The sequence below is a fragment of the Pelophylax lessonae genome (genome assembly GCF_965119305.1).
Source record: "Pelophylax lessonae genome assembly, chromosome: 12".
NCBI classification, from domain to species: domain Eukaryota; kingdom Metazoa; phylum Chordata; class Amphibia; order Anura; family Ranidae; genus Pelophylax; species Pelophylax lessonae.
Window position 1 is genome coordinate 100,742,693 of NC_138779.1, and position 144,179 is coordinate 100,886,871.

General features: G+C 43.8%; 2 protein-coding genes and 1 long non-coding RNA gene across 4 annotated transcripts in view; 1 reads left to right on the forward strand and 2 right to left on the reverse strand.

The window, feature by feature from the left end:
- Positions 1–17,304: 17,304 nt before the first annotated feature.
- Positions 17,305–85,231, reverse strand: LOC309568642 (branched-chain-amino-acid aminotransferase, mitochondrial-like). Of its 2 annotated transcripts, none has more exons than XM_082274371.1 (11): positions 85,081–85,231; positions 48,559–48,636; positions 43,493–43,693; positions 40,615–40,725; positions 38,160–38,279; positions 36,643–36,806; positions 29,760–29,902; positions 28,892–28,977; positions 26,198–26,338; positions 20,308–20,382; positions 17,305–17,823 (listed from the first exon to the last, which is right to left on the reverse strand). In XM_082274371.1, exons 1-11 carry the CDS (start codon positions 85,111–85,113, stop codon positions 17,785–17,787), a joined length of 1,191 nt encoding a protein of 396 aa, XP_082130497.1. In that variant the 5' UTR covers positions 85,114–85,231; the 3' UTR covers positions 17,305–17,784. The 2 variants fall into 2 exon arrangements, with proteins under 2 accessions (XP_082130497.1, XP_082130498.1); XM_082274372.1 differs by having other exon boundaries at positions 85,087–85,187.
- Positions 50,752–64,582, forward strand: LOC309568646. Its single transcript, XR_014226047.1, has 3 exons — positions 50,752–51,241; positions 60,338–60,492; positions 64,562–64,582. It is a non-coding gene; the product is annotated as an uncharacterized lncRNA (long non-coding RNA).
- Positions 85,232–119,322: 34,091 nt separating the features above from the next.
- Positions 119,323–144,179, reverse strand: part of HSD17B14 (hydroxysteroid 17-beta dehydrogenase 14) — a 110,816-nt gene continuing 85,959 nt past the window's right edge. Inside the window, exons 8-9 of the mRNA XM_082274374.1 lie at positions 138,066–138,162; positions 119,323–119,694 (exon numbers count right to left, since the gene is read on the reverse strand). Coding sequence (XP_082130500.1) covers positions 119,530–119,694; positions 138,066–138,162 — 262 coding nt within the window. The 3' untranslated portion in view covers positions 119,323–119,529. The remainder of the gene's footprint in view (positions 119,695–138,065; positions 138,163–144,179) is intronic.

Consider the following 144,179-nt stretch of genomic DNA (forward strand, 5'->3'; position numbering starts at 1 on the left):
ATTCCTCACTGGAAGTCTACATAATTCTCAGAGATCCTGAATTCCTTGTTTAGGAGGAGCTCCGACGTGTGAATAAAAGGCTCCCCTATAGAACACTTATGTGCATGATAGATCTGCTGACACACTCACAGAAGAAAGCAATTTATTTTTAATACAAGCGCCCCATTACCATTACAAGGTCATATATGCTACGCAGAAATGCTGAATAATGCTACTAGGTACAAATCCTGGCAAATATATTGTAGACTCTTACCCCAGCCTTATCTTTGGCTGTGCTTTGAGAGATGTCATCAAAGGCCCAGATCTCTAAATTTTGCTTTGTTTGCATGGAACCTGTCTGCTGTCTGCACTTACAAACCAGGCTTTGTGGACGAAGCCTTGCTATATTTACTGCTATGTACCACTGAATTCTTTATTTACAGCACTCTTCAATGTATTTGCAGGACCCAAAAAACGAATAAAAGCTCATGAAACTATATCTGCCATGTGAATCAGTGAACGTAGGCATCAATAAATTTACAGAATCACATAGCAAAAAGGCACATAAAGTGCACGCAGTTTTGAACCACTTCAGCTTCGGATTGTTTTAGCTCCTTCATGACCAGGCCAATTTTTTCTACTTAGCATTGTGCTACTTTAACTGGCAATTGCGCGGTCATGCAACGCTTTACCCATACAAAATTTGTATCAATTATTTTCACACAAATATAGCCTTCTTTTGGTGGTATTTGATCACCACTGCTTTTTTAAAAAATGTTTTACAATATAAATGAAAAAAGGAAAGCAAGAAATAAGATGGACTAGGGTGCCAACACAGACTCACAGGAAAAAATGTACAAAGAATACAGCTAGGTTCCTGGACCTAAGAAAAAAGGGGGTATCTATCACTGTAATGCAATACAAAAAACCCACAAGGGGATGCGAGAGGGAATTGGGACTATACAATACCCAAGAAAAAAGTAATGATGTACTACTTTTTCATGGATATCGTATAGCCCCAATTCCCTCCTGCATCCCCTTGTGGGTTTTCTGTATAATATTAAAACATTTTATTGTAACCAAATAGATAAAAACATTAGTTTATAAAAAAAAAAAAAAAAAAACGGTGATAAAATGGACCTCCCTCAGAAACCTCCCACAGAGTAACAAACACCTAAAGTATCAAGTGATAAGCTTGTTCACAGCCGTATAGAATATAACAGAAATGGTGTCTTCCATGGGTAGGCGATCTTGCACAATCTCTGTACACGTTTCGTGGGCGTACTCTGCTTCTTCAGGAGGTGAGGGGAGTGGGGATGTCAGACGCATAGCCTGCAGTGCCCATTACTGCCCGGTCTGGAGACTTGGACCGTCTGCAAATTTGGTGCAGTTTGATTCAAATCTATCTGTATGTACGGCATGGTACACTGCTATACTAATTGTAGCTCTATACAGCTGTTTTCAGATAACACGATTACAAATTGCCTTACGGAGATGCTATCTGAGCAGCAGGCGTTGCATAATTGTTCCCCCCACAACTCTTACCATACATGTTAAATACCTTTATATCTACCATACATGAAGATATCACACTATTCCTATTGAGTAATATGACCATCAATATATTGTATGCTATTTCCCTGAAGAAGCCCCTGTGGTGAAACATGTCGGGCGGGCGCTGAATATTGCCATAGTGGATGAGTTTTCTGCTTATTCACTCTGAGCAACTATCAGCCACTTGATCTTATATATGTACAAGCGTTTACTTATGTGATATATCTCATTGTCCATAGATATATGTGGTCTCTGTATGTTTTTGTATGGTTCTATGTCAACCAACATTCATCCTAAAAAATCCTCAATAAGATGAATTTTTTAATGTTTTGAATAAAATTCATAATATTTTATATCCTTTTTGTCTTTATTAAATTTCTCTAACTGGTACCGTAAAAAGTCCCAAACAAATTGGTATAGCCAAGCCCTCCTTTTTCTCGTATTTACGAGAGCTCTGTGACTTCAGAGCTTTACTTATATTTAAGATCCACCAACAAATGAGAGATGTAGCACAGTCAGAGGCATGTACTGGAATTCCCTGGGGGCAGGTGTGGGAGTCAAGGCAAGGCGGCAAAGGTATACTGTATATCCTGATAAGGTGCATGTGCATACACGCACAATAGGTCCAACCATAAGTTTGGGTTAGGAAAGTAATATCCACAAAGCACAGTTAATGAAAGGGCAGTGACTAGTAACCAGATATTAAAGCTGCTGGAGTAGTGCTGCTGACATAAGTGCAAACTGCAGATTCAGTTACCCATAACTGCCAATGTTCAAACCACAAAATGTAAAGTTTAATAATTCCAACCTCTCAATGTATAGCCTGTGCCCTCGTGGAGGCAATAATGGGCGACTAAATCTAAAGTTTTCACTTATTCAGCACTACTCCAGCAACTTTAGAATCTGGTTGCTAGTCACTGCCCTTTCATTGACTTGATGCTATGTGGATATTTTTTCCCTGACCCATACTAATGGTTGGACCTATTGTGCGTGTATGCACATGCACCTCTTCAGAATATATACTTTTTCCACCTTGCATTGACTCCCACACCTGCCCCCAAGGAATTCCCGTATGTGCCTCTGACTGTGCTATATCTCCTCTCATTTGTTGGAGCTACATAGCTTGCTTCCCTCACCTCCACGAAACGCGTAGGGACAGATTGCACAAGATTGCCTACCCATATAAGATACCATTTCTGTTATACTGTATGATATCTGGCTGTGAACTAGTTTATCACTTGATACTTTAGGTGCCTGTTACTCTATAAGGGCTTTCTGAGGGAGGTCCATTTAATTGGCCTTGTTTTATATGAACTGTTTTCATCTATTTGGTTACAAACTAATTTGAGTCTGTGTTGGCACCTGCTTTTTTTGTTATGATAAAAAAAAAGGGTGTAGGTGCCTTAGGTCATCCTTTACTTTCCCACACTCAAAAAACGAAAGACAGAAAATTCAAAAACATATATTTATTTTACCTTCTGCTATATAACATATGCAATAAAAAATGTAAAAAAATCGAATTTCTTAAATTTTAGCCAAATTTTATTCTGCTACATGTCTTTAGTAAAAAAAAAAAAAAAAAAACCCAAAAAAGTATATATTGATTGGTTTGCAAGAAAGGTATAGCTTCTACAGATTATGATATATACAGTATATTGGAATTTTAATTAATTTATTTCACACTACTAATGGCGGTGATCAGCAGCTTATAATGAGAATGCAATAGTACAGCAGGCAATCTGACACTAACTGCCACTGACATCACCAGTGACACTAATACAGTGCTCAGTTCCAATATATACTGTCACTGTACTAATAACACTGGCTGGGAAGGGGTTAACATCTCGGGAGATCCAGGTGGTTAACTGTGTTCCTAACAATGTGTGTACTGTTTGGGGTTTTCACTAAGCAATGTGCTGGTTTTTACTCCCTGCCTTGTAGGGAGAAAAAAAAAAAAAAAAAGAGTAGAGATCATGTTGTTTACCTACACAGTGCTGTCTTCTGTCATTCGCTCAGCCGATCAGCAGGTTTCAGCCATAAATCATTGGCTGGGACCTGCTGATTAGCTTGTGCTGTAACAAAAGACAGCACAGCTGGGGCGGCGGGCACACGCGTGCCCCCTACCTGGAAATATTGGATCACATACATGTACGTGATCCAGCGCAGTGGGGCCACTCTGCCGCAGGTAATCTGCGGTAGGCAGTCCTTAACTGGTTAAATACAATATGTGATTGTTCATTAGGCTAGGTTCACACCTGTGCATGTGCTTTTCATGTGTTTTTGGTGCATTTTTGCAGCATGTTTTTGATGCTTTTTCATGCTTCAAGTATTCTTTTTTCTTATAGTAGAGACAGGTTGTTAAACACAAAATCCTACTAAAAAGACATGTACATACATTTTTCATGCTCCTCCACTGAAGTCTATGGACCTAAAAATGCACCTTTCTGCATATAAAAAAAGGTCCTGCATCCCTTCCAAAAACACACTGCAGGAAACTGTATAGGTGTGAAGAGAACCCATAGGAAACCATGTAAAATCAATTGTCCTGCGTTCCTGCACTTCTCAAAATGCTCTAAAAAAATGCAAAGGTATGAACCTAGCCTTAAGCCCCATTGGTTGGTTGGTTTACTGTGATTTTTAGGAGAATTAAAAGCTAGGAAACAATGCTACAATTTGATTATCATGAGTCTGTAAAAAAAAAAAAAAAAAGAGGATGGTTGTATGCTACCTGAGCTTTAGGCTGCATTCACATCTAGGCGTTGCTACTTTTACAGGTTTTTTTTCGGGCATTTTTGCGCAGGTGTTTTGAGTTGACAAGTGACCAATAAAAAGCAGTAAAAAGCCTGTAATCTGCCAAAAAAGAAGCTTGTGTACTTTTTTTGCGCGACGGGCATTTTGCTTAAGGCGACAAAACACTCAAATGTGAACAGGGGCCATTGGAGTGAATGGGATTTGTCTTGTTGGGCGTTTTTAGAGCTTAGGTTTAGGGCAGAAAATCGCCCAAAAACACCTAGAAGTGAACGGAGCCTTAGAATCTTGAGATTTCTCTCTTCAAGCCGTTCATCTTTCCAGCCAATATGTTACTAAGGGGTTGATTTAATAAAGGCAAATAGACTGTGCACTTTGCAGAGTGAAGTTGCGTTCTGCAAGAGCAGTTGCTCCAGAGCTTAGTAAACGAGCAAAAGTTCTGCTGACTTCCATTATCCAATCAAATGCAAGCAAAATGCTGTTTTTTTTTTTTTTTTTTATTTCCTTTCATGTGATTGGGTATTCTTTGCAAAGTAAAGCTTTACTTCATTTACTAAGCTCTGGAGCAACTGCACTTTGAAAAGTGCACAGACTATTTGCTTTTAGTAAATCAACCTCTAAATATCTGGTATTTGCCTTCCCAGTGCAAAACGTATTTCACGGCAGCTGTTTTCTTAGAGAATGCACTTTATATATTATATTAAGCTTACTGGCCCCTTAAGATTACAGTAGCCTAGAAAACTTTTCACAGAATGCTGACACATTTCAGCCTGTAAAGGTCCGGTCATTTTCCAGGCCTCTGGCGTCATTGTCCTTATTAATGAGTCTGGAAGCTGCTAAAACCCTGATCCATCATTTTTATCCAGCAAAACACTTGTGTACTGTTTATAGTTCTACTTATGTGCAACAGCAGTTCCTACTAACGTGAACACATTTTACGGACAGTGACTGTGAATTGTGTCACATCAGACATGTACAGTACTAGCGCAGGAATGACATATCTTATTTGACATTTGTTCTCAGCCTGATTGTTGGGCTGCAAGTTAGCCCACTGATCCGTGTCACTGCATGTTCTTTTTGAGCCCCATACCATGCTCCCTTATTGGTACCTATGATTATTGTGTCCTCTTGAACACCCGCTGTTGGTCTCTATGTCACAATTATATCATCCTACATCCCAGTATGTGAACTTACAGTATTAAGGCTTTTAGTAAAGATAACAAACTGATTTTAGATTTAAAACAGTGGCTGTCAACCTACGAGTTATAGGCGACCTCAACTATGGACCCCAATATTTCTAAAGGCCCACCCATAAAAAAAGAAAAAAAAAAAAGGGGCTCCATTTATAAAAAAAAAAAATATGATGTGCAAATACCTTTGCCTAATATGCTTATTTCATATGATTGCCAGCTCTGGCTATAATGCTGCATTTCCCTGATTGCAGTACTTCAGAAAAATACAGCATTATGACCACTAGATGGAGCTGACAACCATAGGAAATACACATATTATACACCCCATGGGGATTAGTCTTTATGGCTCAGCAAATGCTGAGGCATTGACATAGTGAATTGTTTAAGAATTATTCTGTCAGAAAAACTGAGTTCTTGCCCAAGCTCAAAGAAAATGGGATTTTTGACTTACGGTAAAATCCATTTCTCCAATGTTCATTGACAAACACAGCTCCTGATCTTATTAACCATTGGGTTATACTGCCCCCTACAGGAGTAGGACACAAAAATTCTGCCTACGGGCAGTCTTCCCAGGAGGTATACTCCCTCTCTCTGTTATAGGTACTCAGTTTTGTTAAAAGCAGCGTCAGAAGACATATTATACACCCTATGGGATTAGTCTTAATGGCTCTGCAAATGCTGAGGCATTCACATAGTGAATTGTTTTAGAATTATTCTGTCAGGAAAACTGAGTTCTTGCCCATCGTCAAAGAAAGCTGGATTTTTGACTTAACGTAAAATCCATTTCTCTGGTGTTCATTGACGGAGTAGAGTGTTCCTTGACAGGGGAAGGAGGAACCTGACCCCTGAAGGAATAGGCCTGAATCACCGTCTGTCTGATCCATCTGGAAATGGTTGCAGAGGAAACGGACAACCCTTTCCGAGGCCCATCCGTGAGCACAAATAGTGAGTCTGACTTTCTAAAAGACTCCATAGCTGCCAGGTACACCCCAATTGCCCGGTCCACATCCAAGGCATGCAAAGCAATTTCTTTCGGATGTGTTGGCCTGGGACACAGGGAAGGGAACAAAATGTATTCAATCAAGTGAAAATCAGGGACAACCTGAGGAAGGAAGAACAGGCAGGGGCCACCTTCTGGCACAGTGTAAGCAGGGGAATCCCTCGAAGATTCTCAAAAGGAGGCTTCTGGAGGACTGAGAGCACCAAACTGAGGTCCCAAGGCGGTAACAGAGACCACACTGGAGGAGCCTAATGCCGAACTCCCTGAAGAAAATTACGCACCAGGGAGTGTGTGGGCAAGGGCCATTGAAAGAAGACCACTAAGGCTGACACCTGGCTCTTGATAGTACTCAAGGCCAGTTTCTGCTCAACCCCCCATTAAAGGAAGGTCAAGATCCGAGCCACCGAAAAAGAACAAGGATGAACCCCAAGAGACTCACACCACGCAATGTACGTCTTCCACGTACGATGGTAGATCTTTCTAGAAGTAGATTTCCTAGCTTTTAACAGTGTCACTGACTTAGACAAACCTCTATCCATCAGCACCTGACATTCAACAGCCAAGCCATCAAAGCCAGCGACTGTAAAGCAGGATGGAAGATTGGTCCTTGGGACAACAGATCCTTCCTAGTCACGTCAGATAGGCATACCAAGCCCAGCGAGGCCAGTCCGGGGCCACTAAGATGACCGGAATCCCTTCTGCCAGAGTATTCCGTGACCAAGACACAAACCTCTTGCATCTTTCTGTTGAGCCAGGACACCAACAGATCCACCTCGGGGATGCCCCAGCGGAGAAACAACTGATGAAACACCTCCAGATGAAGGGACCACTCCCCTTGGTCCAACGCTTGCTGACTGAGGTAATCTGTCTGCCAGCTTTCCCCCCCGGGAATGTGTACGGCGGAGCGGGCTGGAACTAACCATTCTGCCCACCTTAGAATGCCGGCTACCCCCAGAGTGGCCAGGACACTTCTTGTGCCCCCCTGGTGATTGACATAAGCCACGGCCGTGGCATTGTCCGATTGAATGCGCTCTGGACATCCCTGAAGATGATCCGTCCAATGTTCCAGGCACAGTCTGATTGCTCGGTGTTCCAAGACATTGATCGGTAGTCTGGATTCTTCCAGTGTTCAGATCCCCTGAGCAGAATTTTTGCCAAGGACACCTCCCCAGGCAGACAAGCTGGCATCCGTGGTGACAATTGTCCAATACAATGAAGCCACCATATTCTCCGGTTTAGCCAGATCAGATTGTCCAGAGACTGCCAATTCTTGTCCCATTTGGCCAGAATCTTCCTTTGCAGGGACCTCGCATGGAACTGTGCAAACAAGACCACCTCAAAAGGTAGACACCATCAGGCCCAGCACCCGCATGCAAGTCTGGAGGGATGACCATCTGCTGGACAGCAGGAGAAGAATTGCTGCCTGCAGTTTCTGGAGATTGTCCGGGGGAAGGAGCACTCTGGCTAATGCCAAGTCCAGAGTCAGACCCAGATAGTCCAGCTTTGTGGACAAAACCAGAGCAGACTTCTGAAAATTCAGAATCCAGCTGAACTTCCTCAGAGCTCGTATGGGGATTTCCAGGTTTTCCACCAGAGCAGTAGGAGACTCCGCTCACAGAAGGTGGTCGACCAAGTAGCCCAGTACCACGATCCCTCGTTGACCTAACAAAGCTAGAACCAGGGCTAACACTTTTGTGAAAACCCGAGGGACAGAAGCGAGACCAAAGGGTAACACCACAAACTGATAATGCCCCTCTCCCACGGAAAAGCGGAGGAAGCACTGGAGACTGATACATATTGGAATGTGAAGGTAAGCATCCTTGATGTCCATGGAGGCAAGAAAATCCCCCTGATGCAGGGAAGCCACCACCGTGCGAATGGACTCCAGTCTGAACTTCTGCACCCACACAAAGCAATTCAGCGCCTTGAGGTCCAAAATTGGACGCACCTTGCCTTCTTTCCTGGGGGACTGTAAACAGGTATGGGTAAAACTCCTGAAAACGTTCTGATGTCAGAACTGGGACTATCACCCTTTAAAGCAAAAGGTCTTGCACCACCCCAAAAAGAGCCTGTATGCGGACCAAGGACAGACGCACATTGGAGGGTAAGAACGAAATTCGATCTTCTAGCTGGACCGAATTACCTCATGGACCCACTTGTTCTTGTACCAGGGGAGTCTACGGGTTCAGGAACCAGCAAAGATGTCCCCTCACCACAGATACAGGTGAGGGCACACCTTCATGCTGAAGGGGCCTTGTCCGTGGGTCTGGAGAAGCCGGCACTTGACTTGTCAGACCAAGTTCACTTGGATCCTTCAGAGGAGGCCCGAAGGGCTCCAATCCTTTGTCAGTAAACTCTGAGGGACGAAACAACGTCTTATGAGCTGAGAAGGAGGGCCCACGTCTACGACGATGGTTCTTGCCCTTAGTAGCCTTCGGAAGAAAAGTACTCTTCCCCCCCCTGTGAGAACTTTAATTATGACATCCAGGGTAGCACCAAACAGGCGATCTCCTTGAAAGGAAAAATCAGTCAAGGCCTTTTTAGAAGTCTGGTCCACAGAGCAGCATTTGAGCCAAAAGACACGCCGAAGGACCACTGCCGAAACAGAGAGCCGAGCCACAAGGGGAGCCAAATCCAAAGAGGCATCACAGATAAACTGCAGCCCCTGGACCAGCTGGTCTGCCAGCTAAGCAAAGGCAGGGGGGGGGCTACTCCCCCTCCAGGTCACGACGCAAAAGCCTAGCCCATTCTGTCAGAGTCTGCGACACCATGGCAATGGTGATATCGGCCTCAGGGCCGAACCAGCCAGCGTGTACATAATGCGGGCAAGAGCCTCCGCCTTCCTGTCAGCCGGGTCCTTAAAGGCCGGGGACTCTCCAACCGGAATTATGCTTGCCTTGTTTACTCTTGAAACTGGAGGGTCCACCACCAGTGGAACAGTCCACTTCTTAAGAAGGGACTCCTCATAGGGGTATCGCCTAGCAAATCGTTTAGGGACCCCAAGGGGTTGCTTTGGTCGTCCCCCACTCTAGTGACAATTGTGTCAAAATAGGAGGGGAAAGGGAACACCTTTTTCGCTCAGGGTGGGTTGTGAGTGCCAAAGGAAACCTGTGCCTCTGTCCTCCATCATTAGGTCTCACGCACAGCTACAATAAGTGCATCCACCAGCGCCTTTTTGTACGTGGTTGCAGGAGAGGAAGAATCCTCCTTACTTTCTGAGGATTCAGGGCATGTGCTCACAGACCCAGCAGGGGTTCCCACAAAAAAGTGTAAAACACTGCTAAGGGACACCCCCACCGCTCTGGCAGCACCACTCGGTCGCCAGTAACAGAGCACCTAATCGATCCTCAACAGAGAGGGAGAGGACCCCACAAGACTCACCACACCACAGAAACCAGGCATTCCAACCATCAGTAGAATCTACACTGCACGTGTGGCGATCAGGAAATAAAATGATCCAGGAGCCAGCACCAGGGGATGAGGAGGGGCTCCCACTGCCGAAATCGCCACCCAGAGGGCTCCATTGTCATGGCCACCGCTATTTTCAAAGGCAATCTGCCGTAAAATGGCCTTTAGACTACACAAACATGGCTGCCGTGCATTGAGCACACAGGCTACAAGAAAGTGTGGCACCATGAAGCTCCCAGGGACCCAGGAGGAATCCCTAGGCCTCAGACAACAGCACAGACAGGAAGGGGGGGGGCTCTGGCAGGAGCCCCTACCACGTACAGTCCCCTCCACAGCCGAACGCCCAGTCGCCGGCGGCGCCCCGCCCATGCCCCCACCCTAGGCAGTGAACCAGGCCAACCCACAGTCCAGCATCAGTGAAGGAAGGAGGGGGGAAAGGGGGGCGACATGGCCCACAGAGACCACCAGACCGTCCCATGGAGGGGCCCACGTCCATCCCAAAACCCTCCAGGGGGAGGGGGGGACAGCTACTTACCATACCAGGAACCAGGCGGGTACCGCTCCAGACAGAAGACCTTGCCATCTCCCCTTTCGGCCAGGAGGAATGCTGCGACTCGGACTGAGACCCGGTCATATGCGACCTTGCATTTAACACTCTCGCTGGCAAGACTGGGATGACCACTGGATCTAGATTATCCAGCCCGTCGCCCAGTCCAGCAGTGGATTGTAGATCTCACAGGAAAAAAAAACGGAGAAAAAAATCTATCTAAAAAGAAAAAAATTGCCAAGACCAGAGATCCCAGCAAGGAACTAGGTCGTTTCTCCGGACTAGGCAGAAAAAAAAAAATGAGTACCTATAGCAGAGAGAGGGAGTATATTCCCTGGAACTGCCCACAGACAAAGCCAGACTTTTTTTCTGCCTAGTGTCCTACTAGTGTAGGGGGCAGTATAACCCAATGGTTAAGAACATCAGGAGCTGTGTTCGTCAATGAACGAAAGAGAAATATGCATGCACAAAAGAACTGTCCACAGAACTGCAGAGAATCAGGGCCATGCCTGCATATGCACATGAGAGCGAGCATGCACATTTGAATTGACTTTGGCTCCCAGTGACCTACTTAAAGCACTGTAGGACTCAAGATCATTGCTGAGAGGTTGTCAGCTCCTGTGACCCATGACCAGACTGCTTGTTCCTGTGCAATAACCAGCTTTGCATTCAGACTACGCCTGACTTCGATCCCTCTGGTACTTGACCTCTGGCTTGCTTCTTAACTCTGCATCTTGCTAATCCTTTCAGCTTATCTTCCACACATGTGATGCAGACCTGAGCCTAGCTCCTGTTTACGCTCCTGTCTTTTGAATCTGTGCTCTTCTGCCCGCCTGATGTTAACTTCTGCCTGTCTGACCATGTTCCTGCCTCTGCAAGTCCTGTGACGACATCCGACACAAGTTCCTGGTTCTCAGCTTCTACTTCATCGCAAGATCCAGTTCTTCTGCTGGCCAGCACTTACTACAAGGTGCCTGTGCCACTCCAGGTCCTATCCTACCCAGTCATCAATCTCGGGGGACAAACAGGACAGGAGGTGTAAGGGAGAGCCCTCTTATTAGCCTGGTCTCTATCGCATATTTAATAATCCCTATGATGTGTAGTATATCGAAAGCTAGAGAGGACGGTTAGAGACTGCAGACATACTAGAGTAAATTATGTTCAGAGACTGTGGACATGCTACAGGTTTGATTGTTAAGAGAAACTGTGCTGAAGAGTGAGAGGCTGGGGGCATGTTACATGAGACTAGTAGGGATCCTGCTATTACCCCATAACAAATAAATGCTCCCACTCCTGCTACAGACTGCTGGGGTCCAAGGGCCCACCACAAGTACCAAAGGACTGCATGTTGGGCAACAGGGATTTAAAGGGTGATTTTTTGGAATATATTTAAGGTAATTTAGCTTATTTTCTTTAGTGTTCTTTGCATTTTTTCCTTTTTTGTGTAGTTGATTGTGCACTGTAATGCGAATGGGATACCGCGCTATGTCCCAAGGAAAAAATGATGTTAGAAAGCAGCGTACTTAAAAAAAAAAAAAAATAGAATTTCTCTTTTCCAATTTTTTTTTTTCTGCAAAAAATGAAAGTAAAGGATAAGGATAGTTGAATGCAGCTTCCATAACCCTCTGGAAACATTTAGGGGTTGATTTATTAAAACTGGAGAGTTTACAGGTTTTATTGTGAAAGCATAAAGTGACTGTAAGCTATCACCTTGAAAAACAACTAATTTAGTTTGATGAAAGGCAAAACATTTGTGTATAGATAAAAAAAAAAAAAAACATTATAAATACCTTTTTTTCCCTTCTTTATAAGTGATCACATTCCCTCTGTTCTCAGCTGAATAAGAACTGGGGGGGGAGGAGCAGCAACAATACACTTAGGTTTCCAGTGAAATGCTGTGCAGCGGGGGGGGCGGGGGGGAGGTGTCAGCAAAGGTGTGATCATTGGAGGAGAGCAAGCTGAGTTCCAAGTATAGCTAGAGAACTAACCACAGCTTAGCGCGGTCAGTTTCGAATAGGAAAGCAGAGGAACTGGCAGAAGCATCAGAAATTTCACACAAAGGAAGCAATACAAAGAGAGTGGGATACTTTTTCATACAAGTACATGGTACAGCAGGCACATTAGGAATATGAAATGCTGGGGTAACAAACACTTTAACTAAACAAGCTGAAGTTAGAAGCTGATTGGCTACCATCCACATCTGCACCAGATTTTGCACACTACCGTTTTAGTAATTCAACCCCTTAAAGTCTATTGCACCCTTCTTTTTTTACTCCATTGCCCTGAAAATGACAAAATGCTGCAGAAATCTCACAATTTCAGGAAAAGGAAGACACTTTTTACTCATTCCTACCCTACGTGCTGATTTGTTATAACTTAAAAATGGCACCACACCGAGCCTGGTTTACACTCAGTATAAATATTTATTGCTTGTGCATGTCATTCTGTCTTGCCTTAGAATGACCTTGGTACAACCCCTACTCATTTGGATTTCTTAAAAACATGCCTATTCCTGTCCACATTTTGGATAGTGTGCAACTTAGGAGCTGGATTCAGCTCATTAGTGGATCCTGGTTTGAGCAGGTCTAACAAATTCATATAAGGCACAATGGTTCCGGTGAGGCTGCTTGCAAACACAAAACCAGGGAACCCGAAGTTTGAAAACCATGTGTAAATCCAAAGAGAGCTCCAGATCAATAAAATGAGAGTCAAAAACTTTCAATATTGGTGTTTCTTCAGCAGGACAGTACAAAACAATCAATGACTTTTCGGGGCCCAGAAGTATCCCCCTTCATTAGGGCTCAAATAATACATAGACTTGGGGGGACTCAAAGTGGCACAATCACCACAAATAATTTGTTTTGCTACTTCTAGGCAAGACTTCAGTCTTCAATGCCTCCGGTAACTGTCAGGCCCATGAACTGTCATACTGGAACCCATTATTTGTTAACGGATAAGCCGTATATCTGAAGTTAGACTTGAGCTACACTTGGAGCCAGAGCTACTATTTAGCAGTGGCTCCGGTCAGTGATACTTGACATGGCTGCCTTGATTTACAAGGCCGGTATACAATGAATTTTGTTTGCAGCAATACAAGGAAACCTGAAATAAAAAATTCTCAGCGACTTGAATTTCGTTTTATTACAGTGTACTTTCACCTTTTGCTTACGGGTGATGTAATCTTAAAGAGGTTGTAAACCTCAGAAAAAAAAAAAAAAAAAAAAAACCTGAAAGACAAAAAGCATAATGAGCTAGTATGCATCGCATACTAGCTCATTATGAAATACTTACCTTAGAATGAAGCCCCCGCAGTGCCGCCAGGTCACCGGTAACACTGCAGGCATGTTCGGCCCTCCTGCTTCCTGGTTTGCGTCCCCTGGCCATCTGATTGGTATCAATGATATTTCCTGCGCCTGCACACGGGAGCCGCCGTTCACGGCACAGGGCTCTGAAGGAACGGCACGGGTTCCCTGAGAGCGCATGTGCCAATGACATCATCGGCTGCATGCAATGTAGATATCTCCTAAACGGTGCAAGTTTAGGAGATATTTACAGTACGTATAGGTAAGCCTTATTATAGGCTCACCTATAGGTACATGTTATTAAGGTGGGTTTACAACCACTTTAATGTGAACACATGATCTCTGCAGAAGGAATGTATCAAAAGTTTGGGCTCATGCTCACAGCTTTTTCTCCTGGAAATATCAGTATCTTGGCCCTTCTATTACTCTTTATTTTTAATGATAAAATCATTAACTATACATTATTATTTGAGAACAAGAGAAGTTCAAAAAAAGGTCACAATGACACTTTTTCTTTTCTCCCCTTTTGCCTTATGTATGCATAAATAAGATCAACATAGCTGTGAATTTTTTTGAAAGGCATTTATCCATTGCCCATTTTCAGGCAATACTATTGGTAAAATAATATTTAAAAAAAAAATGTGAAATAAAGCGTCTTATTGTTAATCTGGGGCTCCACTGGATTTATCCTCACTTCCTATCCTGCTGACAGCATTCTACCAGACAGGAAGTGAGGGGAACACTCCAACAGCAACAGAAGTAGGGAAGGCTAGAACCCCTGTTAGGGTTTTATTTCTTCTGGTGTCCCTGTTGCAGAGTTCCCCTCACTTAGGGAGAGTTCACACTGTGAAAACATGAAATCTCAGAGCAGCAGGAGCGAGTTACCACTCCAACTGCCCTGCTTTGCGGGCTGGCTAGGGGCAGGGTGGTGCGCAATCCAGCGCACCGCACGGCTCACATTTTTTTTTAAACAAACTTTATATGAAGGGTTTCAAACTTACACTTCAAAACATTGCAATGTCGGGTTTGGCGCTGTGCTGCCTGACATTGCAGTGCGCTTTGGGCCAGTGTGCTGCGATAAAATGCAGCATGTCTGCATTTTAGCATAGCACTATGCTGCAATGCAGTGTAAATGGGACACATAGGAAACAATTATTTCCTGTGTGTCCCTGCATGTCATCGCACATAGTGTGAACTGGCCTTTACTGTTTGGTGAAAAAGCTGTCAGCAGGATAGGAAGTGAGAGTAAATCTTTCTAATGGAGCCCTGGATAACAGTAACCTCAACAAAAGTTTTAACTCTTACACCACTCTATTAAAAACGAGATAAAACGTTTTGGGTTGACAAACTTTAGTGTATTACATCTTATTGTGGATACTTTACATCATCCTTCATTGAAAACTAAAATACAGGAGTTGTGTTTAACCACTTTACCACTAGAGGATTTTGCTGTCTTACGTCTGGGCCACTTTTTGCGATTCGGCGCTGTGCGACTTTAACTGACAATTGCGCGATCTTGCGACGCCATACCCAAACGAAATTTACGTCCTTTTTTTCCCACGAACAGAGCTTTCTTTTGGTGGTATTTGATCACCTGTGCGATTTTTACTTTTTGCGCTATAAACAAAAAAATAGCGTAAATTTTGAAAAAACAACAATATTTTTCACATTTTTTTTATATGAAATTCCCCCCAAAAAAATGTAAAAATCAAAAATTTTTTAAATTTTTGGCCAATTTGTTTTCTGCTACCTATGTTTGGTAAAAAAAATTCACAATAAGCGTATTTTGATTGGTTTGCGCAAAAGTTATTGCGTTTACTAACAAAGGGAAAGATTTCTGTAATTTTTGGTGTTTTTTTTTTTTAACGCGTAATGGCGGCAATCTGCGATTTTTTTTGCGGGACTGCGACATTGCGGCGGACAGATCGGACCCTTGACTGACATTTTTGACACTTTTGGGGGTACCAGTGACATTACTGCAGTAATCAGTGCTAATATATGCACTGTTACTGTAAAAATGACACTGGCAGGGAAGGGGTTAATTTTATTGGAGAGGGAGGGGTTAATGTATGCCTGGTGCTTACTGACATGTGGGGGGGGGGGAGGTGACTGAGTGACACAGGGACAGATCCAAGGTTCAGCTATGCTGAACCCTGCAATCTGACCCTGCCTGTCACTTGGGAGATCTGCCCGCTTTGTTTACACAAGCAGGCGGATCTCCACACTAGATCCCCGACGATCGGGGAAGAGCAGAGGCGATCGCCGCTGCTCCTCCCCTGGCCCGACTCCCGCTGTGACTGAAAACAGCGGGAGTGAGCCTCCGGCGGCGCTCCCGCAAGGGGAGTGTCTGACGACGTAGTACTATGTCGTCAGACGATAACGAGCCACTTTGCCGCAGTAGTACTACGGTACCTCAGCGGTAAAGTGGTTAAAGGTGCATTCACACTTGTGAATGCACCCTGGCTATGATTATATGCAAGAAACATAGAGCAATGAGCTGCAAGCCACAGCCCAATTGAAAGCAATAGGAGGCTGCTGGCTATCGCAGCTAATCGTGCACACTTGCATGTAATCGGTTATGCTGCAATCATATACAAGTGATCAGCCCTGGACACAGACAGCCTGCGTCCAGGGCCAATCACTAACATGTGATCGCAGCATGAGTGATTACATGGGAGTGGGCATGATTAGCTGCAAGAGTCGGCATACTGTAATTGTCTTCAGTGGGACTGCCTATTTGCAGATAACCGCGGGAACCTCCGATTGGGTTCACACACATAATCGCAGCCAGGGTGCATTTACAAGTGTGAACGCACCTTTAAACACAATGCCTGTATTTTAGTTTTTTTTTTTCAAATTCTTTTTTTATTAAGTCAAGCATAAGACAAAAAAATGTCACACTCATTAGAACTTAAAAAAAAGATGTATCAACAGAAACATATCTTTCGTAAACTTGAAAGAGAGAAAATAGAAGAAAAACAAAAGATGCATTCAATTCGGTGATATCAAGATAGTAGTGTGTAATATCCACATGGATCTGTATTCAGAGAACACTTTCAACAGTCCATAGTTGATAACTATGATTTGTATAATGCACATATCCGGCAGCATGGGAAAGATAATGCATAAATACACTAGAGTATGAAGGTGATATTCAGAAGGATCAATTCTCTGTATTTTAGTTTTCAATGCATGATCATGTAAAGTATTCACAATAAGATCACAAAGCTATCTTTTTCTTCTCTCATTTTAAGGTTACAGTTATTGTGTGTAAGTTGTCCTTGTTTTCCCCATCAAGTCAAATTTGCAGCTGTTTATTTAAACAATTCGCATGCATTCTTATGTGATTTGGGCTCCGTTGATTTCACAGGAGGCTGCATGAAGGCCACATAACGTCACCAGGGTCTAGGTAGTTTATTCCATGTCATTTGTGGAATCATTAGGTGTGTGGAATATGATACAACCAATGGCTCCCTCTACTGTTCAGACATTGCAGCAATCCATCCATGAGTCCACAGGCAACACAGCTGACACAGGGTCATTAACAAGTATGACACTGGACACAAAATCAAGTGACTTACACAGTTTAATAGTGGAGTGTAATTGAGAATAATCTCATTTTTGTTTCATATTGCTGAGAAGACATGAAGTCTTGTGCAAAGCAGCAGCGACAGGAAGATCTGTTGGAGTTTCTATAGCACCATTCAAGCACATAAATGATCTACAATATTACAGGAGACAACAGCAGAAGTACAATCACAGTCTTCTATAATCTACAGCTCTACTGCATTTCTAACTCATCTAAGATCATAATCTCATTAACCATTTAAATACATTAAAATACAAGAGGCCACTTATCTGTCCTATTTGAGAACTATAAAAAATAACTGCAAGAATCTTCGCAGTGTTGGAGGTAGACACTCTTGTTTCATTTTTTTTTGATGAGTCCTAAGACTGCACTCCTTGTAAAGTAAAAACGCCTTTAAATAAAATCCAAGAGATTGTTGATTGTGATACTTTGGAATTGAAATCCTGACTCGAGTTACTTTACAATCATACAAGGAATGCCCATTCACTGGGAGTTCGGCCATACTGTAGAGAGAAAGATAGCAAAAAATGTTAGGAAGCATACACGTACAGTAGGTAGATGTATACAAATCAGATTCATACCAATCACCTATACTGTATACCCAAGTAACAAGGAGAGAGTACTGGACGGATGTGTGCATAGAAAAGCAGACTTCGAATGTCTATTTCGGCATCCCTTTGCCTACTGAACTGGGAGTACAGGCAGGTAACAGTACCTCTGCTGCTGGCTTTTCTTGGGCTGGGGGGGACAATGTTGGCCTACAGTGGGGAAAATATTTTTTTGATCCCCTGCAGATTTCGTAAGTTTGCCCGCAAATATTATAAATTGTCTATAAATTATATAAATTGAGTTGCAGTTCAGTGAGTAAAATAAATATTTGATCCCCAAGCAAAACATGACTTAGCACTTGGTGAAGAAACCCTTGTTGGCAAGCAAAGAGGTAAGACGTTTCTTGTAGTTGGTTACCAGGTTTGCACACACCTCAGGAGGGATTTTAGTCCACTCTTCTTTACAGATCTTCACTAAATCCTTAAGGTTTCTTGGCTGTCGCTTGGCAACTCAAAGTTTCAGCTCCCTCCATAAATCTTCTATAGGATTAAGGTCCTGAGACTGCTTAGGCCACTCCAAGACCTTAATGTTTTTTTTTCTTGAGCCACTCCTTTGTTGCCTTGGAGGGAATGTCTCATCCAACATTTTACAATACATGGCCCAATCCATTGGCCCCTCAATGCGGCAAAGTCAGCCTGTACCTTTAGCAGAGAAACAGCCCCATACCATGTTTCCACCTCTGTGCTTGACTGTAGGGATAGTGTTCTTAGGGTCATAGTCAGCATTTTTCTTCCTCCAAACACAGCGAGTTGAGTTAATGCCAAAGAGTTCAGTTTTGGTCTCATCTTACCACAGCACTTTCTCCCAATCCTTCTCTGAATCATTTAGCTGTTAATTGGCAAACTTCAGACGGGCCTGTACATGTGCCTTCTTGAGGAAGGGGACCTTGCAGGTGCTGCAGGTTTTTAATCCATGTCGGCTTATTGTGTTACCAACGGTTTGTTTGGTGACTGTGCCCAACTGCTTTGAGATCATTCACAAGCTCCTCCTGTGTAGTTCTGGACTGATTCCTCACTTTTCTCATGATCATCCTTACCCCATGAGGCGAAATCTTGCATGGAGCTCCAGACCGAGGGCGACTGATGCTTATTTTTTCTATTTGTGAATAATCGCTCCAACAGTTGTCTCTTTCTCACCAAGCTTCATGCCGATTGTCTTATAGCACATTCCAGCCTTGTACAGGTCTACAATCTTGTCCCTGATGTCCTTTGACTGCTCTTTGGTCTTGGCCATGATGGTGGGTTTGAATGGAAGAAAGATTCTGTGGACAGGTGTCTTTTATACACATAACAAGTTGTCATTAGAAGCACCTTCTTAAATTGACAGGACTAATCGGTGTATCACATGAGCATAAACTGTAGCCAGTCTGTGGGAGCCAGAGTTATTGTTGGTTGGTAGGGGATCAAATACTTATTTTACTCACTGAACTGCATCTGAATTTATAATATTTGCATTGTGTGTTTTTTCTGGATTTTTGGTTGATATTCTGTATCTATTATTTAAAATACACCTGATAAAAATTATAGACCCTTTATTTCTTTGTAATTGGGCAAACTTACAAAATCTACATGGGATCAAATAGTTATTTCCCCCCAATGTAAATTATTTAACGCAGCTGATTGCTATTTTCTAAAAAAAGAAAAACAAAGTATTATGTTGATTTGAACAAGTAAATAGCAGTGGATTTTGTTCGCCCAATGTTGGCAATGTATCTTGAATACTTTTAAATGCATTTTATGGTTTTCCTGAAGTTTACATATAAACTTTATCCAAAGTATTTTTTTCTGGACAGGCTTAGACAAGGCTGAAATCTGTTAGGATTTAATGTCTTTGTGCCCCTTGGGAAGATGTCTCTACCGTCTCGGTCCCAGAAACCACACAAGAAGCTGGGGCTGGACCCAATTGGTCTCAGAGATTTTAGAATGTGGCATCTGTATAGTTGCAAACCTAACTAAAGCTACACAATTTTGGCCATTATTTTTAACTTCATACACCACATAGTTATCACTAACAAACAGAACATTCACCACTGATAACAGAGGAGGCTTTAGCCAGCTCACGGCATTCTAGCTGGAGTTAAAAATGATTCTCTGTACCAACATAAGGCATGGGTGCCTCAGTTAAAGAGTAGAATTTAAAGACATTCAGAGATGACCAAAGTCAAATAAGCTAAAATCCCAGCTCAAGAACTGAATCCCACATGTAGGATCAATGTCAGATTTCCCTAAAATCTTTAAAATTACAATTTAGGTTTGTTTGGGCCATATGTGATTATATTGTAATACAGGACATATAGGGGTAAATACAAGACATCAGTTTTGTAAAAGATTGCGAAGCTTCATTGGAATCACTAGAATGGACAAAAACAGCTTTCTTACCTGGATGTCTGTGAGCTCCTTCAAGAAACGTTTTGCAATGTCAGGTCCATTTTCCATGGTGGGTATGTGGTAACTCTAAAAGTGGCAAAAACAGCAGATACCCAAATTATTACAAAAAAAAAAAACATGCAGAACATTGACTACTAAGGCATACATATTAAGTTAACAATAGACTGTACATTGGACACTGTTCCCTCAAAGATTTCATTGTATTTTGAAGGGGTTGTATTTGAGGTGGATCGTTACCCTCCCCTCCAATTTTCAAACCCTGCTTACCAGGTGGTGTGTTCTGCACATTTCAGATACTCACCCACCCAGCGGCTGAGGAGTCTCGATTTCAGCTGCGACATTCAGATGGTAGGGTCAGAATTTGGCATAAACAACATGAAAGCATGGATCCATCCTGCCTTGTATCAATGGTTCAGGCTGGTGGTGGTAATTGAGCATTGTTTAAACGCCACGGCCTACCTGAGTATTGTTGCAGACCATGTCCATCCCTTATTCTTTATGACTACAGTGTTCCCATCTTCTGATGGCTACTTCCAGCAGGATAATGCGCCATGTCACAAAGCTCAAACCATCTCAAACTGGTTTCTTCAAAATGACAATGAGTTCACTGTACTCCAATGGCAGCCAAAGTCACCAGATCCCAATCCAAGAGAGCACATTTGGGATGTGGTGGAATGGGAGATTCGCATCATGGATGTGCAGCCAACAAATATGCAGCAACTTCGTGATGCCATCATGTCAATATGGACCAAAGTCCCTGAGGAAAGTTTCCAACACCTTGTTGAATCTATGCAATGAAGAATTAGGGCAGATCTGAAGGCAAAAGGAGGTCCAACTCAGTACTACCAAAGTGTACCTAATAAAGTGGCCGGTGAGTGTATTTAAAGCAGTGCACCTTAAAGCGGAGTTCCACCCAAAAGTGGAACTTCCGCTTATTTGTTTGCAGCCCCCTCTTGTGCCACATTTGGCACCTTTCGGGGAGGGTGTACCTGTTTTTGACAGGTACTCATCCCTACTTCTGATGGACTTGGCTGCAGCAAAGTATGTCACAAGCCCAGCCCCCTCCTCCTTCGCCCGCTGCCACATCAATAAGAATGCCAAGCGTGCTTCGCGCATGCGCAGTAGGGAATCGGCTGTGAACCAGCAAGGCTTCACTGCCGGGTTTCCCTTCTCGGCAATGGCGGCGGCAGCACCCAATGAAAACATCGGCTGGGGTGCTGACATCGCTGGATTCCAGGACAGGTAAGAGTCCTAATATTAAAAGTCAGCAGCTACAGTATGTGTAGCTGCTGACTTTACATTTTTTTCTGGGGGCAGAACTCCACTTTAAAGCCGTATTAACCACTTCCAGAAAAAAGGCTCCAGATAGTGTAGTAGTTTTAAGGTTCATATAGTTTATTACCCATAAATCGGGTTCAAATGCAGTTAAAACATCAAATCCCTGCTGGTCAGCGGTGCGGGCTGCGCGTCCTCCTCGCAGAGTGGCGAGCTAACTTCCAGCTTGTGTTCCACCTAGGTGACGTAATGACGCTATGCGGTCCAAACGTTTGGAGCCTTTTTTCCCTTTCCTTACCACATTTGGTCGTGTACCTCGGATCCTATAGGAGCCGTTACCAGCCCATAGGACTAGAAAGAGGAAACCAATCCAGCTCAGGGGGCTATTAAGCTCGAGTGGTTCTAATGCCATATGGCATATAGGACCCACAAGATCCGGTAAGTGATCCAATCTATTTACTCACACGAGGCAAGGAATCGATTATACGGCCAATCACGTCTGAGCACCTGCACCTTCAAATTTTTATTTGAAGACTCACATTTACTGAGGACTTTATATTTGAGCACTACAGTCACTGTTTACTCTGGACTTTTTATACTCAATATATGTTTTTTCGTTTTTATCATGCATTATTAATTTTTATCCTTTATTTACCAAGTCACTTATGCACACTATGGCACTTATTTGATTATTTATTCGAGGTTTTGATGATTTATCAATTTTATTTTTAATTGTTTACCTGATTTTATAACCATTATTCATATCACTATTTATTTATTGATTATTTATACTTACCACAGAGGCTGGCATGGATAGTGCTACCCATTAGTAAGCGCCGTATTTGGCCTTCATATAAGACCATTCTTTTTCAATCTACCCTTTATCCTACAGCAGCTGCTTTTCCATCTATTTACTTTTAGGCACGTAGGTTATTTGTATACACAATTTATTATCCTTGGCGTGTGGAATATACTTTGTATATTTTTTACACAAAAAAAAAAAAAATCGCAATAAATGTATTTTGATTGGTTTGCACAAAAGTTATCGCGTCTACTAACTACGGGAAAGATTTATCTCATTTCTATTGTGTTTTTTTTTTTTTTTTTTACTAGTAATGGTGGCAATCTGCGATTCAGGAGCAGATATCAGTCCTGCTGACGGGTTAAGGACCTTCTTTGGCCCTGTCCAGCTCTCCTAGAGTAACTGCCTGTCTCCTGGATTCTCCTCTATGCTCTTGAGATTGTGGTGGGAGACACAGCAAACTTTCGGGCAATGGGACGTATTGATGTGCCATCCTGGAGGAGTTAGAATGTCTATGTAACCTCTATAGGGTCCAGGTATAACCTCATGATACCAGTAGTGACACTGACCCTTGCCAAATGCAAAACCAGTGAAAAACAGCCAGAAAAGAGGAATAGGGAAAAAGATGTCAGTGGCCTCTGCCTGTAAAACCATTCATGTTTTGGAGGTTAGCTCTCTGTTGCCCATCTAGTGCCCGTGTTGTTAATTTCATTAACACCAAACCAGCTGAAACTGATTAACAACCCCCTCTGCTACTTAACTGACCAGATCAATATCCCAGAAGCTTAATTGACTTGACGTTATACTCTGATTAAAAAGTATTCCTTTCATTTTTTTTGAGCAGTGTATAAAGACATAAAACCCTGACAGAGGATCTATCCTTTGCTCAATAACAAAAGTAAATATCTCCTTGCAGTGCAAAGTTTGTATTGAAGATGATGTGACTTAGAAATCCTTTAGCACACAAGCATTGTATACAAAAACCTAAATCGTAATTTAAGTCCAAAGAACAGGAGCACAGACAGGTGTCCCTCCTTTATAGCTACTGCATATTCCATGAGAAGTTTAACTACATATTTCACTTGCGCCACCTGCTGGGGAGATACTGCACATGTATTTCAGTTGCTGCACCTCAGTGTACAAGTACTGTAGCAACAAAGAGATGGTCTTCCTACATCCAAAATAAGTTTCCTATACTTAAAGCGGTAGTATCCCGCTTTTTGACACTTTTACCTACAGGTAAGCCTATAATAAGGCTTACCTGTAGGTACAAAGAATATCTCCTAAACCGGCATGGTTTAGGAGATATTTACAGTGCATGCAGCCGCTCTCGCGAGCGGCGCATGCGCTCTGAAGGTACGGGGGGACCTTCAATTAAGTTGCCGGGAGCTTGCCGGAAAAATCACTCCCGTGCGCATGCGCGGGAGTGACGTCATCGCGGCTCCGGCCAATCATCGCGCCGGAGCCATGTCTTCCGGCCAATCACCGCGCCGGAGCCGCCGAACCCGGAAGAGACGGCGAGGGATCATGGCAGCGCCCGCAGCGATGTCCGGGGGTCCGTGTCGGGGCTTCGTTCTAAGGTAAGTTACACATAATGGGCTAGTATGTGATGCATACTAGCCCATTATGCCTTTGTCTTGCAGGTTTTTTTTTTTTTTTTTTGTTCTAAGGGTTTACAACCGCTTTAATAAAGAGCTGGATGCTACATCCTTAATACGTTTCCAATCCTTAATAAAGAGCCAGTTCCTTAATAAGTTTATTATCCTTGATAGGGGATGTTCATGTTTCTAAGAAATATAAAAAAATATAATAAAAATAATACTGCAAAAACAGTAGGTAAGGTAGACCTGGTGCTCAATTTTTCAGCAATTACATTTTTTGTTTGCATATTTAACCACTTGACCTCCAGAAGATTTACCAGGCCATCTTTTGCGATACGGCACTGCGTTACTTTAACTGACAATTGTGCAGTCATGCGACACTGTACCCAAATAAAATGTATGTCCTTTTTTTTCCCCACAAACAGAGCTTTCTTTTGGTGGTTTTTGATCAACTCTGCGGTTTTATTTTTTGAGCTAGAAACAAAGAACGACCAACAATTTAAAAAAAAAAAAAAAAAAATTTAACTTTCTGCTATAAAAACATATCCAATAAAAAAAAAAATATTTCTTCATCAATTTAGGCCAATATGTATTCTGCTACACATTTTTGGTAAAAAAAAAGATCCCAATAAGCGTATATTGATTGGTTTGCACAAAAGGTATAGTGTGTACAAACTATGGGATATTTTTATTTATTTATTATTTACTAGTAATGGTGGCGATCAGGGACTTATAGCGGGACTGCGATATTGCGGCGGACAAATCAGACACCTTTGACACTTTTTTGGGGATCAGTAACATTATTACAGTGATCAGTGTTAAAATATACACTGTCACTGTACTAATGACACTGGTAGGGAAGGGGCAATCGAAGGGTTAGGGCAGGGCTTGACAATTTTTCTTTGAATCAAGGAGCCAGCTAAAAAGTTAGGAGCCAGTTTTTCAAATCAGCTGCCCGGCGCCCAGAAAAAAAAGAAAGCAAGAAATAAATAAGAAGGGAAAGAAGAGAAAAAAAAAGAAAAAAGAGGAGAGGGAGGTAGAGAAGGGGAGATGGGGGGGGGGGGGAGGGAGAAGGAAATAGAGGGGGGGGAGTGAAAGTCTCAGGCAGATATGTACAGTGAGGTCCCCTCAGCTCTATGGTGTGTACAGAGGAATCCTCCAGAAGTGTGGCACTCTCCCACCTCCACCTTCCTCAAATGCTCCCACACCTGGCCAATTAAAGGTAAACTGTGCCCCCCAACTATTTGTAGGTGGTGCCCTTCCCTTAGCCACAGCAGGATGGGCTCAGTCTGCATTCCCCACCTCCACTAGAGGCTGAGGAGGCAGTGACACACAGGCAGATTGGAGCAGTGGGATGGGGAGCGGCTGACACGTGAAATTCTGTGCAGAACCCGGGCCACCATTTCCCCACCTCACACACCGCTCAGCCGCGGACCGGGTACTCTTACCCAATGTCAGATAGATGTGTGCCAGTTGACCGCAACGAGGAGGGCTGAGAATGGCAGAAGTTGAGCAGTGCATCCTATGGATGTGCTGAAAGTGGAGAAGAGGCAGCATGAGACTGTGCTGACCAATTAGAATGCCTCTTGTCAGTACACTGGGAAGTATGGATAGGAGCCGCTGGGATTTCAAATCTCTGGATCAGTGAAGCGGCGACCCGATGCCTGACAGCAGACGGTTGAAATCCTAGGTGCCCGGACTCAGTTTCTAGTCGCCAATGCCACCTGGGATTTGTCAAGCCCTGGGTTAGGGTGTGCCTAGCAAATGTTTTAGTGTAGTAGGGCAGGTGCTTTACAGAAACACGGGATCCATGTCTTCTGTACTGGCAGAATGGAATGAATGATCAGCAGGTGCCGGTGGAGATCGGGTCAACTGATCAACTCCCGTTGTGTAAAAAAAAAAAAAAAAAAAATCAACTGGAGTAAGAAACCAAAAAAGTACCTCACGTGGTCAGTGGGCGTGTACTTGCTGAATCTTGTGCTGTGTAACACCCTAGCGCTACATATTTTAATAGGCTGTTTGAATTTAAAAGACGAGGAGCCTGCAATGGGTGCGTATGAACAGCCCCTCTTTTGAGAAATAATAGGCTAGGAGTTTTTCAAGACATCTACAAATTATCGCCACCTGATCTGCTCAGACAATTTATTTTTAATATAAGAGGGATTGACTTTAGGTTTGTGATTTGTTGTAGCACAGTACTCACTTTGTCATTGTAGAGTATCCGGTTTACTGGGGATACAACACAGGCTGTTCCTGCCCCAAAGACCTCATATACTCGGTTTTCCCGAAGCCCTTTAATTAGATCATTCATGGTAACTGTGCTCTCTGACACTTTGAATTCTCCCTGCAAAACATTAAAACACAAAATACTTTGGTTTTAAAGAAGCACTTTGGGAAGCGCTTTTTTCACAATTTAAACAGATCACACCAAAAAGAAAAACCCGTTCGATTTTAGAATGATGTAGTGGAGAGATTAGCATGCAGCCTTTCGGTGTCGTCTATTGATCTTCCATTGAAAAGGAGCAAAAACTAACTTTATTCAGAGACTTTGGCCACTGTTCTATTGCAGACATTTTTTTAAAGGATAGCTTTACCTTTAGTGCAGTTAGCCTATAAATATCCCTATCAAAAAACTGCAACCCCCTTCCCCCCCCCCCCCTCCATTCCCAGCGTTTCACATCTTTTAAATTACCCGTCCTTCCTCCTCTAAACATCCACTGGGTTCTGCACAGCAGCTTCAACTGGAATCTCCCCTGACAGGGCTCTGCTTCATGAACAATCTCAATGCTTTCCTATAATAAACAGGCCATCGCTTATAAATCCCAATGGTAGACAACCTTTCCATAGGAATAAAATGGAGATTATGGCACGCACACATAGAAGAAGCAGAACCCAGCCAGTGAAGAGGTTTGTGCAGCTCCCAGGGGCTTACAGGAGATGGGCAAGTACGAGTTATAAAACTTTGGGGGGAATTACAATTCTCCTTTTTAAATATAAGCTCCCAAGCAAAGATACTGTAAACAGCCAGGTATATCCCTCCTATTCCTAGCATGCCTCAATTTTTTACTTGGTGCCCAGGGGGATAGACATCTTTTCTCTGCTGTGCTGAGAAAAGTCTAACCTTAATTTTAGCTATTTTTTTATTTAATCAGGATTACCTTTTTTCTTCAATTAGGACTCCTCTACAAGCTACTTGAGCTAGTGACTATTCCTAGCTATCCGAATAGACGTTTCCTCAGCACTAGCTTTGCAGGTCAAACCCAGACGCAGATCCTGCTGGACTGGGGGATTATGAGGCTAGCCTGGACTGTGACCTTAAGGACACTTGGCTCTGCACTGTGGTGCTTTCCAGACCTGAACGCACTGCATTTAGCCATGGAGCACTTTTTCAGGTCCAGAGCCGTGGCACAGCCCTAGGTGTGACCACCGCCTCTGAAGACTCACTTTGTTTGTAGGCCATGCAGGCTGAGCACCAGGAGCTACTAGGACCCCTGGGAACCATTTAAAATCATAGCTTTCCATTGGTTTACAGCGGAAGGCGTTAATGCTGAGGGACTAAGGCCAACTGCTGGGTGCAGTGTTGTGCAAACGTGCCACGCATTCTTTCATGGCATTTAGTGTCAGGGAAGCACCTTCATGCCCCTGCTGGTCTTTACTGCCCGCCTACAGTTACCTGGTCACCTCCACCTGCCTGAACATCTTCTGCTACCAGCAGCTGGCTGGAGAGTATTCAAGGCTTGTAGCCTTGTTTCAAAAACTTTATTGCCCCTGCCCTGTAGTGCAAAATATTGGATCCCAGACACATGTATAACAGTGTCACTGTCCCAGGTGCTTCCAGCTCACAATCCACTAAAGGTAATGGTGTTGCCTGCAGTGCAGCTCCAAAAGGGTCTGAGACTGACAACCTGGAATTTCATCCTCTGCTTGAGTCTATGGGGGTTGATTTACTAAAACTGGGGAGTGCAAAATCTGGTGCAGCTGTGCTTGATAGCCAATCAGCTTCTAAATTCAGCTTATTCAAATTAAGCTTTGACAAAAAAAAATCTGAAAGCTGGATTGGTTTCTATGCAGAGCTTCACCAGATTTTGCACATTCTGGTTTTAGTAAATCAACCTCTATGTCTCTTCCTTGTTTAGGCAGCTGGCGCCCTCCTGATGATGTGCTGCTGGGTCCCCCCTCCTCCAGCTACTGTATTGAAGCTTATGTCTCCTGGGACATGTGACATGCCTATTCCAGAAGGCTTCAGGAGCAGCGCATACCTTTCTCACCTAGGTTTCTGCCATTACTCTCAGAGGAGTAATGGCAGAGGCTTGAGGATCAGCCTGCAGATTTAACCAATGCTGTCTCCTATCTAGGTACCCCTATGAGCCCAAAGAAAGCCAAGAGCTTTCCAGTGCACCCACTTTATGGAGACTGAAGAACCCTGGAGAGCTGTTTTCTCCCAAACTTCACTTTGTTCATCCATCAAGAGTGACTAAAAATACCCAGGACATCTGGCTATGGAAAGCTTGCAAATCACATGTCTACTTTTCCCAATGCAGTTCTAGTTGCAGGAGAGACTCAGGAACCTGTGCTGTTATGTGACAGTAGGTAGACAGTCTCAGACCAGAGTTGGAACTTACACAGGGTTTCCTCTCTTTTCCCCAGTGGGTGAATAAAAACAAGGTAAGTATAGGCAACTGAAAGGGAGCTGCAGTAAAGTGAACCTGTGGCTTTGCTCTGCATGTGCACGTCACAGGTTCACTTTAAGGTGCAAGTTCCATATCCTGCATTGTAAGTCCAAGAAAATGGCAGGTCAAGACTACTAGTAACCACTAATGCTAATATGGCTATAGAAGAAACAATAAAAGAAGAATTCTGGACAAACAGTCAATCACACAATTTATCAAAGGCTTACCCACTGCCGTGCCAGATCCAGTAAACTCTGTCTTGTTACACCAGGGAGAATTAAACCACTTAATGGAGGGGTTATTAGCTCTTTCTCTGCAAAAACACACATTATACACTGAAAAGATTGAGCACTAACATCACCTGGATAAAATTACAAATTATAATGGCCATAAACAGGCACTGGAGAAGACAGCTATTACCACTTGTCTGTTACTCCCGTATAGTCCAGGTATCTCAAGCAACAGTTAAAACCTACTTGACCTAACTGGGCCATGCATGACCACCCTCAGAAAGAGCAATAGTGCATCCTGAAGCAATAGTGATGTAAAGTAAGGGGGGGGGGGGGGGGGTGTTTGCCTTTTATTTTCAATGCTCGGGATCTGGAGGTGTTAATTGGCCTCTTTATACAGGCTAAAGTAACATGGCGTCTCCTTAGCTTCCTGAAGATGCCTGAATGAGTAGCGAGGAGTAGATGATGACCTGGGCAGATTTTTGTCTGTTACAATTAATTAGTTCCCTGTAGACACAACATAAAGTAAAAGGAAATATATCTAATTAGATAAATCTCCTTTTAGACAGTTCTCACCCAAACAAGTGTCACCTTTGGAAGGTTTTCGCTCTAATCTTGCTCAAACTTTAACTAAAAATTTGGGATTTTCCCATGACTTTTCTGGTGGGTTTTGAATGTACTAAAATATATTTTGGAAAGAATGTCTAGGCAAGAAGCAATGAACAATAACCAATAGCAAGCAAGAAGCCATGAGCAGTGACCAATAGCAATCATCTTGTATTGAAGTGGGATTCTAGTCTAAACTTTTTGAATAATGTGGAAGGGTTAGAACTTCAGATTGTAAAATCTCCCCTATATGACTTACCTCCTTGTTCATTAGTCCAGAACATGAAAAAGTTCATTGTTCCAGCTTCAGTCACTTCATGGTTATCTCCATACAGCCACAACACTTGCTGACATCCTAGCTGGGATGCTTCATGCTGTACATATATGGTAGGACCATAGTTTCTGTGTGAAAATAGACAAATGGTATAAAATTACCCAAGCAGCCATTTATTTTTGTGTTTCATTACCTAAAAAAAAAATGCATTTTATAAGCATCTTCACAAATGTCATGCAACTGCTAACATTTTGTTCTACAGGGTCTCAGCTTTCAGAATATACAGTGCCTTGCGAAAGTATTCGGCCCCTTGAACTTTGACCTTTTGCCACATTTCAGGGCCGGGTCACACTTTTGCGAGTGCGGTGATCGCATGTAATTCGGAGCGCACTGCTCCTTCATTACATGCGATCAGATGTGCGGATGCGAATTCAGCCACACACTTTGTATGGCTGAAATTCGCACTGCACCCGCACAAAAGACGCACAGGACCGTTTTTTCCAGCCGCATCAGGATCGGATCGCACAGTGGTTCACACTTGTGCGATCCGATCCTGTGCGAACTGTCAGATCGCACTGCGATATGCGATCAAACACACACATATATACTCCCCTTTATATACCAGGTGCAGTACTCAATTGTTTGTGGGTCGTGTCCTCTCAGCTGTTATGTGGTTATGGTTTTTGTGTTATGTTTACATAGAATTTTTACTCTTCTATGCCCACCCCCATTTTCACAGAAACTTTTTTCATTTATATAATAACTCATTACCACTCAAAGAATTTTTCCCTTTACCATCCCATTGCTATTACAAGAGGGACCCACCCATGGTCATCGTTCAACGTTAAGAACATCTTAACCCCTATCTGCCAAAATTTCCAGACATACCCCAAGCGTTAATTGAACAAAACCATCACAGAAACCTCCCAATTTACTTGATTACCCTCGAGCTCGCTCAGCTGTGAAGACTACTCATAAGGGACCAGCTGTCGATCTCAGGAATGTCCAGACGAAGCTACGCCACGCCCAGCGAAACGCGTTGATGTCACCAGCCCAGCGATGCATACACTACACTCCTTGAAATGGATGGCGGATGCGAGGAAAAGGATTCCACTGATCGAGACATCCGAGACAGAGAGGAAAGGAAGGAAAGTGGCAGACGCTCAGCAGCTGACAAGCACGGGAACTTGACAGGACAGGTACTTTTTGCGGGGCGAAGACACGGCCAACGGCTGTTAGGTACACACAAACTGTGCATAGTTATACCACCAGTATGATCTTTGTACCATACAAAGTCCCCCAGAAACCCTGTCACCATACAAGTGCGATTGCAAACATATCAGTTATTCAGCTGCCTACCACTACCGCGATCCACGCATACACCCTCTAGGCATTCCCCACATACCAAGACACTTAAAGCGCCAAATTCAGCTCAGCCCTGGTTGGTTCATGCAGAGGAATATGCATATGGGTTAACTATCCTTCCAGCATATCCCCCATCCAGGTCCAGTTCCTCTCCAGTTAACCCTTCCCTTACCGGATCAGCACCTCTGCACCATACACTGAGCGACATCGTTCCTCCTACGCACCCGAGCTTCCACAAGGAACTTATCAGGACACGCATATTTATGTGAGAGGAACATGCTCAAATTCTCAGATACTCCATGTGAACTTCCTATACCCCCCCATTTTTGCTCCCTGATAAGTGACCACATTTTTTGCACCGGCCGGTTTTTGTACCATTGTTACATGTCTGTTTGTCTTGTTTTCGGTTAATCGTTGAATAATTGTCACCTGTACTGCATTAGTGTGTATCACACACAATATTAATACATTTTGACCTATTATCACATCATTCATGTGTCACCTTGTGTTACATCCACCCTCAATATAACCAAATTACTTCTGCGGTCTATGCAGAACACTTTTCCATGCACACTCCGTATAAATGCACCTGCACTGTGATAGTCTCAGAGGTCCGTTTAAAGTGCAGAGAGCATCATGAAGAACAAGGAACACACCAGGCAGGTCGGAGATACTGTTGTGGAGAAGTTTAAAGCTGGATTTGGATACAAAAAGATTTCCCAAGCTTTAAACATCCCAAGGAGCACTGTGCAAGCGATAATATTGAAATGGAAGGAGTATCAGACCACTGCAAATCTACGAAGACCCGGCCGTCCCTCTAAACTTTCAGCTAATACAAGGAGAAGACTGATCAGAGATGCAGCCAAGAGGCCCATGATCACTCTGGATGAACTGCAGAGCTCTACAGCTGAGGTGGGAGACTCTGTCCATAGGACAACAATCAGTCCTATACTGCACAAATCTGGCCTTTTTTTGGAAGAGTGGCAAGAAGAAAGCCATTTCTTAAAGATATCCATAAAAAGTGTTGTTTATAGTTTGCCACAAGCCATCTGGGAGACACACCAAACATGTGGAAGAAGGTGCTCTGGTCAGATGAAACCAAAATCAAACTTTTTGGCAACAATGCAAAACGTTATGTTTGCCGTAAAAGCAACACAGCTCATCACCCTGAACACACCATCCCCACTGTCAAACATGGTGGTGGTTTGGGCCTGCTTTTCTTCAGCAGGGACACGGAAGATGGTTAAAATTGATGGGAAGATGGATGGAGCCAAATACAGGACCATTCTGGAAGAAACCCTGATGGAGTCTGCAAAAGACCTGAGACTGGGACGGAGATTTGTCTTCCAACAAGACAATGATAAAGCAAAATCTACAATGGAATGGTTCACAAATAAAGATATCCAGGTGTTAGAATGGCCAAGTGAAAGTCCAGACCTGAATTCAATCGAGAATCTGTGGAAAGAACTGAAAACTGCTGTTCACAAAAGCTCTCCATCCAACCTCACTGAGCTCAAGCTGTTCTGCAAGGAGGAATGGGCAAAAATTTCGGTCTCTCGATGTGCAAAACTGATAGAGACATACCCCAAGGGACTTACAGCTGTAATCGCAGCAAAAGGTGGCGCTACAAAGTATTAACTTAAGGGGGCTGAATAATTTTGCACGCCCAATTTTTCAGTTTTTTATTTGTTAAAAAAGTTTGAAATATCCAATAAATTTCGTTCCACTTCATGATTGTGTCCCACTTGTTGATTCTTCACAAAAATTACAGTTTTATATCTTTATGTTTGAAGCCTGAAATGTGGCAAAATGTCGAAAAGTTCAAGGGGGCCGAATACTTTCGCAATGCACTGTATATATATTTTGGGGGGGGGGGGGGGGTTAAAAGTAATTTTTTAGCAAAAAAAGCAGAATTTAATGAGTGCAAAAGTGGGTAAACAAGCAAGATTCAAACATTGCTAAACCCTACTGAGGCCCGTTGGCAGCTCCTTTAAAGGGACAGAGTTCCCATTAAATTTGAGGTTAACCAGACCAAACTTCAGCTGAATAGTACTTCAAAACTGCTTAAAGCTTGAGGAAATCTATGCAAAAGCTTGCCCTACACACTGCTCTTAAATAAGCTGAAGCCCATGTGAACAAGGCCAACATGTCAGAATCATGTTAATTTTGATGTCTGTTCAGTAGAATTTATTATCTGGGCTGCATATAATTATGAGCTGACACAGATCAGCCTCCTTGATGTTGCCTCTCAGCTGTAAGGTTACAATGTTACAGTCAGAGTGGTAACTCAGAGAAGCGGAAGCAAAGGAAATGCTTGCTCCTGCCTGCAGCATGCTAATGACATCATTATCCCAGACTCCTCCTCCCAAACTAGACACAGTCGCATGATAGAACAAAGAAGGGAAAATAGAGAAGGCAGATGCAGTGTGGGGATGCTGATGCAGCTGCATGCATACACCATGTGTTGATGTGTGCGCACAACTGGAAGCCTTTAAATAGGGGATAAAATATTGATGGCTATTCTGTTTGCAAACTTTTGAATTTAGACTGTTGTAAATAAAAACAAAGACACAGTCACATGCCTGGAGCTTAAGAATGTTTTTTTTTAACGATAAAAGTTATGGCATTTTTGAAGTTTACGGTGCTAGACACTCTAGTTGTCTAGCTCAAGTTTAGCTTTTTTTATGTATAGCTTTAGTGACCTAACATACCTGTAATGAAGTATGTCCCACATTAGGCGGGCAGCTGGAGAAATCTTCACTGCATGGATGACCCGTTCTCTTCCTGTCTCTGAATTTCCAGCGCTGCACTGGTTAATAGCTTTGGGCTTGGGGTAGAGCTGCTGTGAAAAATTAGCAACAAGGACCTGCCCCTTCCTCCTCCATTGAGAAAAGTTATTTGATTGCTTTCAATACCTAACATAACAAAATCTATGAATGGGGGAGAGAATCCTGTGGCTCAAACGACTCTCCCCATTCAAAGACTGGGGTTGATTTACTAAAACTGGAGAGTGCAAAATATGGTGAAGCTCTGCATGGTAGCCAATCAGCTTCGTACTTTTGCATGTTCAATTAAGCTTTGACAAATTCCTGGAAGCTGATTGGTTTGTATGCAGAGCTGTACCAGATTTTTTACTCTCCGCTTCTAGTAAATCAACCCCGCTGTGTTACAGACAGTGAAAAGAATGAAAGAACTGTTCTCAATTGAGGAGAGGGTGGGACTTTGTGCATTTTTTCCCCCAGATCTTCAAAAGCAGCAAAAGCACTGGGCATCGCTGCAGTTTCTCCAGGATCTAAGCAACTATCACAAGGTGGGACATACTTCATTACTGATAAGTAATGCGACTAACAATGTACAGGAAAACAAATATCTAAAATTCAGCTGTGAAAGTCTCTATTCATAGTAAATTAAATGCATTAGGGTACTTATTAAAGTGAAGCTTTGTCATGCACACTAAAGTATTTACATATTCTGAACAGTTAATTCAGTTTAAAACAAGCCCTCCTTCATCTCTATATTCACGTGGACATTGTGAGGTCACCACCTCTCCTCTCCACCTTGTTCAAGCAGAGAACACACTGCATTTGCTAAGAAAATGAAAGGTTTTCTATGAATGGCACCCGTGCCAAGCATGGGACCTCCTGTGTTCACCAAGCAGCAGGGCAACCGCTTGGCAAGGGACCCGGAAGCCAACATCATCTACTGCAGTGATTACCAGCTTCCACGGGGATTGGCCAGGTATGGCACATGCACACTTATACTGGACCAAGATTGACCAATGTCACTATACAAAAATATATATACCTAAACTTCAGCTTTTTTTCAAAGTTCACCACACAAGCATTAACATCTCAGCTTCTCTTATACTGAGAATGGACCACTAAACTCACAATTTTGAATCTTGCGGACGACTACCGTGAATTTTACATGCCTTTTTACACACAATGCTCTGACTATCTGCCCGCCTCCACCTGGATCACATTGCTGCCTTTTACACACAATGCTCTGACTCTCTGCCCGCCTCCTTCTAGAGCACATTGCTGTCTTATACACAATGCTCTGTCTCTCTGCCCGCCTCCCCCTCGAGAACATTGCTGCCTTATACACAATGCTCTGTCTCTCTGCCCTCCTCCCCTGGAGCACATTGCTGCCTTATACACAATGCTCTGTCTCTCTGCCTGCCTCCCCCTAGAGCACATTGCTGCCTTATACACAATGCTCTGTCTCTCTGCCCTCCTCCCCCTGGAGCACATTGCTGCCTTATACACAATGCTCTGTCTCTCTGCCCTCCTCCCCCTGGAGCACATTGCTGCCTTATACACAATGCTCGGTCTCTCTGCCCGCCTCCCCCTCGAGCACATTGCTGCCTTATACACAATGCTCGGTCTCTCTGCCCGCCTCCTCCTCGAGCACATTGCTGCCTTATACACAATGCTCTGTCTCTCTGCCCGCCTCCCCCTCGAGCACATTGCTGCCTTATACACAATGCTCTGTCTCTCTGCCCGCCTCCCCCTCGAGCACATTGTTGCCTTATACACAATGCTCGGTCTCTCTGCCCGCCTCCCCCTCGAGCACATTGCTGCCTTATACACAATGCTCGGTCTCTCTGCCCGCCTCCCCCTCGAGCACATTGTTGCCTTATACACAATGCTCGGTCTCTCTGCCCGCCTCCCCCTCGAGCACATTGCTGCCTTATACACAATGCTCTGTCTCTCTGCCCCCCTTCCCCCTGGAGTACATTGCTGCCTTATACACAATGCTCTGTCTCTTTGCCCGCCTCCCCCTGGATCACACTGCTGCCTTCTACACAATGTTTGGGCTCTCTACTCCCAACCCTACCCCCCTGCATCGCACTGCAGCCTTACACAGACTCATCATTGGATCTCACCTCCTTATCCAGTTATGTGCTCGAGCTCCATTGCTCCCTCCCACAGTCTGTGATCAGCATTGCCATTGCAAGTGTCCTCCTTCACATCCCGCTCTCTGCACTACACCCTGTGCCTCGCTCTCTGCACTACACCCTGTGCCTCCCTCTGAGTTCACAGGAGCCGGAACGACAGGGGAGGCATTGGGTATCAATGCACTATTGACTGTCAGCATGCATTAAGAACAACACTGACAACATTGGGAGGTATACATCCCCCACAATGTTGATTTGCGTCAGAACTTCTGGGGACCTTACCATGGACCACTGGTTGGAGACCGCTGATTTAGGCCACTATAAACGCAGGTAAAGAGACCAGGAATTGCTTCTTTAAAACTCTTCTAGTGCTTGTTTAGAATATGTAAATATTTTAATATTGGTTGTCTGGACATACAGTAGGTGCCCTTTTGAAACGATATAACCAGAAATCTAAGTTTTCCCAGCACTCCTTACTGGTGTGTGACTAAAACTAAATTTTCTACTCCAATTATTTCCACATTTCTCAGTACTGTATATTTTGTATACATATACACATTTCTAGAGCCATAAATCTTTACATAATAGGATGTAAAAACTTACCCCCCTAGTTTATAGTTTCCTACACCCCCCATCCAGGCACGCACGTATTTTGGATCAGCCAACAGTGAGACAGGGTTAAATCCTCCACTGGGAAAGTATGGTCCCACTGGCCCAATAATGACATATAATAATGCATGATTGGATTTTGTGACACCGAGAGATGGCTGTGAGGGGAGAAAACAAACAAACAATGTAACATACAAGTAGATGTGATAAGGAGTATTCAATAGGGAAACAATATAAAAAGAAATTCGACCCAGCTCGGCTAATAAAAGAAGATTGTTAACATTCTATGAGGAAGTGAGCTGCCATCTAGATAGGAGGAAGGTCTGTGGATGTGGTGTATCTGAATTTTGCAAAAGCATTTGTTGCCCATAAACGGTTAATATACAAACTGAGGTCTGTAGGCATGGACCATAGAGTTTTTCATGGATAAAAAACTGGTTACAGGGCCGTGTTCAAACTGGGTGATGATAAATAACGTGTACTCAGACTGGTCTGGAGTGGTAAGTGGGGTACCCCAAAGCTCTGTCTTGGGACCAATTCTGTTTCATTTATTCATAAATTAAATAGAGGTTGATATAAACAGCTCAATCTCAGTTTTTGTGGACGACACAAAAATAAGCAGGGCAGTAACTTAACATTAGGATATAGAAATTTTACAGAAAGACCTGAAGAAAATAAGAGTGTACATGGCAAATGAGATTTAATGTGGAGAAATGTAAACTAATGCACTTGGGGGCTAAAAACATAAACGCAAATTACTCACCAGGGAGAGAACCTCTGGGGGAATCAAGGATGGAGAAAGATCTGGGGTCCTGGTAGAAGACAGACTAAACAATAGCAGGCAATGTAAAGCTGCAGCAAGCAAAGGCAGCAGACTATTAGCTTGCATAAAATAGAGAATTTACTCCAGAGATAAAACTATAATCCTGCCACTTTAAGAAAAACTCTGGGTTGGCCACATTTAGAGTAATCTGTCCAGTTCTGGTCCCCAGCCCTCAGGAAGGATGTGCTGGAGCTGGAGAGAGTCCAGAGAAGGACAAGTAAACTAATAAGGGGACTAAGGACCTCAATTACGAGGAAGGACTACAAGCACTAAATGTATTCTCCCTGGAAAAGACACACTTGAGAGGAGATATGATAGCAGTATACAAATACCTCAATGGTGATCCCAGTGTAGGAAGAAAACTTTTCAGTCTCAGGGAGTGAAAGAGGACACGGGGCCACACAATGAGATTGGAGGGGAAGTGGTTTAACCTTAAGCTGCATAGGGGGTTTTTCACTGTCAGGGCAAAAAGGATGTGGAACTCTCTTCCACAATTGGTGGTGTCAGCAGGGAGTATTGCTATTTTTAAAAGACCGCCATCTTATTGAACAAAACATACAGGCATATGGAAAATGATTATCGACATTGGCACACATACACCTACACAGGTTGAACTAGATGGACTATCATCTTTATTCAACCTTACCTACTATGAAACCATGAAAAGAAATATACGATCTGAACTTACCTCAGTGCCAATAAATGTTGGTCGAACATAGAGACTGGCAGTGTTAGACTTAGGGACCCAGTCTCGGTCAATGTCAATGAGTCTTCTCATACACTCGAGGAGCTCTGCCTTGTCAAAAGACTGAAAAGAAATAAGAGAAGGGCTACTAAATGAATAAAGACCATGGAGGACCTCTACTATAAAGGAGAAATTTCACTGGCTTAAAGGTAATCACTCTAACTGGTAGGCAATTATTGTGGGACATGAACACTTTGTATAAAGAGACCCTGTTGACAGGCTATTCATTTTACCAGAAATCTTCCCATAAGAGTATACACTATCTGTATTTATCCTATTTTATGAAAATTCTGCTCGATGCCGCAAACTTGGATAGGACTTCAGCACCTCACAGCTGTCACTCAAATTACACTGTATAGTATTTCCCTTCGTTCTTCGTCCTCCTGGCAGCTACATAAAGGTAATGCAGGGAGGTAAAGGGAGGGGCAGAGGAGCTAGGTCAGCACAAACTGCAATTACACTCCCAAAAGAGGAGAGGGCTATGTCATGCAAGGAGGGAAGAGGACTGGCCCTTAAGTAGTCCTTTTTTCTAGCAAGCTTAAAGGCACATTGTATATGGTTTGCTGAATGCATGAAAAAGAATGTAGATTACATTTCATAGCCGGGTAAATGAAAAAAGTTAAATGTCTAATAAAATGTATTTCATTCAATGCAAGGAACATTTCAAGTGAATAAAAATCATTTATAGAAAGGAAATAAATTACAAGGAGGCATTTAAAATACAGTACCTGGTTTTAATGTTTTTTTACGTGAAATTTTTTAAGTTGGTTAGGGGTCTTTTTTAATACATAAAAGCTGTATATAGCAAACTTGGCACAATCTCATGCATTTTAAGGCCTTTGGAAAAGACAAGGGACACTATTTGCACCTGGAGAAAAATAGGTTTTAGACTGTGTGTACAGAAAAGGTTTGTTACAGTAAGAGCTGAAAAGATGTGGAACAGTCTTCCATGGACACTAGTTCTAGCCAATTTAGGGGGGTACTGGAGACCAGGAAGTAATTGCCCCCCTGAGCAAATTGGGCTATGCATTTTAAGGGTTTTGTAGCTTCTTCTGGGTCAGCTGTGGGTTTAAGTTTCTTTTCAGGTTTTTAGATCATGTGTTTTGGTTGAAATCAATGTACACTTTCAACCTAATTATGGAACATATTCTGTGCACAGCTCCTACATGCGTGCATCAATTTTCGGTGTCTCCTAAAAAGTTAACACCCCCCTCCCCACCTTTCACAGTCCATAAAAAAAAAAAAAGAATATGATGGGTGGCAGGGAGTTTACAGATTTTACTTTTTGAATAAAAGCTGTACAAGAGCAAAATCACTTCTGCACACAAACCCCTAATCAGTATATGAAGTCACAAAAGGAAAAAGCACAAAGGAAACTTCAAAAGGTGCATGGACAATTTCATAGGTGCCCTAGGTAAATGCAGGTTTAAGTTAAAAAAAATACACAAGGTTTTTAATATATTTTGGTTAATAAATTGTTTACGGAGTTCAACAGCTCAAGCTGAAATGTGCACCAACCACTGAACGGTCAGAGGAGTGCCTCTTTCCCCCTCTTGCACTCTCCATTATAAAAACCTTAATGCCCTGAGACATCATGTCATGGGTACTTTATTTATAAGATGTTTACTTTTAAAATAAAGATCTCCTTTAACTAGTGAAACAAAGATACTTATTAGTTTGATGAGCTCAAAAAATGTAATTGTTCCCCAGACCATTACAGTCTCCCTTTACAAGGGATTTTCTATGATGGGCACTGCCATTTTCATGCAGGGAAATTCTATGCAAGAACTGAAATAACATTTTTCTTGATGATATATTTTTTTTACCTTATTTTATCAGGCAGTCATACATACAATCCCTCCATTGTACTATACAGTATTTACAGTACAATAATGCTAAAGTATTACACTGGCAGTAGGTTCAATAAAAATAAAACTAATAAAAGGATAAGTTCACCTTTTGAAAAAAAAAAAAACTGCATTATCTCTTTTCTAAGAAGCCCGCAGAGCATTGCACCGGCGATCAGCAGACTCCGGGTGCAATGCCAAGCTCTTACAGACTCTTGAGAGCAGGAAGATCAATGAACTACGAGAGCTGCAATGGCTGATAGTACTTGTAGTCTATTTATTCACAGGAAACTGAATAAATGACATGGCAGTGTGGGTGGAGCCCTGTGCAGGCACACTGTTTTCAAATTGTGACAGCAGGTGCAGGGACAGGATCCCCCACCCACTGTCAAACAAAGGAGGGGATCGGCGAGAGAAGGGATGCATTCTGAACATGTTACATCCTAAATATGGGTGTAACATGTAACATGTTCAGAAAGGTGAATTTATCCTTTTAACTGAAAGTTAGAATTTGTTTAGCAAAGGTTGTCGGATATAACATTTTTACATACAGGCAGACAAGCTCTCAGTGCTGTTCTGTGCATTCTTTCCATGTTCATCATTGGTCGGAAAAGGCGGACTTGATTGTCTTCCCCTTTGTAGGCTTTCATACCCTCAAAGAGCTGCAAGATAAAGACCAGGTAATATACATTGCTTTTTGCAGAAATGTTTTTTTGTGTTGTTTATGGGCAACATTGCACTCTGTTCGCTTTATCACATTTGATTACCTAATGTAATGCAATCTAACTACCTTCACTTTGCACATCAGAATTCACTCAAAACTAAACTCAAAGCTTTGGTGGACTTTTTTAAATGTTACATCTAAATGTTGTGTAAATTATATCCCATTAAAAAAAATGTACTCTGTACAATTAAATTTTAAAATGAGGTGAAGGAATAGACATAGTTGTGTTATCCTAGCAAGCTATGTTTTTTGTACTGTAACAGAACCACAAATTTAAGGTCACCTCCAAAGAAAACCACATTTCAGTTCTGGATGCTCACTTCCTAGATCTTTCTAGGAGAATCCCCAACAAAGCCAAACGGCCAAAGCTAGGACAGTGGTAAATAAATAATGATGTGAATATCCCTTGATAAAATCTCCTTAATGGAAAATAAATAATTTGTGGATGTAACAATGAGGCACAGACACAAATAATTATAGGGAAACTATGCCTTGGGCATGGGTGCTTAACCTGTGGCCCTCCATCTGTTGAGGAACTACAAGTCCCATGAGGCAAGGCTGACAGTTGAAAGCATTCCTCCCAAAGGCAGAGGAATGATGGGACTTGTAATTCCGCAACAGCTGGAGGGTTTTTGTGTTCTCGGAGCATAGCACCGGCTGGACCGGGCGCATGCGCATTAGGATCTGCACGTAGAGCATGGTGGTGGATAGCCTTGGATATACTGCCAGAATCCAGGCAGCTAGGTTGAACGTCCACGACTCTCCCCTCCCGTCGTGACCTTGAGGTGGTTTTAGAAATGCGGCCACAGTGGAATCCTTACGCTGTATCTATCTTCACATAATGGGAGTTTTACCATTGTACTGTTTTTACCTTTACCATATTAAAGCCTAATCACACTAGGGCAGCTTTTCACTCTCCTCTTTTGTGTTTTTGTCTAGATGTGTTCCTGCCACCCAGAGGATCCATAGAGAACAGCAGCCCCCTTTGGCCCCTTTCCAATCAGGTCCGCCTGTCAGTTTTTCAGGCGGACCTGATCGGATGCCCCATGCACCTTTATGGAGCAGCGAATGTCAGCGGTGACATCTCCGCTGACACCCGCTGGTATCCGGTCCAGTGTGGTTTCGTGAAATCCAGACGGATGGAAACCCTATTTTCCATCCGTCTGGAGGATCGGATCAGATGAAAACGGACAGGCGGTCTGTTTTCATCCGATCTCCCATAGAGGGGAGCGGGGATCCGACAGCTCCGTCTCTGCAAAGTAAGCAGAGACGGACCTGTCATCCGTCTGTTCATCGGGGATCGGTCCCCGCTGAGCAAAAACAGAGTCTGCCGGGTGGAAAGCCCCTGTGACTTGTCTAATTATCATCATTAGCCAGCTCGAGGGCTATACTAAACTGTTGATCAGCGCACCTGATAGTTTTTTTCTTTTGGTAGTGAGGCATTCCTTCACTGTGCTGGGTCAGAAGGAATATGTAGGTGTTGTAGGTTGTGGCACACACTGACACTACCTGTTGGATATTTACCTGCCAGAACAGCCCAGAATTTTCTCATAACGGCAAGGCTCCGGAAGCTGCTGCAGGCATGTTTTCTTGCAATGGCATAGTTTCTTTAAGAAAATTTAGTAAGCCAGCCTTAAACTGACCAGACACTAGTAGAATTTCAGTAGACATTTTTAATTTTAAGAATTTGCATTCGATTTTTTATTGGTTAGTAGTGTCAAATTGGTTGTTTGCTTTTGACCTCAAAGAAGAAGAGAAAAGACATAGGAACGGTATGTAAAATGTTTCTCAAATGAACAAATTTCAAACAGGGAATGTGGATTTGTTTGGGAAAGTCCATTCATTCCCAAAATTGAATGTTAAAGCAGTTGTATACCCCCCAAAAAAAACCCCTGCAAGACAATGGTATAATGTGCAAGTATGCATCGCATACTAGCACATTATGAAATCCTTACCTTAAATGAAGCCCCTGCAGTGGCGCCTGGTCCCCGCTGAGGGAGCTGACATGTTCCCCCGGCGTTTCTTCTGGGTTCGTGGGCTCCGGAGCCGTGAGTGGCCAGATGACCTCATTCCTGCGCATGCATGATATGCCAGACCTTTAGAGCGCCATGCACAAGTTCCCGCATAGCAAGCCGTGTGGGGCACTCAGTGTGGGGGAGCCCAGAGTGTCAATGGGGAACCCTAGAAGAGGAGGATCCGAGCTGCTCTGTGCAAAAACCACTGCACAGAGCAGGTAAGTATAACATGTTTGCTATTTTAAAAGAAAAATCTGTGACTTTACAATCACTTTAAATGCAAACCAAACCATTTTGAGATACTTTCAAACAACATTCATCAAGTTATCGAATTTACTGATGAAAATTTGTACGAATGTTTATTCCATGACCAGCTTTAGATACTTATAAATAATTAGCAAAATCCTCCACAAACCTATGAGCACCAGCTGCAGAAGCAGTGTATTGCAAGCAAGTAGCTGTGCTTTAATATGCAAATTAAAATCCAACTCAACCCTCCTAATTTATTAATGTAAAGCAGTCAGGCTACATAAATTATGCCCCTTTTATTGTTTTAAAGAGCCCAATTAAATTGGTGCATTATGATGTGTTAAAACTTGCATTACCGTAACTATATTTCCAGTATATACGCACACACATTATAACACTTCAAAATCAAAATGACTTTTTCCCTCAGTTAAAGGGACTTACCTCTACAGAGTAGTGCAGAGCAGAACTGGCAGGGTGCAGGGAAAGGTTCTGAAATGGTTTAACGTGTGGCTTGCCCCAACCCTTGTCATTGGTCCATTCGATTGTAAGCATATGATCAGTAAAAGTCTTCCCGAATACCAAGGTCGAAACATGAGGTTTCTCTTTGGGGTGTTTGTTCAAATCTATTTGCAGGTCTGAAGCCTGTGGGTAGGAAAAACAACAAGGACGTTGATTCTGAAGAGTCCACCAATCTAGGGCATACTATGGTATTATGGTAATGTACAGTCACATGGCCAGGATAGTGTAAATAAAAAAAAAATAGCCACATATGTGCCAGGCTGATTGAAAAAAGAAGAATTCAGCTCTGGATCCAGGAAGCCAATATGGCCAAAACTACAACGGTCTTCATTTAAGAGCCATACTGACACCGAACAACATGATTCATGGCCTATAAATGTAACTGATTCCCAAATTGAAGAGAGATCTGCAGAAACCCTCTGGCTCTTGTTACACCTCTGGCCCCCGAACATCATTTTTGCAGTGTGCTGGGTCAGGAAATGGAACTGACTGTTTTAGTATATATACTGCAAACATACTCGGGGACCAGAAAATATGATGAGACTAGGCATATGTATATGTCCGTCGCCACTGTTCAAAGTATAGCTTGACATAAATATCTCTTACCTCTTATCTATCTCTTAGGCTGGCCACAGATTACGCAATTTTCTTTCCTTTAACCGCAGGTGGAAGGAAAGGAAATCACTCGATTCCCCCAGCAACGCAGTCAGTGTTGCTGGGGAATGCCTGCCGCTGCAGGGCGCAGACTGCATTTCCAGACGATAGAATACAATGGTTACTGCTAGCAGCTACAGCCACTGGCATTACCAGTATGAAGAAAAATCTGACATGCTGGTTGAACCCAAGCTGACCAATTGATCAACTTGGGTACAATCAGCCTGCCCATACATGGATCAGTCCCTGCTGAACTGGCTAAATTTTGATTCATGTATGGCAGGCTTAGCCCTTAAATTAAGACAGAAGTGTGTTACTGGCCAGATCACCTGGTGAAAATAAAGGGAAAAAAAACTCAAAACAGAAAACGAATGCTGCCGTGACATCTAAGGATTGTTAAAATATTACAATTTTGGTTAGTGTCGGTTCACACTATGGCGACAAGACTTCGGGGCGACTTAATGAAGTCGCCGTGCACCGCGACTTCGGTGTGGCCTGCACCGACTTCACATAATGGAAGTCAATGCAAGTCGCTCCGTCTTCGCCCAAAAGTAGTGCAGGAACCTTTTTCTAAGTCAAATCGACTTGAGTTGCTCCTATTAGAACGGTTCCAATTGCAGAATGGAGCACGACTTGTCAGGCGACCAAGTCGCCTGACAAGTCGGATTAGTGTGAACCGGCACTTAGGTGTTTCGATAGGTGCTACATTTTAGAATTAACCCTTCACCTACTCCTAACTCCTTATCCCTACTCTAGCTCTATATTGTAAGTGTATGATAGGGCAAATTAAAAAATATATGCAGTACTAATTTGCCTGTGTTTTGTATCTTACAAAATACTGCAAGTACCTGCTGATCTACCAGAAACCCAGTGTACTTTTCACTTCCTGGATGAGCTGACAACATAGTGCCTCTGCTGTACTGAAATCTCAATCAGTGTCCCCAGCCCTGCCTATATAGAACTGGGCAAGGCTGAAAACACTGCTGGAACTTCAGATGAGGAGTGGGGGAAGTGTTCTGTATTAGAATACTGAACACCTCCCCCTCTTTTCATCCTCATCACCTCACATATGCATATGTAGTCCAAGGGACTAACTGGGCAGGCCTGAGAACACTGTTTGGAATTTCAATGCAGCAGGGCACTGTGTTGTCAGCTCAAACAGCACCTTGGGAGCACACTGGATTTCTGGGGGATCAACAAGTATTATTTTGTATTTGTAGTGTGCTTAAAGAGACAAAACAGGGGAAAATGTGTATACATTTGTAGCACTACTCCCTTGGGAGCTGCTGATTACGGGTTCCCCTGGGTTACCATTAGCAACAACATGACAGTTTGACATTTCCCAAGTGTTTTAGCTCAGTCAGGAAACAGTCCGGTAGCTTTGGTTTTTGTGTTTTTATTTGGAACTTGGATTGGAGAAGGGAATGAGTGGGATACTCCAACTTTATACACTATGCACAATTGGCTAGGACAACTTGAAAATGCTGAGTAACGCTAGTCACAGCTAGGCTGCTGCTTCACTTTGCCCTTAGCTGTGAAGTATAAGTGAATGAGCTTTCTGAGGTAATCTGTACTGTATTGCTGAACAACTTCAGGGCCCTTCCTGGCACCCCCTTTGTTCCTATTCTTTAGAGTCAACTACACGGCACCCCCTTCACTGATAAACTTCCTGTGTGAGCTGGCTCCTTGATCCCCCTGACTTCTCCGGAGTGGTCCCCTCTCTCAGGCAGACCTTTAGGCAAAACTCCTGGTACTCACGATACGGTTTGTCCCAAAAGTCTCTGCCAGCAGCTCCAATTGTCAGCGCTCTGGATCCTCTGCAGCTCAGCTCCACACACCTGGTTCCCTAGGCCGACCGCCTGAACCACCTTCCTCACACCTACAGGAGGAGAGACAGCCGTCCACCTCCTCCTGGGACTTTGCTCCCGCCAAAAGACACTATGCCTCATGCGCTCCCCGCTTTTATCACCAATCCCATGATGCACCTCTCCAGGTGCCAACCCACTGGGACAGTTACAAAAGCTTGTGTATCATTGGTCAGGTTTCCTCCACTGTCCAATGTCCAACAGGCCTCCCTATTGGACACAGTGGGGACACTCCCTCAGACCAGATGAATACACACTGAGCACAGAGAGCAGGCCTAACTAAAGATCAGGCTCCCCTGGGCGGGGGCGATCCCACGCATAGCCAGATGGAAACTGCAGTTGCCACTTTCTTTGGGGGGCTTGGCGTTGCCATGCTTTAAAAAGTATTACTGGGCAGCAGTTCTGGTTACAGTTAGGTGGTGGTTTGCCCAGCCCCGATCCAACCCGGCAGTCACCCTAGAGGCGGCTATTCTGGGCTCCTATGCGGCCCTGTGTAACCTAGTTTATAGGGGACATAGAGCTGCGGTTCAGGCAACGCCATCCATGCGTACGGTGGAGAGGGTGTGGGAGCAAATGCTGGTGGCCACGGGGGAGGCGGGGACTGTCTCACCCCACACTCCGCTATGTGGGAACCCGAACTTGTCTCACCTTAGGTCTATCCCGGATCCAAGCATCTGGGCTGGACATGGGATGACTAAGTTACAGCACATCATGCCTGCGGGCTCTTTGCTACCCCTTCCCGAGCTGCAGGAGAAATTCCGGGTTCCGTCTCGGATGTTATTTAGGTACCTACAGCTAAGACACGTGGTGCAGGCGCAATTTGCGGCTGCGGTGGTAATTGCTCCTCATAGAGTGGTAAGGTTTCTGACCACGCGTAATGCGGACAAGATTCTGTCTTCTATCTATCTCCGTCTTACGTTTGGTCAGTCAGATGGGGATCCCTCCCAGTTCGGGCGCTGGCGGCAGGATGTTCCTACTCTTCTTGAGGAGGACTGGGATCCTGGGATTCAACAATACCTACCCACAATGATCTCAGCCAGACATAGGTTTATCCAGCTAAAATTTTTGCATAGAGCGCATTATACTATACAGCGTTTGGCCAGGATCTATCCTTCGTATTCGGAGATATGTCATAAGTGTCAGCAGGCGGTTGGGACCTTCTTTCATGTTGTCTGGGAGTGTCCGAGAATTCAGGAGTACTGGAGGGAGGTGGTGGATGAGATGAGTATAGCGTCAGCCATACAGGTGCCCCTGGACCCTAGGATACTTCTTTTGGGCATGGGTGGCTTGGCAACGCAGGCTAAATACCTGAAACTGTTACTGTTTTATTTGTCTTTTTATGCCAGGAAGGCTCTCTTGCGAAACTGGAGGGGGTCTGCTTCCCCCACGATCGCCCAGTGGCGTGCGTTGGTGGAATCAGCCCTTCCATTATATAAACTGACCTATATGGGACGTCAATGCCCTCAGAAGTTTGGGAAGATATGGGATCCGTGGCTTGGGGCCAGGTCTCTATAGAATTAGATTCCAGGGGCTTACTTTGGTGGCGGGGGGGCTGTTCCATTACTTAATGTTTTATGGGCAATGTACTAGACTGGATTCCCCTGGGGGTATGGGGGGGGGCACAATTGTGGTACCCCCTGCCCCGGCCCTCTGGCCCCGCCTCCTCCATAGGGGACCCCGAGTATCCGTGGGTCTGAGATTCGGTTACTACTCAGTTTTGCTCGTGTTTGCGGTTTCCTTTGATTACATACTGATTACAACAACAATTGTGTCATGGTTCTTGTATTCCACCACCCAGGGATTATGCAGCACCAGGAGGGTCCACAACCAGCACCACTGTGCACCAGGGATGAGCTGGACGGGTTCGAGTTTGTACGTGCCGTTTCCGCCAGGAAGCCGACACTGCACTCTGCTAATCACAGGCACTGAGACATTTCCTGATCCGCAGCTGCACAGATCGGGAAATGTCTCACTGTCTGTGACTAGTGGAGTGCAGTGTTGGCTTCCTGGCGGGATCAGGCACGTACAAACTCGAGCACGCCCAAGCTCATCCCTGCTATGCACTCATCAACCTTTAAGCTGCACAATGGATGTAGCAAGCAATGAATATACACAAATAGTAGCTCAGCTCTGCCAGTGTTATGACGTTTCCAGGCCACAACAGGAATCACCAAAGGCAATGGCCACCGGATCCGAAAACCAGAAGCAGAAGTGTGATGTCAGCACGTAGCTCCACCCCAAACGTGTTTTGTGCAAAGGCACGTCCTCAGGGGATTAAGCAATGTCCTGAGGATGTGCCTTGGCACTCATATAGAGCTTAGTCTTGCATTAGTCGACCTTTTGGAAAGTTATGTACATTTCAGATTAAAATCTACTGGCTGAACATTCAGTCATTATCTTGTTTATCGTGCCAGTGTTTCCTGGAATGCATGGTCAGGACAATATCCTGTGTGGACCGGAGTTGCTCACCTTAAATGTTGTGCTTGCTGCTCTCCGTGTGATAATAGACCAACTGCGCTGTGCAGATACCAGCTGTCTGCCAAAAGCCTAGGAAAGAAAATTTAAAATATGGTTATATTCATTTTCAAATGTAATGTTAGGGTCACTGTGGCAATTCATTTTATTTGATTTTTGTACTTTGAGCAAGAGTCTCATGTTTGATGAATGCAAAAAAGAAGAAGTACATCAGACAGGATTCCCCCAGCAAGCTCAAAAACGCATTAATGCCATGAGTATAAACTCTAAAAGATACCTAAGGAACTCAAAGCTGGCACTGTGTTTGAGTCCTGCACACAACTCTGATCCTCCTGATTGCCCCAGAACGGAGGCCTGCAGATCAAAATGCTCAATGTACACTTCAGAGTACACTTTTTAAAATTTTATTGCAAAAAAAAAAACCCCCAAAAAAAACACAAATACATAACCCATTTTTTTTTCTTGTCAAATATAAGAGATAATGTTACGCCGAGAAAATGAATATCAAACATTCCACACTTTTAAATTGCGCATGCCTGTGCAACGACTAACAACGTACATTTTACCATGCAGAGGCAATGCTTTAAAAGCCTTTACAAGTTACAATTTAGATGTACAGAGGAGGTCTAGTGCTAGAATTACTGCCCGTGATCTAACATTCGTGGTGATACCTCACTGTGTGGGATGATCGCTGCTTGCTTGCGTGCGTGCCGGACTTTTGTGCGTGAGCACAGGGGCACTTTAATTTTTTTTTATTTTCTATTTTTACACTGTTGCTTTAATTTTTTAATTTTAATTTTTTATCACTTTTTTTGCTGTCACGAGTAATGTAAACATCCTTGTGACAGCAAGACGCATTTGACAGGTCCTCTTTATGGAGATATATGGAGTCTTCTAAAACAACAAATGCCTCCTCTGCACTAAAAAGCATTCAAAACACCAAGATCTATGTTTTTGAATGCTTTAGTTTTTTTAAAAAAACTGTGCCGAATGTTTCTGAGTAAACCGGAAGAGATGTTATATGATCACTTCCAGTTTACTGTTACGAACATTCAATCAAAGTTGATCCCGGATTTGCTTGGCTGTCAACCAGCCAGGGGATGCGCCGTTTGGGTCTCCCGGTGGGTCAAGAGAGGGAGCCCGAGAGAGCCACGGAAGGCGGTGGGAGCGTCCTACCTACCGCTGCCTGTAATAGCAATTGAGCTGCTTTAAAAAAAATGACAGCCATTAAAACACTATATCAGGGTGTTGCTTGCACCTGCAGGCATCATCCTGGTATAACCACCCAAAGTCCAGTGACATACGGTAGAGCTGAACGATTAATCGTTTAAAAAAATCACGATTTCGATTCAACCCCCCTCACGATCTTAATCCGGCATTTCCACGATTCAACAAGTGCAGAACCGTTCTCTGCTCAAAACATAAAAAATAAATAATAGCAGGTGGCAAATGTTTATCAACATTGCTAAGCGCTGAGAGATAAAAAGAAATATTATATCATTTGGTTCTTTTAAATAAAAGGGATGAATTTCGGTCTGCAAATTCGGTCAGTTTAACCACTTAAAGATTAAGCCTTTTTCTGACATTTGTTGCTTACAAGTTAAAATCAGTATTTTTTGCTAGAAAATTACTTAGAACCCCCAAACATATATATTTTTTTTTTTTTCGCGGAGACTAAATGGCGGTCGTTGCAATATTGTTTTTTACACTCTATTTGCGCAACAGTCTTTTTAAAAGCAATTTTTTTATGGAAAAATACACTACAATGAATTAAAAAAAAAAAAAACTAAACAGCAAAGTTAGCATAGTTTTTTTTTATAATGTAAAAATGATGTTACACCGAGAATTGTAATTTTTATTCTAAGCAAAAAAGTTGTGATTCTCATTTTATCCAGAATCGTGCAGCTCTAACGTACGAGTACGTCACTGGACGAGAAGTGGTTAATATAAACATGTTATACTCACCTGCTCCGTAGAATGGTTTTGCAGAAGATTTTGTAGATATTCACTAATTTGTTGCACATAAACTTTACTTCCTCTGTTTTATTAGGACAGCCAATTGAAAGGTATCCTATTCTTAAAATGTATCTAATCCATAATGTCAAATATTTTTCTTTTACACTTAAATGGAGTTCTACTTTAGATTTAAAAATGGCACAAGGACAACGGAACTTAGCAAAAGGGGGCCTCACAATACTTTTTTACCGCTGATGCAAATTTAACTGCTGCTGGAAGGATTTGTCCTGGTTTTCCACAAAGGGATTAACAGCATTGCATTAATTATCATTCTGGCAGCACTTGGAGGTATTGGCCCACTGGCAGACAGGGTACAAAAGGCGAATGCCTGATTTGCATTTGTGCACAGCTCAGCAAGATTAGTGGCGTGAGAAGCAAGTCCTGACACCCAGTCCCCTCCCCAAGGTGGGTGAGAAGGGGACTGTCCCCTGGGCTGGGCCAATCAGCGAGCAACCTGTCATAGTTGATTCTGGATACTGGACTCTGAACTCTTGGAGTTGACAGATAAACACTGTCTGTGTCTAAATATACTGCTATGTCCGCCTAACAAATCCAACCAATTCACGTGGAATTATAATAAAGAGAATGAAGAGGAAAAAGGAAGAACGCCATGATCAGTGAAGAGGACGTGTCTACTGACTCCTGTCTATGGGTGCAAACGGTGAGTACCAATTACATAACTATGGGCAGGACCTGGAGGCTCTTTTATACCATATGGCAAGTATGGTACATTGTGCTCTCCAAGAAATGAAAGGCCATCTTGTCAACAGTAGTTCTTCAGGGGATGCAGGCTGTAGTAAACGTAGCTTTCAATAATTAAGGGGTCTATATACTGATCTGTACGGATATAACAGTTACACTGACTTACATTACAGGATGTATACAAGCTATGGGACAGTTTCAAGTTTTGTTTGAGCATCTGAGTTTATGGTTTGACTAATAATTAATAAGCACAATAAGGCTCCATTCACACTTGTGCAACTTGTCATGCAACTTTGAACACCAAAGTTGCATGACAAGTTGCACCCCATAGTTTCCAATGAGTACCGCTCATATCTATGTGACAAACTCGCAGTGACTTCAAAAGTAGTTCATGAACTACTCTGGTCCAACTTACATGCAACTTGAGAGCCATGGACGTCTAGGTTAACCCTCAAAAGTTGCATGAAAGTCACACCTGAATGTTTTACATGCGACAGTTGTCCATTATCAGTGGTCAAAGCCAAAGTCGCATCAAAGTCGTAGCCATCCAAAGTTGCATCAAAGATGTACTCCCAAGTTCCGTGACTTTGGAGTCGTACAAGTGTGAACGGAGCCTAAAATAATGACAACCTAAGCTATTTGCTGACCGCATCCAGCATGCCTGAAAATGTTTGAGACTCATATGTAAAAGGTACTGCCAAAAGTGATGCAGCTATCACCTTTTGCACCACCTCCCCCTTCCTTTAGATTGTAAGCTCCATGAGCAGGGCCCTCCTATTCCTTCTGTATTGTATTTTAATTATTCTGTCCCCCTTTACATTGTAAAAGCGCTGTGCAAACTGTTGGCACTATTTAAATTCTGTATAATAATAATAATAATGAAAAAGGGGAATGATCATTCATAGGAGACGGAGGTTCTCTATTAACAGACAAGGTTGTTATGGAGCATTTCGTCGTGATCCATAAAAGGTCACTATGGACGTTTTTGATATGGGAAACTAACTCAAGCACTTCAAGATGAATGAATTTCATCAAAGCATATCACTGATAAGATGAGGTAACAAATTTCTGCCCACATATAAAACGCCCCGTGGCGCCCCGTGGCGCCCCCTTACAAATGCTTTCTCTAGGTTTACTCACTTAAAGAGGAGTTCCACCCCCCAGGACAAAATTAAAAGTCAGCAGCTACAAATACTTAAATTTTAGAACTTATCTGTCCAAGGAGCCTGCAATGTCGGCACCCAAAGCCGATTTTTGTTTCTGCTCTCGGGTGCTGCCACCACCATTCAGAGTAAGGGAACCTGGCAGTGAAGCCTTTCGTCTTCACAGCTGGATCCCTACTGCACATGCGCAAAGCGCGCTGTGCTTTCCAATTGGCCCAGCGGTGGAGGAAGAAGGAGGGGGGCCAAACTTCCGAGGGACGGCGCCGTGGCGCTGTCTCCTGGAACTGGGGAAGGGTACCTGTCAAAAACAGGTACCCCCTCCCCCCAGAAAGGTTCTAAATGTGGCACCGGAGGGGGGGAGGAAGCAGATGAGCGAAAGTTCTACTTTTGGGTGGAACTCTGCTTAAATAATAAAGCAAGGGGGAGCATGACAGCCCTGGAACATGCACTTTAGAATAGAAGCAATAGCTGCCCAAATACCTGTGTCTTGACTGACAGATTCCATTGACACTCCATTCACACTTGTGCAACTTGTCATGACACTGCACATCAAAATCAGATGACAAGTCATACGCCATGTTTTCCAATGACAACCATTAATATATGTGCGACTTAAAGTTGCAGCGACTTCCAAGTACTTTATGCACTACTTTGGTCTGACTTTCAGTTGTACCTGAATGTTTTACATACAACAGTAGGTCAGACTTTGCAGAGGGACAACAATTCACATCCAAGTCACACCCATACAAACTTGGGTCAAAGTTGTACAAGTGTGAAAGTACAATATAGATGAATAGATGGGATCACCTGAACAGGATCCAAACCACACAATGCCAATTAACAGTCAACTGATCCATTGGGTGAATTAATGTGTTTCTTAAAGAGACTAGGTAATGGGGTCTTCTAGACCCCAACTAGTTCACTTTGACAACAACCTGCACTCTAGACCCCCCTCCCCCTAAATTTTGTGCAGATCCCCCCCACCCCTGACTATAGAGAAGTGTGCTACTACCCTAAACAAGTAGCAGATTATTCTGGTTCTTTAGAAAATAATATCACGGCGACAAGTCACAACCATAATGTAGAGTTCTGAATCATTTATAAATGACACTTTACCATGAATAACCTCCAGTCAGTGAGGGGCAGGGGGCCTGTGCTTCATGTGTACAATATGGAAATCAACTTGTAACAGATCAGTCCACCACCATTGCTCTCTCACTTTAGGGCAGTAGATCCAGAACACACCAGATTGGGTCAGATATGATGGTTTGCCAGTAAAATGTGTCTTTATTTACAGATCCACCTATCTGCAATGGTAAATTCACTGCAGACATTAGACACGTGCAGAACAGAGAAATTTGTTTTGTTTAGTTTCGGATAGATTTGTTATGTTACTAAATTTGTTTTCTTATAAAATTCATTTTTGTTTGGTTTCGGAATTCGTTTAGTTTCGTTTCATTAAAATTTGTTTAAATTTATTAAATTTTCTAATGAATTCCAACTTTTCAGAAGGATTAGAATCCGGATCAGTCGAAAAACGATCGACCAATTTGAATTGTGTTTGAAAATATAGCTGGTTGTTAAGCAGCGGGCCGGAAAGCCGGCCGCCCGTGTCCTTAACAACCATGAGTAATCATCTGTCAGCAGGCTTCCCCACTGACAGATGAATGTAAAGAAAACAATGCCGGCATTGCCTGGAAATAGAAAAATGTAAAAATAACGGCGTGGGGTTCCCCACCGCCACAAAATCTATACCAGACCCTTATACGAGCATGCAGCCCGGCAGGTCAGGAAAAGGGGTGGGGGGGGGGGGTGAGCGAGCCTGAACCATACCAGGCCACATGCCCTCAACATGGGGGGTTGGGTGCTTTGGGGCAGGAGGGGCTCTGCGCCCAAACCCCAAAGCACCTTGTCCCCATGTAGATGGGGAAAAAGGGCCTCTTCCCGATAACCCTGGGCTGTGGTTGTCGGGGTCTGCGGACGGGGGGGCTTATTGGAATCTGGAAGCATCCTTTACCAAGGGGGCCCCCAGATCCTGACCCCCACTCCCCATATGAATGGGTACAGGAATCGCATCGCATTCCTGTTCAAATAACATGCAAATCTTCAGCAGTGCGATTTGAGCCTTTATTCTGTATGGTTCAAATCGAACAAAGTTTTCCCCAAAAACATGCAGGACCCTTTTTTTTTTTTCGGCTACACCAGAATCGGATTGCATAGGTGTTCAGACCCATGCAATTCAATTCTGCAAATCGCACTGTGTTTTTCAAACCGATTTTGGGGTGTCGTTAACATACACAACTGCATTGATTTGCATTAATGGGGTGCGATTTGCATGAGGTGAGGAATCCATACAAAATTCACTGCAAATTCCGCACCGTATCATTGTGAACCGGGCTCAATGTTCCGCCCCATGCTGATTCGTATTGACCCATCCAGGCTCCAGGATCCAGGGTGATGGCAGGTCCTTGAAATGCCTGCAACTTGCAGTAAAAGTCACTTTACAATATTTAAAATAAAGTGTATCCTCCAAATTTAGTTTCCATTTACACATGTACGACTGTCATGCGACTTTGGACATTAAAGTCGGATGACAAGTCGTACCCCATGTTTTTCAATTCATATATGTGCGACCTAAATTTGCAGCGATTTCAAAGTAGTTCATGCACTACTTTGGTCTGACTTTCGCGCAACTTAAGGGCCAAAGACTTCAATATTTCATGAAAGTCGTACCTACATTTTTTACCTGCATCAGTTGTCCATTAACATCGGCCGCACGACTTTGGTGTCATACAAGAGCCTACAGCTCCATTCACACTTGTAGGACTCCAAAATCACGCGACTTTGGGGTGCAACTTTGACGCAAATTTGGATGGTGTGTGATTGACCAATGATAATGGACAACTGTTGCATGTAAAACATTCAGGTATGACTTTCATGCAACTTTTGAAGGGTTACAAAATTAAATTCTATGGCACTCAAGTTGCACGAAAGTCAGGCCAAAGTAGTGCATAAAGTACTTTGAAGTCGCTGCAACATTAAGTCGCACATATATGAATGGTTATCATTAAAAAACATGGGGTACGACTTGTCATCTGACTTTAATGTCCGAAGTCGAATGACATGTCGTACAAGTGTGAATAGACACTTAGTGACAACTAAACCCAAGAACCAAAATCCAATATATTGCAGCTTACAGTTCTTAGATGTCGTGGCTGCATTATATTGCATCAGCAAATACAAAAAATAGTGATGTCGACATGTTTGCAGTCCATATCTGGAGAGCAGCCTAGCCACTTGCCACCCGTATAACTTCCTTATACGGCGGCAAGGTGGCACTGCTGCGCTGGATTACTTATCTAGTACGTGATCCGACACTTCCAGGTCTGGGGCGTGCATGTGCAGCACCAGTGACCCGCTCCGATTATACACAACAGGAGCTGATCTACGGGTACCACATACTCAATGTCTGCCGGCACCCGCTCTTCATCCAGCACAACCACATGCCTATGTAAACAAGAAAAGCGTCCCAGCCGGGAAAACACATGGTGATTATTGCTAGTGCCAATAATCAGGTTGGTTGTACCCAAGTTGATTGATGGATCAACCTGGGTACAATACATGGTTCTAATCTCAGCCGGTCCCTGCTGAACCGTCTATGACCGGTTTAACGTTTCACCCAATGCAGGCTTGATTACAGAGATTTCTTGATCAAGTCCATTATTAGGTAAAATGGTAGAGGGGGCGACCCTAGATGTGGCCGTTGTGTGCTAAGCCCAGGTTAATAAAGTTGCATGCGATCAGACAAGATCTGTGTGCGACTTCCGGCTTGGAGTTCATTTGATATTAGATTAGCACACAGAAAGTTACATGCATGCTGGATTTCTTGCATAATTAACAGGTATTTTTCTTTACTTGCAGAAAACGTACTTCGCCTGTAAAAAGAAAACAAATTCTGCCACCATATCCAAAGAATGGTGAGCTGCGATATAGGGATCGATCGATAAAGTGTTTTCAGGGCCCATACCGATTTTCTTGCTACCCTTCAGGCCGATATTCTGCACATTTAAAGTTTTTATTTTTTCACTGTCCTTTAAAAAAAAAAAAATAAAAAATTTTGATCACTTTTATTGCTGTCACAAGGAATGTAAATATCCCTTGTGACAGTAATAGGCAGTGACAGGTTCTCTTTATGGAGGGATCTGGGGTCAAAAAAACCCAAAACCCCTCCTCTGCAGTTAAAAGCATTCAAAACACTAAGTTTGGCTGTTTTGAATGCTGTGATTTTTTTTTAAATCTAGGCACCCTAAAGGCTCCAGTACCCGAAGTGACGTCATGGCATTGCTTCTGGGTTTTTACATCGGAGACCCGATCAGAGCTCAATGTGGATTTAATCGGGTCTTCGGCCCGCCGGCGGACGACCCGGCTGGTAACTCGGGTCTCCGGTGGGATGGGAGACCCAGGCGAGCCAGGGAAGGCAGCATGGGGGGGGGGGGGGGGTGACCACTCCTGCTCCCTGTAATGACAAACGTGCGGTCGTCGACTCTAAACACTGGTACCGGGGTGATGCCTCTAGCTGCAGGCATCACTCCGGTACAACCACTTGGGGCAATATTGGTCATATCGGCAAGTTTGTGGCCGATAATTCATAAAAAGTGAATATCGGCCTCTGATAATAGGTCGATCCCTACTGCGATATTATTATTGTCCTTGGATTTTGACATATGCAATTTTAAATCTTTGCTGCTTCACAGTTCTGTCTCTTAGAAAAATTTAGCGTAAGTGATAGCCTATAAAAGAAAAAAACGCGAGCGCTCAGCCCAAGTATGGTCATTTGTAAACAAGAAAAGGATGATTGAGCTATGTGCAATAAACCATATTAGGCCTCTTTCACACGGAGCGGACCGTATTGCGATCCGCTCCGGCACTTTTTTTTTTTTTCACGGACACGGATGACATTTGTGTCATCCGGTCCGTATATCCGCATATCACCCCATCCGTTTGCGGAGGATATAGCGACATAATGTATGTCTATGGGATTGCGGATGTCAGCGGATGACACCGCTGACATCTGATTTTGCGTCCTTTCCGTTTTTTAAGCGGAAGAAAAAATAGAGTTCTGTTCCGTGCCAAAAAACGGAACAGAACTGAAAGGACGCAAATCAGATTTCAGCAGATGGTCATCCGCTGACATCCGCAATCCCATTGACATGCATTATGTCCGTATATCACCCATAAACGGATAGGGTGATATACGGACATACGGAACACCCGTGTGAAAGAGGCCTTAAAGGTGACACAGAATAAGGAATCGTCAAGAAAGTTGAATAGATACAAGAGAATAATAATAATAAATATTCAACAAAGTACAAAACTTGAATTTAGATACAAAGTAATCCTGAGTAGATTTAGGCTACATTCACACCTGAGCGTAGTGTTTTTGTGCGTTTTTACCGCGATTTTACCGCGATTTTACAAGCGTTTTTTGTGCAGGCGTTTTTTGATTGAATAGATATCAATGGAAAACGCCTGTAATCTGCCCAAAAAGAAGCTCATGTACTTTTTTGAGCGTTGGGCGTTTTGTATACAGCGTCAAAACGCTCAGATGTGAACAGGGGCCATTGAAATGAATAGGATTTGTCTTGTTGGGCGTTTTGAGAGCTGATCCTAGAGCAGAAAAACTCCCCAAAAACGCCCCAAAACGCCTAGATGTGAACGGAGCCTTAGTCACAGATATACCATACGCCAGTGATGGCGAATCTTGGCACCCCAGATGTTTTGGAAGTACATTTCCCATGATGCTCATGCACAGTGTATTTGAGCATCATGGGAAATGTAGTTCCAAAACATCTTGGGTGCCAAGAGTCGCCATCACTGCCATACGCTATACAGGCATACCCCGCTTTAAGTACACTCACTTTAAGTACACTGGCGAGTAAGGACACAGCTTGTTCAGCTTGGCATGACACTACTCCCGGTTTTTAACATTGGCGTCTATAGGAAATCTTGGTCAGCTTGACATGGCACTGCTCCCAAACCATAAGTGACAGGGATACCAAACTTAGGAAGCACAGAGAGGGGACCCAGGACTACAACATATCCTGTTTGTGGCTGACCAGCTTGCCTAGGTAATCTACTATGTCATAGTCCTGGATCCTCTTAACATGCTCCCCAAGCTTGGTGTCCTTGTCACATGGTTTGGGAGCAATGCCATGTCAAGCTGACCAAGATTTCCTATGCAGCTAGTGTATTTACATGCATTGAGAAGTGAAAAAAGGTATTGCTTCACTTTAAGTACATTTTCATTTTACATACATGCTCTGGTCCCATTGTGTACTTAAAAGTGGGGTATGCCTGTACAAGAACATCTCATCACTATCTGGCTATGAGACCATGCCGCCAGAAGGGGGAGCTCCAGAGACACGTAAAGAAAGCACAAAGAGATCCAGCGCAGTGCTCATACTGCCCATAGATCTCTAAACAGAGAACGTGATTATTTGAATAATACAAACATTATATTAAATACTATACTAAAATACAACATTTGATAAAAACAAATAAAGCACTGTCAGTACAAATGATATAACCAAATTATCAAGCAAGTGGATTACAGGTACCCTTATATGATGATATCAAATAATTGTTTTCACTAATATATAGTGTAAAAGTGTTTTTCCCGGTCAACTTCAATGTGTTTCACGTTTAGCTTCACCAGAAGATAGACTACTTGTAAACAATATTACATTCGCTCGGGGTTGGTTACAAGACCCCCATGATATCCCCGCAACAGCAGGCTCCCCCACTACCCAAATCCAGAGAAACAGAATCCGGACAAAAACGTGGGCTTGCCGGTCTACTGACACTTAAAACGTAAATAAATGGTGAATAGTTATCTGTGAAGCGGTCTTTTGCCAGCTTCAGCATCTTCTTTTGAGTGTTGGTCCTAGGGCCTCTTCATTGACTTGCATGGAATGACATTACGCATGCGCAGGAGTTAGTGATCCAGTCACTCAGACACCAGCCTGCCACTCTAAGCTGAGCTGTGCATGACAGCGAGCAGGCAGGTGGGGGCCTTTTTTTGCAGTACATGCGTTTCTGCAAAAAAAAAAAAAAAAAGCCTGCCTGCTTGCCGTTTCTTACAGCAGAACTTCAGGCAAATCAATAATTAGGGTAAGCACAAGGGGGCGCCCAAGCACTGCAACTTTAAGCTGTCAAATGACCACACAAAAATCCCCATGATTAAATTCAACTCTGGCTGTACAGAAGTATGAGCGTCCTTGGACTGCGATCTAAGTAACAGAAGTATTGAATACTAAATATATCAGAAATCTAGAAATACTTAGGCTGGCCATACATGTTCAATTTTCTGTTAGATTTACCAAAAACTATATAATATGAGGTCAAAACTAAACAACACTTTCAACTGTTTTGAGCTCCTCCTGATCCCAGTCTCATGCATTTCGCCCCACCGACCAGAGCTTAATCATACCCTTTTGGGTCTTTAATGCCACTCGAAACATGAAGTGATTCTGCTGCAATCGTTGGGCGGCAATCAGGCAACAAATGCGCATAGGCCATCCCTTGAAGGGAAATTGCATGTAAATCGCTCAACCAAATCGCTACGCGGAAGTGTGAATGCAACCTAATTCTATTAATATTTCCAGTTTCAGCATTACTGTGTGTGGCCTCATTTACAATAGTGGTAGGGTTTACTGCCCCTCTAAAAAGCAATCCTCAGTGGATCGCTTTTCAGAATAGGTTGACAGACGGCTCAGAGGTGATAGGTTGCCTCCTGAACGCCTGTTTTAACCTTTAAAAGCCTGAAGATTCACATCACAACTGCATGCATTACATTTTGGTTGAAACTTACCATTTCCCTTTGTCTTTTACAGAGAATGGACTGACTGGAGATGAGACCTGGGCTCACAAGAATTGGAAGTCACAGTTTTCCTTATCAGCAATTCCCTTGGGACTATTTACAATGCACTTAGTGCAAAGATATTAGTGCGATGTTGCATTTGTATATGCAAGTATAGCGTCAAATAAGGTAAATAGTTAGAATTATTTTTTTTTTTACTTATTCTAATCTTCAGTAATTGGGATAATTATATTTAAAAAAAAAAAAAAAAAAAAGATAGTAAGCCTAAAGAAAACCTGTACTTACTGCTTACTATGGAAAATAATTGGTTTACTTCCCAGCTTCTCCAGTTTGCAGCCAGAGAAATACATACCCTGTCTATCCTGGTATGTGACACTCCTACCTACCACCCCACTATTTCCAAGCCAACAATCACAAGGCCTCAGTGCTGTTCCATGGGGCCGGAAGAGCCTTGCTGAGCGGATTGTGACATTCACAGAATCAAACCTTGTGTGAGATCTCAGGGGCTCTGACTCCTGGAGAGACTTCTGGTGTATGCTGTGCAGAAAACCTCTTCAGGCTCATGCACACGGTCATTAACCACTTCTGAACTGGAAGGATTTTCCCCCTTAATGACCAGGCCATTTTTTGCGATACGGCACTGCGTTACTTTAACGGACAATTGCGCGGTCGTGCGACGCTGTACCCAAAAAAAAATTGAGGTCCTTTTTTTCCCACAAATAGAGCTTTCTTTGGTGGTATTTGATCACCTCTGTGATTTTTATTTTTTGCGCTATAAAAAAAAAAAAAAAAAACAAAATTTTCCACTTTCTGCTATATAACATCCCCCCCCACTCAAATCTAATTTGTTCATCATTTTAGGCCAATTTGTATTCCGCTACATATTTTTGGTAAACAAAATCCCAATAAGCTTATTTTGATTTGTTTGCGCAAAAGTTATCGCGGCTACAAACCAGGGGAAAGATTTATGTCATTTTTATTTATTTATTTTTTACTAGTAATGGCGGCGATCTGCGATTTATAGCGGGACTGCGACATTGCAGGGAACAGATCGGACCCCCTAACTGACATTTTTGAGGGGACCAGTGACATTACTACAGTAATCAGTGCTAAAAATAAGCACTGTTACTGGAATAATGACACTGGCACGGAAGGGGTTGACCCACAGGCGTTTAAAGGGTTAAGTGTGAGCCTAGGGGGTGTTTTCTAACTGTGGGGGGATGGGCTTCTAAAATCAATACAGAGACCTGTGTTCCTAAATTGGAGGAACACAGGAGCTCTGTATTGATTCCAGAGAGAACAACCGTCTGCTGTGATTACAACGGCAGACCGCCATTCTCTCAAGAGGAGCGATCCCGGGTGCCCGGTGGCAGTCGCTGCCGCCGGCCCCGTGAATCGGCTTCCCCGCTGGCGTACAGGTACGGCAATTCGCGGGAACCTGCCGACCTGTGCCCGTATAACTGCGACGGCTGGTCGGCAAGTGGAAAAGACGCTGAATTCAGATCCATACAACGTATAGTTTTTACAGGACTGAACACAGCAGTATTGTATATCCACTTCTAGACCAGGCCTTTTCTGACACTTTTTGTTCACATGTAACAATCAGTATTTTATGCTAGAAAACTACTTAGAATTACACACACATTATATATTTTTTAAAGAAGAGGCCCTAGAAAATAAAGTGGTGAATTTTGCAATTTTGTATGTCACACAGTATTTGTGCAGCGGTTTTTTAAACTACACTTTTTTGAATTTGAATGCAAAAAAATAAATCAAAAAACACCCACTTTTTTGTAAAATATAAAAGATGATGTTACGCTGAGTAAATAGATACCAAACATGTCACACTTTAAAGTGGTTGTATACCCCACTTGGTGATTTTTTTACCTACAGGTAAGCCTATAATAAAGCTTACTTGTAGGTAAAATGAATATCTCCTTAAACTGCATGGTTTAGGAGATATTCACCCTGCATGCAGCCGCTGACATCAGCGGCGCATGCGCTCTAAATGTCCGCGTACCGTGCCGGAACTTCAGAGCTCCATGCCCAAACGAAGGGTTCCCCCGCGCATGCTTGGCATCATTGCGGCTTCGGCCACTCACAGCACTGGAGCCTGCAAACCCGGAAGAAATGCAAAGGGAACATGTCAGCTCCCTCAGCGGTGACTGGGTGCCACTGCGGGGGCTTCGTTCTAATGCATTTCATAAGGTGCTAGTATGCAATGCATACTAGCACATTATGCTATTGTCTTGCAGGGGTTTTTTTGTTTTTTTTTTAAGCGGTTTACTACCGCTTTAAAACTCTGCTACGGCATACGTTTGTGCAAAGGCACCAAATAACGTAAGCTTTACTATCCATAGGCGACGGTTATAAAAAAGCTTTACAGGTTACCACTTTAGATGTACAGAGGAGGTCTGGTACTAGAATTTATGCCCATGACCAGCCGTTGGCAGTGACAACTCACTGTGTGGGACGATCACTGTTTGCCTTTACACGTGAGCACTGGAGGACGGGAGCACTTACATTTTTGTCGTTTCATTTTTTTTTTTTTTTTGCTGTCACAAGGAATGTAAAAATCCTTGTGACAGCAATAGGCATGTGACCAGAACTCCTTATGGAGCGATCTGGAGTCCAAAAGACCCCAAATCCCTCCATAAAAGCATTTGATCACACCAAGATCGGTGTTATCAAATGCTTTTGTTTTTTTTAAATGGTGGCGTTGACATCCGAGTAAACCGGATGTGATGTCAGGTTATCCCTCCCGGGTTACCATAGCCAAGACCCAATTCTGGCTTTGTTCAGATCTCCAGGTGGGACGGAAGAGCCAGAGCAAGCCGTGGAGAGGGATGTCACCTCCGGTTGCTTGAAAAAGCAATCTAGCAGCTATATAGCCCCTAGGATTGCTTTTACAAGAGAGCCAACTGCCAGCTCTAAAAAACGGTACTGGGCTGATGCCTGCAGATGCACTCATCATCCCGGTATAACCATCTGAAGTTTAACGAGGCATGGGTATGTCACTGGTCCAGAAGTGGATATTATAGGCTCATGCACACAGCTGTGTTGTGCTCAGCTATCTTGCGCTGTGTTCAGCTGAGTAAAATCAAGGTAAAATATTCTGCATCTGATCAACATTCTTGCATAATTTACACATTATGTAAATACACATACAAGCATACATACTGGGAATGAAAACTGAGTTAGCAGAATGGAAGAAGAATTTAACAAGTGTGAATAGTTTACTGACATTTAAGGCTTGTTTTACTCTGCTGATTCTTGCTGCTGGAATCCATTGTATGCATGTTATCCCCCATGTGAAGGAGGCAATTGGTGCAAACAGAAGTACTTTACAGACCATTATATGCATTTCTTTGCAGAATCTTTCTGCCACCATGACCTGACAATATCTGACATTGTATCTGGAGTTCATGTGAAATTAAAGTAGAACTATGGGCAAATTTTGTTTTTCCATTTTGAAAAGAGCAAGGGAGGGTTATAACTTCATTTAAAAAAATGTCACCATCTGTGTCCCATTGTGGAGATTTCCCTTCACTTCCTGTCCCATTATCAAACAGGAAGTGGAAGGAAATCCCTGCAAATTAAGGGATTAAATTAATTCCTTAAATCCCCAGAACTAGTGTCCCCGTTGGAAGATTTGGTGAAGGGGGGGGGGGGGGGAGTTATGGTGTGGGGTTGTTTTTCAAGGCTTTGGCTTGGCTCCTTAGATCCAATGAAGGGAACTCTTAAAGGGGTAAGCATGCCAAGACATTTTGACAATTTCATGCTTCCAACTTTGTGGTAACAGTTTTGGGATGGCTCCTTCCTGTTCCAACATGACTGCGTACCAATGCACAAAGCAAGGTCCATAAAGACATGGATGAGCAAGTTTGGGGTAAAGGAACTTGACGGACCTCAACCCAATAGAACACCTTTGGGATGAATTAGAGCGGAGACTGCGAGCCAGACCTTCTTTCCAACATCAGTGCCTGACTTCACAAATGCTCTTCTGGAAGAATGGGCAAACATTCCCATAGACACACTCCTAAACCTTGTGGACAGCCTTCCCAGAAGAGTTGAAGCTGTTATAGCTGCAAAGGTTGGGCCAACTCCATACTGAACCCTACGGACTACGACTGGGAGGCCATTAAAGTTCATGTGCATGTAAAGGCAGGGGTCCCAATACTTTTGGTAATATAATGTATATCAATTCTTTATTCATGTCAGACAACCTTTTCTATAGGTAGGTACCACTTGCATTGCCTTCACCAGCCAAGTTCTTTAGCTAATTTTATTTTAGATGTAGCAGAGATATATAGAAAGATAAATGATCATTTCCAGCCTGCAGGATTCCTGGTAACATCATAGATGGTCTTTTTTATTCCTGACATCCGATGATTGTCACATGACTACTGTCAATTTTGACTTCCTGTGACAATCTAATCCCTAACATGGCCACCTTCAGATTTAGAGAGACTTAAGCCTAGTACACAATAAAGGTTTTTTTGGGTTGAATGAAAAAAAAAAAAAACGGTCACCTCTGGTCGGAGTGTGCAACCGGCTTTATCAGGGGCTGCAGGCAATACCCTTCCCTGGGCAGGAAATCAGTTTTGAGGAGAAAAAGATCATTACTTCAATTTTCATCAAGGGAACCTTTCCCAATATAGGGAGCCACCACTGACAAATTATGGGAAACATCTCATATGCCAAAGGCTACCACTATTGGGCTTCCAGCAACTTAACCCAACATAACACATGTATATTGATAGATTACCCACTTGCCCTCCGGAAGATTTACCCCCCCCCCCTTCATGACCAGACTATTTTTTGCGATACGGCACTGCATTACTGTACCCAAATAAAGTTTGTTATTTTTTTCCCCCACAAAGAGCTTTAGCCCCGGTTCACACTAGGGCGACCTGTGAGGCGACCTGGTCGCCTCACAGGCCGCCGCAGGTCGCCTCCCATAGGGAAGCTACGGACCCGTTCTAATAGGAGCGACACAAGTCGCTCCGACCTAGAAAAAGGGTCCGGAGCTTCTTTGGGGCGACCAGGAGGCGACCGCCATAGACTTCAATGTTATGAAGTCTGTGGCGGCCGCTCCGAGGTCGCGGCGCGCTGCTCGCACCGCGATCTCGGAGGTCGCCCCTGAAAGTAGCGTCGCGCCAGTGTGAACCGGCGCTTAGTGGTATGTGCTGTTTTTATTTTTTTGTGCTATAAACAAAACAAAGAGCAACAATTTTGAAAATAAAGCAATATTTTTTACTTTCTGCTATAAAACACATCCAATTAAAAAAATGTAAAAAAAAAAAAAAAAAAATCTAATTTCTTCCATCAATTTAGGTCAATATGTATTCTGCTACATATTTTTGGTAAAAAAAAAAAATGTAAAACACCAGCGTCATGTGGCTAGACTCCTCCCAACGGGTTTCGTCATAACTGACATCATCAGGGGCATTTTATCCATGTCCCATTGTGGAGATTTCCCTTCACTTCCTGTCCAATAGCCAAACAGAAATTGAGAGGAAATCTCTGCAAATTAAGGGAATTCCTTGGAGCTCCCAAGTTACCACAATTAGTTTTCTGGGGACAACCCAAAATTTTGAATCTTTTTAACTTTCACTTTCAATGATAACTTAAAAAAGACAAATAAGGTGAATCTTACTAAACAGGGTGCAGACAGCAATAAAAATCCGATCGATGCTCTAATCCAGTGATAGCGAACCTTGGCACCCCAGATGTTTTGGAACTACATTTCCCATGATGCTCAATTACACTGCAGAATGCACGAGCATCATGGGAAATGTAGTTCCAAAACATCTGGGGTGCCAAGGTTCGCCATCACTGCTAATCCTTCTCCACTCTATCCAGAACTTAGAAAAAAATAATAATCTGCCTTTGGTTCTACTTACCCACCTCATGCTTGGTAAAAGCATCTACGGACAATAGATATATGGCCGACATTGATGTGGTAACCAATGCACAGAAGGAAAATGATCTGTCAGGGTGTATGGCCTTCATATGCACTTTTCTGGATGCCGAGTGATCTAAATTTGGCTAGGTTACCACAAAGCCAGAGAAGCATCCAAAGGCAAATCAGAAATCTGTACGCAGGCGTTTCCTTTTCTGTCATCTCTATGTAACCTATATGAATATTCTATTACATCAGGACAGCAGCTATACAAATAAACACGCAGTTGAAATGTAGAAATATGATTTTTTTTTTACCTACTGAAATATGTGTTATTCTGTTCAGCCACTCTTGTGGTTCACATATCAATGCCACATTATCTGTAGGAGTGACTGCTATACAGATTCCTCACCTGTGCAGACCTCCCAATGCTGAGCCTGCTTACTGCTATGAATGGGCTCCATAATACACCATGTTGTTATAAGGAAGTTAGTGGCTCCATAATACACCATGTTATTATAAGGAAGTTAGTATAAAACAACTTTTGTTAGTTAGAGTGGCAACCTTCAGGCCTCATGCACACTGGACGTTATACAAATGTCAGAAGCTTTGTAGTGAGTTTTTCAGCTTTCTTGCATTTTGGCGTTTTTCAGAGTTTTCTGATGTTTTTAGCAAAAAAAAAAAAAAAACACCAATGCGATAAGATTTAGGTGTGGGGTGTTGTTATGGAACATTAATATGCGGTTTGACATGTCAAATTGCATGCCAAATCAGAGCCTATTGCCGGCAGCGTTACTGTCCGAATTGGTGCAACCCTGACTTTGCGGCGCTGCACCGATTCCCATAAGTAGTTTCTGCACTACTTTTGGCGACTTCAGGGCGATTTTAACCACTTAAGCCCTGGAAGATTTTACCCCCTTCCTGACCAGGGGGTATTTTGCGATTCGGCACTGCGTGACTTTAACGGACAATTGCGTGGTCGTGCGACGCTGTACCTAAACGAATTTGACGTCCTTTTTTTTTTCCACAAACAGAGCTTTCTTTTGGTGGTATTTGATCACCTGTGCGATTTTTTGATCATGCGCTATAAACAAAAAAACGAGCATCAATTTTGCAAAAATAGCAATATTTTTCACATTTTTTTATATGAAATTCCCCCAAAAAAAAAATGTAAAAATCAAAATTTTTTAACATTTTCGGCCAATTTGTTTTATGCTACATATGTTTGGTAAAAAAAATGGTAAAAAAAAAAAAAAAAAAAAAAAAAAAAATCGCAAAAAGCGTATTTTGATTGGTTTGCGCAAAAGTTATCGCGTTTACTAACAAAGGGAACGATTTTTGTCATTTTTGTTGTTTTTTTTTTTAATGCGTAATGGCGGCGATCTGCGATTTTTTTGCGAGACTGCGACATTTGGGCGGACAGATCGGACCCTTGACTGACATTTTTGACACTTTTGGGGTTACCAGTGACATTTCTACAGTAATCAGTGCTATACATATGCACTGTTACTGTAAAATTACACTGGCAGTGAAGGGGTTAACTTTTTTTTTTGAGAGGGAGGGGCTGTGTGTGTCCCTAGGAGCGTGATTCTAATGCCCCATACACACGTGCAGATTATCTGCAGACTTTTGTCTGCAGACTTACCTTTTCTATGTAGTGCAAGGGCCTGCCGGATTGCATACAAATTGAAAGTGTTTAGGTTTGACCTCATATTATATGGTTTTGGTAAGTCTGCAGACAAAAGTCTGCAGATAATCTGCATGTGTGTATGGGGCATAACTGTGATTGGCTGTGGCTTGAGGTGTAGGAACAGTGATCAATGGTCCTACATAGTAGAACCGTGTGATCAGTTTCTACACAGGGAGAATGACAGGCGGCTTGTTTACACTAGCCGCCTGACTTTCTCCCTCTGCAGCGGCGATCGCAGAGTGACCGGCGGACATCGGGTCCGCCGGTCACACGCGTGGGGGGGTACGTGACCACGCGGGAGTGCGCCTCCGGGGGCGCGCGCTTGCTCTCTAGACCCTCACAGGCTAGCGGCGTAGATCTACGTCACTTTGCCTGTGAGGGGCTGACCGCCGATGTAAATCGTCGTTAGGCAGTCGGCAAGTGGTTAATAGACATCTGTGCCTGAACCTGCACAGCTTTCTGTCAAATCGCCCCCCAAGTCGCACTGACATGCGAGTTTGAAATCGTGTGTGTTCAGCTGAATGATTTCAAACCCGCTCCTCAGTGTGAATCGGTGCCGTTGCTGGCAATCCCTAAGCCGATTAAGAATTTTATGGCTTGGATAAAAAAAAAAAAAAAAAAGCACAGGTAAAAGCGGCTTTAGGAGACTGGAAGTAGTCAGTGTAGATGGGATCATGGGATCGGTGCTAGAAGTCCCATACATTTCATATATCGGCCAATTACCTTTCATTCCCTATCACTGGAGGGGATTGTTAGAATAAGCCTGTTGGTGAAAAGAAAGCACAGAGCGGACATGTGACACATTCACAAATACTTAAAGCGGATTTCCACTCATTTTTCTGTTTATTAAAAGTCGGCAGTGTAGCTGCTGCCTTGGTATAAACACACACTCACCTGTCCCACGATCCAGCGATGCGGCCGCCCGAAGCCTCGCTCCACTTTCTCTGATCTCGGCAGCGCCAGCATCTCTAGTGTGGGCAACCCGCTGTGACAGCTTGCGGCTTCACAGCGTTGTGCGCGAGTCGCTCTGCGTGTTGTAAATGGCCGGGCAGTCTTCTGGGGCCTGTGACATGTCCCAGAAGATTGCAGGGAGGGAGAGGAGAACTTTTGCTTGTTGCCGCCTAGGCAGCCAGAGCAGAAGTAGGAGCGGGTACCTGTCAAATCTAGGTGCCCGCTCCCCCCAAAAAAAAAAATGACATGCCAAATCTGGCATGTCAGGGGGTCAGCAGTATTTAAAGCGGAAGTTACACTTTTGGGTGGAACTCCACATCAATAAGCCTCCTATTAGCATGCTGCAGTATTAATCCAACTATTTTATAGCAAGACGGCACCACCGTTCAAACTCTGCAGCTCTCCGTTGCCTTCACTTTGCTCATTTTACTATATATCACTACACAGGTGAAGTCCTCATAGTGCACGCTCTCATGTTGGCCTGTTGTAAACACTTCCCTCTCCAGCCTCTTAAAGTGGTTGTAAACCCACCTTTAGAACTTGTACCTATAGGTAAGGTAAGTCTTCAATAAGGCTTACCTATAGGTACTGCAAATGTCTCCTAAACTTGCACTATTTAGTAGATATTTACGTTGCATGCAGCCGATGATGTCATCGGTGCATTTGCTCTGAAGAAATGGCCTCCTGTGCCATGACCGGCGGCTCCCGCGTGCATGCGCAGGAGTGACGTCACGCGGCTCCAGCCAGTAATACAGCCAGAGTCCGCAGACCCAGAAGGAAGATGGGTAAAGATGGATGCGACCACCAGAGGGGACAACACAGTCTTCATTTGCAGGTAGGTGTCACATAATGTGCTAGTATGCGATGCACACTAGCACATTATGCATTTGCTTTGCAGGGAAGGAAAAAAAAAAAAAAAGGAAGAGTTTACTTCCTCTTTAAGCATGTTGCTTGGTTCCTCCCTGACCCCTTCATTAACATGCCAATTACATGTTTAAATAAAACCATTTTAACCACTTCCCGCCCGCCCTATAGGCAATTGACGGCCGGAAGGTGGTTACATTATCCTGACCCGCTGTCGGCGTAGGCTCATTACCATGTGACCAGCTGTGTCCAATCACAGCTGGTCACATTTAGTAAATAGGAAGAGCCATTGATCGGCTTTCCTCAGTTTGTGCCTGACAGGCACGAGTAGAGAGCCGATCCGCGGCTCTCCTCACAGGGGGGGGGGGGGGGTCTGCACTGGTAATCAGAGCACTGATTACCAGTGCAGACCCTGGGGGGGTGCCACTAGACCCACCAGGGATGCCCACCCATGGCCACCAGGGATGCCCACCCATGACCACCAGGGATGCCCACCCATGACCACCAGGGATGGCAATCAGGGCTCAGGGAGCCTGCCAGTGGTGCCCTATCAGTGCTGCCCACCATTGTCATCCATCAGTGCTGCCCACCAGTGCCCATCATTGCCATCTATCAGTGCCCATTATTGCCCACCAGTGCAGCCTATCAGTGCCGCCTATCAGTGCCCATCAGTGCTGCATATTAGTGCCACCCCATCAGTGCCTGCCAGTGCGGCCTCATCAGTGCTCATCAGTGCAGGAAAAAACGTATCTATTACAAAAATTACAACATTTTATAACAAACAAAAAACTATTCCTCTCAGCCTGGGTTCACACTACTGCAATGTCAGACATCACATGTGATTCGCACCGCATTGCTGTGCGATGTCTGTGCAATGCAAATTCAGCCATACAGTTTGTATGGCTGAACTGGCATTGGAATCAAATTGCATCGATATTCACACCTATGCGATCCAATTCCTGTATGAATTCACAGTTCACTTTGTATTGACACCCACAGCGGTTCTGCGAGGGAGATGCGATGCGGAAACCCGCACTGGAATCAGGCTGGTTCCCGTATCGCAATAGTGTGAACCTAGGCTCAAAGTGGTATGGCAAAGGCATAATGTGCTAGCATGCATTGCATACTAACAGCAGGCAGGAAATCTTACACAGTGTATGAGCAGCTTAAAGCAGGAGTAAATTGCAAAAAAAAAAAATATAATATTAGAACACTTACCTGTCCACGAATCCAGCGGGGTCTTCACACTTCGGTTCTCGGGCGCCGCACCTAATCTCGGCTATGGGGAAACCTGCAATGAAGCCTTGCGGCTTTACAGTGGATTCCCTTACTGTGCATGCGCGAAGCACACTGCATTTTTTGAATGGCCCAGCGGCGGGGGAAGGAGGAGGCGGGAGAAAACTTCCAAATGAGTTTTCCAGCGATGAAGTTAGCCAGAAGTGGAAGCTGGTACCTGTAAAAACCAGCTAGCCGCTCTCCCCAAAAGGCAAAAGGTGCCAAATGTGGCAGGGGGGGGGGGGGGGGGGAGTCAAACAAGCGGAGCTTCCCTTTTTGGGTGAAACTCTGCTTTAAGTCATCATGTGCTAGTATGCATGGCATACTAGCGCATTATGATAGACTTATCTGAAAACTAAGCCCTCCAGCAGCGCACTGTCACCACCGCAGGTGCTTCCATTTCACCGGTCTTCCTTCTGGGCTTCGGCCGTATCAATGGCCGAGCTGCGGTGACATCACTCCTGCACATGTGCACGGGAAAGTCACTGTTTACGGCACAGGGCTCTGAAGGAAAAGCATACCTGTGACCCTGTGACCACGTAAATTAGGACGAAACGCATCAGTGCACTCTTTTGGCATTTGACGTCCCTGCTGCTGTGCGATTCCGGGTCGCCAGCAGCGTTCTGAGTTTTATATCATTTTTGCTGTTTCAACTTGATGTAAATGATGTGCCTTAATAAACATACTACATGGTGATTCCATTTCTGGGCTTTGTTTGAGTTACTTTAGCTGGATACTGGTGTGGTGTTTTAGCTGAGGTTCATTCCTTCCGTTGGCATCCAGAGATATTCCTGGCTTGTTACGTATAAGGCTCTTGTGCTACTGTAATGGTAGCAACATCATCTGGTGAGTGTTCACTCTCTCTGGTGGTGACGGTGTTTCACGATTGGTCTACTGTTTGCACCTTCCATTGACGCATCTGATGCTTATGATCTTTGCTTTGTACTCCAATGAAATTTTAAAATGAACTTCTTTACAGATATTCACTGTTACCAGTGCGCTACACTTTTTGTTTTATACCGTGACGTCACCATGTGCATCTAAAGTAAATATCCCCAAAACGGTGCATGTTTAGGAGATATTTACCATACCTATAGGTGAGCCTTATTATAGACTTACCTATAGGTACAATTCATCCAAGGGAGTTAATGACCACTTTAAAAAAAAATGTTGGCTTCAGATTCACTTTAAAGTGGTTCTAAAGCCTAAACATTTTTTTTTACCCTATTGCATTCTTTGCATTAGGGTAAAAAATGTTTGGGCATGGATTTTGGTTCCTCACCCCCACCCCCCAATACTTACCTGAGCCCTCATTCGATCCAGCGCTTTGCACGTCTGCAGCTCTTCTCTCCACTCTTTTACGGGTCTCACAGCCATTGGCTGTGGCGATTTTGGCTCTGAGGAAGAGGGTTCTCCCTCGAAACGCATAAGAAAAGCCAGGTCTTTGTGGACGTCATCACGCTATCCAGCAGCAGAGAAGTGTTCTGGAGGCGATTGGTACCTATTTCCTACATGCATGTATACATCTTACATTTGTGAGTATAATGTACGCTACCCATTTCGATTTTAATAAACCTTTTAGTGGTAATGCGCAAGGTCGGTGCGCCCTTTTCTTGTTGTTGTCTTTCTGTGTTTTTGGATACCCTGGGTCCTGATGGGGCAGCAAGACCGCCTTATCTGTGCTAAAAAGACCATTCACCTTTCAGCATACCTTTGAGCGCAGGGGAGATACTGTTTTTGAAAAAAAAGACAAGTCCATCTGGCTCAACCAATAAAAACCAAAAAACAGTAAAGAAAACCCAAACAATACAATCCCATATACACAATCCTATACCCGCAGTTTATCCAGAGGAAGGTGAAAAACCCCAGCAAAGCATGATCCAATTGGCTCCAGCAGGGGAAAAAAATCCTTCCCGATCCCCCCCAAGAGGCAATCGGATATTCCTTGGATAAACTTTACCTATGAATATTAGTACCCATTTATAATATGTACACCTAGGAAAGAATCCAGGCTTTTTTTTAAAGTGATCTAATGAGCTAGCCAGAACCACCTCTGGAGGGAGTCTATTCCACATTTTCACAGCTCTTACTGTGAAGAAACCTTTCCGTATTTGGAGACAAAATCTCTTTTCCTCTAGATGTAAAGAGTGCTCCCTTATCCTCTGTGTTGACCTTAAAGTAAATAACTCAAAACCAAGTTCACTATATGGACCCCTTATGTACTTATACATGTTGATCATATCCCCCCTTATCTCCTCTTTCCAACAGAGAATTCAGTTCCTCTAATCATTTCTCATAGCTTTGCTCCTCCATGCCTCTTATCAGTTTGGTTGCCCTTCTCTGCACTTTCTCCAGTTCCCCGATATCCTTTTTGAGAACTGGTGCCCAAAACTGAACTGCATATTCCAGATGAGGTCTTACTAATGATTTGTACAGGGGCAAAATGATATCTCTCTCTGGAGTCTATGCCTCGGTTAATACAAGAAAGGACTTTGCTTGCTTTGGAAACCTGGAAGCCGATTGGTTTCCATGCAGAGCTGCAGAGTGCAGAGGACTTTGCACACTCCAGTTTTTATAAATGACCCCACTATGTGTCCCCAGTGTTCGGAGTCATGGCGTCTCCAGCTTGCTTTAAAAATGCCCATGTTTGTTAAACTTTATCTCCAGAAATCTTGCCTAGACCTCAGGAAATCAGTTGACCTGCTTAGCATACCAAAGCCATATGACACCATGAACACAACACTGGCCTATTACCTGGCCTCTACCTATTCATCTGTCCCTGAAGACAGAGACCATCTTAGTTATATTGCGCAACATTTGGCTTTACCATACTAATGAAGGCAACAGCAGGAAACCCTTTGTCTTTCCTGAGAGGTAGAAGGCAATCTTGTAAATACCCAACAAGTTGCTCATACTTCCGTGCTTTTACCAATATCTTGCATTACTCAGCAGGAACCAGACAAGATCTGAACCGTTAATGGGCAGGCTGAATGTACCAAGTTGATCGATAAACTTGGCTACAATTAGCTTGGTGGATTCTCTTACGATTGTCGTTGGCAGTTGCTATAGCTACTAGCGATAATCACTGTCTTCTGATTCAGGGGAATCAGCAAATTTCTTCTCCCAGCGGGGGGAAGGGGGGGCTTCCCCGCCTGCCCCTGCCAGTACAAGACAATTGCTGATTACCCTGTCAGCACCGTCTGTGTTGATGGGGGAATCATGTACTCTATATGGATGGCCTTAAAGCGGAGTTCCACCCAAAAGTGGAACTTCTGCTCTTTTACTTCCTCCCCTCCTCCGGTGCCACATTTGGCACCTTTCAGGGGGGAGGGGGGGAATGGGTACCTGTTTTTGACAGGTACCCTTCCCCACTTCCGGGACACGGCGCCACGGCCGTCCCGGAAGTTCGGCCCCCTCCTCCTTCCCCCACCGCCGAGCCAAAAAAAAATGCACAGCATGCTTCGCGCATGCGCAGTAGGGACACGGCCGCGAAGCCGCAAGGCTTCACTGCTGGGTTCCCTTACCGGCAATGGTGGCGTCAGCACCCGACAGCCGATGGAAACATCAGCTGCGGTGCCGAAATCGCTGGACTCCAGGACAGGTAAGTGTCCTAATATTAAAAGTCAGCAGCTACAGTATGTGTAGCTGCTGACTTTTAATTTTTGGAGGGGAAGGCGGAACTCCGCTTTAAAGTGATTCTAAAAGAAAGATTTTTGTTTTTGCAAAAAACAACAAGCATGGTAAACTTGCCTGCTCTGTGCAATAGTTTTGCACAGAGCAGCCCTGATCCTCTTCTTTTTGGGTCCCCCGCCAGCGGTCCTGGCTCCTCCCCCCTGTCGAGTTCCCCCAATAGCAAGCCGCTTCCTATAGGAGCACTCAAACAGGCTTGCTCCCGAGCCGCACTCTGTGTGTGAATGGACACACAGAGCGCAGCTCACCTCACCCCCGCTCTCTTGGCATTGGTTCACTGGGAGAGCTGCTGCTCTCATGAACATCGCTAGATCAAAATGGGGCTCAGGTAAGTAAAGGGGGGGGGGGGCAAGCTGCACCTAGAAGGTTTATTACCTTAGCAGACTGCATTAGGGTACAAAACAAAACCTTGAGCCTTTAGAACCACTTTAAGCCATAATAATATTTGAGGTGGCTATCAGTATAAGGTTTAATATTTAATAGTATTATTGGGCCCCCGTTCACATTGGGGCGATTTGACATGTCAAATCGCTGCCAGCGGCACCATCCAAATCAGTGTGACACCGACTTTGTGGCGCCGCACTGATTCCCAAAAGTAGTTCTGCACTACTTTGGCAACTTCGGGGACAATTTCAATAGACATCTGTGCAGGAACCCTCAAGATGTCTCTCAGGACGGACTGAAAAGTCGGTTTGAAATCGTGCGAGTTCAGCGAAACTTGCACAATTTCAAACCCGCATTCAGTGTAAACCTAGGCCTAATAATGGTTTTCATTAAGGCCCATGAAGCAATAATCTGCATATGTCTGCAATAGGCTGCAGGAGCTATCAACCCCCCATTGCTTTCAATAGGGCTGCTGCCTGCAGCTAATTACCAGGAACCCTGCTGGGTCTCCTACATGTCATCAGTTATGGCCCCATTCACAAGTGTGAATGGAGCCTGAGTCTCCTAAGCTGTCAATGTACAACTAGGAGAGAAAGCAAAATGACTGCATCTGTCTATCTTTGATGTGTCCTCGTACCACCGAATGTGTGATGTGTACACAGCCCTGATATTTTACTATGCCAACAAAAAAACGTGCCCTGCCTAGTTTTTGTAGATGTCAGCATTCATATGTGTAATATATGCACAAATCAAGGTAATTTCTAATACATGTAGAAGGACAAGATGTGCCACACAGCAACTGTACAAACCTACTGAATGCATGGTGTATACATACCATAAGGCATGTTTCACATAGTCTTCACCTTGTATAAGAGCAGTGTGAACAGCAAGCTTTGACAAAGCATTTGCAGAGCTTTCAGCAAGCTTTGTTGAGGCTTTTAAAGTGCCATTCAGCTCCAATATGTAAATGTGAAACACAGATCCTAATAGGAGTGTTGATTGCCACTTTAAACAAGCTGCTAGCAGGCTTCAGTATGTTTTCAACAAGCTTCGAGAAGTTCTGAAGCCTGCTGGCAGCTTGTTTAAAGTGGCAAGCAACACTCCTATTAGGATCTGTGTTCAACATTTACAAACTGGAGCTGAATGGTACTTTAAAGGCTTCAACAAAGCTTGTTGAAAGCTCTACAAATGATTTGATGAGTCAGTTTTCATCTGATCTCCCATAGAGGGGAGGGGGGCTCTGACAGCTCTGTCTCTGCAAAGTAGGCGGAGACAGACTTGTCATCAGCCTGCTCAGTGGGGATTGGCAGATTGATCCCCGGCTGAGCAAAATGGAGTCCGCCGAGCGGAAAGCCCATGTGAAAGGACCCTAAAGCCTCGTACACACGATCAGATTATCGAACGATCTTTCGTCCGATTTTTGTTGCATGCTAGTTTCCAATCAAAAGTGAAGAGATTACTTTCATACGAAAATTCCCGTACGTGTTCTTTCGTTTCTGAGCATGCCTAGTCTTGCTCTTACAATTTTTTTCAGGCGAAAACTGTACTGTTTAAAACGAAAATCGGACATTGTGTTGACGTACGATAAGAATTTTATAGCCTGCACATCCAATTTTTGTCGTCCGAAAATCGTAATCGGCTGTCGAGGCACTATCCTAACAATCCGAAATTCGACAGATCGTTCTTCGGACGAAATTTCCCTTCCGATTTTCGTATCGTGTGTACGGCCTTAAGCCTGAGATATGGTGCCAAAGCATATGCAAATGTTGACTTTCTGAAAGTCATTATTTGCAGTGGATATATGGGGATACAGCAACACTATGGCGCTTTTCCACTACGAGTACCGGCTCGGCTCCACTCGGCACTGCTTGGCCCAGCTCGGCTCGGTTTGCTTTTCCACTGCGTGGTACGAGTCGGCACGTTTCAGCACTGTATAGGCTCCACTCGGCTCGGTTTACTTTTCCACTAAAGTAGTAAGTGGGTGGGATTACAAAGATTCTCTGACCAATCGGTGGCTAGTAGTAGGGATGCACCGATCCGGCTTTTTTGGAGCCGATACCGATACCTGGCGAGGTGAAATCGCTGATACCGATACGGAACCGATCCGGAGCTACACACAAAGCAAGCGGCTGCAAAACCGCTGCTTCATGTGTGTGGCTCCTCCATTCACAGGCGGAGTGCATCTGATATCACTCCACCTGTGAGCCAGACCTATACAGGAAGTAGCGGCTCCCATCCCATGCTACTACTGCACCCAGTAAGGGATGGCTGAGCCGTTACTCAGCAAAAACCGGATCGGCCCGTGGGACGGCTGAACTTTACCGATCTCCGATCCAGCTATTTTGTCCGGATCGGGCTGATTTCCGATCCGAATATCGGATCGGTGCATCCCTAGCTAGTAGTGACAAACAATCAAGGCTGCATGCAAAGGATTGTGGGATATGGTATAGGTACAGCCGCTTGGAACCCCAACCGAGCTGGTACTGTTTAAGCGAGCCGTACCATGTAGTGGAAAAGCGCCGCTGTACCAAACCGTTCAAACACGTACCATGCGGTACCATGCAGTGGCAAAGCGCCATTAGAAGCTGTTTACAGAAACGCTGAAGGGATGACATGGCGCCTCCTATACAACTTACTTTAACATCACACCTCTACTGCGAGATTTATAAATGAAATGCTGATTTTAGGAGACCAGGTGTCATTCCTTTTCATGCATTAAAAAATGAAGTCTGCAATCTGGATGAATGATTTGGACAACACCTCCTCTTTCTTTGCACTAGTCTGCAGTTTTGCCTCCAGCATCAGTAGAACTAACACCGGGTGTATGTGACAAAGCTGGAAAGAACTCTGCTGAACAAGATACAACTTGTGCTATAGATATAGATATTTTTATAAATGCTCCTATTATTTGCACCTAACTAAAAAAACAAAAATTACAAATATATGAATGTAAACTGTCCTCTTTATACTCAATTAAACAAAATGAATGTTACTTGTGTCACGCATCTCATTTTAAAGCACAATTATCCAATATGGAATTAGTACTGCCTACTCCTCCACCATTTAAAGTGGAACTACACTGCATCTGAGCACCACAAACAAAACACGCTATTTAACTTGTTTTTTAAAAAAAATCAAGGCAAACTCACCCATCCATTCACGTCTCCAAGCTTTATTTTGCTAACAAAAAAAAAACACTCTGAATTTCTGGCTGTGGCCATCTTGAGTAAAGGCAGATGATTCTTGTAGCATTTACTTCCTGAAATCCAGCTACCCTTAGCTCAGGCATGAGGGTGTGCTTAGCTGAGAAAACCCCTCCTGAAGACTCCTGGAATGTATGACATTTGCCTAGCCATAGAAACCAGGAAGTAACCAAAGAAATGTAAAACGTTTGATATATTTTCCTATCGCTTTACTAAAGCTAGCAGCATAAGGATTAATAGTCAATGTTGACCGAGGGCCTGTTCACACCACAAGAATGTGCGCCAGATCCGTCCTGCATGTGAGTTAACACTTTTTGGATGCATTCCAGTGCATTTGTGACGCATTTCCAGATGCTTTATTTCTTCTTTTTCCCCTGTACTAGGGTCCAGTGCTTTTTTGATGTTTTTTTAGTGCGTTCCAGTACAGTCCTGTGCATGAAAAATGCAGCATGTTGCACTTTTTTTCTGGAACAGGAGAGCACTGGAATGCACTGCGCTGGTGTGAATGATGCCATTGGTACCCATAACCTACTTTCCATGCTTTTCTGCACTGCACATGGTGTGAACTGGCCCTGAGAGTGTGAAATTCTGCTTTAAGGAAAGCTGTACTCAGAGAAATATGGTGACTGCCACTGCGGAACTCCCTCAAAAGACAAGCTTCTAAGCCTGGCTGTATCTGCCCAGGACCAAGCATGCAGATCAGTAAAGTCCTTTTCAGAATGCATGTTCCAGATTAGTAGTTCAGGAAGTACTAAAGCCAGAGGATCAGCACACGTCAGGAAAGTGGCATTTTAATTTCAGCAGCCTCTAGTTTGTCATGACAGGTTTCCCACTATTGGCCATGCACTGTTTGTTTCCTATGTGCACAGTGTCACATTGTCATCGGCATCCCCTGTATCTTTACTATGGTGACTCCCATGTTGTTCATTATAAGCTGTAGTAATAATATACGGGTTTATAATAATAATGAGTTGAGGATTTCTAAGGGCTTTCGGTTCTGTATTTTCCCTTCTATGGTAAAGCAGCCAGCGAGCTTTGATTTCAGAACTGGAAAAACACGCTTTGCATGTCGGCCTATCCATTGCCAACGGCAAACTTGAGCGGAATCCACTAGTCAGGTGGTGTGATCAATTTAGTAATAAAACTTTTCAGATTGTTGCTCATGGAGTATGAACGAGACATGTTATCACGGTGGGAAACATCGAAAATTAAGTGTATAAATGGGGGGGGGGTATCCTTAACCCCTTCACAACCACCCAGCACATTTGTGCAGTGGTTGAAGGGTGGGCTTTAACACCCATATGCTGAACAAATGAGTCGCTGATCAGCAGACATTTATGTGCTCACAGCACAAAGACTGAGCTTTCCAATACAGCTCTCCATTCGGGGATAAGATGAGTAACCGGCAGGGCTGACTTCTGATCATGTGACAGCGGTCACATGATCGCCGATCCTTCTCTACCCCGAGTGTCCTGTTCACACAGGATGGCTGATTCAGAAAAGTTTTTAAAAAGCGTTTTGGGCTGGATATCTATTCTGAAGGCAATGGATAGCATTAAAAAACAAACAATCTTCAAGCATGTGCACACAGTTATAGCAGGACTAAACTCACCAATTTACTGGTTTCCCAAAACAAGTTCCATTCACACTGGAGCATTACGGCAATGCAATGCTATGCATTGTGTGTATGGCATGGCAGCACACACCATGTGCAATACACGCATGCAATGCATGGCAGCACACACCATGTGCAATACACGCATGCAATGCATGGCAGCACACACCATGTGCAATACACGCATGCAATGCATGGCAGCACACACCATGTGCAATACACGCATGCAATGCAAGGCAGCACACACCATGTGCAATACACGCATGCAATGCATAGCAGCACACACCATGTGCAATACACGTATGAAATGCATGGCAGCACACACCATGTGCAATACACGCATGCAATGCATAGCAGCACACACCATGTGCAATACACGTATGAAATGCATGGCAGCACACACCATGTGCAATACACGCATGCAATGCATAGCAGCACACACCATGTGCAATACACGCATGCAATGCAAGGCAGCACACACCATGTGCAATACACGCATGCAATGCATAGCAGCACACACCATGTGCAATACACGCATGCAATGCAAAGCAGCACACACCATGTGCAATACACGCATGCAATGCAAAGCAGCACACACCATGTGCAATACACGCATGCAATGCAAGGCAGCACACACCATGTGCAATACACGCATGCAATGCAAGGCAGCACACACCATGTGCAATACACGCATGCAATGCAAGGCAGCACACACCATGTGCAATACACGCATGCAATGCAAGGCAGCACACACCATGTGCAATACACGCATGCAATGCATGGCAGCACACACCATGTTCAATACACGCATTCAATGCATGGCAGCAAACACCATGTGCACTGGTGCAATGCTGTCCCATTCTTTCTGAATCGCACCCTCAACCCGCCTTTTAGACAGATGTGCAGGGCAGGACAACACACAGTTACGCCATACAGTGCCAGGCATAGTGAACGCACCGTTTTTGTGCATTTTAGAGTGATAGCAGCCAATTCATTTTGAATGAGCTGCCTTGATGCAGCTCACATTGATGAATGCCATAATGCACACTAACATGCCATGATAGTGTGAATGGCCCTTACATTTAAGGCATGCCTCTAGTGATGACTGTCAATGTTGCCTGTGTGCTTAGATCAGCTTTCATCCAAACTTTCAAGCCCTCCAATGGTTGGTGTCATAGCAGGTCACATGTGCAGCACCAAAGCAACTGCACAGGCCAAGATGGCACCTTCCTTTACTGTAAAGGATTAGAGATGCACCAAAATTTTGGCGGCAGAACATGGTGTTTTTGGCATTTTGCCAATAATGGCACTGAAAACGCACATGATCTTGCTGCAATTTTGGCACAATTTTACTGTGCTTATGGTGTGTTTTTCCTAGGTCATGTGACCCAAAAATCGCATTAAAAACGTAACAGGTACGTTATTGATGCATTCTTGCTGCGCTTTCAAATAATTTCAACAGGGAGATGCATTTTTGGTGCATTTTTTTTGTTACTAACCAGAAATGCAGCAAGCAAGATTTTTAACACCACAACTGAAGCACGGCAGACCCGTGTGAAGACATACATAGCATTTAAAGGGATGCATTTTTCTTGCGTTAAAGGTGCCGATAATGGCTGACAATACATTCATATTTATTTAAATTCTTAAAATTAATTAAAAAGTCAAATATAATAAAATTATATGAAATATATATATGTATATTTTTTTTTTTTTTAAACTGTCTTTTTTGGTTTCAGCACCAAAATTTCTATTCGGTGCACCTCTATAAGGCTGGGTTCACACATGCAGCGGCCAAGGCTCACAGCGGTTGCTCTGGTGTGTCCCTGTTCACTGAATCCAGTGTGAATCAGGTCCGAATCTCTGCCTGAATTGCACTCGATTCGGAGCCAAAAGATGCACAAGACCCTTTCCAAATCTAGACTGCGACCGCCCCAGAAGGGGTGGGAACACGCTGCACTGAGAGCTGATCACACTCTCCTGTCATGCTAATTGGAGACAGGGAAAGCCGCATTCAATTTGCATAATTGTGAACCTAGCCTCAAGGATAGGTGGGTTTAGTTCCTCTTTCAATTTGCTTTGAGTCTATCTGAGTCTGTAGTATGTTAATAGTATGTAGTGCCATGATAATGAGCACTACACATTGTTGTCTGAAAGCTGTGACATCACCTGGCCCTTCAGAAGATGACCTTGGGGAAGTCTCTGACTGTGTAGAATGACAAGCTTTTATTTATAACAATGACAGGTAGTGTGGCCTGAAGTTTTACACTGGAATGTATATTCATCTGTGATGTGTTGACAGAGAAATGATAAGGGAGGAGTGAAATCACCAGTTAATCAGACCATAGATTACGCGATTTTCTTTCCTTCCACTATGGTTTGAAGCAAATAAGATCACTTGATTTCCCCATCAACACAGTCAGAGTTGATATGGAAATCCCTCCTGCTGTGCTATTGTGTTCTGCCAGCAGGGGGAGGCCATGGGGAGCCTTCCCTACAATCAGAATACTGTACACTGATAGGGAAAAAACCTGACAGGCTGGTTGTGTAGAAGTCAATTGTTAGACCAACTTCTGTACAAGCAGCCAGCCCATACATGGATGAAAATTCATCCAGTCCCTGCTGAATCAGCCGGCATTCAATACATGTATGGTCGCCTTAACCCTTTGTTAGGGTAGACCGTGTTCAAATCCAGTTTAAAAATGATAATGAAATCTGCCAGCACAGTACAGACAGGGGTAATTATAATAAAGTAAAATTTAAGCAGCAATTAAAAAAAGAATGATGCTATGTGAATGGGGGCATGAAACAAACAAAGTAGGTGTTATGCCAATCTGGCTGCAAAAGTGAAAATACACTTTTAAAACATTCCTGTTAAAATGTGATGACTTTTATTTTACGTCAAATTTCCTTCAAATTTAGGAACCAATTAGTCCAAGCTACAGACTGATGGGCACACAACTGTTACAATGTACATTGACAATTAGACATCCTGATGACTACGTAGCGGTGCGGTGCAGTGAGGTGGGGGGGGGGGGGAAGGGGGTTAAGCATTTTGTGAAAAAAAAGCTCAGGAGTTATGGACCTCCTGATATGGAGCTGGAGGAAGAAAACAAAGGACTACAGCACAGTGATCTCATCACATTTCTTTGAGATCGGTTATGCAGCCCATAGATGATTTGATTGACTCTCTTCCCACCATAGGTGGAAGGAAATAAAATCACTCAAATTGGGGAATGCCTCCCGCAGTGCTATTGTGTTCTGCCGGAAGGGGGGGGGGGGGGGAGGTTGCACGGGGAGCCTTCATGACCGGCAGAACACCACAATGATTACTGCTAGTGGCTATAGGTTGACTATATACAGTAAACTGGCCAATCTCTATACAATCCACTTTGGACCGACCTGAAATACCCTGCCAGGCAGAAACAGGCACCTCATAGTTGTTGGTTAAACTAACAGAGAATGTAAATTGTGTGGGGAGTGTTATGGTGGTCATACACACCATGATTTTATTATCCGATTGTTGGGTGATCCAACCAAATCCATTGAATTGGCAAACAACTGGATGGCTATACGTTCCCTTATGATTGGATTCCATCAGTGTGAGAAGACTGGCCAGGGCAAAATCTTATCAACTGATCCACAATATCAGATTATTTATTCCTGAATAAAATTATATATCGATCAGCTTATGAGATGACATTGGGGGAAAGTGATCAGATTAATTGTATCCTAACAATTGCTCTAATGCCTCATTTCCACTGAGCGGAATGGTTCGGGTCGGTACAGTTTGGAAGGGTTAGAATGGTCCGGGTGGTCTGTCAAAAAGAGGACAGAGAAGAAGAGAGGTACATACATAGATGCATACATAGGGAGAGATCCAGAAAGATAGATCCATACATAGGGAGAGATCCATAGATCCATACATAGGGAGAGATCCATACATAGGGAGAGATCCATAGATCCATACATAGGGAGAGATCCATAGATCCATAGAGAGCGATCCATAGATACATACATAGAGAGAGATCCACAGATACATACATAGAGAGAGATCCATAAATACATACATAGAGAAGATAGATCCATAGATACATACATAGAGAGAGATCCATAGATACATACATAGAGAAGAGAGATCCATTTATGCAAACAAGAGAAGAGAGATCCATAGATCCATACATAGGGAGAGATCCATAGATCCATAGATACATACATAGAGAGAGATCCATAGATACAAACATAGAGAAGATAGATCCATAGATACATACATAGAGAGATCCATAAATACATACATAGAGAAGATAGATCCATAGATACATACATAGAGAAGATAGATCCATAGATACATACATAGAGAGAGATCCACAGATACATACATAGAGAGAGATCCATAAATACATACATAGAGAAGATAGATCCATAGATACATACATAGAGAGAGATCCATAGATACATACATAGAGAAGAGAGATCCATTTATGCAAACAAGAGAAGAGAGATCCATAGATCCATACATAGGGAGAGATCCATAGATCCATAGATACATACATAGAGAGAGATCCATAGATACAAACATAGAGAAGATAGATCCATAGATACATACATAGAGAGATCCATAAATACATACATAGAGAAGATAGATCCATAGATACAAACATAGAGAAGATAGATCCATAGATACATACATAGAGAGATCCATAAATACATACATAGAGAAGATAGATCCATAGATACATACATAGAGAAGATAGATCCATAGATACATACATAGAGAGAGATCCATAAATACATACATAGAGAAGATAGATCCATAGATACATACATAGAGAGAGATCCATAAATACATACATACAGAGGAGAGATCCATAGATACATACATTCATAGAGAAATACATACATAGAGAAGAGAGATTCATAGATACATACATACATACATACATAGGGAGAGATCCATAGATAGATGCATAGAGAAATACATACATACATACATACATACATAGAGAAGAGAGATTCATAGATAGAGAGAAAGATGCATAGAGATCCATAGATAGATACATACATACACATGTGTGGGGATGAATACATCCATAGATAGAGAAGGCAGATATACAGACAGATAACAGTGTATGTCTATAACTATAGCGTATGCCTCCCTCCCCCGGGTCCGTACACTCACCCTCACCCCGGATAAAGCCGCCCCAGCTGCCATGCTCAGTGTGTATCCTCCGAATGACTTCTAGTTCCGCCGCTCTGAAGGTTCCTACCCGCCTCTGAGAGAGAGAGGAGACAGAGAGAGCGGGCGGAGCCTGACCAACCCAACCATACAAGTCTACCGACATCTCCTCCTCATCCCCCTCACCACACCACACACCTCCACACTGCTAGACTGATACTTACTACTGGAATCTTACATCCACACAGAGTATAGATAGAGATACTTTCCATATCATACACACCTAGACCTTCCATATACTACTACACCTCCCATATCATACACTACTATACCTCCCATATCATACACTACTACACCTTCCATATCATACACTACTACACCTCCCATATCATACACTACTACACCTCCCATATCATACACTACTATACCTCCCATATACTACTACACCTTCCATATCATACACTACTACACCTTTCATATCCTACACTACTACACCTCCCATATCATACACTACTATACCTCCCATATACTACTACACCTTCCATATCATACACTACTACACCTCCCATATCATACACTACTATACCTCCCATATACTACTACACCTCCCATATCATACACTACTATACCTCCCATATACTACTACACCTCCCATATCATACACTACTATACCTCCCATATACTACTACACCTTCCATATCATACACTACTACACCTCCCATATCATACACTACTATACCTCCCATATACTACTACACCTCCCATATCATACACTACTATACCTCCCATATACTACTACACCTCCCATATCATACACTACTATACCTCCCATATACTACTACACCTTCCATATCATACACTACTACACCTCCCATATCATACACTACTATACCTCCCATATCATACACTACTACCCCTCCCATATCATACACTACTATACCTCCCATATACTACTACACCTCCCATATCATACACTACTACCCCTCCCATATCATACACTACTATACCTCCCATATACTACTACACCTTCCATATCATACACTACTACACCTCCCATATCATACACTACTATACCTCCCATATACTACTACACCTCCCATATCATACACTACTACCCCTCCCATATCATACACTACTATACCTCCCATATACTACTACACCTTCCATATCATACACTACTACACCTCCCATATCATACACTACTATACCTCCCATATACTACTACACCTTCCATATCATACACTACTACACCTCCCATATCATACACTACTATACCTCCCATATACTACTACACCTTCCATATCATACACTACTATACCTCCCATATCATACACTACTACCCCTCCCATATCATACACTACTATACCTCTCAAATACGACTATACCTCCCATATCATACACTACTATACCTACCATATCATACACTACTACACCTCCCATATCATACACTACTATACCTCCCATATACTACTACACCTTCCATATCATACACTGCTATACCTCCCATATATAACTATACCTCCCATATCATACACTACTACACCTCCCATATCATACACTACTACACCTTCCATATCATACACTACTACACCTCCCATATCATACACTACTACACCTTCCATATCGTACACTACTACACCTCCAATATACTACTACACCTTCCATATCATACACTACTATACCTCCCATATATAACTATACCTCCCATATCATACACTACTATACATCCAATATACTGCTACTCCTCCCATATCATACACTACTATACCTTCAATATACGAATAAACCTCCTATATCATACACTACTATACCTCCAATATACTGCTACTCCTCCCATATCACACACTATTATACCTCCCATATCATACACTACTACACCTCCCATCTCATACACTACTATACCTCCAATATACTGCTACTCCTCCCATATCATGCACTACTACACCTCCCATATCATACACTACTATACCTCCCATATACTACTACCCCTCCCATATCATACACTACTATACCTCCCATATACTACTACACCTTCCATATCATACACTACTATACCTCCCATATCATACACTACTATACCTCCCATATACTACTACACCTTCCATATCATACACTACTACACCTCCCACATCATACACTACTACACCTCCCATATCATACACTACTATACCTCCCATATACTACTACACCTCCCATATCATACACTACTACCCCTCCCATATCATACACTACTATACCTCCCATATACTACTACACCTTCCATATCATACACTACTACACCTCCCATATCATACACTACACCTTCCATATCATACACTACTACACCTCCCATATCATACACTACTATACCTCCCATATCATACACTGCTATACCTCCCATATCATACACTACTACCCCTCCCATATCATACACTACTATACCTCTCAAATACGACTATACCTCCCATATCATACACTACTATACCTACCATATCATACACTACTAAACCTCCCATATACGGCTATACCTCCCATATCATACACTACTATACCTCCAATATACTGCTACTCCTCCCATATCATACACGGCTATACCTCCCATATCATACACTACTATACCTCCCATATACTACTACACCTTCCATATCATACACTGCTATACCTCCCATATATAACTATACCTCCCATATCATATACTACTATACCTCCCATATCATACACTACTATACCTCCCATATACTACTACACCTTCCATATCATACACTACTATACCTCCCATATATAACTATACCTCCCATATACGGCTATACCTCCCATATCATACACTACTATACCTTCAATATACGACTAAACCTCCTATATCATACACTACTATACCTCCAATATACTGCTACTCCTCCCATATCATACACTACTATACCTCCCATATCATACACTACTACACCTCCCATCTCATACACTACTATACCTCCAATATACTGCTACTCCTCCCATATCATGCACTACTACACCTCCCATATCATACACTACTATACCTCCAATATACTACTACACCTTCCATATCATACACTACTCCACATGCCATATATAACTATACCTCCCATATACAACGATACCTCCTATATCATACACTACTACAGCTCCCATTTACGACTATACCTCCCATATCATACACTACTATACCTCCAATATACTGCTACTCCTTCCATATCATACACTACTATCCCTCCCATATCATATACTACTATACCTCCAATATACTGCTACTCCTCCCATATCATACACTACTATACCTCCCATATCATACACTACTATACCTCCAATATACTGCTACTCCTTCCATATCATACACTACTATCCCTCCCATATCATACACTACTATACCTCCAATATACTGCTACTCCTTCCATATCATACACTACTATCCCTCCCATATCATATACTACTATACCTCCAATATACTGCTACTCCTCCCAAATCATACACTACTATCCCTCCCATATCATATACTACTATACCTCCCATATCATACACTACTACACCTCCAATATACTGCTACTCCTCCCATATCATACACTACTATACCTCCAATATACCGCTACTCCTCCAATATCATACACTACTATACCTCCAATATCATACACTTCTACACCTCCCATATATGGCTATACCTCCCATATCATACACTACTACACCTCCAATATACTGCTACTCCTCCAATATCATACACTACTATACCTCCAATATACAACTATACCTCCCATATCCTACACTACTATACCTCCAATGTACTGCTACTCCTCCCATATCATAAACTACTATACCTCCCATATACGACTATACCCACCATATCATACACTACTATACCTCCAATATACTACTACACCTCCCATATCATAAACTACTATACCTCAAATATACTCTACTATACCCTAATATAAGTCCAATATACTACTACACCTGCCATGTCATACACTAATATACCTGCCATGTCATACAGTACTACACCTCCACTATACCTCCCATATCATACACTACTATACCTCCAATATACTACTACACCTCCCATATCATACACTACTATACCTCCCATATCATACACTACTATACCTCCCATATACTACTACACCTTCCATATCCTACACTACTACACCTCCCATATCATACACTACTATACCTCCCATATACTACTACACCTTCCATATCATACACTACTATACCTCCAATATATAACTATACCTCCCATATCATACACTACTACACCTCCCATATCATACACTACTATACCTCCAATATGCTACACCTTCCATATCATACACTACTTCACCTCCCATCTCATGCATTATTATACCTCCTATATACTACTACACCTGCCATATCATAAACTACTATACCTCCAATACCAGACACTACCCTACCTCCAATTTCATATGTGCAATACCATCCCCCCACCTCTAATGTCATTTACTACTTTACTTTACCTCCAATCTCACATTACTATATCTCCAATATCATACACCGCTATTCCTATAGAACTGGCCACTTCAATTATTCTACATACTGCGGATTCCTGGTATACAGCACAGCTACCCTGTGCAAGGACACCTGAGAATAGTGGCTGTGATTACTAACCTGACCTCCCTTGTAAACTCTCCTTATCTGACTCTCATGCTTTTTCTGTGGCTTGAATATATTTTGAGTCATTACCATGCAAGTATGTAGACCAGGGGTTCTGACCTCACTTGCTGCATGCTTGCTCATTGACTTGAAGTATTATAACTTGGAGGCCCCAATGATTTCAGGAAAGCAGTAGTTAGTGTAGACAGGGAAGCAGTCCCTCTTCTATCTGCATGGTGCCCCATGCCCTACACTCTCTATTCAGATAAAAATCTCCAATCAGGACACAAATCTACACTCCATTCACCTGAATGTATATACGGTATGCAGTAGCAGCAGCAGGACGCCGGTGTCGCATTGTTTTGGTTCCCCCCACAGAGTATGGCTCCGGTGTCACACTATTTTGGTTCCCCCCACAGAGTATGGCTCCGGTGTCACACTATTTTGGTTCCCCCCACAGAGTATGGTTCCCCCGCACACACAATAAAAACAATGAGCCAGCCACGTGTCTCACTCCCCGACCACGTTCTCACCCCCATCCAATCAGAGAGCGATCTCAGACCCACCCCACTCTGTTAGACGACACCAATACAAGGGCGGCGAGGCCAGCCAATCACGAGGAGTCCCGCTGCCACACCTCCGTACAGGTGATCAGCTGATGGGAATAGAAGGCGGGGGAAGTGTGTCATATGGCGGGGTTATTGTCGGTTATATGTGGAAGGAGAGAGATGTGTGCTGTGCAATGTCAGTGCAAGGAGACAGACAAGGCCTCGCCTGACTCTCAGCAAATACCTCACAGCGTGTCCTTCGGGGATTCTTCACCAACTGGAGGAGCCACAAGTCCACTGATATAAACCAGTATTCAGGGGCTTTCCACATCTCTGTGTACTATACATATATTATACATTCATATATATATATATATATTGCTTGAAAAAAAGGAAAGGAACCCTTTAATCAGAGTACAGCATTAAGTCAATTAAACTTCTGGGATATTGATCTGGTCAGTTAAGTAGTAGAGGAGGTTGTTAACCAGTTTCAATGGGTGCACTAGATGGGCAACAATGAGACAACCTCCAAAACAGGAATGGTTTATTGGAGGAGGCCACTGAATTTTTTCCCTTCTCATCTTTTCTGACTGTTTTTCACGAGTTTTGCATTTGGCTAGGGTCAGTGTCCCTACTGGAAGCAAGAGGTGATACTTGGACCCTATAGAGGTTGCACAGACAGTCCAACTCCTCCAGGATGGTACATTAATATGTGCCATTGCCAGAAGGTTTGCTGTCTCTCCCAGCACAGTCTCAAGAGCATGGAGGACATTCCAGGAGGCAGGCAGTAACTGTAGGAGAGCTTTATAGGGCCATAGAAGGTTCTTAACCCCAGCGCCATCTTAAAGCGGAGTTCCGGGCACGAAAACTTTTTTTCAATAAAAATACCCCCGGGACAGTCAGGGCTAGTACATTCCACAATGGCTAGCCTCTGATCTGTCCCGGTTCACACTTACCTGCAAGAAGAAATACTCACTTATAAAATTTCTTCTCCAGCGTTGCCATGTCTGTTGTGGGCAGCTGAAGCCGGCGCGATCCTCTTCTGCGTCCTCTTCCGTGTCTTCTTCTCCCAGAATGCGCCTGCACCGGCCCCTCTCGTCACTTCCGGTACGGCGCCGCATTCCTCCACAGCTTCTGGGCATGCCCAGAAGCTGTTTAGCAGGGAATGCGGCGTCGCCCGGAAGTGACGAGCGGGGCCGGTGCCGTCGCATTGATTCCTGGGAGCGATGACGTTCAGCTCCCAGGAATCATCGCAAGACAGGAAGTGACGGCGGAGCCGCGGCACAGAGGGAGGAAGTAGAGAATAGGTGAGTATTTTCTATCTACAATTACAAGGTGAGTAAAAAAAAATATATATATACCTAACTATCCAATTCCTTTTCAGGTGAAGGAGACCAAGCGGATGGGCACAAAAAAAAAGGTCGATTTTGTGCCCGGAACTCCGCTTTAAGAGCCTTATAAGCCCCCGGGCAATGCAGTGCACTGGGGCTCCGCCTACACAATCACCCACGAGAATAAAAATGCAAATTATCGATAAGGCGATATTTATTGGTACCTCCAACAAAATCAGTGTTTAAACATTAACACAAGATATTACAGTACGAAAACACTATGGATTATTAAATAACAGAGAGAACGTGGCAGGTATAGGATGGCACAGAGACAGCGGCTGTACATGACAGGTATAGGATGGCACACAGAGGATGTACATGACAGGTATAGGATGGCATACAGAGGATGTACATAACAGATATAGGATGGCACAGTGAAATGACTTACAGGGCAGGTACAGGAGGGCACATGGACACAGAATGTACATGGGAGGTATAGGATGGCACACAAGAGGATGTACATGACAGGTATAGGATGGCACACAGAGGATGCACAGGAAAGATATAGGATGGCACATAGATGATGGCATACAAAGGATGTACATGGCAGGTAAAGCATGGCACAGACAGAGGATGTACATGGCAGGTATAGACTGGCACACAGAGAATGTACATGGCAAGTATAGGATGGCACACAGAGGATGTACATGGCAAGTATAGGGTGGCACACAGAGGATGTACATGGCGGGTAAAGGATGGCACAGACAGAGGATGTACATGGCAGGTATAGGATGGCACAGACAGAGGATGTACATTGCAAGTATAGGATGGCACACAGAGGATGGCACACAGAGGATGTACATGTCAGGTAAAGGATGGCACAGACAGAGGATGTACATGGCAGGTATAGGATGGCACAGACAGAGGATGTACATGGCAAGTATGAGATGGCACACAGAGGATGTACATGGCAGGTAAAGGATGGCACACAGAGGATGTACATGGCAGGTATAGGATGGTACACAGAGGATGTACATGGCAGGCAAAGGATGGCACAGACAGAGGATGTACATGGCAGGTATAGGATGGCACAGACAGAGGATGTACATGGCAAGTATGGGGTGGCACACAGAGGATGTACATGGCAGGTAAAGGATGGCACAGACAGAGGATGTACATGGCAGGTATAGGATGGCACAGCCAGAGGATGTACATGGCAAGTATAGGATGGCACACAGAGGATGTACATGGCAAGTATAGGATGGCACACAGGATGTACATGGCAGGTAAAGGATGGCACAGACAGAGGATGTACATGGCAGGTATAGGATGGCACAGACAGAGGATGTACATGGCAAGTATAAAATGGCACACAGAGGATGTACATGGCAGGTAAAGGATGGCACACAGAGGATGTACATGGCAGGTATAGGATGGCACACAGAGGATGTACATGGCAGGTAAAGGATGGCACAGACAGAGGATGTACCTGGCAGGTATAGGATGGCACAGACAGAGGATGTACATGGCAAGTATAGGATGGCACACAGAGGATGTACATGGCAGGTAAAGGATGGCACACAGAGGATGTACATGGCAGGTATAGGATGGCACACAGAGGATGTACATGGCAGGTAAAGGATGGCACAGCCAGAGGATGTACATGGCAAGTATAGGATGGCACACAGAGGATGTACATGACAGGTAAAGGTTGGCACAGACAGAGGATGTACATGGCAGGTATAGAATGGCACAGACAGAGGACGTACATGGCAAGTATAGGATGGCACACACAGGATGTACATGGCAGGTAAAGGATGGCACAGACAGAGGATGTACATGGCAGGTATAGACTGGCACACAGAGGATGTGCATGGCAAGTATAGGATGGCAAACAGAGGATGTACATGGCAAGTATAGGGTGGCACACAGAGGATGTACATGGCAGGTAAAGGATGGCACAGACAGAGGATGTACATGGCAGGTATAGGATGGCACAGACAGAGGATGTACATGGCAAGTATAGGATGGCACACAGAGGATGTACATGGCAGGTAAAGGATGGCACACAGAGGATGTATATGGCAGGTATAGGATGGCACACAGAGGATGTACATGGCAGGCAAAGGATGGCACAGACAGAGGATGTACATGGCAGGTATAGGATGGCACAGACAGAGGATGTACATGGCAAGTATAGGATGGCACACAGAGGATGTACATGGCAGGTAAAGGATGGCACACAGAGGATGTACATGGCAGGCAAAGGATGGCACACAGAGGATGTACATGGCAGGCAAAGGATGGCACAGACAGAGGATGTACATGGCAGGTATAGGATGGCACAGACAGAGGATGTACATGGCAAGTATAGGATGGAACACAGAGGATGTACATGGCAGGTAAAGGATGGCACACAGAGGATGTACATTGCAGGTATAGGATGGCACAGACAGAGGATGTACATGGCAAGTATAGGGTGGCACACAGAGGATGTACATGGCAGGTAAAGGATGGCACAGACAGAGGATGTACATGGCAGGTAATGGATGGCACAGACAGAGGATGTACATGGCAAGTATAGGATGGCACACAGAGGATGTACATGGCAAGTATAAGATGGCACACAGAGGATGTACATGGCAGGTAAAGGATGGCACAGACAGAGGATGTACATGGCAGGTATAGGATGGCACAGACAGAGGATGTACATGGCAAGTATAGGATGGCACACAGAGGATGTACATGGCAAGTATAGGATGGAACACAGAGGATGTACATGGCAGGTAAAGGATGGCACACAGAGGATGTACATGGCAGGTATAGGATGGCACAGACAGAGGATGTACATGGCAAGTATAGGGTGGCACACAGAGGATGTACATGGCAGGTAAAGGATGGCACAGACAGAGGATGTACATGGCAGGTAATGGATGGCACAGACAGAGGATGTACATGGCAAGTATAGGATGGCACACAGAGGATGTACATGGCAAGTATAAGATGGCACACAGAGGATGTACATGGCAGGTAAAGGATGGCACAGACTGAGGATGTACATGGAAGGTATAGGATGGCACAGACAGAGGATGTACATGGCAAGTATAGGATGGCACACAGAGGATGTACATGGCAGGTAAAGGATGGCACAGACAAAGGATGTACATGGCAAGTATAGGATGGCACACAGAGGATGGCACACAGAGGATGTACATGCCAGGTAAAGGATGGCACAGACAGAGGATGTACATGGCAGGTATAGGATGGCACAGACAGAGGATGTACAGGCAAGTATAGGATGGAACACAGAGGATGTACATGGCAGGTAAAGGATGGCACACAGAGGATGTACATGGCAGGCAAAGGATGGCACACAGAGGATGTACATGGCAGGCAAAGGATGGCACAGACAGAGGATGTACATGGCAGGTATAGGATGGCACAGACAGAGGATGTACATGGCAAGTATAGGATGGAACACAGAGGATGTACATGGCAGGTAAAGGATGGCACATAGAGGATGTACATGGCAGGTATAGGATGGCACAGACAGAGGATGTACATGGCAAGTACAGGGTGGCACACAGAGGATGTACATGGCAGGTAAAGGATGGCACAGACAGAGGATGTACATGGCAGGTAATGGATGGCACAGACAGAGGATGTACATGGCAAGTATAGGATGGCACACAGAGGATGTACATGGCAAGTATAAGATGGCACACAGAGGATGTACATGGCAGGTATAGGGTGGCACAGACAGAGGATGTACATGGAAGGTATAGGATGGCACAGACAGAGGATGTACATGGCAAGTATAGGATGGCACACAGAGGATGTACATGGCAGGTAAAGGATGGCACAGACAAAGGATGTACATGGCAAGTATAGGATGGCACACAGAGGATGTACATGCCAGGTAAAGGATGGCACAGACAGAGGATGTACATGGCAGGTATAGGATGGCACAGACAGAGGATGTACAGGCAAGTATAGGCTGGCACACAGAGGATGTACATGGCAGGTAAAGGATGGCACAGACAGAGGATGGAGAGAGAGAGAGAGAGAAAAATCAAGCAGCCTGCAGCAGTCTAATTACCTTCCACAGTGGCCGCACAGCACATGAAGGGAGGAGGTGGGTGGAGCCATTCTAGGATCTTCCTCCTGCTGTGCATACTGGGTCCCCTCTCCTGAGAACGTCACTGGTTGCTAGATGCAAGTCGGCTGGCCTTCCTAGCAACTAGTACAGCACAGACTCAGAGCCACACCAAAGCAGCCGGCGCCCGCTCCCGGCGGACAAACTGGTCTGGGGGGGTTCTAGACCACCAGGTAAACTAATCTGGCCTGGGGGGGGGGGACAGATCATTTGCCACCTTGTGTGTTGGGCCCCTTGGCAAGTGGGGCCCCCGGGCAACTGCCGGGTGTGCCCATTCGGAAAGACTGACCTGTTTAACCCATCAGCAGGACCGATATCTGTTTCTTTGTGCAAGGAGGAAGAGGATGAGCACTGCCATATCCCTACAAAATGACCTCCAGCAGGCCACTGACGTAAATTTCTCTGACCAAACAGAAACAGACTTCATGAGGGTGGCCTGAGGGGCCGACATCCTCTAGTAGGTCCTGTGCTCACTCCTCAGCACCATGGAGCTCAATTGGCATTTGCCATTGAACACCAGAATTGGCAGGTCTGTCACTGGCACACTGTGCTTTTCACAGATGAGAGCAGGTTCACCCGGAGCACATGTGACAGACGTGAAAGGGTCTGGAGAAGCCACGGAGAATGTTATGCTGCCTGTAACATCGTTCAACATGACTGGTTTGGTGGTGGGTCAGTGATGGTCTGGGGAGGCATATCCATGGAGGGACGCACAGACCTCTACGGGCTAGACAATGGCACCCTGACTGCCATTAGGTATCGGGATGAAATCCTTAGACCCATTCTCAGACCCTACGCTGATGCAAGGGGTTCTGGGTTCCTCCTGGTGCACGACAATGACCAGCCCCATGTAGTGAGAGTATGCAGCCTGTTCCTGTAGGATGAAAGAATACCATTGAATGGCCCCCATGCTCTCCTGACCTAAATCCAATAGAACACCTCTGGGACATTATGTTTCGGTCCATCTGACGCTGCCAGGTTGCACCTCAGTCTGTTCAGGAGCTCAGTGATGCCCTGGTCCAGATCTGGGAGGAAATACCTCAGGACACCATCCCTCGTCTCATTAGGAGCATGCCCCAATGTTGTCAGGCATGCATACAAGCACTTGGGGGCATACAAACTACTGAAGACCATTCTGAGTTGCTGCAATGACATTTTAGCAAAATGGACTAGCCTGCTGCATCATTTTTTCACTTTGATTTTCAGGGTGTCTTTGAATTCAGCCCTCTGTAGGTTGATAATTTTCATTTCAATCAAACGATGAGGTATCTTTTCCATCAAACGATGAGGTATCTTTTCCATCAAACGATGAGGTATCTTTTCCATCAAACGATGAGGTATCTTTTCGTTCCTAACCCATTCCCCAGTCCATATCAGTATAGATATCCTGCATGATATTTTTCCCCATTGAGATCTGATGTGTTTTCACAGAGTTCTTTTCTTTTTTTTTTGAGCAGTGGGTGTGTGTGTATATATATATATACACACACACACAGTATCTCACAAAAGTGAGTACATCCCTCACATTTTTGTAAATATTTTATTAGGGATGCACCGAATGTTCGGCGGCCAAACATTATTCGGCCGAAAATAGAAAAAATAGCACTTTCGGTGTTTGGCCGAATAAGTCAAAAGGCCGAATAATTTTGTGCCGAACAATAGGGCTGAACGATAGTCGATATGATATCGACTATCGTTCTGTGGCCGTAGTCGATATTCATATCGCCGAGGTCACGATATTTACATAGGCAGGGGGAAGGGACTCGGAGGAGGACAGGAGGACTCACAGACTTCCGTGAAGCCGGGACACTTCAGCGGTGAGCATACATACATTACTCACTCGTGCACTGCAGCCCGCCCCACACATTCAGTGAGTCTTACTCTCCTCCCTAGTTTTTTCAATGGCACATTCAGGGAGCCAATCACGCCGTGATTAGCTGCACAGCGAACCAATCACGCGTGCCTGCACACCTGATTGGTTCCGCTGTGCCGCTACTCACGGCGTGATTGGCTTTCTGAATGTGCCATTGAAAAAACTAGGGAGGAGAGTAAGACTCACTGAATGTGTGGGGCGGGCTGCAGTGCACGAGTGAGTAATGTATGTATGCGGCTGTGCTCCTTTCCAGGCTACTACTAGTCCACCTCCAGCCTCCTACTACCACCACTATGAGAGAATGTCTGTCACTGTATAATCTGATCGAGTCCACACTGACACTGACTGACTGTCACTGAGTAATTGATGTTACCACATTAACCCTGACCTGCCCAGTGCCCTGTATCTGCAATTAAAATTTACAAGGCTGCCTGCATGCTTCCTGATTTCCATTCCCAGCATCCTTCCCAATCCCTACAGTGTCACTAACATTAACCCTATGGTACAAGGCTGCAGTGTGCACTGAATCTCATTCCCTACAGTAACATTTAGGGAGAGAGACATGAGAGGACGAGAGAGAGAGAGAGACATGAGAGGACAAGAGAGAGAGAGAGACATGAGAGGACAAGAGAGAGAGAGACATGAGAGGACAAGAGAGAGGACAAAAAATTGGCAAAATAAATGGAAAAAATGCGAAACACCGCGTTCGGTATTCGGCCTTCGGCCAAACATTTCATTATTATTTCATTATTTTTTTTCATTATTATTATCCAAGAATTTCATTTCGGTGCATCCCTATATTTTATTATACCTTTGTGACAACACTGAAGAAATGACACTTTGCGCACGGTCGTGGAACGGCGCCAAACTTCGGTACCTAAAAATCTTTATAGGCTACGCTTTAAACATTTTTACAGGTTACCAGTTTAGAGTTAGAGGGGATCTTGTGCTTGAATTATTGCTCTCGCTCTAATGTTCATGGCAATACCTCACGTGTGGTTTGACCTCATTCATATATATGGGCGTGACCTACATATGCGTTCACTTCTGTGTGTGAGCATGCAGGGACAGGGGTGCTTAACATTTTTTATTTGTTTTTTTTTAATTGTTTTATTTTTACACTATTCCCTTACATTTTTTCTGATCTCTTTTATTCCTATTTCAATGAATATAAACATCACTTGTATTAGGAATAGGGAATGACAGGTCCTCTTTACGACCCCTCTGGGGTCTATGCTGGAAAGCCTGAGATCCAAATAAAAAAAAAATCTCAAGCTTCCCAGCAAAAATAACAGCAGTATTTTACATCTGCTCTGGCCCTGGAAGTGACATCATGACATCGCTTCTGGCCACAGAGCAGTGTTAATTTTGGCAGCAAATTTCAATTTAGTTTTAGTCTTAGTCTTAGGACTAAAATGGCATTTTAGTTTTAGTCCCATTTTAGTCTTCTGCAAGTGTTTTAGTTTTAGTCGTATTTAGTCGACTAAAACTCCAGTATATTTTAGTCGACTAAAACGCCCTACATTTTAGTCGACTAAAACTAATTTTAGTCATCTATAATCAAATGGGTGTAGTTCAATTGTAATTTGTAATGCATTATTTAAGCATTTCTCTACAATTTCCAAACTCATTATATACTACTGCTGGTCCTGGAGTGAAAAATCTAATATGTTATTATTTATGCTTTGAGCATGCACCAGTGTTAATTTTTGGCAGCAAATGTCGATTTAGTTTTAGTTATAGTCTTTTGACTAAAATGCCATTTTAGTTTTAGTCTTATTTTAGTCTTAAGACTAAAATGCCATTTTAGTTTTAGTCGTATTTTAGTCATCTGAATTGTGTTAGTCGACGAAAACGTTTTAGTCGGTTTTAGTCGACGAAATTAACACTGCCACAGAGTCACAGAGATGGTCGGGGACCATCTGGTCCATGGTCAGTTTTATGGTAAACCGCCACCATCGAAGCACCGGAGGGCAGGATGAGGACGTCCCCTCCTGCCACCTGTAATAGGAATCAAGCAGCTAAACAGCCACTATGATGGCTTTTACATTGCTGGGAATCGCCGGCTGAAAAAAAAAGTTGCGGGCATCATTAAGATATCACCACCAAAGCACAGGACGTCGCAGGACGTCATATGATTGCCTCCGGCGGGAAGTGGTTAATATACACTTATTGTGATGATTTATTTTTTTTTTTTTTACCAAAGACATGTAGCCGAATACGTTTTGGCCTAAATTTATTAAAGTGGAGTTCCACCCTAAAATTATACTTACCTCCATCTTCTCGCTCCGGGTCACCTGAAAAACAAATGGATAATCGCAATTTTTTTTTTTTTTTTTTACTTACCTTGTTTAGAAGATAATATACTCACCTTACTTCCTTCTTCCTCCCCTCGGCGGCCGCGGCGATTTGTCACTTCCTGTCTTGCAATGATTCCTGGGAGCTGAACGTCATCGCTCCCAGGAATCAATGCGCCTGCACCGGCCCCGACGTCAGTTTCGGTGCAGGCGCCGTCATACCTTGCAAAACAGCTTCTGGGCATGCCCAGAAGCTGTGCAGGGATGACGCTGCGGCACCGGAAGTGACGGCGGGGCCGATGCAGTGCATCGTGGGACCGAAGAAGACGGAAGAGGACACAGAAAAGGATCACGCTGGCTTCAAGCTGCCCACACCTGAGATGGCAGCGCTGGAGAATACGTTTTCAAGGTAAGTATTTCTTCTAAAAGGTAAGTGCAACCCGGGACAGATCAGAGGCTAGCCATTGTGGAATGCACTAGCCCTGACTGTCCCGGGGGTATTTTTATTAAAAAAAAGTTCACTATATAAATGCAGTGGTGATCAAATACCACCAAGAGAAATCTCTATTTGTGTCAAAGAAATAATAACAATTTCATTTGGATACAGTATTGCATGACTACACAATTACCAATTAAAGTAACGCAGTGCTGTATAGGAAAAAAATCCCTGGAGTGGTTAATCCTTATATTGTATACATAAATAAATAGTGATATAAACACAATGCCCTTTGCAAGAAAAATTCACAAGTGTTGATAAAATGTAAATATTAAAGTATCTGGTGCTCCCCAAGGTGATAATTATACTATAAGTGCTTTATTTCAGTTTAAAGCATTAAGCCGTTAGGTGGCCCTTTGGGGCTGTGCATGAATTATTTGAATACAGCTGTGCCAAAAGCGCACTCCCGGCACAGTTACCAGCAGCTAATGGAAAGCTCGCGATCGCTGCTTGCGATCAGGAGCTTTCCAATCCTGTGACCGTCGTAACAGCCAATCACGGTGGTCACGCGACCCTAAACCCCGCCCGCCTCCCGGCATCCAAAACCCCTTAAAAAGGTGCCGGCTCCAAAGGGTTAAGTCACCTTTAAAAAAAAATAAGAATAATCAAAAATTTCCTATGTCGATATAGGACGTCTGTAGATAAAAAAAAAAAAAAAAAAAAAAAACTGTGCAGCTCTGACTAAAGTTAAATAATGCCCTGCTATAGGTTAAGGCCATTTATGTACCTATCGAAGCCTGACCTGAAAACTCCCAGGACGTTGCTCGGTGAGCCCTAGTCATTACGGCTCATCTCACAAAAAAGCTCATCAGATATTTTGCCCCTCTGTAGAATGTGGCTCAATTTGTGTTCTATTCACTCAAGGGGATTCCATCACACCTCCACTATTCCTCCTAGTATGTAAACCAAAGGAAAAAACAAAAGGGGTGCCATTGAAATAAATCCTTTTTTATTTTTAGAATTGTTAAAAACAATATCAAACGCACATATATAAGTAGTATAGAAAGCGACGCTAGAATCCCTTGAAGACGTACTGTTGCACGAAACGCATTAGGGTGGAGAACGTGCTGATGTCATGCTGCTGTTTTCAGTTTTGGTGGGCATCTTAGTGAGTGCGCTTACTACTATTGTTTGGTTTTAATGTTTTATTATTGCCCGGAATCAATTACCCTTGGATGTATGTGGATAAGCGTTTTGGGCTGTTTTACCAATAAAATATTACACTATATAAACAATACAACTTCTCTGTGTCTTCTTTTCTTGAGTGCTTCTTTTCCACAGTGCTGAGGTCTGGAGAAGTGTTATGGCTTGCTAAGGCCTGGATGTCCATTGCCTTCTGGAAGTGAGAAGTGTTATGGCCTGCTAAGGCCTGGATGTCCACTGCCCTCTGGTGGTGAGAAGTGTTATGGCTTGCTAATAAGCAGAAGAGAAATCCAAATCAATATTTCGTGTGACCACTTTTTCTTCAAACCACTAACCAGCATTAATTCTTTAAGTCTCCTAGGCACACTGGCACACAGTTTTTGAAGGAACCCTGCAGGTTGGTTGTTCCAAACATCTTGGAGAACTAACCACAGATCTTCTGTGGATGTAGGCTGCCTCAAATCCTTCCATTTCTTCATGTAATCCCAGACAGACTCAATGATGTTGAGACCAGGGCTCTGTGGGGGCCAAACCATCACTTCCAGGTTCCCTTGTTCTTGTTTACACTGAACATAGTTCTTACTGACATTGGCTGTATGTCTGGGGTCATTGGTCTGCTGCAGAATACATTTGGGGCCAATCACATGCCTTCTTGATGGTATGACATGATGGAGAGGTATCTGCCTGTATTTCCCAGCAGCGAGGACACCATTCATCCTGGCCAAATCTCCAACTTCATTTGTATGAATGAAGCCCCAAACATGCAAGGAACCTCCACCATGCTTCACAGTTGCCTGCAGACACCTAGGATTGTACCACTCTCCAGCCCTTTAGCGATCAGCAGGTCTCCTGCAGACTGTCAGTGTAAGCTGTCTGCCTGTGCATCATATAGGCAGGCTTTTACACTGACAAGAAGAATCAATTAATTCCCAGTGCCATGGAAGTTCATTGAGAACAACAAGCCGCTAGCCGTAAAGGGTTTCAAAAAGCAATTTTGGTGCACAAAAACAAAATGAACTCTGAGTTTTTAATATGGTATAAAAGATTTGGCCTTGTTAATAAATTACAAGAGTTAATAAATATAACAACCCAACATTGAAAATTGGTGACACATTAAAACGGAAAATTTATATCAAATACTTACCGTAATTTTCCTTTCCTGATGGACTCCATGGCAGCATACGTTTGGGTAGTCCCGCCTCCACTCCTACCCTATAGGACCCCACTCCCATAAATCCTTGCTCCCTTTCAGCATTCGTGTTCTGTAACTAGCCTACTCAGGAACTGGGAGGGGACTCCTGCTGCCATGGAGTCCATCAGGAAAGGAAAATTACGGTAAGTATTTGATATAAATTTTCCGTTTTCCTGACAGACTCCATGGCAGCATACGTTTGGGAAATAACTCGCCAAAACACAATTGGGTGGGCAGATGCTGATAAATTTAATTAACACCTGCAACAGATAACACTTGAGTACCAAAACCAACAGAAGAAAGAGCCGCCGGCTCAACACAATAATGTGACATAAATGTGTGAATGGACGACCAAGACGCTGCTCTGCAGACCACATCCGGAGCGACATGTCTTGAAGCTGCCCATGAAGTAGCGACACCACGAGTAGAATGCGCAGTCACCGCTTTAGGAGGAACCAAGCCCTTCTCTCTATAAGCCCACTGAATCGTCTCTACTATCCAGGAGGCAATTGATCTTGAAGAGGCACGCATACCTTTGTTCTTCCCAGACAACAAGACAAATAGATAATCCGTCTTCCGGAAAGATGCTGTAGCTTCCAAGTACTGTTTGAGAGTGTTGCCCACATCCAGAGGATGGACTTCCGGAGGTTCGGCCGACGAATTGAAAGTAGGAAGAACAATTTCCTGGTTCTCATGAAAAACCGACGTGACTTTAGGCCTTGCTCCCAGCATTGGAATGAGGACAACTCTGTCCGGGAAAAAAGTCAGAAAGGGTTCCTTACTTCCTAGACTTTGGATCTCTGACACCCTTTTTGCAGATGTGATGGCCACCAGAAAGACCGTCTTGAGGGTGAGAGGTTTCATAGATATAGAATCTTCAAGACTTGAGCCAACTGAGGATAAGAAATCCAGGACCAAAGGCATGTCCCACTTGGGGAATCTCAACTTCTTCTGTGGCCTTAGCCTTACTGCCCCTTTGAAAAATTGCCTGATCAAAGGATGTGCAGCCCAGGAAATGCCTGTGAAGGCGGACATGGCTGATACTTGGACTCGCAAAGCGCTCACTGAAAGAGGCAACTCCAATCCCGACTGAAGAAAAGAAAGGATATCTTGCACGGACGGAGATGACCAGGACTTTCCTTTGGACTCTAGGAAAGAAGTAAACCTAGCCCAAATCCTTTCATAGGTCTTATTCGTGCTTTGTCTTCTAGCACTCAAAAGCGTTGGTATGGCTACTTCCGGACATCCTAACGCTTCCAGCCTTCCCCTTTCAAAAACCAGACCCGAAGGTGCAGACGGGCTGGGCATGGGTGAAGGATGGAGCCCTGGGACAGCAGATCCGTCCTGAGAGGAAGAGGGACTGGGTCGCGGTAGCTCAGTTGAAACAGTAGGGGAAACCACGGTCTGTTGGGCCAGAACGGGATTACTGCAACCACTTTGACTAATTCCATCTGTACTCTCCGCAGGAATTGAAAGATGACTGGTACTGGGGGAAAGGCATAGGCCTTGTGAAACCTCCAGCAATCTGTCAGGGCATCCACCCCGAATGCTCTGGGATCTCTGTCCCTCGAGTAAAACTTCTGCAACTTCCTGTTGTTGAAGGAGGCAAATAGATCCACCTCTGGGATGAACTCCAAGGACAGGATCCAGCTGAAGACATCCTCGTGGAGGGACCACTCGTTGTTGCTGAGTTGTGTTCTCGAGAGGAAATCTGCTTGAGTGTTCTGAGCCCCTGGTATGTAAACTGCCGACAGATTGACCAGGTTTTCCTGAGCCCAGGTCATTATTGGCTCTACTTCCCGAAGCAGGGATGCACTGCGAGTTCCACCTTGTTTCCTCACATAGGCTACTGCAGTCGTGTTGTCTAACCTCAGCATGACTGAGGTGCCCCGAATGAGGTGGCTGAAGGCTAGTAGCACTTGAAAGGCCGCTCGTAGTTCCAAGATGTTGGACACTGTCTGGCGAGACCGAAAGTCCCATTTCCCTTGTGCCATCTCTGTTCCGCAATGACCGCCCCATCCGGTGTTGCTGGCGTCTGATGTCACTATCACCCAAGATATGGGGGTTATGGAGTGACAATTGCTCAAATTCTTCAGCTGTAGCCACCACGGAAGCCAACTCTTCATTGTTGTGGTTATCACAATTCGTTGGGAATTGCTGACTCCGTTCCACTGCTGAAGGAAACCCCTCTGAAAAGGTCTCATCCTCCAGAGAGCCCACTTCACCATAGGGGCTGCCGACACCATGGTGCCAATTACCCTTAGGCATTGTTTTGCTGTGAGACGGGATGCTGACAAAGCTAGAGACACTCTGTCCCTGATTACCGGAATCTTTTCTTCTGGCAGAGAGATGGTACTGTTCTTGGTGTTGAACAGCGCACCCAAAAAGACCAGGGACTGAGTGGGAATCAGATGGCTCTTCTCCCTGTTCAGGATCCAGCCAAACCTCTCTAGAGACGAGATGACCAGAGCTAGATGTTCCAGGATGACAGACTTGTCTTGGGCCAGAAGAAGGAGGTCGTCCAGGTAGTGATAAAGACGGACCTCTCTCAGTCTTATCAAGGCTACCACCGCTAATAAGACCTTCGAAAAGGTACGAGGCGACGTGGAAAGCCCGAAGGGGAGACATACAAATTGTAGATGACGCTGGCCGACCGAGAATCTCAGATATCGTTGAAACTCTGTTGACACTGGTACGTGGAAGTATGCATCCTTCAGGTCTACCGAGACCATCCAATCTCCTGGTTGAACGGCTTGCTGAATGGAGAATAGAGTCTCCATCTTGAATTTTTCGCCTTTGATGAAGCGATTCAGATGCGTCAGATCTATCACTGGTCTCCAGGCGCCGCTCTTCTTGCGCACCATGAACAGAGGAGAGTACACTCCGAATCTTCTTTCGGACTCTGGCACTGGAACCACTGCTCCTTGAGTGACTAGCGAGTCTACGTAGGACAAGAGAATCTCTCTTTTGTCGCCTGACCGAGGAAGGGAGGTAGGAAAAAATCTGTCTCCGGGAATACTGGTGAAGGTCCAAGAATGACCTGCAGAGACCGTGTTGACGACCCAAGTATCCCGGATTGAGGCCGCCCAGACCTGCCGAAAGTGAAGGAGACGACCTCCCACCCGACCGGCCTGAGCGGGCCCAATCTCAAAAGGACTTTGTCGTGTCTCTATCCCCAGACGAATTGGTCTTGGGGCCTTTCCGAAAGGAAGACTGCCTGGATTTCCAGTTTCTTCCAAACTCCCTCCCTGGCCTATAACTGCGTGCCTCCCTGGCACGATCAGAATTTTGTCTTCTAAGAGGTGGCCTTTTTTGACCCAGAAGACGCCTATCCTGGGGGAGAAAGCCCGACTTACCGCCAGTAGCCTTGGAAATGGCGCTATCTAACTTATTCCCAAAGAGGGACGAACCCTCAAAGGGAATACGGCACCACACCTGCTTAGAAGCAGGATCAGCCAACCAAGGGCGCAACCAAAGTGCACGTTTCGCCGTAACGGATGATAGCATTCCCCGGGCTAACAGGCGAATAACGTCAATAGACGCCTCCCCCAGAAAAGCTGAGGCCAGTTTCAACTCCTGGATAGGAGAATTCTTAGCTGCATCCTCGGAGAAGCTTCTGAGGGAATCATCCACGTTGTCCACCCACACTTCCATGGCTTTGGACAGAGAAGCCAGGGCCAAAACCGGTTTACAGGCAGCACCCACCGAAAGATAGACACGCTTCAAATCCGTGTCGATTTTCCTGTCAAGCGGGTCTTTGAAGGAAACAGTATCCTCAAGAGGTAAAGTTACATGCTTCACTAGTCTCATGACAGCCGCATCTACCAGAGGAGGAGTTTCCAGATGTCTGACTTCCTCTTCCTTGAATGGATAGAGCTTGGCCAATTTTGAGATCATAGAATTCTTTTTCTCCACCTTACTCCATTCTTCCGTTATAATTTCTCCTAATTCAGGAATAAACGGGAAATTCAGCCGCTCCTTGCTCAGCTGTTTAAAGAGTTTCCTCTGCTTTGGAGCCGAGACTACTGGATCTTCCCAGTTCAAAGTTTCTCTGACGGCCTTTACTAAAGGTGGAACCAAATTGAAAGAGAATCCTAAACTTGGTTCATCCTGATCCGAATCGCTATCAGACTCGAATACCGAGGGATGGCTAGGCTCAGAGGATTCAAGGGCTCTTCCGCTAGTGGTCTCTCTAACTGGAGATACAGATGGCTCTGGCGCTGGGGATTGCCGTCTATTGAAATCAGCCAGGGAGTCCTTGACTATGCGTTTGACCATGGACTCAAGATGTTGGTCAGAGCTTCCCCTTTCACCCGCTGCCCGGGAATAACAGGAGTCGCACAGCGATCTACCATCCAGTAGACGGATACCACAGCCCCAGCACTTAGTCTCGCTGGATTGGCGTGAAGACCTGGGAGGTGACCGGTCTTTACTACGGTATCTGGACTTAGATGAAGAGCCGTGTTTGGAGGAAGAACGGTGATGCTGGGGGTTAGCATGGTGGTCTTCCCGCGTGCCCTTAGGCTGTTCTGACCTAGAGGAGGAGCTGCAAAGGAAACACATAAGCAATAAAGTAATGCGGACCCCCATCCGTACGTCCCGCTCCCCCCCTTCAATGCAGCCCTACACTTACCTAAGAGAGGGCTGGTCACAGGGGAGCGGTGACGCATCCATAGGGAAGCAGCAATGACCACTAGAAAAGGCAATACAGTGCTTAGAATAGGTACAGCAAGCAGTAATGCATTAGGAGAAAGCCCCCAAGAAGGAGACCCACATACCTTGTGAAAGAAGTGCCAGCTCTTGGGACCGCCGTATACTACAGTCAGTTCCACCGCCTGTGGAACTGACAGCCGTTTAAATTCGGCGCCGGCCGTGACGTCACGGCCGCGGCGTACCGCGCATGCGCGAGTATCGGCAATCGCCGCTACTGCGCATGCGCGAGCCAAGCCTCGTTCTCGGTCAGCCGGCGCGCATGCGCAGAGCGACCGAGGACGCCGAAGATGGAACGCAGAGCGTTCCACTGCGTCCACAGAGCCTCCCGGACCACCAGGAAGAGTATGGACGCAACGGAGAGCCGCACACTGGACCACCATGGAACGCTAGACCACCAGGTACATAAAAGAACAATAAGGAAAGGAAAAACGCACTTACCCTTCCCACTAGACACCAGGGACACATTTAGAGCCAGACACCAGGACATCCAATCCAGCGTTGGGGCAATACAATGAGGCCCCCTACCGCAGCTGGGTCATCGGCCATGCCTTAATTAGCCTGCTTTGCCAGGCATTTTCTCGGCTCCTCTTCAACTTGCCCATCCCATACCCCGCAGCAGCAAGGGCTTATTGGGAAACCAGGTCCTGCCGACTCTCAATGACCCTGCGTCATTTAAAACGACCATACTTGTAGGAATTCGGCACCAAACAGGTGCATGGAGGAGGACAAAAAAAGAACACGAATGCTGAAAGGGAGCAAGGATTTATGGGAGTGGGGTCCTATAGGGTAGGAGTGGAGGCGGGACTACCCAAACGTATGCTGCCATGGAGTCTGTCAGGAAAAAACCTTTTGCAGTTCATCAGTTTAGAGGTAAACAAAAAGAATGGCACTAAAATTATTCTTTTGATGCAGGCTCACCAGGGCCGATCAGCCACAGTTATTTACTTCATTAACGATTACATGCAAGCATCCACAAATAGCTACAGGCGCTGTCAGATTGCCTTTGCTTTCATCAATGGGGTTTCCCACCCACACATAATTGCATTGATCAGCGATTAGTTTCCCACAGGTAAACATCCCCGTTCGCAAATGTGAAAGTACACCTAAAATTTTTTTACATTCCTGCCCACACACCCTGCCCTAAGGTGTACAATTCTAATAGAGGTTGCCAGAGGAGATACAAGTTATAGTTTTTAAATGTGAAAGTTCTGGCAGTAATATCTATGGAGTCATGGACCTGGAATTAGCATGTGCTCTTTAAAAAGATAATCCGAAAGTCATATATTTCAGTTTTTAAAGATAGCTGTTGAATGAAACCACCTGACCTCCTTACATCTCATAGGGATTCTATTGGTGATACTTTTGGTTTCTGTGTCTGCACAACTGCCATGGTCATTATCAGGATCTCTTATTATTCCTTTTTGATTTTTTATTTGAATTGGAGAATGCAACAGGAATAACTAGAGCACAATTAGGCTGTAACACTCCAAGCATCTATGTAGACAGAAACCGAGTTGGGAATAATGGCAGGGAGGTCTCTAGTTGGAACATCTAAAGCTGGCTGTACACTAATACATTTTAGAATGAACATTTGTATGAACATTCATGTGAGCATTTGTACAAAAATTTTCAGTACATTGAATGAGTTGACAAATGTCGTTTGAAAGAACTTCAACGTTTCATTTGGTTTTACCACTTAGTTTTGGAATGCATGTATTTTTCCAAACGACAAAAACCATATACACTGTTAGAAATTCATTCAAGAAAACATTTTCATTGCGCTCCTTCTCGTCCTTTCTCGGCACTGCAAACATTTATTTGACCCCACTACTTAAAATTAAAACAATCTAACCACTTGCCGACCAGCTTCCGCAGTTATACAGTGGCAGGTCAGCAGGTTCCTGCGAATCACGGGAGTGAACCTGTGAGTGCACGCGCCCACGTCCACCCGCCAGCAGGGCCGGCGGCTGTGATTGCCGCCGGGCACCTGCAATCACTCCCCATGAAGATAGAACAGCAGTCTGCTGTGGTAAACACAGCAGACCCTTGTTTTCTCTGGTCTCAACACAGAGCCCATGTTCCTGCTTTTTAGAAACACAGGTCTCTGTGTTGATATTACAAGCCCATCCCCCCACAGTTAGTAAACACCCCCTAGGCTCACACCTAACCCTTTGATCACCCCTGGGTTAACTCCATCCCTGCCAGTGTCATTATTACAGTAACAGTGCATATTTTTGGCTCTGATTACTGTAGTAATGTCACTGGTCCCCCCCCCCCCCAAAAGTGTCAGTTAGGGGCCCGATCAGTCCGCCGCAATGTCGCAGTCCCGCTAAAACTCGCAGATCGCCGCCATTACTAGTAAAAAAAAATAATTAAATTACATAAATCTTTCCCCTTGTTTTTAGACGTGAAAACTTTTGCGCAAACCAATTAAAATACGCTTACTGGGATTTTTTTTACCAAAAAGATGTACTAATTGGCCTAAAATAATGAAAGAAAATTGATTTTAAATGTTTTTTCTTTTTTTGGGAATGTTATTTTTAGTTTTTTTTTTTTAGAATTGTCGATATTTTTTTGTTTATAGCGCGAAAAATATAAATCGCACAGGTGATCAAATAGCACCAAAAGAAAGCTCTATTTGTGGGGGAAAAGGGACATCAATTTTATTTGGGTACGGCGTCGCACGACCGCGCAACTGTCTATTAAAGTAATGCAGTGCCAAATCGCAAAAAAATGGTCGGGTCTTTAACCACTTGCCGACCGCCGCACGACTATCTACGTCGGCGGTCAGCCCCTCACAGGCAAAGTGATGTAGGGCTACGTCACTAGCTTGTGAGGGTCTAGTGAGCGAGCGCGCGCCGCCGGAGGCGCACTCCCGCTTCCGCGTGGTCACGGACCCCCCCGCGCGTCTGACCGGCGGACCCGATGTCCGCCGGTCACTCTGCGATCGGCGGGGGAGAGGGAGAAAGTCAGGCGGCTTGTGTAAACAAGCTGCCTGTCATTCTCCCCTGTGTATGAAGGATGATCATACGGTTCTACTATGTAGAACCGTTGATCACTCTTCATACATCTGAAGCCACAGCCAATCACAGTAGAAAGCACGCCCCTAGGGACACACATAGCCCCTCCCTTTCAAAAAAAGTTAACCCCTTCACTGCCAGTGTATTTTTACAGTAACAGTGCATATGTATAGCACTGATTACTGTAGAAATGTCACTGGTAACCCCAAAAGTGTCAAAAATTTCAGTCAAGGGTCCGATCTGTCCGCCGCAATGTCTCAGTACCGCAAAAAAAAAAAACGCAGATCGCCGCCATTACGCGTTAAAAAAAAACAACAAAAATGACATAAATCTTTCCCTTTGTTAGTAAACGCGATAACTTTTGCGCAAACCAATAAAAATACGCTTTTTGCGATTTTTTTTTACCAAACATAGGTAGCATAAAACAAATTGGCCGAAAATGTTAAAAAATTTTGATTTTTACATTTTTTTGGGGGGGAATTTCATATAAAAATATGTGAAAAATATTGCTATTTTTGCAAAATTGACGCTCTTTTTTTGTTTATAGCGCGTGATCAAAAAATCGCACAGGTGATCAAATACCATCAAAAGAAAGCTCTGTTTGTGGGAAAGAAAGGACGTCAAATTCGTTTAGGTACAGCATCGCACGACCGCGCAATTGTCCGTTAAAGTCACGCAGTGCCGAATCGCAAAATACCCCCTGGTCGTTTAGCAGCCAAATCCTCCGGGGCTTAAGTGGTTAACCACTTGCCGACCGCCGCACGACTATCTACGTCGGCGGTCAGCCCCTCACAGGCAAACTAACGTAGGGCTACGTTGCTTGCTTGTGAGGGTCTAGGGAGCGAGCGCGGGCCCCGGAGGCGCGCTCCCGCTCCCGCGTGGTCACGGACCCCCCCGCGCGTGTGACCAGCGGACCCGATGTCCGCCGGTCACTCGGCGATCGGCGGGGGAGAGGCAGAATGTCAGGCAGCTTGTGTAAACAAGCTGCCTGTCATTCTCCTCGCTGCAAAGACACAGATCACATGGATCTACTATGTAGATCCGTTGATCAGTGTCCTTACAGCTGAAGCCACAGCCAATCACAGTAGAAAGCACGCCCCTAGGGACACACACAGCCCCTCCCTCCCAAATAAAGTTAACCCCTTCACTACCAGTGTATTTTTACAGTAACAGTACATATATATAGCACTGATTACTGTAGAAATGTCACTGGTAACCCCAAAAGTGTCAAAAATGTCAGTCAAGGGTCCGATCTGTCCGCCGCAATGTCGCAGTACCGCAAAAAAAATCGCAGATCGCCGCCATTACGCGTTAAAAAAAAAAACAACAAAAATGACAAAAATCTTTCCCTTTGTTAGTAAACGCGATAACTTTTGCGCAAACCAATCAAAATACGCTTTTTGCGATTTTTTTTACCAAACATAGGTAGCATAAAACAAATTGGCCGAAAATGTTAAAAAATTTTGATTTTTACATTTTTTTGGGGGGGAATTTCATATAAAAAAATGTGAAAAATATTGTTATTTTTGCAAAATTGACGCTCTTTTTTTGTTTATAGCGCGTGATCAAAAAATCGCACAGGTGATCAAATACCACCAAAAGAAAGCTCTGTTTGTGGGAAAAAAAGGACGCCAAATTCGTTTAGGTACAGCGTCGCACGACCGCGCAATTGTCCGTTAAAGTCACGCAGTGCCGAATCGCAAAATACCCCCTGGTCGGAATGGGGGTAAAATCTTCCGGGGCTTAAGTGGTTAAGGGGGAAAATCTTCAGATCCAAAATTGGTTAAACAAAATTCTACAAGTGTATGGCCAGTTGAAGACTTGTATGAACCCAGGGTCTTTGCCTATATCTAAGATATTACTTTGGGATACCCAGACCCTTTAAGTCTTGTGACTGTGAGGCCCTGCCACTATCAAAATTTAGGAGAAAATAACACAGGATTCACATTAAAGATTAAAGCTGTGAAGTTCCAGACTATCTATGGAGGTCTCACTAAGGGGTCAGTGGTTCCCCCAACCAGGAGTCAAGACACAGAAGGTCTTGTCCTAGGAGTCAAATCAGCTCCTATAGGGGTGTCAGGAGAACCCCTATCCAGAAGCCAGGGTAGGCCGTGCAGCAGGGCACTACGACTAAAGGCTGAGCGAGCTAAAAGAACCAGGGGAGCTGGACTGTACACTTCGAGGGACTGGTAAGAAGAGCAGTGCTGCTGACAAGAGAGCCAGGTGGCTCGGCATTTTCAGCTGACTGTTGTTGATAGTGGAAATCCCTGCATGGGCAACTGATTTCTACTGTATGTGAATTGTTCAGGGGGCTGCCACGGCCTAAAATTCAGCTTGTACTTGCATAACACATTGGAAAACGCATCCACCTTATGCAGGGCCGCCATCAGGGGGGGACAGCCCATACTAGTGATCGACCGATATTGTTTTTTTATTGCAGATACCGATACCAATATTTTGGTCATTGCATATCGGTATCGGACGATATTGGCCAATGTTTTTGTACATTACATTTTACAGTACATTTTTTTTTTACAGGTACTATTGTGGAGGGATCTGGGGGTCTAAAATACCCCAAACCCCTCCTCTGCACTTAAAAGCATTCAAAACGCCAAGTTTGGCTGTTTTGAATGCTGCACTTTTTTTTAAATTTGCCGCCGAGTACCCGGAAGTGATGTCATGAAATCACTTCCGGGTTTTTACATGGAGACCCGATCAGAGCTGAATGCAGCTTTGATCGGGTCTTCTCTTCGGCGGCCATGCAGGATGGTTGCCCAGGGTCTATCGGTTAATGTCAGCTGAGCGACTTCTCAGCTGCATCACTTGTCATTACAAGACAGCCGACCGTCGGCTATGCACGCCGGTATCGGGGTGATGCCTCTAGCTGCAGGCATCACTCCGGTACAAGCACCTTCCTGAAATATTGGCAATATTGGTAACCTCAGGGGCCGATTCCGATATATCGGGGAAAGTGTATATCGGCCCCCAATATATCGGCTTTGCCAATAATCGGTCGATCCCTAGCCCATACACCAATGAGTCCAAGTTGTTGCTGCTACAACAACTATAAAACCAAAGGGTCTCTCCAATATATAATTGACGTGATGTCTTCACATACGCCGGGTGCTGCGAGCATGTGCACTGGCCACCCGAAGAACTAGGTTCAATGGCAGTTGATGGCGGACTTGATTTACTGTAAATATAATAAAAGACCGTGCTGAAAAAAGCTCAATGTACAAAAAATTAAAAAAATTATGGAGCCTTCAAGTGGCAATATAATCCAAAATGAATTAAAGCGCAGTTCCGGGCACAGAAGTCATTTTTTAACAAACATACCCCCGGGACAGTCAGGGCTAGTACATTCCACAATGGCTAGCCTCTGATCTGTCCCGGTTCGCACTTACCTTTTAGAAGAAATACTTGCTTATAAAATTTCTTCCACAGCGTTTCCATCTCTCTTGTGGGCAGCTGAAGCCGGCGCGGTCCTCTTCTGCGTCTTCTTCCGCGTCTTCTTCTCCCAGAATGCGCCTGCACCGGCCCCTCTCGTCACTTCCGGTGCGGCGCCGCATTCCTAAACAGCTTCTGGGCATGCCCAGAAGCTGTTTAGCAGGGGAATGCGGCGTCGCCCGGAAGTGACGAGCGGGGCCGGTGCCGTCGCATTGATTCCTGGGAGCGATGACGTTCAGCTCCCAGGAATCATCGTGAGACAGGAAGTGACAGCGGAGCTGCGGCGCTGAGGGAGGAAGTACCCTGAGGTGAGTATTTACGATCTTCAATTACAAGGTGAGTTTAAAAAAAAAAAAAACCTAACTATCCAATTCCTTTTCAGGTGAAGGAGAACTAGCGGACGGGCACAAAAAAAAAATATCGATTTTGTGTCCGGAACTCCGCTTTAAATCAAAAATAAAAATGAGTTAATAATGTGTGCAAAGAAATTCACCAAGATATGTATATGTATATATATATATATATATATATATATATATATATATATATATATATAATATATATATAGAATGAAGACTTTTAATAAACACAAATATGACTGGAATTCCTATTTAAGGAGGAGGATTTTACTGGATTTTGCAGAGGTAAGTAACTGGAAAAAGTTTCCTTAAAGTCCCAGTACTTAGAAAACACCAGCCAACAGGCACTGGTTATTGTAGATAGTAATTACAATATAAAAAATAAATCTTAAAAAGATAGCTGTACAAATATAATAGCAAACGTAAACCAATCTGGAATCCGGCACCCCATATTCAGACTTACTTAATGCAAATAACCACTTTGTGTGGTCAGTAATCCTGCACATACATTGTGCCTGAACTCTGGATTTAGCCTCTCTTCCACTGTACACATAATGAATGCTTGCCTGTGTTGGCAGCTCCAGAACTTGAGCTGACCATCTCTTTATATATTGGGAATTGCAGCAACATGCATATAAATGAGGGAATGTCAATGAGCAACAGACAGCCATAAGGAATCTCTATCATTTTCCTAACCTTTCTGCACCTTCTGATTCTTTTTCTGTTGGAGGCGCTGAAGTAGCAGAGTACTCACCCTTTTAGTCTGGTAGATGGAGGAACAGAAAGCGGCACAACTCCTGGAAACCACGTGTTTTTATGGAAACATGCACCATTTACAGCATCTGCAGTATCAATTCTGACCTTTAGGAAATGTTTGTAGTACTTGCTGCTACGTCCAGGCAGGCATGTAACAGAGTTTTAAAGTTTGGTAACCCTCACAGAGGGAAGGATTCGTTAATTTTTAATTCAAAGCATTCAGTGACCTCACTTAACGCTTTACTAAACCCAGGAGCGTGCATTCACTATGTCTGGTCTCCCACAGTACACAAAACACAGAAATGGAATTATTTTAGTATGTATAAACTGTCGCTAGCAGTATATAGCAGTCTTGTGACTTCTATCAGTGTCTGGTTAAAGCTTGTAGGAGGAGTTTTCAGTCTTCTCTGACTGTCTTATGACAGTACACAACTCCTGGCCCTCTGTCTGGACAGTGCTGATTGGCCATGTGCCGATCACATGCACCCACTCTAGAAAAGAAAAAAAAAAGAAAACTCTAGCAATACACAGAAAACTGAGAATGTGTAGAATGACTCCAAAGGCTCTGTCTTATCAGAAGATGGACTTGGGACATTAGAAGAATGGGAGGATCAGAAAAGACAGGATCAAATATCCTTTTCACTCAATGCTCAGGATTAACGCCTTAGGTTCCACAGTGAGTATAACAAGTATGCTTTACTGCATATACAGACTGATTTAACTGTTGTGGGTTTAGTAACACTTTAACCACTTTACGTCTGCTCACAGTAATACTACTGCGGCAGAGTGGCTCGTTATCGTCTGACGACGTAGTATTAACGTCGTCAGACACTCCCCCTTCTGGGCGGCGCTTGCGCGCCGCCGGAGGCTCGCTCCCGCTGTTTTCATTCACAGCGGGAGTCGGGCCAGGGGAGGAGCAGCGGCGATCGCCGCTGCTCTTACCCGATCGTCGGGGATCGAGTCTGGAGATCCGCCCGCTGTGTGTAAACAGGGAGTGACAGGGAGTGACAGATCGGACTGTTCAGCATAGCTGGACATCCGATCTGTCCATGACTCACTCAGTCACCTCCCCCCCCTACACGTCAGTAAGCACCAGGCATACATTAACCCCTCCCTCTCCAATAAAATTAACCCCTTCCCTGCCAGTGTCATTTTTACAGTAACAGTGCATATATATAGCACTGATTACTGCAGTAATGTCACTGGTACCCCCAAAAGTGTCAAAAATGTCAGTCAAGGGTCCAATCTGTCCGCCGCAATGTCGCAGTCCCGCAAAAAAAATCGCAGATCGCCGCCATTACGCGTTAAAAAAAAAACACCAAAAATGACAGAAATCTTTCCCTTTGTTAGTAAACGCAATAACTTTTGCGCAAACCAATCAAAATACGCTTATTGCGATTTTTTTTTACCAAACATGGGTAGCAGAAAACAAATTGGCCAAAAAATTTTAAAAAAATTGGTTTTTACATCTTTTTTGGGGGGAATTTCATATAAAAAAATGTTAGAAATATTGTTATTTTTTCAAAATAAACGCTCTTTTTTTGTTTATAGCGCAAAAAATAAAAATCGCACAGGTGATCAAATACCACCAAAAGAAAGCTCTGTTTGTGGGAAAAAAAGGACGTAAATTTTGTTTGGGTACGGCGTCGCACGACCGCGCAATTGTCAGTTGAAGTCGCACAGCGCCGAATCGCAAAAAGTGGCCTGGACGGAAGACAGCAAAATCCTCCGGTGGTAAAGTGGTTAAAGGGTAACTCCTTTTTCGTGGGGAAAAAGAATAGCAAATAAAGAAAAAACAATATTTTGTTTATTATATTTATACCTTTCCTTTCCCTTTCAATCTGCAGCTGTTGTAATTTTCTGAAATTGCAATGTTTGGAGAATGTGTACTGACCACACCCCAGAAACAGCATTTCCTGCTTGTGTGATTGGCTCACCAATTTTCCCAGAAGTCTGTCTAAGATACAAGTCAGATTTCTGGCATCCCCTGCAACAAAAATGTCATTATTGGTGAGATACTCCCAATAGGAACACGTCTAAAGGGATGCAGGCCCAGCAGATTTCCTCATTAGAGCCCTGCAGCTGCCACAGCTGATAGATAATTATGAAACCACTCCCATTTGTCCCACTTAGCACAGAGACGCAGAGAAACAAACAATGATTTCTTCTGAATAACAAAAAATAAGAATCTGCAACACAGGTAGTTCAAATCCTTGCAATGTACATAGATCACCCAGAGAGGAATGTTTTTTCTCAACAAAAGTGGAGTTACACTTTAAAGTCTAATTCCACGTTTTGGAACATGTGGCATGCTATACCCATATTTGGGGTGTAAAATAAAACATTGAAATGTTCCCCAGCCCCACAACCTCAAACTGCAACCCCCCCCCCCCCCCCACCAACACTTACCTGAATCACAGGGTGCTTCTCCCCACAGGTTTCTGTTTAGTTTGGATTTCAGCGAGGCTGTGCGTGACTTGCCAAAAAGGCCATTAGGGCCAAAAAGATTAAGGGTCCTTTCACATGGCCCGCATCCACCGATGGAGTCCGTTCTGCTCAGCGGGGGATCAATCCGCCGATCGCCGATGAGCAGGCAGATGACAGCTCCGTCTCTGCTCTGTTAGCGGAGATGGAGCTGTCAGATCCCAGCTGTCCTCTATGGGGGAATCAGATGAGAGCGGACCGTCTGTCCATTCTCATTTAATCCCATCCCATCCGCTGGACGGATGGAAAATAGGTTTTCCATCCGTCTGGATTTCACGGATAGGATCGGAAGCGGATAGGAGCGGGTGTCAGCGGAGATGTCTCCGCTGATATCCACTACCCCATAGGGATGGGATCTAATCGGATCGTTCATGTGAAAGGATCCTAAATGTACTAAAATTCCCCTTACACTTAACAATAAAAAGGTGATTACAATTGTTACACAAGTCAAATTGTAATTGAGCGTTAATAAAAATGACCTTTGCAGCTCTGTAACTTTCTGTAAAATGCAATAATAGCTCCCTGGGGGTGCTCTGTGTACAGAGGCCCATCCCCCCTCCCCCAGATATGTCATTATCTGCTTATGTGATTGGTTTACTGATTTTCCTGGAAGTCTGCACTAAAATACAGGTCAGATTTTGAGCACCCCCTGCAACAAAAAGTTTTGGCGAAATACTCCCGAAGGGAAATCACATCAAAAGAGATGCAGACCCTGTCACCTTCCTCATTAGAGCCCTGAAAGTGCAGTAACTGATATCATTCCCACACAGATTCACTTGGCACATGGACACAGACCTATTTCTTTAGAATAAGAGTCGGTTCACACTAATCCGACTCGAAGTCGCCCTGACTTCGGGCGACTAATGAAGTCGCCAGTGCAGCGCGACTTCAGCGCGGCTTGCAAAGACTTCTCATAATAGAAGTCAATGCAAGTCGCTCCAACTTTGCAAAAAAATAGTGCAGGAACCTTTTTCTAAGTCGGAGCGACTTGAGTCGCTCGGATTAGAACGGTTCCATTGCACAGCATTGGAAGCTACTTGTCAGGCGACCAAGTCGCCTGACAAGTCGGATTAGTGTGAACCGGCAGAAATAAAAAGTAGGAATCTGCAACAAAGTTTGTGAAGATCCCTGCAATGTGCATTGATCACCCAAGTCAGTGACCTGGAACAAGTCTACAGCCACTAAAAGTCTGAACTGCCATTGTCCATACTTATTCCTCATCAGTAACAGATTACGTAGTGAATGCATGTTCACAATGACAGCCTTGGAGCCTGCACCAGGGTAAGTAGTAATCAATTTATTTAAATTAAATGAGATCTTACATTCAGTCATGAAAGAAGATATCTGAACCATGGAGTACACAAAGAATATACCGGTAATTTTACTAAAAATGAAAATAAAACACTAACAATTTTATAAAAATATTATTTGTATTTTCATGTTAAAATTTAAATTGTAATTAAAAAAACAATGATAAAAAAGTAACAGAATCCCTTTTTAATGAGTTTGTGAATACCGCAAGCTTCAAGCAATTATTAAATGATGCCAGTGTTAAATAAAACGTGTTTTCACGTATAATTCTGCAAATTGGTTAGCTTCATTGGATCACAATAAATGGAGGTTGTAATTCCTCATTAGTATCATAACACGGAGCTTGTCCTTTGCCTTCACTACTTAATCAGTCAAAGCCGAGTCAGTGACCTGGAACCACGAATGTCTTGTCTTGATGTGATTCTATTGACAGAGCCAGAAACTTCCATTAAATTTGATTATACTTGCCATTGTCTGCATCCTAACTGACACAAACTGGCATTAGAGAGGAGACATACACAGATGTCAATGGACGGCAATTTGTGTTATATTCAGTGAAACACTCCCAAAACCGGAAATATTGTAACAGTGCCAAAGCAACCAGCTACATGTTTGCTTTCATTTTGTAAACTTCCAAAAAAATGTACAGTGAGAATATGATTGGATGCTATGGGTCACGCCCTATTTTCCTGGCCTTCAGTTTTCATACATCAGTTGTCCCATTGGACAGTCAGTTGTAAATGCTGTTTTGGGTCTTCTGTTGATTCTTACTGCCGTAATTCAGTTCAGCTCCACCGGTAAGGAGAAGATCAATGCCCGTGCAGAATGTGGCTTCTGCTGCCAGGTAAAGTACAGCTTTGGCACATTCTTCAGCTGTGCCCATTCGACCAAGTAACTGAAAGAAAAAAAAAAGATCAAAGGAACACAAGAATTGGGAGTGGAAAACAAATATTAAGGTACAAACACAGATTAGTGTAAGGTAAATCAAGGTAAGCAGGTATTGTACATGTTATCTGATATTGTAAAAGACTGGGATAAGTAGGCACAAACATGTGACCGCATTATCTCTACATAAAGTATACTGGTGATTTTTTTTTTGTTTTTTTTTTAGTAGTAAGCTACATTAACCGGTTGCCGACTGCTCACAGTATATTTACTGCGTCAGTCAGCCCCGGCCAGGCAGAGTGACGTAGGTCTACGTCGCTCGCCTGTCACTCCTTCTAGAGCCAATAGCGGGCGAGCGCGCGCCCGCCGAGGCGCACGCCTGCCTCGGCTCGTTCACAGAGGAGTGCGGGCGTGTGACCGGCGGACCCGATGTCCGCCAGTCACACTACGATCGCCGGTACAGCGGGAGAAAGACAGAGCGGCTTATGTAAACAAGCCGCCTGTCAGTTCTCCCTGTGTAAAAATGAAGATCAGACGGTTCTACTATGTAGAACCGTTGATCTTTGTTTTTACACTAGGAGACCTGTCCCCCTACAGTTAGAATCACGCCCCTAGGACACACTTAACCCCTCCCTGTCCAATACAGTTAACCCCTTCCCTGCCAGTGTCATTTTTGCAGTAACAGTGCATATATATAGCACTGATTACTGCAGTAATGTCACTGGTACCCCCAAAAGTGTCAAAAATGTCAGTCAAGGGTCCGATCTGTCCTCCGCAATGTCGCAGTACCGCAAAAAAAAATCGCAGATTGCCGCCATTACTCGTTAAAAAAAAAACACCAAAAATGACAAAAATCTTTCCCTTTGTTAGTAAACGCGATAACTTTTGTGCAAACCAATCAAAATACGCTTTTTGCGATTTTTTTTTTACCAAACATATGTAGCGTAAAACAATTTGGCCGAAAATGTTAAAAAATTTTGATTTTTACATTTTTTTGGGGGGAATTTCATATAAAAAAAAGTGAAAAATATTGTTATTTTTGCAAAAATTATGCTCTTTTTTTGTTTATAGCGCATGATCAAAACATCGCACAGGTGATCAAATACCACCAAAAGAAAGCTCTGTTTGTGGGAAAAAAAGGACGTGAAATTCGTTTAGGTACAGCGTCGCACGACTGCGCAATTGTCCGTCAAAGTCACGCAGTAAAAAATCGCAAAAAACCCCCTGGTCAGGAAGGGGGTAAAATCTTCCGGGGCTTAAGTGGTTAAAAAACCCGAATCACGAGGGCGTGGTGGAGTGATGACGGTGTGAGGAGGTGCTCTGTGTGAGCTCCACGCTGCTGCCTCCCTGAGTACACCTGTGTGGCCGGATCCGGTCATGCTTGCCGGTCGGTAACCTCCGAGGGATGCCTGCAAGAGCTCGGGGAAGTTGCCGCCAATCACGGGTGCAAACCCGTAGCCAGGAAAGGTCCACAGCGGGGGAGATAGGGCGCTATTTCCCCGGCGTCGGCAAGGTGATAACCGGAGTGTCAGGCGGCGCTAAGAGCGGTGTCACGGAGCTGCAGATCCCGGAGTTGCTGGGGAGTGTCAGCGTCGCTGAAGGAGAGGAGATAAACGAAGCGGTACAACAGCTGGTGGAAGGGGAGACTACCGGTACTAGGAACACTCCCAGCGTGGAACAGAGGATCCAGGAAACCAAGGATACCCGAGAGAAGGAGAGGGAGGTAGCCCAGGGGGTAGAAAAGGAATATAAGGTGCTGGGAATGCAATTACCCGCAGAGTCCACAATGGAGGAGTCCACAATGCGGAGTCCAGGGGAGACGCAACGGAGTGACACCCCAACATCCCTACAGGAGGATAAGGGGCTTGCAGACCCAAAATCAGATATTTTGATATTGCTTAAAGCACTCCCAACGAAATTGGATATCGAAAATATGATGGCAAAGATGGAGGAGACTCACCGGCGGGAGATGAAGGAACTACGTAAGGATATTGGTGATATCTCAGACAAGGTGGATAAAGGTGCAGAGACAGTAATATCCCTAACAGGCAGAGTAGAGGAGATTGAAAAAAAAATACAAGGGCCAGGGGGATATGCTGGCTTCTATGCAATTAAGAATGGAGGATATGGAAGACCGGAGCCGCCGGAATAACTTGAGGGTAAGAGGTCTGCCTGAACAGGTAAAAAGGGACCAACTTCAAGAGGCGGTAAGAGATATACTCCTTAAAGTAATAGACTCTAGTCGTGATGATAGCATAATATTGGACAGGGTCCATAGAACCCCGGGGCCCAAAGCAGGAGACTCTGATAGAGTAAGGGACGTAATATGTCGGGTCCACTATTTTTCCCAGAGGGAAGAAATATTGAGGAAGGTATGGCTCAAGGGTTCTATTGATTATATGGGAGCTAAGATAAAGATATTACCGGACTTGTCTGGAGCCACACTGACCCGTAGAGCTATGCTGAGACCGATACTGGAGAAAGCTAAGGAGTTGGGTTTTACATACCATTGGGGATATCCGCTAATGGTAACATTTCATAGAGAGTCCACGTATTTCACTTTGAGATCCAAGATGGACCTGCAGGGGTTATTTGAATACTTGGGCATTAAGGAATTATATGTTTCGGATTGGAGAGCTGTTTTGCCCCAGTATTTGGACAGGAATATTAACAGAAGGAGAGAGACCGGAAAACACAGAGTCTGAAGAGGAATCACCAAGATTCTGAGAGAATATAACTCCTGGATGGACACGATTTGACTTATTTTTATATTATTATATTTTTTTTTTTTTCTGGGCCCCCTTTTTTGCCCCCCCCCCTTTTTTTAATGAAATTTTGGGTTGCTTAAGTACCCCTCGCTCCCCCTTTTTCTTTTTTTTTTTTTTTTTGTTGAGCAAGCAAGGAGGGGAGGAGGTCTGACAGGGGAATAAGGGGGGTGGAGAGGTGGGTTCGGGGGAGAGGTAATTATGGCTCCCCTTTTTTTTTTTTTTTTGTTGTGGGTTTGTTACCTCCTTTGGAGAGAAGATTTCTCCATGCTTTTTTTTTTTTCTTTTTTCTCTCTTTTCTTCCTTATTCTCTCTCCCTTTAGGGGAAGATATGAGAGAATTTTGGGGTGCTCTCTGGACATAATTAGAGCCAGATAGACCTTGTATTAATTATCAATTAATTATTACCCCCCTCAGACATCCTCCCCCCTACCTGGGTATAGTTGAGAGATTGGTTAAGTAGAAGGAGAGAGGAGATGTATAATACACAGCACATTTAATATACACGCAGTTGGAATATTTTTAGGCCATATGGCCCTGTTTTTTATATATATATATATATTTTTTTTTTTTTCTCTTCCTTCCCCGTTCTCTTATTTTATTTTAAGAGATATGAGGAACGTATCACTTAAGCACTTAAAAATTGTTAGGGATGTTTATCTTGCTCCCCTGGGGGCAGGAAACAACATCCCCCTGGCACCCTCCCATATGTGGGGGTTGATATATTTTTATTTTTATTTATTTATTTATTTTATTTTATTTTTTTTTATTATTCCTATTCACCAATTTATTCACTTTTTGTCTTGGTGTTATTTGCTCTTTTTGATAGAGGTCACAATATTTTTTTTTTTTTTTTTTTTTTTTTCTGGCACTAACAATGGATGGTTTGGTTGAGATTTTCAACAGTAGGCACTTGGGTAATAGGGGGTGTGTGATAACCCCCCCCTTTTTTTTTTTTTCCTTTTTTGCTCTCCTCTCCTTTCTACTTATCTACATGTCGTTGAATGTTCTAGGTGGACCTAAGGAGTTGAAGACAATTAATTGTTGTAGGGTGAGGGGGATGGAGAGTGGGACGGAGAGTGGGAGGGAGAGAGAAATACGTCACAGAGAATATCTGAGATAGGAAGATGTTCATTAATGTGGAGGTAACACCATATCATTAAAGGAGACCAATTAATAGGAGTTGTGTGATAAGGGTAGTGAATGAATAAATAACAATGGAGTACTGGATCCGACCAGACAAGGGGGGCAGTGAGCTGATTCTCGCTCCGTGCATTGCCTCACCACGGACCTTTTTGTAGGTGAACGCAAGACACGCTAAGGAGCGTGAGGGGCGTTTGATATAACAAGGTGTTATTAGTAGGGTGGGAAGGGAGGGTGGTGGGGTGGGGGATTTTGGTTTTGTGGGTTTTTTTTTTTTTTCTCTTTTCTCCTCCTCTTAACTCTGGATATAAAATATAAATCTAAATGGCGACTATAAAATGTATAACACTAAACGCAAGAGGTCTGAACATACCTGAGAAAAGACACATGTTACTAAATGATTTAAAAGGGTCCCAAATAGATATAGCATTAGTACAGGAGACACATTTTAAAGAAACCAAAGTACCCATACTTAGAAATAAAAACTTTCCATGGGTGTACCATTCGACAAATAAAGAGGTAAAATCAAAAGGGGTATCTATCCTCTTAGCCAAGAGAATGCCATGGTCTTTACAAGATATACAGACAGATACTGAGGGGAGGTACATCTTTATTAAGGGAACAATAGGAGAGGTGAAGGTAACGTTGGCAAATATATACGCCCCCAACCAGAAACAGGTGAGCTTTCTTACGAAGGTCTTAAATAAACTGGCAGACTTTACAGAGGGACAACTGATTCTGGGAGGAGACATAAATATCCCTTTAAACCCCCTGATAGACACTTCATCAGGATGCTCCTCAGTCCCTTTGAGTAGTAGTAAGCAAATAAGTCAAGAACTATATAAACACCAACTTGTGGACGTATGGCGCCTTACCCACTCCGGGGAAAAAGATTATACATATTTTTCATCAGTACATAAACTATACACAAGAATAGATTATTTCTTTATCCCTCATAGACAACTACAAGCAATTAAAAAAGTTGAGATTGGGAACATCACATGGTCAGACCACGCACCAGTCACTTTAGAGTATTCACTTTCGGAATCCCTGGCCCTTGGGGGAAGGTTCTGGAGATTGAATGAGAGCCTCTTACAGACACCTGAGATCCTCAGGGACGTAACAGAGGAACTAAAATTTTACTTTCAAACAAATGAAAATCCAGGGGGAGATATAGGGGTCCTATGGGAGGCACATAAAGTTGTGATTAGGGGAGTACTAATTAAACATGGGTCGAGAGTAAAAAAGGAGAGGATGGAAAGATTAGAAACGTTATTCAAAACTTTACACGAGAAGGAGGGTGCCCATAAAAAAGATATAACACTAAAAAACGAGAAAGAAGTGGGGGGCATAAGAAAAGAGATTAATGATCTGTTAGGTTATAAAGCAAAAGCCTCACTACAAAGAAGCCGAAAAATAGGATATGAATCAGGAGATAAGTGTGGGAAATTGTTAGCCATAGCGGTTAAGGAGATGAAACAGACTACATATATCCCCCAAATATTGTCTCCTAAGGGCAATAAGATAGCGATACCTAGACAGATCGCCCAGGTATTTGGAGATTATTATTCGAGCTTATATAACTTGACAGATAACTTAACAACTTTATCAGAAATGGAAGAATACGTAGCCTCTGCCCAGATGCCAAAACTATCGGAGGAAGCAGGCAAGGAACTGGACCTACCTATAGAATTGACGGAGATATTACAAGCCTTAAATATGATGAAGATTGGGAGGGCGCCGGGACCGGACGGCTTTACCCTCCAGTATTATAAGGTATTTTTCCCGATAGTTGGCCCGTATCTATTAAAATTATTTAACGGGGTGGGGCAAGGATCAAGTTTTTGTAGAGATACTCAACGAGCACACATTACAGTTCTCCCTAAAGAAGATAAAGATTTAATGTTATGTGGGAGTTATAGGCCAATATCTCTCCTTAATACGGACTTAAAAATTTTTACGAAGATATTAGCAACCCGTCTGAATCATTATATACAATCATTGATACACTTGGATCAGGTGGGCTTTATAAATAATAGAGAAGGGAGAGATAATACCACCAAAGTATTGGATTTGTTACTGGAAATTGATAAATCTCAAAAACCATGTGTCTTCCTAGGTACCGACGCAGAAAAAGCGTTCGATCGCGTGAACTGGAAATTTATGACAGCGACATTGAAACATATCGGGCTGGGAGAGATTATGATACAGAGAATCCTTTCTATATACGCTGACCCAACAGCCCAAGTGAAAGTAAATGGGATTCTATCGGACCCTTTTAAGATTAAAAACGGTACGAGACAGGGATGCCCCCTATCCCCTATCCTTTTTGTACTGTCCCTAGAACCATTCTTATGTAAAGTAAGACAAAATTTGAATATTAAAGGGGTACAAATGGGAAAGGAACAATACAAAATTTCGGCGTATGCAGACGATTTGATATTTACATTAACAAACCCGACAATATCCCTACCTAATTTAATTAAGGAATTTGAACAATACGAGTCCATGTCAAATTTAAAAATAAATTTCAATAAGTCAGAAGCAATGGGGATAAGATTGCCTAGAAGTGTACTACAAGTATTGAAACAAAATTTTAAATTTAAATGGGCAGATAAGGCAATAAAATACTTGGGAACGTATATACCGGCCAACCCTGATTTGGTATACGAATTGAATTTCAAACCTCTTTTGAATACAATTGGCTCTAAATTAGAAAAATGGAAGACGGGCTTATTCTCTTGGCTGGGGAGATGCAATCTTATTAAGATGTCTATCTTACCCAGATTCTTATATTTACTCCAGACATTGCCAGTAAAGATTCCGATAGGATATTTCAAACAGATAAACTCAATATTTATAAAATTTATATGGGCAAATAAGAAGCCGAGGATTTCAAGACAATTACTTACATTGCCAAAAAAATATGGAGGTACAGCGATACCAGATATTCAAAAATACTATTATGCCTCACATGTCAGGAGGCAAATAGACTGGTGCCGCCAGGGGGAATCAAAGCTATGGGTGAAAATAGAACAAACTAATACAAAGGTACCATTATCTAGGGCATTATGGTGTTATGAGAGTTTACCGACAGAATTAAAAGCACACCAATTAATTGGGACAACTTTAAGAATATGCTCTCAAATATGTTTTCAAAAGGACCTTACTTCACATGACTCTCCTCTATATCCTATAATAGGGAACCCGAGATTCACCATGGGAATGGAAGCACAGCCATTTAGGAATCTAGATAAAGCAGGATGCTTTCAGGCATCCCACTTTGTGAGAAATAATAAATGGCCGACAATGGAGATATTAATGGAGGAGGAAGGGGAATTTACACTTCCCTTTTGGAATGCACTCCAACTTTCTCACTTTTTGGGATCTATCCCCAATCCAAAGAAGTATAACCGTCAGCTTACAATGCTGGAAGAATATTGTAGTGAGTCAGAGAATATATCCCATATGTTAGCAAAAATATATTCCTTGATAAATACCCCTAAAGCAGGACACCATTTATCTTATATTGAGAGATGGGAAAGGGAATTATCTTGTACCTTCTCCACAGAACAGAGACAACAGATGGTTGATCTTGCTTTTAAATCCTCTATATGTACTAAATATCAGGAATTAAATTTCAAAATCTTGACAAGGTGGTACTATACACCATATAAACTACATAAAATAGCAATAAATAATTCGGACAGATGTTGGAGATGCTCGGTGGAAGAGGGTACATTAATACATATTTTTTGGTCATGCCCTAAACTATCAAATTATTGGGGGAAGGTCAGAGAGATAATGCAAAAGTTTTCAGAATTTGAGATCCCGGAAAACCCTGGGTTCTTTCTTTTACAACTTAGCGGGATACCAGGGAAGAAATACAGGAGATCGTTACTATGCCATATGGCAAACGCTGCCCGAGCCTGTATCCCCCTGGGGTGGAAAAAGCAGGAACCCCCAACAATTAATTGCTGGATAGGTAAAATAGAAGAAATAAATAGAATGGAGGATCTGGTTCTGACAGGTCAACATAAGAGGGAAAAATATTTAGAAACATGGGGAGTATGGAACAGGTTTTTAGTAATGAACCAGGGGATGGACAGACCGGATCAGGATATATTGGATGTCGGAGAGATTTAGTAAATAAAGAAACAATACGGAGATGGGGGAGGAGGAAACTTATGTGTTTTTGTTTTCCCATTTATTTATTTATTTATATATTTTTTTTTTTTTTTTTGTTTTGGGTGGGGTTGATTTGAGTTAGAAAAGAAAGGGAAGGAGATGAATAGCTATTTAACACATAGGATAGCTGGGAGATATGGGAAGCAAGAATGTGAGGGGTGTATTGATCCTATGTCTTCTTGTTATGATGAATTTGTTATCCTACCCGAAAACTTCAATAAAAATTATATTTGGAAAAAAAAAAACCCGAATCACAGACAGTAAACAGTCAACTACAGTTCTGTGCAAAAGCAGATCTACACTGTATCTGAGCACCACAAACCAAAAACACTATTTAATTCATTTTTAATATTGTAAGCAAACTCCCCCATCCATCCATGTCTCCATGCTTTATTTGGCTGAGAAATCACTTTGAAAAACACCCCTTAGCATTTCTGGCCGTGGCCATCTTGTGTAAGGAAGGATGATTCATGTAGCGTTGACTTCCTGGAATCTGCCTGCCCTTAGCTTAGGCATGCAGGCAGGAGGGTGTGCTTAGCTCCCCTAGGATGTATGACATAATTTGGAAGTAACTGAAGAAAAGTTGAAAATAAGTAAATCTAATATATTTACTTATTAATTTATACTTATTTACTAATGCCAGCAGCATAAGGATTATAAAAAGTCAATGTTGATTGAGAGAGTGAAGTTCCGCTTTAAAGACCACTCACAAATAAAGTCATTTGTTTTATATCAATACAGTGTGAGAGTCATTTTTGGGACAGGGTGGAAATGTCAAATGTGGTTTGACCGTAGTCATTGAAATCAAGGTCTGATCAACATCAACGGAGAGCATCATACAGACTTCTGGTGTTCACAAGTATTGGGACAAGAAACCCAGTCACATCAGGTTGTGTTGAATAATGCCCCATACACACGTGCAGATTGTCGGCCGAAAAGATTCGACCGACGGCCGATTTTCGGCTTGTTAGTATGATGCTTCCGACAGCCGACAGCGCACTTTTGGCCGAAAAGAATCTGTCGTGCAAGCATTAAAATTTTTGTATGCCGACACCAGAGCGGCCGATTGTTCGCCAGTCAATACAGAATTCGGCCGACAGACAGCAGATTTGCAAGACTGGGCATGCTCAGAAAAGAAAAAACACACGGAAAGTTAACCATCACATGACATCACTTCTGCAGTCGGCTGTAGTCGGCGGACAAAATTCTTGTGCAGTCTTTTGCACTTTTCAACAGACACGACAGCCCGGGGACAAAAGACGGCCGATCGTTCGGCCGACGATCTGCACGTGTGTACGAGGCATTAAGCAGGACATCCCTTACCCTCATATAATATTCTAGAAAGAGAAAACCTTTCCAGGCACTGCTATCTAGGACTTCAGTAGATGTGCAATTTAGGACTGCAGTTTTCCTTCCATAATAAAGCAACAATCATATGAAAGGTATTTTGGCAATACCCCATTTTATATCACCAAAATACCAAAAAAGGCACCAGTTTGGTTAGGGAAATGTTTTTCCAGTCTAATTTCTCTTTTCACAGTGTGCTACGTAATGGACTAAATTATTAGAAATATTATGTTCCACTAAATAAATACTTTTCCCCTAGGGGCACTGTGACAAAACCCACTGTCACTGTGTGTTTTGGAAGGGACTGTGCGCGTGCCTCCTACCGGCAGACTATGGGCCAGAAGATACTGGAGACCTGGGGACACGCTGGCATTGAGTTAACGTAATGCTACAGCCCCCCCCCCCCCCCGTCTCCCCCTCTTGTTTCTGTGTCTACTTGTGTTGATTCATGACACGTAGACAATGGTCTGGACTGGAGACATCTCTCTGCGGGGGGGGGGGGGGGGTGTATTGAGAGACTGCCTGTTTACCATAATCTCATTAGGTTATCTGTAGCCTGTTTCAATGTACAAATGTTCAGTTCCCATTGGTTGTTCCTTGTCCCCTTCCCCTCTTTGGCAAGGCTAGGGGGAGTGTCCCTAACTGTGTGTAAAACTGTATGTCTTGGAATTTAATAAACAGTTTAAGCTCTGCATGTTTAACCCTCAACACCTGTGTGGATTATCTCATGATTGAGGGGTTAAGGGCTGGGTATGGCTAATCTACAGGCTGTGGGTGCGTTTGGAGGACAGGAGACACAGGTCTGGCGGATGTGCCCACCTGGGGTACCTGAGATCCGTCACAGGCACCTCCAGCCTCCTTCCCACTCCTGTAATCACCTTCTCCCAATCCAGTGAGATATCAATGGTTAGATCACCCAGGTACTTGTCAAAAATCCATCCAGCTATTCCCAGCATCAATGGAATTGTACAGTGCATCCATCATTTTGGACAAGTGGCTGGACAATCCAGTGCACAATATCTTACTGGATCAGTGACAGGTGAATGTAAACCTAGGGGGGTTGTTATGCTATAAGTGTCAAAGGTATATATACATTAGACAAGAGTTAAATAATGTCATGAGGTTTGGATGATTACTGGTTCATTAATGATTCGGAAAATGTAGAGGCCATTGAAATCAGATCATTTCATCAGGGGGTTGGAAACTTATGTTCAATTGTCCTATTTTCTCTGCTGGTAATATTGCTGTTTCATTAGTGATCATCGGGAGATTTCCCTACATGTGCTGAACACCAAATGAGCAGGTCGGAAAAAAAAAAAGATTAATTGTTCTCAAACAAAAATAACCTAAGCACAGAAATTAAATGAAGAAATTCCAAGATGCCCCCATATATATTATGTTATCTTCGAAGACCCGCAAAAGCCCAGTACCCCACACCTTATAATGTAAATATCAATCCCCTGAAGTCACTGCTTAGCCTCACCCTGATGCCCCCTGTGTCTTGATGTTGACCATTGAAGCTCCCTACTACATTTGTAGACCAATAGTGAACATATGAGATGGGAAAGTGTATCTGCATGTATTATCTGTTCTTGATTTAGTCGTTTTGTTTCAGAACAGTGGGCCCATGCACTATTTACTATTGTAAATGACTTCTAAGACCCCTTCATTTGCAGTGGGATTGTTGAAGCAATTATATGAGCGAGGGGGGGTCAATTCAGATATTTTAAATATATAAAGACATTAATATAATAGGTACACACAGTTGTATAGACGGGCTGCCCCAACAGTCACAAGATAGAATAGAGGAGACGGCTCTGGCCATTAGCCAAGCCATCCTATTGAGGATTTTGTGAAAAACCACACAAATGGAATTATACCAGGGTTGCCTTTTTTCAGTGGGTGGCAGTGGTTGCATTTGCTCCTGTAGGGCCCCATGGTATCCTGAGCAAGCTAAACCAAATATACAATAATATCTAGGCTTTACTCCAATGCCTCTATGCCTTGAAAGCAATCACTGTCATATTCATGCTTCTATACCCCCTAATAAAAATATGATTACAGCTGTGGCCGTGGAATGTAGCTGACAATGGTTAGTGGTCAGCTGTCATGTCTCATGATCTCATCAAACAATGCATTCCGCAGCCATGTTTGTATTAGGTGGCACACCACTGAAGTTCACACGCACTATATGTTCTTAACCCTAATTTTTTTTTATCATACTTTACAGATTTTACATATACAGTATCTCACAAAAGTGAGTACACCCCTCACATTTTTGTACATATTTTATTATATCTTTTCATGTGACAACACTGAAGAAATGACACTTTGCTACAATGTAAAGTAGTGAGTGTACAGCTTGTATAACAGTGTAAATTTGCTGTCCCCTCAAAATAACTCAACACACAGCCATTAATGTCTAAACCTCTGGCAACAAAAGTGAGTACACCCCTATGTGAAAATGTCCAAATTGGGCCGAATTAGCCATTTTCCCTCCCCGGTGTCATGTGACTCGTTAGTGTTACAAGGTCTCAGGTGTGAATGGGGAGCAGGTGTGTTAAATTTGGTTTTATCGCTCTCACTTTCTCATACACTTTCTCATACTGGTCACTGGAAGTTCAACATGGCACCTCATGGCAAAGAACTCTCTGAGGATCTGAAAAAAAGAATTGTTGCTCTAAATAAAGATGGCCTAGGCTATAAGAAGATTGCAAGGACCCTGAAACTGAGCTGCAGCACGGTGGCCAAGATCATACAGTGGTTTAACAGGACCGGTTCCACTCAGAACAGGCCTCGCCATGGTCGACCAAAGAAGTTGAGTGCACGTGCTCAGCATCATATCCAGAGGTTGTCTTTGGGAAATAGAGGTATGAGTGCTGCCAGCATTGTTGCAGAGGTTGAAGGGGTGGGGGGTCAGTCTGTCAGTGCTCAGACCATACGCTGCACACTGCATCAAATTGATCTGCATGGTTGTCATGCAAGAAGGAAGCCTCTTCTAAAGATGATGCACAAGAAAGCCTGCAAACAGTTTGCTGGAGACAAGCAGACTAAGGACATGGATTACTGTCCTGTGGTCTGATGAGACCAAGATAAACTTATGTGGTTCAGATAGTGTAAAGCATGTGTGACGGCAAACAGGTGAGGAGTACAAAGACAAGTGTGTCTTGCCTACAGTCAAGCATTGTGGTGGGAGTGTCATGGTCTGGGGCTGCATGAGTGATGCCAGCACTGGGGAGCACTGTGAGGCTCTGGTGAACTCCATGCCCAAGAGGGTTAAGGCAGTGCTGGAAAATAATGGCGGCCACACAAAATATTGACACTTTGGGCCCACTTAGGGGTGTACTCACTTTTGTTGCCAGCAGTTTAATCATTAATGGTTGTGTGTTGAGTTATTTTGAGGGAACAGTAAATTTACACTGTACACTCACTACTTTACATTGTAGCAAAGTGTAATTTCTTCAGTGTTGTCACATGAAAATATATAATAAAGTATTTACAAAAATGTGAGGGGTGTACTCACTTTTGTGAGATACTGCAAATACATGCAATACAGCAATACAAATATTAGAAAATTATAGTTTATCAATCCTGTCAGACACTGAAGGTCAAGGGAAATATTATGTGGGTAGATATCATCTGTGTGAATTACCTGCGGGCTTTTATCTTTTCCTGACACCAGTACTGAGATCTCATCCATGAGTTCTTCTGCTTCCTTTGATTTTTATGCATCCAGTAGGTACCTAATATTCTGTGCACTCTTGTCAGTCCTGCTCTGTTCTTTTTGTGAACTACAGAACACCTTCCTCCTTCATTATTGAGATGTGGAGGAGAGATTTTCTGTATTACACAGAATAGAACTGGACAGGACTGACAACACTGCTTAGAATTTCAGTGCAGCAGAGGCACGGTGTTGTCAACTCAAAAAGGAATTTCAAAGCACACTTGATTTTCGTAAGATCAACGGCTATTTTTCTGTATTAGCAGCATTTTTAAAAAGATAAAATGTATGTATTGCACAGATGTACTAAACAAGTTATTTTATTTTATTTTCAGCTCAAATATACATTTTAAAGCAGAGCTATACCTAACTTTTGTAAAACTGCAAGCAGGATTTTTTTTTATTGCAGAAAAGACATGCTATGTCTCTTTTGCAATAAGGGTCCTTTCACACGGGCGTTCCGTATGTCCGTTTTTCCTCCCATCCGTTTGCGAATGAAAAATGGACATAATGTATGTCTATGGGATTGCGGACGTTAGCGGATGACCATCCGCTGACATTCGTTTTGCGTCCATTCCGTTCAGTTTATGTTTTTTGAGATGGAAGAGAACCCTATTTTTCTTCCGTTTAAAAAAATGGAACGGATGCAAAAACGGATGTTAGCGGATGCCATCCGCTAACGTCCGCAATCCCATAGACATACATTATGTCTGTTTTTCATCCACAAACGGATGGATGAAAAACGGACATACGGAACGGACCCTACAAAAGTGCATCCGTGTCCGTTTTAAAAAAAAAAAGTGACCGAATGGATAAAAAAACTGAACTGACCGCGTGAAAGGACCCTTACACAAACTTTGTTGTTTTTTGACAAGTGTCACCCCTCCATGTGCTCCTTGCTGCAAAGGCCAGTTATAGGTTGGGGTGGTTGCCATTTGTATTGTTGGTGAATTGGTGAGGGGACACACTGGATACCTTCACTGCCAATGTGCATCCCTATACCTTTTAAGGAGGGGTGGGCTCCCTCCAGGCATGCCTGCCCTCAATCTATCCTTTGTTATATACGTGCTTCAACTTTGGAGACTCTCAAAACTATAGAGTTAGGACTGCAGTACCATGAAGTAGCCCTGTAGCTTAAGAATATATTTGCAAATGTGTGCAAACAAAACCTCTTGGTTTTAACCTGAACTGTTACACAGGACAAATCAGTTTGTTGCAGGCTGGCTGGTAAATGAGCTGGGAATTTATCTTTGTTAATTTTTTGACATGCATCACCCTTCCTCGTGCTCCTTGCTGTAAAGGCCAGCTATAGGTTGGGGTGGTTGCCATTTGTTTGTACTGTTGGTGAATTGGTGAGGGGGCGCACTGGATACCTTCCCTGCCATTGTGCTATTGCTGGGTGTCCAGTGCGTCCTTATACCTTTAAGGAGGGGGTGGGCTCCCTCCAGGCAGACCTGCCCTTAATCTATCTTTTATTATATATGTGCTCCAACTTTGGGGACACTCAAAATTATACAGTTAAGACAGCTTATATTTATGTGTGCAAACTAAACCCCTTGGTTTTAACCTGAGCTGTTTGACAGGACAATTCAGTTTGTTGCAGGCTGGCTGGTAAGTGAGCTGGGAATTTTTGTTTGTTATTTTTTGACATGCATTGCCCTTTTATGTGCTCCTTGCTGCAAATGCCAGTTATAGGTTGGGGTGGTTGACATTTGTTTGTAATAATATAGACTTACCTGCCTGCTGGCAGTTTTCAGAATGTACACTGAGCTATTCATGCAGCTAAGTCTGCATTCCCCACAAACCTTGGCTGTGCTGGAATCCAGTATATGTGTACAGGATGACAACTTCCCCCACTGGCCAATCAAGAGGCAAAAAAAAAAACGACACCCAGAAGAAGATGACATTGGCCTGCGAGGGAAGTAACTGTCGCATCACTGGAAGGTAGAGTTGAGATTACTGGGTGGGTTTAGTTCCACTTTAACCACTTACGGACCGCCCACCACGGTTTTACGTTGCTACTTTTACGTTAAATACCTGGGTTATGGCCAGTGGCGGCCAGTGCGTTGGGGGCGCAGAGGTGTCGCCCCCCCCCATCCATGCGTCCGGCCCCCTAATCTACATGCGGGGCGCTGGACACATGGAGTTCAATTGGGGTTTTTTTCTTCTGAGGCACGTGATTAGAGCCAGGGGCTCTGATAGGCTTCAGAAAAGGGTGGACCCGGGGCGCAGAGCAGTGCGCCCTGAGCCCACCCATTGTGTGACAATAGCGAATGTATATTCGCTATTGTCACAGGGATCCTCCTCCTGGCCAATCAGGAAGCGGGTCCGAGACCAGTTTCCTGATTGGCCGAAAGGCGAACCTTTGCCATTGGCCAAGGAGGAGGAGGAGGAGGAGGGAGACGCGGAGGACTGAGGAGAAGCCGCCGCATCAGGTAAGTGCACTGGTCTCTCTACATTGATGGGGGCACGCTGTGGTCACTCTGCATTGATGGGGGCACCCTGTTGTCACTCTGCATTGATGGGGGCATGCTGTGGTCACTCTGCATTTAAGGGGGCATGCTGTGGTCACTCTACATTGAAGGGGGCACGCTGTGGTCACTCTACATTGAAGGGGGCACGCTGTGCTCACTCTGCATTGAAGAGGGCACTCTGTGGTCAATCTGCATTGATGGGGGAACACTGTGGTCACTCTGCATTGATGGGGGTACGCTGTGGTCACTCTGCATTGAAGGGGGCATGCTGTGGTCACTCTGCATTGAAGGGGGCACGCTGTGGTCACTCTGCATTGAAGGGGGCACGCTCTGGTCACTCTGGATTGAAGGGGGCACGCTGTGGTCACTCTGCATTGAAGGGGGCATGCTGTGGTCACTCTGCATTTAAGGGGGCACGCTCTGGTCACTCTGGATTGAAGGGGGCACGCTCTGGTTATTCTGCATTGAAGGGGGCACACTATACTTTGATTACTGAAGGCCCCTTTCACAGTTTTGTGACCTTAAAATCATGCAATTTTTTGCCGTGTGTTTTGCCGCAAAGCAATGCCTATTACATTTTTCTGTTTGCGCCCCCCCCCCCCCAACAATTTTGAGCACCAGCCGCCACTGGTTATGGCAGCAGATAGCTGCCATAACCCCAGTATTTTTTTACAGGGCGAGTGTTCCTCTTTCACATAAAAGTGGTCCCAGCGACAGATTCGCCGCGGGATCACTTTTATGGGCGGAGGGAGAGGTGCCCTTCCGCCGCTTCCTGGTCGTTTTCGCTTACCGGAGCCATCGGTAGCAGAGAAAACGATCCGGTCCTTTCCCCTCCTAGGCAGGAAGTCGAATGAGGGCAATCTGGCCCCCACTCCGACTTTATGGCCTTGGAGGACCGGAGCGATGTCATACGTTGCTTCCTCCCAGCAGCCTTAAAGGGCCCATTTTTTTTTTCATGATGAATTTTTTATTTTTTTGCTTTTTAGTGTAGATGTGAGATCTGAAGTCTTTTTAACCTCAGATCTCACATTCAAGAGGACCTGTCATGCTTATTTCTATTACAAGGGATGTTTATATTTCTTGTAATAGGAATAAAAGTGATCAATTTTTTTTTTTTTTAAAGAGACAGTGTAAAAATAAAAGCTAAAAAAAAAAGAAAAAAACAAATTTAAAGCACTCTATCCCTCTGAGCTCACGCACAGTTGCGCCCACATATGTAAACGGTGTTCAAACCACATGTGAGGTATTGCCACGATTGTTAGAGTGAGAGCAATAATTCTAGCCCTAGACCTCTGTAACTCTAAACTGGTAACCTGTAGAAATGTTGTAAGACCCTGCGCAGATACGGTGTGACATAAAGTATTGCAATGATCTCCATTTTATTCTCTAGGGTCTCTGCTAAAAAAAAAATATATAATGTATTTCAGGGTTCTAAGTATTTTTCTAGAAAAAAATATCTATTTTAACAAGTGTTAGAAATAGGCTTGGTCCTTAAAGCGGAGTTCCGGCCACCAAAAAAAAATTTCAATGAAAATACCCCCGGGACAGTCAGGGCTAGTACATTCCACAATGGATAGCCTCTGATCTGTCCCAGTTCGCACTTACCTTTTAGAAGAAATACTTACCTTGAAAATTTCTTCTCCAGCGCTGCCATCTCAGGTGTGGGCAGCTTGAAGCCAGCGCGATCCTCTTCTGCGTCCTCTTCGGTCCCACGATGCACTGCGCCGGCCCTGCCGTCACTTCCGGGGCTGCAGCGTCATCCCTGCACAGCTTCTGGGCATGCCCAGAAGCAGTTTAGCAATGTATGACGTGCCTGCACCGAAACTGACGTCGGGGCCGGTGCAGGCGCATTGATTCCTGGGAGCGATGACGTTCAGCTCCCAGGAATCATTGCAAAGCGGAAGTGACGGCGCGGGCCACGGCCGCCGAGGGAGGAAGTGGAAGAAAGGTGAGTATATTTTTCTGTAATTACAAGGTAAGTAAAAAAAAAAAAAAAATCGTAATTACCCATTTCTTTTTCAGGTGACCTAGAAGAAAGCGGATGGCCCAAAATCGACTATGTCGATTTTGGGGCTGGAACTCCGCTTTAAGTGGTTAACCATCTAAGTGTATGTGGTTTCCTCCTCAGAAGCCTACAATGAAGGGGCCATAATTGTCAGAAGCTCCCAATGAAATGACCATAATTGTCAGAAGCCCCCAATGAAATGACCATAATGGTCAGAAGCTGCCAGTGGAGGAAACATAACTGACAGAAACCACAAATGAAGGGGCCATAATTGTCAGAGACCCACCAAATCTAGCCATAAATGGTAAAAGCACCCCAATGCAGTGGCCATAACTGTAAAAAGCCTCCCAATGATGATGAAATAACTGATGGAAGCCCCCCAATGCAGGGGTCATAACCATAAAAGAAGCCTCCGAATGAAGGTGAAATAAATGTCAGAAGCCCCCCAATGCAGGGGCCATAACTGTTAGAAGCCCCCGATGCAGAGACCATAACTGTTAGAAGCCCCCCAAATGCAGGAGCTAGAACTGTAAAAAGCCTCCCAATGATGGGGACATAACTTGTAGAAGCCCCCTATTGCAGGGGTCATAACTGTTAGAAGCCCCAAATACAGGGGCCATAATTGTAAGAAGCCCCATAGTGAAGGGGACAGAACTGTTTTCAAAATCTGGTCTTCATAGCTTCTAACATGCAATGCTATTTGGCGAGGCTGCACATTTTTATTGGTTACCCCCTCACCTGGGCATCTTTCCCTCCTAGGATCATGACATCAGGATCAGCAGCATGACTAGAGAGTTCCTTCCAAAGTGGTGTCCATATGTTTCCTGGAGATATACTGAAAAATATACACATTTTATATCATAAAGTTAATCGTGTGCACCGTATTATCTAATAAGTTCTCTGATAAATACAAATTCAATATTATTGTATTGTAATAGTCACACAGGTAATCAGAAAACCAATGTTCTGCTTAGTAAGGGACACTTTTCTCAGACCAGCTGTTGATGTCGTTACAATCTCTATGATCCATATCTACAAAATATAGCTATACAGGAACTCCATTAGCTGTAAAGAGCTATTTCAGGAAACAAGGGAACGTAATCAGTGAGCTTCTAATACTATCCAGCAAACACTACAACTGTGCGGAGTTTAAAATGTTCATTCAATTTGCCTTAACGTAAATTCTTTGTAATATAATGGGACCACAGTCCAAGAAGCAGCTCACAGAGTCGCTTCAAGTGCACTTCCACGCCTGCATCACAAGAAATTGATATCCCGACACAGGGGGCCTTTGTAGACTGGTGTGCAGTATCTGGATGGAGGACTTAGGGACTGACCAGGTAAACTGTGCTCCCTTTATATATCTCAAAGTTTAAAGCAAAACATCACGCAGATATTAACCACTTCTGGACCGGAAGTATTTCCCCCTTAATGACCAGGCCATTTTTTGCGATTCGGCACTGCATTATTTTAACTGTCAATTGCGTGGTCGTGCGATGCTGTACCTAAATAAAATTGGTGTTCTTTTTTTCCCACAAATAGAGCTTTCTTTTGGTGGTATTTGATCACCTCTGCGATTTTTATTTTTTGCGCTATAAACAAAAAAAAGAGCGACAATTCTGAAAAAAAAAAACAATATTTTTCACATTCTGCTATATACCATTCACAAAAAAAAAATTAAAAATCAAAATTTTTTTACATTTTAGGCCAATTTGTTTTCTGCTACATATTTTTGGTAAAGAAAATCGCAATAAGCGTATTTTAGTTGGTTTGCACAAAAGTTATCACGTCTACAAACTACGGGAAAGATTTATGTCATTTTTATTGTTTTTTTTTTTACTAGTAACGGCGGCGATCTGCGATTTTTAGCGGGACTGCGACATTGCGGCAGACAGATCAGACCCCTAACTGACATTTTTTACACTTTTGGGGGGACCAGTGACATTACTACAGTAATCTGTGCTATAAATATGCACTGTTACTGTAATAATGACACTGGCAGGGAAGGGGTTAACATGGTGGGTGATAAAGAGGTTAAATGTGAGCCTAGGGGAGTTATTCTAACTTTGGGGGGGCTTGTGAAATGATCACAGAGACATGTGATTCTATATAGAAAAATCACAGGCGCTCTGTGATCATTTCAGAGAGAAGAACGGTCAGCTGTGTTTACAACCGCCGACCGTTCTTCTCTCTCAGCGGGGAGCGATCGCGGGTGTCAGGCGGCAATTGGAGCTGCTTGAACCGTGCATCGGAGTCCGCGCTGCCGAGTAGGGGCGGAAGCGTTCTGCCGGCAGGCGGTTCTTAAGTGGTTAAAGCATAGTTCCCAACTGTCCCTGATTTTGAGGGACTGTACCTCAGTCCCTCTGTCCCTCTTTCCTCCTAATTTGTCCCTCATTTTGGTCTGATCGATATAGTTGTATAAAAAATGCACTATTTATCTATCAAAAAGTGTTTTGCAGTTCCAAGCTTTTCATTCAATTTCTAAATTGCTGCAACTTTAAATTCCAAAAGCCAGTAAAAAGGAATAGTAGTGTTAAAAAAAAAGCACTTGTGGGTTTAACCAGTGATTTTTTTTGTACAATTCTCCTTTAAGGGGGCATGGCAGGAGGCGTGTCCTATGCCTACATACATTTTCTAATAGGTGTCCCTCATTCCCATCTCAGAAAGTTGGGAGGTATGTAAAGGTCCCATATTAATGCAGGTTTATGTGCAATTATAAATGTAATTGCTGCTAGTGTGAATACCTGAAATAATAAGATCCTCTTGCAATCCCCTACAACACAGCACAATGATAGAGGAAGCAGTAACCAAATAATTGCTGCAAGCAAATACAGTGACAAGGAACATGCTAAGAGGAGGAGATAGCAAAGTGAGCAGAGAGATGACCACACCAGTCTGCTGCAGCTCTTTCATTGTCCAGTCAGCAATCCAGGGATGAATAGATGTCACCACTGTACTCCCTAACTGTAGAATAAATAAGAAAGTGGAGTCATCTGCCTGGCTGGCATGTGCCTGGCTGCAGGGCTGTGTAAAAATAACACTGGATGGACAAAAATAGAAAAGCTTTGGTAGGTTAAAGAGCTCCTCTAGGTGTATTTATCTTTTTGTCCTGGGTTTAGCTTAACCAGTTCTGGACCGGAAGGATTTGCCCCCATAATGACCAGGCCATTTTTTGCGATTCGGCACTGCGTTATTTTAATGGAAAAAATTGTGCGGTCGTGCGATGCTGTACCTAAATAAAATTGATGTACTTTTTTCCCCACAAATAGAGCTTTCTTTTGGTGGTGCAGGTAGGTAAACTGCGCTACCCCTATATTGAAAAAAATGATATTGCGTGGTGCTAATGTGACAATAGATAAGTCTTAAAACAAATTAGGTGTACCATCCATAGGTAATTGGTTTTAAGGTGCAATGAATCAACAGTAAGATATCACCATACATATTCCTTCCAAAAAATATAAAGTGCAATGTGCTATTATTGATTGCTCAATAAATAGATAATACAATTTATAAAAGTAAAAAAGTGAATAAAAACCAGCCCAATATGCTCTAAAAAATTCCAACGTGAAAAAACATTTTTTTTTTTTTTAAATATAAAGTGCAGGGAAAAACAATGATGTCCTACAAACCAATCATGCATAAAATTCATAAAGTCCGTGCTACAATAGTGCTGATACGAGATAGTGCAAATGTGCAATGAACAAAAGTCTTTTCATGTGACTCTTAAAAGTGCAGGTGCCGGTGCATACATATATGCAACAGTGGTGTGACCCTCCGCTTCGGTGTAGGATGGTAAGAATTCCCACTTACCAGATCTGGTGGATTCCAGGTGGCGTACGCCAGCAGGAATCAGTAAAAGCTTGGTCACAGTTGTTCCGGTTTCCAGGTGAGAAATGGGGGTCCGCGATTCTTTCGCCTGTGTATACTCAGGATATAGAAGGAAGAAGACTCCTCATAGTGTAGACGGTAAAAATCCTCTTTATTTAAAAAAAACATCACGCCAATCACACAAGAAAATTGTAAAAGATATGCACTGGATAAGAAAAAAGCTGGTGCGCCTTTGCAGACTTGTAAGCCTCGCGGCTATGTCCCGAGTCCGCTCGTATGAACTCGCTCCGTACCCGGAAGTGGGGAAAACGGCGTGCGGTTCAAAGTAAGGGCCCAGATCGAGGCAGCGTGCGTTGCAACTTGACGCCTTTCGTCACCGCCCCCCATCCATGCGTCCGGCCCCCTAATCTACATGCAGGGCGCTGGACGCATGGATTTCAATAGGGTTTTTTTTTTTAAAGCACGTGATTAGAGCCAGAGGCTCTAATAGACTTCCAAAAGGGTGAACTTGGAGCGCAGAGCACTACCCCCCGAGCCCACCCAGTTGTGTGACAATAACGAATGAATATTCGTTATTATCACACTGATTCTCCTCCTGGTCAATGAGGAAGCAGGTCCTGAGACCCATTTCCCGATTGGCCGAAAGGAGAAGCCATGCCATTGGCTGAGGAGAAGGAGGGAGGAGACGCATGAGACCGAGCGAGGGGGAAGCCGCCGCCGCCGCTGCTCACTGCCAAGACGCAGGAGACCGAGCAAGGGGAAAGCCGCCGCTGCTGCTGACTGCCGACTGCCCTCTGGTGGGCTGGTGTGGTCTGGGGGGGGCTATGGTGTGGTCCGTCTACCGCCCCCTCCGGCCCATGGAGCACCAGCCGCCACTGGGCTTGACCTGCACAGTGCCCAGGGTTGTCAGGCTGTCAGTGGCTTGACCAGCACAGTGCCCAGTGTTGTCAGGGTGTCAGTGGCTTGACCAGCACAGTGCACGGAGTTGTAATTCTACAAAGTAAATCCTGTGGCAATTTGTTGCCATTTTGCCAAGGCACCCCTGAAGAACACAGGAGGCATACCAGGGTGCCTTGTTAGTGTATCTAAATATGCTAGTACATCTAGCACGCATCTTCCCCCAAGACTGACAATGCTGCTATCCAAAAGTGTCTCTATTGCTCCTTCACCCAGAGTGTAGACACCCTAATACAGGAGGTATGTTACTGGTCAGATCACCAGGTGAAAATAAAGGAAAAGGAATCTACTGCAGTCACCATATCTATTGATTGGCAAAGCTGCAATATATTATTTTTGGTTTTGGGATTCCATTTGAGCAGCAGGTCTAATTTTAAGGGCTTTTGAATTAAATTAGTTGACTTAATGACGGCTAGATCAAATGCACTGAAGTATTTCTGTATGAATGTACAAACACATTTCTATTGGTGTATGGACAGCTTTAGTACCCAACATGGCCGATGACATGGAACAAGAAGCTGTACTTGCAAATAACATACCTGCCAACTGTCCCGTTTTTTCCGGGACAATCCCGGCAAATAGGAGCCTGTCCCGGGTAATTTACATTGTCCCTGTTAATCAGGGACAATGTAAATTATTAAAAAAAAAAAAAAAAAAAATATATATATATATATATATATATATATATATATATTTTTATTTTGTTCCAAACAGTGTCGCTCTCACCCCAGCTATGTGTTGTAGTTCTGGCAGCAGGTTGTCTCTCGGGGGGCCGCTCACTCTTTCCGCCTGTCGCAAATTTAACGTGTCACCGGAGGCAGGGTGTCAGCATGGTGCACTTTCCGAAATCCGCCAGCAGGGGGAGGCAGAGCACCTTCCGACAAGCTGACATTTTAGAATTGCAGGGAATTGTGATGAGAATTTTAAACTTTAGGCAGAAGTAGTGCAGCTGAATGGGAGAATATTTCCAACTCTGCTACTTTGTCCTTAAGTTTGAAATTCCCTTTTCAAATTCCTGTAATTCTCTCTTTATGAAGTAGACCCTATAATCTGATAAGTAGGCGGAGATTAATTATGCAGAGTGGGCGGAGCTTCAGGGAAGTGGGTGTGGTAAGTAATTGATAGCTGTGCTGCAAAGTGTCCCTGGAAATTTTTTTCAAATGTTGGCAACTATGAAATAAGTGTAAATCAAATGCCAAAAATCCAAACTACACATCCTGTATGTAGAAGCTTTTGTAAAAATATATTTACTGTACTTTGCAAAAGATCATAACAATAAACAAATACAGTAACTTTTGAGCATATATTTTTCAATTAAACTATTATGCATAAAGTGGTGTATATCAGTTCTAGAGACAACTAACCACATCCACATTCATAATTGTACCATAAAACCATAAAAAAAACAAAGTGAGAACAAGGAAAGGCCAAAACTGACCCTCCTGTAACTCACTGAGCACTAGGACTTTGAAGGATGTGGATTTGTCACAAAATAATGAACACCATAACTTAGTTTGATAAAAAATCAAACTTATTCATAGTACAACGTTAAAAAAGGATTTTTCTCAATCTGGTTGGTTCCTGGCGACGTGGGTTGTGAAATTTTTACTGGATTTAGACAAGATCTGAGACCTTGGTTATGCTATCCATTGTAGGTAGTACAGATCCAGCCCCCTGTCCTCTTCCAGCTCGTTTGGTATCTCTGCCCGTCTTGTCATCTTGGGCACGGTCCGGTGTACATCAAGCCCATTGTCCAGTGGTTTTTTACACTGTCCTGTGGTTTTTGGCTGCTATAGGGTGCTAATACCTGTATCTTGTCTGAGCTCAAAAAATTCAATACGAAAGGATCTTCATTATGTGTAATGTTTGTAGAAACAATTCGGTCAACTCATGGTCCCTGATGAAGCAACTGATGAACAGTATGTTCTACGAAATGCGTAGGTCCGCCTAAATATGATTACTCAGTAATGGTAGTTTGTATTGATGCTGATGGAACCTCTGTCTTTATATTTATATTCTCCCTATGGGGAAAAAAAATCTTTTTTTAATGTTGTACTATGAAAAAAT

Excerpts from the sequence above, each read along its gene's own strand:
- LOC309568642 (XM_082274371.1), bottom strand. The coding sequence starts at position 85,113 with ATGGCAGCTGGGGCGGCTTTATCCGGGGTGAGG. Across the intron at positions 38,280-40,614 it reads CACTGAGAGCTTGTCTGCCT|TCTTTTGACAAGGCAGAGCT; the intron begins GTATGTAAAAAT and ends ATTTCTTTTCAG. Across the intron at positions 26,339-28,891 it reads TGGATCTGGCACGGCAGTGG|GGAGAATTCAAAGTGTCAGA; the intron begins GTAAGCCTTTGA and ends AATGTTTTGCAG.